Source organism: Odocoileus virginianus, chromosome 13 (assembly GCF_023699985.2).
Source record: "Odocoileus virginianus isolate 20LAN1187 ecotype Illinois chromosome 13, Ovbor_1.2, whole genome shotgun sequence".
Lineage (NCBI taxonomy): Eukaryota > Metazoa > Chordata > Mammalia > Artiodactyla > Cervidae > Odocoileus > Odocoileus virginianus.
In genome coordinates this window covers 306,905-451,083 of record NC_069686.1, presented here as the reverse complement: position 1 = coordinate 451,083, position 144,179 = coordinate 306,905, and the positions used below count along the sequence as shown (strand labels likewise).

At 49.8% G+C, this 144,179-nt stretch overlaps 1 protein-coding gene and 1 long non-coding RNA gene across 16 annotated transcripts; both read right to left on the bottom strand.

Annotated features, from left to right (window-relative positions):
• Positions 1-46,693: 46,693 nt before the first annotated feature.
• Positions 46,694-47,736, bottom strand: LOC110137691 (uncharacterized). The gene is made up of 2 exons (XR_002313991.2): positions 47,232-47,736; positions 46,694-46,879 (listed from the first exon to the last, which is right to left on the bottom strand). It is a non-coding gene; the product is annotated as an uncharacterized lncRNA (long non-coding RNA).
• A 35,108-nt stretch (positions 47,737-82,844) lies between these two features.
• On the bottom strand, positions 82,845-139,354 carry BIN1 (bridging integrator 1). 15 transcript variants are annotated; one of them, XM_070475844.1, is made up of 20 exons: positions 139,058-139,354; positions 109,408-109,488; positions 103,723-103,777; positions 103,439-103,533; positions 102,655-102,750; positions 101,667-101,774; positions 100,807-100,899; positions 97,203-97,288; positions 96,940-97,015; positions 95,471-95,553; positions 94,194-94,238; positions 92,362-92,509; positions 91,077-91,205; positions 88,070-88,177; positions 87,553-87,576; positions 86,663-86,770; positions 85,813-85,881; positions 85,476-85,586; positions 85,160-85,261; positions 82,845-83,499 (listed from the first exon to the last, which is right to left on the bottom strand). In XM_070475844.1, exons 1-20 carry the CDS (start codon positions 139,139-139,141, stop codon positions 83,392-83,394), a joined length of 1,809 nt encoding a protein of 602 aa, XP_070331945.1. In that variant the 5' UTR covers positions 139,142-139,354; the 3' UTR covers positions 82,845-83,391. The 15 variants fall into 15 exon arrangements, with proteins under 15 accessions (XP_070331945.1, XP_070331946.1, XP_070331947.1 ...); XM_070475845.1 differs by lacking the exon at positions 94,194-94,238; XM_070475846.1 differs by lacking the exons at positions 94,194-94,238; positions 100,807-100,899.
• Positions 139,355-144,179: the final 4,825 nt, after the last annotated feature.

Genomic DNA, 144,179 nt, shown 5'->3' with positions numbered 1-144,179 from the left:
TGTCGAGTCCAACTCTTTGTGACCCCTGCAGTGTAGCCCATCAGGTTCCTCTGTCCATGGAATTCTCCAGGCGAGAATGCTGGAGTGGATTGCCAATTCCCCTCCAAGGGATCTTCCCAACCCAGGGACTGAACCCAGATTTCCTGCACTGCAGGCAGATTCTTTACCATCTGAGCCACCAGGAAAGCCCTTAAGTTTAAAATACCTGTTTATAAATCTCTATGTTTAGAATATTCTCACTTTTATTTTTGGCTTCCCTGGTGGCTCAGTGGTAAAGAACCTTCCTGCCAATACAGAAGATGCAGGTTCAATCCCTGGGTCAGGAAGATACCCGGAGAAGGAAATGGCAACCCACTACAGTATTCTTACCTGGGAAATCCCAGGGACAGAGGAGTCTGATGGGCTAGAGTTCATGGGGTTGAAAAGAGTTGGACACAACTTAGTGACTTAAAACAACAGCAACAACAAATATATATATATATATACACACACACACACACACACACACTATATATATATATCAAATAAAATGGGAATATTCTAGACATAGAAGGTTTTATATATATAATTTTTCCTTAGATAAAGTGATATTTTTATTAAAAAAAGAAATTTATTTTTTATTTTAAAGCAAAAAAAAGAAAACCCCTGATGTTTAAAACAAAAACTCAAGAGTTTTAATCCACAGACATCTCAAAGAAAAAACAAAACACCACCCGGTTATCCATACTGGCTCTGTCTTCCAGACAGCCCCTCTGCCTGAGCACCTTGATGAAGCCCCAGCCATCGTGGTGGGGATGGGTGGGTGGGGTGGCGTGGGGGAGCCCAGTTCTTGGTAGGCCCTTGTCTCAGTGCCCGGCTTGAGCTAACTGTGGAGTCCATGCATAGCTGCTGCTCTTCATTCCTTACCTCCCTCACTCTGACAATGGTCTGCTTTCTTTCGTCTGAGTAGGAAACCTGCAGAGGCAGCTGGCTTGGGATATTTTGTGTAGGCATGTGAGTTATATGTAAATCACATGCACAGATACTAAGAATCATTTCTCAGATGGCACAAGTCAAGAGTATTTGCCTCAAGTTTGTGTTACACCTAAAAGAGAGCACATACTTCTGATATTTCTCTTAATTTCTTCCAGAATAAATCAATCCACTGTCAGGAGAGGTTTGGCTTTTCAAGTTCACTATTCATTCTGAAATTATCCATGCATGCATGCTTATAAACATTAAATCATTTTCAAAGAAATTCTACCACAGTTGAATTCAAAGTGAAGAGCCAGAATGTAACAGTTTTATCCAAGAATCAACATCTTTTACAGTTCAAATAATGCAATATGGATTTATAACAGCCCAAAGAGGAAAACATTTTTAACTACTTTCAGTATTGAGAATAGTGATTTTATGAAATTCACTCAGCAAAATCATACATCTCTACCACTGATTTGTACATATAAACACACAATTCAAATTTTATTACTATCTGTTAAAATTGTAGCAGCTATATTCATTTCAAAATTCAAAGAGGTGTGCTTTTTAAAAAGATAACATCTACACTTAAAAGTCAAAGCAATCTTGCTTTTCTATTAAAGACTAACTTTTATTCAATCAGTATACTCTCTTCTTAAAATTATGAAACTGTGAAAAAAAAAAAAGAAAACACCAAACACTTTGTTTGTTGATTTATAATTAGCTTATATTAGCCTAGGCCATTATTTTGGTATTTGGAAGCAGGTTGAAAAAGAAGAACTACTGATAATCATATGTAATTCATTCTGATTTTCTTGATTCAGTCCAGTTCAGTTGCTCAGTCGTGTCCAAATCTTTTTGACCCCATGGACTGCAGCACGCCAGGCTTTCCTGTCCATCATCAATTCCTGGAGCTTGCTCAAACTCATGTCCATCGAGTCAGTGATGCCATCCAACCATCTCACCCTCTGTCATCCCCTTCTCCTCATTCCTTCAATCTTTCCCAGCATCAGGGTCTTTTCCATTGAGTCAGCTCTTTGCATCAGGTGGCCAAAATGTTGGAGTTTCAGCTTCAGCATCAGTCCTTCCAATGAATATTCAGGGATAATTTCCTTTAGGATTGACTGGTTAAATCTCCTTGCACTCCAAGGGACTCTCAAGAATATTCTCCAACACTACAATTCAAAAGCATCAATTCTTCGGCACTCAGATTTCTTTATAGTCCACCTCTCACATTCATACATTTCTACCGGAAAAAACCATAGCCTTGACTAGATGGACCTTTGTTGGCAAAGAAATGTCTTTGCTTTTCAGCATGCTGTCCAGGTTGGTCATAGTTTTTCTTCCAAGAAGCAAGCATCGTTTAATTTCATGGCTGTAGTCACCATCTGCAGTGAGTTTGGAGCCCCCAAAAATAAAGTCTCTCACTGTTTCCATTGTTTCCCCACTTATTTGCCATGAAGTGATGGGCCTGCATGCCATGATCTTAGTTTTCTGAATGTTGAGTTTTAAATCAGCTTTTTCACTCTCCTCTTTCACTTTCATCAAGAGGTTCTTAAGTTCTTCACTTTCTGCCATAAGGGTGGTGTTATCTGCATATCTGAGGTTATTGATATTTCTCCCAGCAATCTTGATTCTGGCGTGTGCTTCATCCAGCCTGGCATTTTGCATGATGTACTCTGCATATAAGTTAAATAAGCAGGGTGATAATATACAGACTTCACATACTCCTTTCCTGACTTGGAACCAGTCTGTTGTTCCATGTCCAGTTCTGTTGCTTCCTGACCTGTATACAGATTTCTCAGGAGGCAGGTAAGGTGGTCTGGTATTTCCATCTTTTAAAGAATTTTCCACAGTTTGTTGTGATTCACACAGTCAATGACTTTGGTGTAATCAATAAAGCAGAAATAGATGTTTTTCTGGAACTCTCTTGCTTTCTCAATGATCCAACAGATGTTGGCAATTTGTTCCCTGGTTCCTCTGCCTTTTGTAAATCCAGCTTGAACATCTGGAAGTTCTCAGTTTACATGCTACCGAAGCCTGGCTTGGAGAATTTTAAGCATTACTTTACTAGCGTGTGAGATGAGTGCAATTGTGTGGTAGTTTGAACATTCTTTGGGATTGCCTTTCTTAGGGACTGGAATGAAAACTGACCTTTTCCAGTCCTGTGGCCACTGCAGAGTTTTCCAAATTTGCTGGCATATTGAGTGCAGCACTTTCACAGCATCATCTTTCAGGATTTGAAACAACTCAACTGGAATTCCATCACTAGCTTTGTTGGTAGTGATGCTTCCTAAGGGCCACTTGACTTTGCCTTCCAGGATGTCTGGCTCTAGGTGAGTGATCACACCATTGTGGTTATCTGGGTCATGAATATCTTTTTTGTACAGTTCTTCTGCGTATTCTTTCCACCTCTTCTTAATATCTTTTGTTTCAGTTAGGTCCATACCATTTCTGTCCTTTATTGATTAGCAGTAAATTAAGAATTCTCTTTCCTAACAGAGAAGGATAAGATGCTAATTTTCATAATCATTCAGGATTTTAAGAGGCTGGAGAAGACTTTTGAGAGTCCCTTGAACAGCAAGGAGATCAAACCAGTCAATCCTAAAAAAAAAAAATCAGCCGTGAATAGTCATTGGAAGACTGAGCCTGAAGCTGAAACTCCAATACTTTGGCCACCTGATGCGAAGAGCCGACTCATTAGAAAAGACCTTGATGCTGGGAAAGATTGAGGGCAGGAGGAGAAGGGGATGACAGAGGATGAGAAGGTTGGATGGCATCATTGCCTCAATGGACATGAGTTTGAGCAAATTCCGGGAGATAATGGAGGACAGAGGAAACTGGCTTGCTACAGTCTCTGAGGTCACAAAAGTTGAACACGCCTTAGCAACTGAACAATAGTAAGAAGGGAATTAGCCCTAGAGGGGTAAGGAAATAAAGTGCCAGTGCTGAGGTGAAAAGGCAAGGGAAACAGACTTTGGCAGAACCCTTTGCCCCTTTCATGATTTCCTGAAAGGATCCAGCTAAGAATTGCCGTGAATAACTCTCTTGCTAAGGTACAGCTTTTGCTACCACAAAGGGCATGAACCAGCATAAAAGGTGTGTTCTGGAAGGAGGACTTACCCTCATACCTCAGTGCTACTCTGGAGACCTTGTCCGTCTTGCCTCATCGGCTACTCCCATCGAGCACCAGCTCTAAATGCCGACCATTTGCCCCTGACACACCGTTCCCTCCTGGAGGAGGAGATGGCAACCCACTGCAGTACCCTTGCGGGAGAAATCCCACGTACAGAGGAGCCTGGCGGGCCACAGTCCGTGGGGTCGCAAAGAGTCAGTCATGACTGAGAGACTGAGAACACTGCTCCCAGCCTCTGGCCTCCCCAGCCGGAGCCCCGTTCAAAAGACCTCAGTCAGGCCGGGTCATCCCTCCTCGGTCTCCAAGTGGTCATGGCGCTTTTCCGCTGCTGAACTCAGACAATGAGTGGGGAGGGTTCACTGCACTGGGCAGGAAGAATATAAAGCAGCTCACTTACTTCACCTGAGAACTATCCTGAAATACTGTTGGGACCCGTGGAAGTGACTCATGCAATTATAAAGCTAACTAAGTGTATGGCCTGTTCTCTGCTACCCAGGCATCAGATAGTAAGAAATAAGAAGTAAAGTTGGGCTACTCAAGCATACTATGTTAAATCTCTTTAACAAAGAAGCTGTGTGATGTTTTCCTAATTCCCACTCACACATACCAGCCATCCTGCCTTCTGTGTAACACTTAGCCTCCGACACTTGACTACCCTGCTTCTCCCCCCTACCAAGCAGTGAACCCATTTACATGCCCTTGAACCCTCTCACTGTCACACATGCACCAGGGAACTCTGGAATGTCTTTCTGTGTGTGTCGGCTTTTGCTCCCTTTCACCTCTAGAATGTGACTTTCTTTAGCTGAACAGGTTCTCTGTTCACGTGTGTGACTGTACTGTCACATAACATAATGCACAGGTGTCATCTCAGCCATCAGCAGATGCTTAAATCCTGATGGTGGTTTCAACCAACCATCAGTGTATACAGAGCGCAAGCTGTGTGTCTGTAGATTCATACGTGCCAAGGGGTACAAACTCCTGTGCTTCTCTGGGTATTTGTGCTCAGGTGCCTGTGTTGCGTTTATGTGTGTGTAAGTCCACATCTGTATACAGCTGTTTGTGAGTCTTAAGGCCCAGTCAGCAGCTTCCTGTAAAGTATGATCATTTGCTTCCACATTTCTGTATCTAGCAGTGCTATCCTCTTGGATTTCTTCAACTTTATTTTTACTGTGGTAAAATATATGTAACAAAAAATTCACCATTTTAACCAATTTTAAGTACATGATTTGGTGGCATTAACTACATTCACAATGTTGGGCACACAGTCACCACGGTCTAGTCCCCAGATTTTTCATCACTCAAAAGGGAAATGTAACCAGTAACTCCCGGTTCCCCTTCTCTCAACCCCTGGGACCTTCTAATCTACTTTCTATCTCTATGATTTTGCCTAATGTTTTCAAGGCTCATCCTTGTTGGAGCATGTATCAGAACTTCTGTTACATGGATATACCACATTTTATTTCTGTTTATTCATTGTGGACACTGGGATTGTTTCTACCTTTTAATTATTGTGAATAATGCTGAAATTAGCATATGCATACGAGTACCTGTTCAAGTTCCTATTTTTACTCCTTTTGAGTATATACCTACAAGATGAATTGCTGAGTCATATGGTGATTTTACGTCTAGCTTTTTGAGGAACCTCCAGATTGTTTCCACAGTGGCTTCACAGTACCATCAGCAGTGGATGAGGGTTCCAATTTCTCTACATCCTTGCCAACATTTGTTGTTTTCTTCTTTTTAAAAAAATAATAACCATGCTAATAGGCTTGAAGTGGTAACTAACTGTAATTTTGACTTGCATTTCTCTAATGATTAGTGATGCTAAGCATCTTTTAATATGCCTGTTGCTTCTACTGCTAAGTCGCTTCAGTCATGTCCAACTCTTTGGGACCTTATGGACCATAGTCTACCAGGCTCCTCTGTCCATGGGATTCTCCAGGCAAGAATACTGGAGTGGGTCCCCATGCCCTCCTCCAGGGGATCTTCCCGACCCCAGGGATCGAACCCGCGTCTCATGTTTCCTGCATTGGCAGGCGGGTTCTTTACCACCAGCACCACCTATCTTTAGAGAAATGTCTGTTCAAGTCCTTGCCCTGTTTTTAAGTGGGTTGTTTGTTCGTTGTTGTTGCGTTGGAGGAATTCTTTACATACTCTGGACATCAATTCTTTATCAGATCTGTGATTTGCAAATACATTCTCCCAGTCTGTAGTTTGACTTCTCACTTTCCTGATGATATCCTTTGAGGCACAAAAGCTTCTCAAAAGTTTTGATGAAATCCAATTTATCTATTTTTTCTTTTGTTGTTCATGCTTTTGGTGTTTTATCTAAGAATTTATTGCCAAATCCAAGGCCATGAAGATTTTCTACTATGTTTTCTCCCAAGATATTTATCATTTCAGCTCTTATATTTAGGTCAGTGACTCATTTTGAGTTAATTGTTATATATTGTGTGAGGTAGTGGCCCACCTCTACTAGAACGATTTGTAGAAGAGACTGCTCTTTTCCCGTTAAATGGACTTGGTTCTCTTGTCAAATGTTTCCCGGGTGGTGTTAGTGGTAAAGAACCCACCTGCCAATGCTGGAGACAAAAGAGACGCAGGTTCAGTTCCTAGGTTGGGAAGATCCCCTGGAGGAGGCAAACCACTCCAATATTCTTGCTTGGAGAATCCCGTGGACAGAGAAGCCTGGTGGGCTACAGTCCACAGGGTCTCAAAGAGTCAGACACGACTGAGCGACAAAGCACAGCATAACACCCTTGTCAAATACTGATCATAGAGTTTATGTTTATTTGTGAACTATCAATCTTATTTTGTTGATTTGCATGAACCACACTGTTTTGATTACTATGGGCTTGTAGTAATTTGAAATCAGGAAATGTGGGCTCTCTGTTTTTCTTTTTAAGATTACTTTGTCTATTCAGGGCCTCTTGCAATTCTATATGAAATTTAAGATTGGCTTTTCCAGTTCTGCAAAAAGGGATGTTAGAGTTTTGCTAGAGATTGTGTTGAATCTGCAGATAGGTTTGGGGATGATTACCATCCTCACAATAGTAAGTGTTACTCCCCACGAACGTGGGATGCCTTTTCACTTATTTAGGTCTTTAAGTTCTTTCAACAATGTCTTGTAGGTTTCAGCGTACAAGTCTTTCATCTTTTTGGTTAAATTTATTCCTAGGTATTTTTTTTTACCCTCTCCTTTTAATTGACTTGAAATCCTCCACTGTAATTACTAGACTATAATGTGTCCATAGTGCATAGAATAGTGCTTAGCACATAGCAGACACTGAACAAATGCTAATTGAATAAAAGAATTTCTAAAATCTTAGGATCTTAGAACTTTGAGGAAACACTCCTACCAATTCTTTTCTTCTAAGGATGAAGTAAGTATGCTCAGGGGCTTCCCTAGTGGTTCAGCGGTAAGGAATCCACTTGCCAATACAGGAGATGTGGGTTTGATCCCTGGGTCAGGAAGATCCCCTGGAGAAGGAAATGGCAGCCAGTATTCTTGCCTGGGGAATTCCATGGACGGATAGGTGTAGCAAGCTATAGTCCATGGTGTAGCAAGAGAGTCAACTTAGTGACCAAACAACAACAAAAACGATGCTCAGACTGGGTAAGTGAATTGTTCCCCACAGCACTTAGCCAGTAGTAGAACCAGCAGTTCACATCACCTAAGAGTTTTCTGTGGATCAAAATGTAGTCATTATATGCCAAGATTCTGTCTGCTGGAATAAGTGAATGTCTATAAACCTGGATGCTTTTTATGTGGGTATGGGAATTTTTTCAGAATCTGATATCTTATACTTTTAAATGAATCTTAGGGTTCATTTAGGATTCAAATGAATCATAGGATTATACAAAGGTTTTGTATACTTACAAAAGTATCCAATATGAACACAAAAGTGTATATACTTCAGCAAATAAGGTTATTAAAATGGGTTATCTGGAGATATGTATCTATGAGGGCATCATAAATGGAAGTTTCTAGGAGTGTGTGTGTGTCTGTGTTAGATGAGATGGCTGAGTGTCATTTTGGAAATAAATTTAGCCCATCAGATCTTTCCTCACTCACAGCAGATGACCCTTCGCTAGACTTTACTGCCTAAAGAACTTGTTTCATTATAGAATTACTTCCATTAAGAGAATGAGTGGAGAAAAAAAGAATCGTATCCTTGCTTACAAACTGAGACATTCCTTAATGTGCTTAAAAAAAAATCACTCACTGTTTTTTTTGGCTCTCTCCTGAAGTAGGGGTCAGTCAGCCCGGGACAGAGGTTCAGTGCTGCCTTATTCGGGCTCTTTTCTACAGCTGGTCAGTCCCTGGATCATTCTCTCCTTTCTCCTGATCTAGGCTTCTCCCCGGGCCTCCCAAAGGTGGTCAGTAACCATCATCCTAGGAATCATCTCTGAGTCAATGGTAAGAGATCAGCAACTCTCTGACTCTGGAATTTGGCGGGCTGAATAAGAGGATTGCTACCTGCCTACTCAGTATCCCCTCACTCTCCTAACTCCTCCAATTTTGTTGTGGGCATGAATGTACTTGGGAAAAACAAAACAAAAAATAGGAAAAAAAAAAAAAAACCAAAAGCCACCACCCTGCATTTCTCACTCTCCTTTGCAGCTAGAGGTTGTCATTAGCCCAGCTCTGGACAATCAGGCATAAGCAAATGGTTTTGCATGGGGCTTTCAGGAAAGATCTTTAAAATAGAATTGATAGCCGACAAATGCCTTTTGCCCTTCTCATTCTGCCTTTTCCCAACTGGATTCTAGATGTAATGATGAAGGTGTAGCAGCCCTCATAACTATGGCAACCATGAGGGAAAGGTTAAGATGTCAGAGATATCAACACTGACATCGCCGTGCTGCCCAGCCACAGCCCACTGCCACCTACCTCTTGTTTCACAAGAAAAACCCCTGATCAGACTAAACCACTGTTTTCTCGGTCTCTTCACTAGCAGCCCAATTCAATTCTTAACTCATATAGGAGCTTAAAAAGCCGAATGAGATCATTTGAGTCAGTGGACTTCTACGTATCTCGTTGCCAGATTAGAGAGACTTAGAGTAAACATTACAGAGGAATTCTAGGTAGTCAAGATAATGGTGGTGGCATAAATCTAAATCTCCCAACATACTGCCCTCCCCTGTAAAACACACACCCAGAGCAAGAAATTAAGTAAAACTACATAAAACCCATGTCTTCACCAGAACTAGAAAACAGAAATCCAAATTTCAAATTAACTGTAAATAGAAAAATAAATATTAAATCCCAGAAAACTGCCTACCACATTGTTCATGAAGCTATTCAGGTAAACAACGTTTGGGGAAAACCATGATGGTGAACTTAGGGTTGATTTAAAACTACCAGAAAGAGAAAGTCTGCATCTAAGTGGAGCACTTACTACATGGAAGGCACTTAACTGTGTGTGCAGGGTGTGAGGAGGCAGTCTTGGAAATATAAAGCTTCTGAGTGAAAAATGTCCAAAGGAAAGGGGTTCAGAGGGTTCTTCTGAAAATCAGGTGTGGGAGGGGGGACTGGGGTTGGGGGGAACTTAGGGGGAACTTTGAAATCCACCAGACCTTCTCTTCCTCCAAAGCCATACTTGGCTACACTGACAGAAGGGGGCGCTCTTGATCTAGGAATCCTGCAACCCCTACCCCTCCAGCCCTGTCTCCATCTAAGCAAAATTACTAAAACAGGAAAAGAATCCAGAACCATTCAACTGATAAAATTTCCCCCCAATAATGGCAAAGTAGAAGAAAATTCTCTAACACCACTAAGTAACACTACTGTCTAAACTGAGTTATATATCTTCAACACTTTGAATAACAAATTTAAAAGCTAAGTAGAGAAATGGACCAGGAGAAAAAAAAATAAACCTAGGAAGAAATAAAATGAGAGTCGATTGAATCCAGAAAAGAAATAGAAAAAACAATAGAATAAACATTGTACTGCATTGCCTGTAACACTTTAGGTGATACACACTACTATATTTTAAATACATGTATACATATGCATGTCATCCTCCAAGTTACAAATGATTTCTTCACCACGTAGCTGTTCAGAATTTATTCTAGTTGGGTCTGATCTTTGAGGCATGCAATAAATAGTGTCTGGCTGTGATTGCTGTCATCACTGTTATTGGCAATTGACTGGTTGAGGGCAGTGAGGGAGGGGAGAGAATCTCAAATAAAGCATCTGGAGCAAAAAATGAAGGTATTTGTCATACTGTGTGTCCACATAGGTCAAAGACTTGGCTTCACAGATGAGGAGACTGAGATTCAGGGAGGTAACACAGTGGCCAATAGAGAAAGCCTTCTTTCCCTCTCTCAGCTCTTTTGTTATTGCTTCAAAAGACAACAAATGCCTCCTCTCTGAATCAGCCTGCAACACCCTCCAGATGCTATGACTCCCCTCTTAGCAGGACCTCTTTATATTCACCCTCCCCTTTCCTTCTGACAAATTCCCCCAGACAGAAGCTCTGTCTAAATCACTCTCATTCTAAAATGCTAAAATGCAAATAAACCAAACCACCTTCCCTTGACTCTTACAGTCAGATGATTTCCTTGCCATGTAGCTTTTCAGAATTTATCCTAGTTGGATCTGATCTTTGAGGCATGCAATAAATAGTGTTTAAATCTCCGATTTTCCTCTTATCAAACTTAAAAGTGTGTTATATGAGCTGTCCTCTTTTCCTTCCTACTCATTCCTAAAGCTCTTGATGTTTCTCCCTTCATCCTCTCTGAAAACATCTTTTTCAGAAACCGTTGGTTCCCATCTATAAAAATCCGTACCCTTCGTCTTCTTGGAGCCACAGTCTTTTTCCTCCGGTCAGTCCCATGGCTATTCATTCTCTTGTTCTGGCTTGTTCTCTCCCCTCTTCAATGGAGGCATTCCACCAAAGGCCTCCACCACCTTCTGCACACAGACCTGCAAACTACAAATACACACATCCAGGCACATCTGCTTCTTGGGTGCCTCCGTAAACGTCACCCCTGGGTTTCAGGAGGCGCCTGGAGCTCAACATGTTTAAAACTCAATTCCACAACCTCTTTTCAAGTCTGCATCTCCTCCCAATCTCCAAACCAAGGTCAAATGATCCTTGATACCATCCTTTCCTTTGTCTTCTCTCCCAAATCATTCATAAATTCAACTGGAAGCACTGAGTGCCTAGTATGTGTGGGCACCGGGCATTGACAAGACCCACTTTCTGCACTGAACTCACAGACTCAGTGAGAAGTGCTGCCTAATCACTGTACACAAGATTCCTTCCATCCCGCTTTTCATTCACATTATCACCCTCCAGGTCCAAGCCAGCATTATGTCTTTCCTAGACTAATAAGTCAGCCTCCATGAGATCTCTCTGAAGCCAGCCTGTTCAAACGGAGTTGAAATCTTTTCTCCTTGCACATTTTATAACTGTTGTTGTTGTTTAGTTGCTCAGTCACGTCTGACTCTTTTGTGACCCCATGGACTGTATCCCACCAGGCTCCTCTGTCCATGGGATTTCCCAGGCAAGGATACTGGAGTGGGTTGCCATTTACTTTTCCAGAGGATGTTCTTGACCCAGGGATCAAACTCCCATCTCCTGCATTGCATGTGGATTCTCTACCACTGAGTCCCCAGGGAAGCTCTCCTTGCACATTTTGTAGCTTAACACACTTGTTGCTGTCTCTGTGCTTCCCTCCTCCTGGAATTCCCTCCTCCTATCTCCTCACACTATACCGTATCTGTCTTTTAAGGCCCATCTCAAATGCCAGTCCTCTTTGATGTTTTTCCTGACTTGCCGGGCCATGAGTGTGGCTTCTTTCTCTGAATTTATCAGATTTGCCACCTTCACCCCTGCTTTATCAGCCATCCCTCCTGCCCAAGCTAGTTGCTCCACAAATCATGATTAGAATGATGGTGGAAAACCAGTTTTATGTGATGGGAAAGTGGCTCCGTGATCAACTTCAAGAGAGATTACTCTATCATCAGCTAATTTGTGTACCTTTTCCCCCTGGAGATTTGATAAACTAAATTCCTGAAGAAGCTGAATATGCTAGGGTTACTAAATTCTGTTTGGGGCTTCAAAGGAAATAATGCATAACTTCAAGAAAGTCATATGAGTCCTGGGGACCTCAGCTTCTATCTAGAAAACAGAAAGTTGTACTGAATGATCTTAAGCTTCTGAAGATTCTAGTTCTCTAGATGTAACAGTCTATAACTAAGTTCTCTAGGGGATTTGACGGGGTGGTTTCATCTACTGATAGACTGATTCTACCCGTTCCCATCCTTTTTCCTTTCCCTGCCTTCTCTATAGAAGTTGGAAGAGCTAGACATCCTCTTGGCAGCCTTTCTTACAGCTAGAAGTGGCCGTATGATGTAGTTTTAACCAACAAGATGGAAGCAGAACTCTACTAAAGGGAATTCTGGGAAGCTGTTGCTTTCCAGATGGAAGAGAAAGGCACAGCTGACGTGACTCCTGGGGCAGGTAGACTTCTCAAATGGCCCCCTGATATATGATATATGGCCCTGTATAATTTCCTGCACTGGGATATGGGCAGAATCATGAGCTATCACCCCCATGATTAGGTTACTAATCAGTTGACTTGGAGTCAATCAAAGGGATTATTCTGTGTGGGCCTGACATAATCAGATGAGCCTTTCAAAAGAGACACAACTTCCTGTTAGCCTCATAGAGGAAAACAAACAGTTGCGAACTGCCTTGGGGCGGCCTCCAGAAGCCGCTAAGAGCTCAGCCCTAACAACTGCGTTCTACCAACTGGTGAGCTTGAAAGGGACCCTAGGGTTCAGACGATGCGCAGTCCCCGCTGACACCTTGACAGCAGGCTGACTTCTCAAGCAGAGAATTCAATGAACCGTGACCAGACTCCTGACACGTAGGAGCTGCAGGATCAACTTGTGTTAACTTGCAATGTTTGCAGCTAGTTGTTATAAAGCAATAGAAAACTAATACAACCCTTTTCCACTTAATCTCAAAAGCTGGGCACTTACGAAAACCATCTTGTGATCATAAAGGAAAAACTGAGTGAATCACAGAGCCCTGACCTCTTGCATCTCTAAGCCACAATCAGCAGCTGCTTTTCTCCAAGAAAATTTCTTTACCAGAAATAGAAATGTCTATTTATATGAGCCAATACGAGTTAGAAAGCTTTTCTTTTACTTGTAGTTGAAATCATTTCCAACTGATAAAGCAGACTTCCAAAACCAGCATGAGTATATTATTTATTCACTGGCAAACTTTTACAAGGAATCTATAATGTTACAGATAGTAAAAAAAAAAAAAAAAAAGCACCAGAAATTTTAAAAATCTTTGCCTTCTATAGGCTTGTAGCCTAGTATAGGGGGAGAGGTGGTGGGGAACAAGGTGGGGGAAAGGTAGTCAGGATACAATTAAAATACAGAATGATTAGGCTATGATAAGTATAAGCAAAAGGTCTTGCATGCTAAGACCTTCACTTAGTGAAGTTAAGTCACTTCAGTCATATCCAACTCTTAGTGGACCCTGTGGACTGTAGACCACCAGGCTCCTCTGTCCATGGGATTCTCCAGGCAAGAATACTGGAGTGGGTTGTCATACTCTCTTCCAGGGGATCTTCCCGACCCAGGAATCAAACCTGCATCTCCTGCTGCTCCTGCATTGCAGGCGGATTCTTTACCGCTGAGCCTTGGGGTAAGCCCAAACAACAGATCTTAGGGAAGCTCAAAGAAGAGACACCCAGTGTAGTCTTTAGGGTTGGTCAGGAGGGAGGAGCTGGATCCAAGGCTTTAGGATGAGGAGCAGAATCATGAAGGACGAGCACGCCATGCAGAACAGCAGAGGACGGGGGAGTCCTGGCACAGAGTGGAGGTCAGTCAGTCAAATCATTGACAACCACCAAAATGGCTGACACGAGGCCGAGGAATGTGCGAGCAACCTAGAGCACCTGGTACCCACCCCAGGCTCTGATAGCCGTCCTGCTTCACCCCGCTCCCTTCCACAGAAGGACCAGTGCTGTCCCTCGCCGCTGAGGGAGATGCAAGCAGCTCTGGCCGCTGCTCCAGGTGTAAACACATCCAGAGAGTGGCTTTCCCAAGGAAGACTCTCGGTCAAAGTCCTTCTGGAATGTGCTGCGCATAGGGAATCCAAGAAGAGAGAAAGGGATTTGACAGAGGAGACAACCCCTTCCGTTTTTTGAAGGAGACTCTTGGGGCCTTCAGGCTAACTCTCCTCGTGATTTAGGGTTCTCACAGCCTAGGATTTCACTTGGAAATTAGAAAGCTTCTGTAAATCTCCTTTAAATAAGTCAAGGAACAAATACATCACAATGATAAAATGGGAAATACTGAAATAGGGCCTAGAGAAAAACCCTGGAAATGAAAAAGCCTAAAGTCACTTCATGGGAAATAGATGGGGAAACAGTGGAAACTGGCTGACTTTATTTTTGGGGGGCTCCAAAATCACTGCAGATGGTGACTGCAGCCATGAAATTAAAAGACGCTTACTCCTTGGAAGGAAAGTTATGACCAACCTAGACAGCATATTAAAAGGCAGAGACATTACTTTGACAACAAAGGTCCATCTAGTCAAGGCTATGGTTTTTCCAGTGGTCATGTATGGATGTGAGAGTTGGACTGTGAAGAAAGCTGAGCACCGAAAAATGAATGCTTTTGAACTATGGTGTTGGAGAAGACTCTTGAGAGTCCCTTGGACTGCAAGGAGATCCAACCAGTCCATCCTAAAGGCGATCAGTTCTGGGTGTTCATTGGAAGGACTGATGTTGAAGCTGAAACTCCAATACTTTGGCACCTCATGTGAAGAGTTGACTCATTGGAAAAGACCCTGATGCTGGGAGGGATTGAGGGCAGGAGGAGAAGGGGATGACAGAGGATGAGATGGCTGGATGGCATCACTGACTCGATGGGCATGAGTGTGAGTAAACTTCGGGAGTTTGTGATGGACAGGGAGGCGTGGCATGCTGCGATTCATGGGGTCGCAAAGAGTCAGACACGACTGAGAGGCTGAACTGAACTGAACTGAACTGAAGGCAGAGACAGTCAAAGGAAGTTGAAGGCAACAATGAAACCAATCTCATTTTATCCACTGACCTGTTTTTTCCTATTTGAGGAGCAAAGGGGTTTCAAATGCTAGAGAAGAAGAGACTACATGTCCTTCTTACTTCAGAGGACATCCTACCCAGCCTCCCCTGGTCTCCCCAGGAAGCTAGGGAAGCTTCCCTTGTAGCATCAGGTAGGGAGCTTACCTGAGGCATAGGAAGTTTTTTTCCCAATCTTTTCAAATGTGAGATACAGTAAAATTCACCCTTTTTTGGTGTGCAATTTGATGATGAGATTTGACAAATGTGTATAGTGTGGTGACTCAAGACCGAAAGAGCAGATAAAACCCAGGAGGGTCTTGGAATGCAGGAATGGAAAAACCAGACCCTTATCGTCCTTCCCTCCCCCATGTTGTAAACATTAATGGATTTCAGGTCCTCCTGAGCAGTGTAACCTGTCTCCCCTCCTACCCCAGAGAGGATATTTGCCTTGTTCTCCCCAGCTACCCACCCAGTATACGTGCCTCATCCAATCAGCAAATGACTCGAAAAATCCCATCTCACTCCTTGTACCCTGGGTATAAAAGTGGACTAAGGACCCCTGTTCAGCATCGGATCTCCCTCGAGCTGGCCTGCTCTTCTAACTGCATCTCCCACTCTAATAAACTTTATTTCCCTCTCATTCTGTCTCATGTCTGGAAATTCTTTTCCAACCCACGCCCAGACTATGACATATAGTGAGTGAAGTCACTCAGTTGTGTCCGACTCTTTGTGACCCCATGGACTGTAGCCCTCCATCCATGGAGTTTTCTAGGCAAGAGTACTGGAGTGGGTTGCCATTTCCTTCTCCAGGGCATCTTACCAACCCGGGGATCGAACCCAGGTCTCCCGCATTGCGGGCAGACGCTTTACCGTCTGAACCACCAGGGAGCCCATGACATATAGTAGTACTAACTAAACCACGAGAAAGAAAAGGACCCTTCTGTCACCCCCACAAAGGAGCCCCCTGCCCCTGTGTGTCAACACCCCCACCCCTGGGAAGCTACTGACAATTTCTATCCCTATATTTTTGCCTTTTCCAGAATGCGTGTAAATGGACTCCTACAGTATATATAGTCTTGTGTGTCAGGCTTCTTGCACTTAACATAACACAAGGCCAATTTTTAAAAACTGTTGTCTGCCAAGGTCATCTTTCCCAAGGCTAAGTGGGTGAGGATCAGTGTTCATGCCTGTCTTAACAAATTCACCGGAGTATAACTGTAGACCCTAAATCAAACCTGCTGAGTCAAAAGCAGCTTCTCTTTGTAATCTATTCTGATGTGACGGCTCAAGTTACATTTCTATTGTGCAAACACTAATAGTGGTATAGTGAATTTATACATGAATATCTCTGTTTATTAGCATTTAGAAATGCATAATTGCATTTTACTCATCAAGAGCATTTATAGGCCTATGCTACTGCCCTTGAGGACCTTGCAAAATAATTTAAAAGATAGCATATACTTAAATCGGGCTTCCCAGGTGGTGCTAGTGGTAAAGAACCTGCCCATCAATGCAGGAGACATAAGAGACACAAGTTCGTTCCCTGGGTTGGGAAGATCCCCTGGAGGAGGGCCTAGAAACCCACCCTCGCATTCTTGCCTGGAGAATCCCATGGACAGGGGAGCCCAACAGGCTATACAGTCCATGGGGCTGCAAAGAGTCTGACACGACGGAAGCGACTTAGCACATACACATATACGTTCATTGCTGAAAAAGCATCCTAGATTTTCACATTTGGCAATGACTTTCAAGATTATCCACACCTGCCTATCATTTTAATTTTGAATTTCCTCCAGGGGTGGCAAACCCCAAGAGCCGATGAATGATGTAAATGTGTGAAACTAGCCACGGGACACTGACAACTTGCCTGAGGCAAATCGAAGAGAGTTTGGTAGTACCCATGGTCGTTCACAGTCAATTTGAAAAACCAACAGTGAAAAAGCTTTAAGTGTATATATTTTGGCTTGCTTTAGTCCTTGGGTGGTCACATTGTGATCTCTTCTACAATAGCCTTCCCAAGTTTTTGCCTAGTATGCTAGATACTCCTGAGTCCCTGACCTACACCCTTTCACTCTTACCAGCTCCGTAGGTGCCAGTCTGGCTTTCACTTGCCAGCATGGCATTTAATTGCTATAGGATTCCTTGAAGCCCGAGCACTGGCTTTGCCCTCCTCCCACCAGGCAGGCAGGAAGTGGCAAGAGACTGATGCCTTTTCAACAACCACTGATGGGAATTTGTGTGGAAGTATTCCAGCTACCGCAGCTTGCTGGGGGATTAACTAAAGTTAGTACTTTACATGGGCCACCGGAATTTCCAAGTGAGATTAGAGTTCCCTTTACGACAGTGGACTCTTGTGTGATAGTCTATCTTTTATTTCCAACATCCTTTCCTGTTCTACTTCCCCATCTCCTACAGTCTTTCCTGACATCACCTGCCAGATAAGCTACTTTATTTGGATCTTCATCTCAGGATCTGCTTCTGAGAGTTGACCTCAAGTTGATGTAGCTAGTGAAAACTTGAATAACTCCAGAGACGCAAGACTTACTGCATTCCTAATCCCTAGAGAATAGCTTGAGCCATCTTTGTCCCATAGATATATCTTCCCCTTACAGAGATGAAAGCATCTTCCTGTGACTGGCATCTAAACGTTCACTCTATGGGACCATCTACTGTTGTGTGAACCCGTCTAGAAATCTCCCTCTTTAGAGAGAAATCGTTCAACCCAATTCCTAAATTGTCCTTGAATATATCCTACAGTTCACTCACTTTATCTATGAAAATTGTCAATCGGTACACAAAGCCAGTAATGAGAATCTGGAATGAAAAATGCCCAAGAGGAGAATCCCCAGAAATCTGGGGGTTTTAGGATAGTGGACTTTCCCTTTGATGGGATATGGAAACAAGAGCCATTTTTAGCTAAATGTTAAAAGAAGGATCAGTCCAAAGGACATGGGATCATTTTGTTTACATATATAGTTATTATGTGTAACATTTACAGTCCTAGTTTTTCATTTGGGAAAGGATCATGAAAAATGTGCTATGTCTTCATTTTCAGCCTGACAGTCTTCTACATTTCTCAGTAAAGTGTTTAATGTTTGCTGTTGTATGTACTACTTAACAGGAAAGTCACACAGTTTGTATTAAATTCACAGCTTCCTTCCAAGAGGCAAATTCTGGACATTTTTAAAAGGCAAAAGAGGTTCTAAAATGTCTGAGCAGTGTCCTCAGAGTGTCTCGTATCCATCCCTTCCCATTTTAAGAGAAAAGGGAGTTTCAGGAGAGCTGAGAGCTGGGCAAAATGGAGCACAAAACAGGGTGACAAGTAGATGCCAGAGCCCTTATGAATGTCCCTTCTGACATTAGATTTGAAATAGAGTGCTTGTTGGGGAGTTAAATGTACTAGTTTCTAAATTTTGAAAGTGCTTTGAGGATATCCGTGGCCGTGTTTTTGCAGCCTATTTCTGGGATACACTGAAAGGACTGATTACTTGCTAATGTGTCTTTTCTTTTACAAAACGCTTTGTGAGTATGCATTCTGAGTATTTATGAACAGTTCTTCTTTTAAATGTTTTTTTTTTTTGAAAGAGAGATAAATAAGTGATGATTGAATTCAAGGCTATAACCTATTCCTCCCACTCCTTCTCCATCTGATATAATTACAGTAAGTCTGGGTTGTGCATATCTGAACATCTTCTGGTTTTGATTGTCAAGCAATCAAATAGCATCTCTCACCCCCACTCAGACCCATAATTTAGACGCTTCTCTGAAGTGACACTTGTTGCAGTTTAATTATAATGCTCTTCAATCCAGAAAGCTATTTAAAGAACAATGGAAGCTGTGCCTTTGCAGTCCTTTCTTTCGAAAAAGATGCAGAAATACATATGTGTATCTGATCCCTAACTGAAACTTGATAACTTGTGTGATGAATGGCTTGTTTCCTTTGAAAAAAATGACTGATATTTTAACATACATGTTTATTTCCGAGCGTGTCCAGCAGTTATGCCATTTTAAAACTTAGGAGCAAGCATGCATAATTTCACAATCTGCATTCTGTTTACAGGAAATATTTTTCTCATTTCAAAATGAAATTCTCAAGGCTCAAACGGGTAGGTGTTTTAATTCAGCAAAGAATTAAAGAGCTGCTTTTTCCAGACATATTCTCTTTCCTTCCCTGGCAGTTACTGGTACCAACTTGCTCTTAATTATCTTCCATTCAATGCTAGTCATAGCCGCCTGCCTACTTCACACCTCGGCAGGCCAGCCCACAGTACTCACCCAGCCCCCTCTGGCTGAATCATCTTCCACCCCCATCCTTTCCCACTGCTGTTTCCTTTTCACTTCAGTGCTCTTTTTAGAGGGGCATTCTTGCTTTTCCAAAGCTTTTTTCTTCATTCTATATTATGTTCCCTTTATATGCTAGAAAACAACAATTCTTAAGGAATTTTCTTCCTGTCACTGAAGACAACTTGTGCTTAACATATCATGGAATTAGCTATCCATTAATTCTTGCCTACTTTAGGTGAAAGTAGAATTTGAGAAACTGGACATTTATCACCCTCACTCCAACATATGAAAGAGAAAATGAGTCATTTTTTTGTGAGTTTCTGCCTTGGCAGAGACACAGGAAATCCTAGACTTGGGCAATTTAAACCGTCACCTACAGCTTTGACATCCCTGCTTTCAACATTCTGCTTTCATTGATTTTTTTTAAATGTTGCAGTTAAGTCCTTTCAAATTGACTCTCAAATCTCCATTTTTCTTAGGCAGAAATGCTGACCCAATGGCTCCAAAAAAGTGTCAGAAGTTGGAGGTTTTAGGATTGGATACTTGAAGGCACCTGAGCTCTGACCAACGAACAGAAATGTGCTCATACCTGTTGTGTGAAGACACAAACAAACCTTTCATCTTTGTGTGTTATTGACTTAAAACGAGCTCAATATTTTATGGAGGTATCCACGCAAGTATATAAATTTCTCTATATCTACAGACGGTCATTTGTCATCAGCTGACAATGATTCCTAATGCAGATCTTACAGCGACTCCAACAAGCAACGGGAGAAAAGAGGAAGCCCAGTTCAAATAATCAACCAATGACCCCACTGAGGGGGTTTCCTTTTGGTAAGAAGTTCAGGGCTTCCCAGGTGGCACTAGCGGTAAAGAACCCGCCTGCCAATGCTAGGCGACACTAGAGATGCAGGTTCAATCCCTGGGTCAGGAAGATGCCCCAGAGGAGGACATGGCCACCCACTCCAGTATTCTTGCCTAGAGAATCCCATGAATGGAGGAGCCTGGCAGGCTACATTCCATTAGGGCACAGATTTGGACACGACTGATGCAACTTAGCACGCATGTTTCAGTTAAAATATTTGGTCCAACTCCCCATTTTAAGTTAAAAAAATGAGCTCCAAAGGACCGATATGTCTTGTTCAAAGTCATTAGAGGATTAATTTTTTTAAAAGTTAAGAGTAGAACTCGTTTATCCACTAGACAAAAGGAAACATACCTTTGTGAAGTGCCTGCCACTGTGCCCTTTTCATCATTTCACCAAATCTTCACAACCAGCCCACAAAAAGGCATCATCTGCCCCAGTTAACAGAGAACAAAACTGAGGGTCATAAAGGTAAGTAATTGTCTCAAGTCCACACCTGGGGAGTGATGCTGACATGTGGAACTTTTGCCAGTGTTTGCAGAGAACATTTTACAGTTTTGTGAGCACTCAGGAAGTATCAGGAATTGAACTAAGCTTGTTAATGTATCATCCGACTGAACTCTCACGACAGCCCCTTGTGATGTTTATGTATTAAAAATATAATTTTCTCCATAGTGAAAACATGGAATTTTATACTTTTGTGTCTTTTCTTTGTTTTGTTTATCTCTTTAGAAACAAAGACCATTCAAAAAACAGAGGGCAAATGCATTTTTTTCACATATTATTTTTGTGTGTCTAAATTGTCGATGTGTTTTAGGAGACAAATGAGTAATCACATTCTCATAACTGTTAGCATTTTCCCTCTATGGATTTCTGAGAGAGGATGAATGAGGGACCAAAGACCCCTCACCTATCATTGGAATTTTGTCAGGAAAAATCAACTGATGCCTAATATCTTTGCTCTAACTCAAGGTTTGATTGGGGGGACTACTGAGATAAGAAAGGAATGTGCTGTTATTATTTTAACTTATCTGAATTTACCAGGATATACATGCAGCACAATTTCTCAATGCTTTACTCAGAATTATAGGAATTTATGTTTAAATAAATGTATAGCTTGGGTCTCTAGAAATCTATTCTTCAAAAACTAGGCAGGAAAAATTTGGAGATAAAAATAAGAAGAATAATAAAATTTAATGTATAGGTTTGTTTTGAAGATTGGTGAACAGAGCTTTCAAGTCACAGTAATGTATTTTTAATATGCATGCATTGGCTCGGGCATCCACCTGTCTCCAAATCCTCCTGGATGCCCCCACCTGATGTCTGGAACATACTCCCGTTCTCAGCTCTATGAGCTCATGCCTTTTCATTGTTCAGTCATCCCATCAAATTATTACCTTTCAGGATTCCTTTTTTGCATTAACTTGAAGCGTGATGGTAATTTCCTTTAGAATATCTGTCTGAAACAACCTTTTCAGACTGCAGTTTCTTCACTTGTGAAATGTGAATCTGATTAGATCAACAGTAAGGTGTCATCCTGGTCTAAATTTTATGGGTTTCTAGTTGTTGTTCAGTTGCCCAGTCATGTCTGAGACTCTTTTGCGACCCCATGGACTGCAGCACGCCAGGCCTCCCTGTCCCTCACCATCTCCTGAAGTTTGCCCCAAGATCATGTCCATTGCATTGATGAATGCCATCCAGCCATGTCATCTTCTGGCACCCTCTTCTCATTCCAGTATAATGTATAATGTTTCTAGTACAATGTATTAAATCAGCAAACATATATTGAGCACCTACTAATGTCAGGCTCTATATCAGAAACTGGGGGAACCAGAATGCAGTCCTTCCCTGCAAACATCTTATTCTGTAGCAAAGGGGAGAGGCTCAGAGATGGCTAATTATTACTCAATATTGAAAATGACAAAATCAAAGTATGTGCACAGAGATGGCGTGATTATGGTTAAGTGAAACACAAAGAACATGGCATCTAAGCTGAGCCTTGAAAGATGAATTAATAGGCCCAAAGATGAAAGAACTTTCTAGATAGAAGGAGCAGCACAAGCAATGGCACAGGAACGTGTTAATACGTGGGAAGAACCGAAAGAGCCCAGACGACAGGAACAGAGGCACAGCAGCCTGAGGACCATACCCTCTGAGAGGTTAAAATCATCCACTGCTAGTCACCTAGAGCTGCCACATAAAAGCACTATGACTGGGTGGCTTAAACAACAAAAGCTTATTTCCTCACTGCTCTGGTGGCTGGAAGTCCAAGACCAAGTAGTTGGCCAGTTTGGATTCTCCTGAGGCCTCTGTCCTTGACTGGCAGATGGCCATCTCGCTGTGTCCTCTCATGGTGCCCCCTGCTGTCGCTTCTTTGGACTAGAACCCGCTCTTATTACTTCATTTAACCTTCACTACCTTCTTAAAGGCCTTATCTCCCAATAGAGTCAGGTGGCGCAGTAGTAAAGAATCTGCCTACCAATGCAGAAGACACAGGGACATGGGTTTGGACGCTGGGTTGGGAAGACCCCCTGGAAAAGGAAATGGTAACCCACTCCAATGCCTGAAAAATCCCACGGACAGAGGAGCCTGGCGGGCTATAATCCACGGGGCGCAAAGAGTCGGACACAACTGAGCATGCACACATGCCCAATACCGTCACATATGAATGGGGGGAGGTAATGCTGCTGCTGCTAAGTCCCTTCAGTTGTGTTCGACTCTGTGCGACCCCATAGACGGCAGCCCACCAGGCTCCTCTGTCCCCGGGAATCTCCAGGCAAGAATTTTGGAGTGGGTTATCATTTCCTTCTCCAATGCATGTATGCATGCATGCTAAATCGCTTCAGTTGTGTCTGACTCTGTGCGACCCTATGGACAGCAGCCCACCAGGCTCCTCTGTCCACGGGATTCTCTCGACAAGAATACTGGAGTGGGTTGCTGTTTTCTTCTCCCAGGGGGAGCTACAATTCAGTCCATAACACACAGCTGGCTGCGTGATTTGGAAAAGAGCAAGGAAGAGCTCCAGGGCAGTCAGAGTGGCTGCCACCAGGTACATCAGTCACCTCAGTCATAAGAGAACCCTCATGACTGCCTCACCCAGATGACTACATATACAATTTTCCATCCAATTTTGGTTTGTTTTGCTACTTTAGAACTTTAGAATTGAAACTTAGTGTGTGGGAAGCCTCTGGGGGAGACATCAATAAGAAGAAGAAATGGTTACTGACAGATAATATTTTTCAAAGATGGTCCCAACAATCTTTTCCACCCCTCGCCCTCCTACAGAGTAACCTTGTCCCTTTCCCCCTCAATAAAGAGACTCTATCTTGTTTCCTTGAATTTGGGTCTGACCTCATGGCTCACTGTTGCTAACAGAATGGTGTTTTATGATTTCTGAGGCCATGAGAAATGCCATGAAATTTCCACCTGTTTCTTATCCATTTTGGGGCTTTCTCTCTCAGATTCTAGTCCCCATGCTGTAAAAATCCCAAATCATGTTAAAAGGCCATGTGTAGGTGTTCTGGACGATAGTCATAGCTGAGTCCACCCATCAGTTGTCCCAGCCCAGGTGCCAGACAGGTGAGTGAGTGATCACAGAGAGAGCTCCTCCAGCCCCAGCTGTTTTAGATTCCAGCTACCGAAGTCCCTTCTCATCACCGAAGTCTTCCTAGCTGAGAGGCCAGCCACTGTAGTGCAGAGAATGCCCTTTTGTATTTAGAATGTCCCTCACGCCCTTTCCAAATTCCTGATTCACAGAACCTGAGAGTGTAATAAAGTAATTTTTTAAGTCACTAAACTCTGGGGGCAAAGTGGAGTCTGGTGGCTAGTGCCTAGGAAGACACAGGGCACCAACATGCTAACATCCGGAGTTTCAGCTCCTCCCCTCCTCCTGGAGACCCCTTGGTCCTCCTCCCACCCCTCGAAGGTTCTCACCCTGTAGCCCTTGCAGCTCCATAAAGGACCCCTGTTAGCATTCATCCTCGGGGGCTGAACCCCCAACTTCAGACAGGTCAGGTAAACGGTCCCTCCCAGTTATTCCATTGTACAGCTCAAGACTGAAGGGGTGGACTGTTGAATGAAACTGTATCTTTGCCGATCATATAACTATATGCAGGCAGTGTAATCACAGCTGGGGATGTGGTTAAGATTCAGTTCAGGACTTTCCAGTTGTCCAGTGATTTGGACTCAAGAGTTTCCACTGTAGGGGCACAAGCTCGATTCCTGATTGGGGAACTAAGATCCCACATGCTGCACGGCACCGCCAAAATAAATAAATGAATAAAAATAAAATTCAATTCAAAATATATGATCCCTACCCTCCAGAATTTATAATCTAGTATCTAGCAGGAAAGACACAGACTCAAGCATTTCTAGCTAGCCATAGTCATCTCTGACTATAGACATCAGACGTTAGTCTTTCGTGGGGCATCTGTGGAGGGAGGCCATTGCCTTTGATACTGTGGAGGAAGACAGATCTTACCTGACTCTCAATTTTGATAAATGGTTCTGATTAGAACAGCTAGTGCTATGAACTGTAAAATGCTTTTAATATAATAATTCTAATAGTATTTATGTTATTGGATATATACAATCCAATGTCCTAAAATTCTAGTATTATGCTATGCAGTTGACTGTTTCTTATTTTGCCCTTAGAAAGAGCCCTAGAAGTAGATACTATTAGTAGGTACTCTGTTTTACAGAGAGAGAAACAGGTTTAGTGAAGTGACTTACCAAGGTCACATAAGCAGAAAATGGCAGAGTTGGGATATCCAAAGAGTTCAGGATATTTCAAACTAAATTTTGCACTGTACAATGTTAGGAAAGTGTCTGGATTCTTTGCCTCCACAATATAATGATTTGGATATTTAAATATACTTTTGTGGTCTAGTTTCCCCTTACCCTCAAGAAAGAAAAGAAATTTAACACAAGGCTTAATTTATAACTCAAGATCTATCCAATAGAGTATTATCTATATCTTTAGATATACAACAGAGTATTAGTTGTCTAACAGCTTTTCTAGTTAATTGCTAATTAATTATATATTTCAAATTGCTTGTAATGTTTCCTTTAGAACTAGAGAGCTTTATTGGTAGGTTACAATTATGAGATTATACAGTTCCCACCACTGATTTAAAAATAATTAATGAAGGCTTGTATGGCTGCTAGTATAACTGACACAACCTTGAGTCTTTACAGTTTCTCCTGTCCTTCCTACCCAGGACTGTATTGTGTGGGAAATCACTCCTCTGTAGGCAAGGGCTTGGCAGTAAACAGATATTGTTTAACAATCATTAGGACCAGGTGGCCTCTATGATCTATTAGTTCCAAAACAATGATGAAAACCTTTGTTAACGTATTCCTGGTACCCATGAGACTAGTAGCCCATTCATAAACCGTGACTTAGGAATGCATGTCCAGCCTCCAAGCACCTACTTCTACACCCTAGGTTAACTATAAAATTATCCAACTGGCCCTCAGGGGTGAGGAGTGCAGCTGCAAATGCTTCCAGATCATTGTCCACCCGATCCAAATCCCACCTTGTAAGTTATTGTTTTTTTAGTTACCAAGTCCTAGCTAACTATTTTGCAACCCCATAGACTGTAGACTGCCAGACTCCTCTGTCCATGGGATTTTCCAGGCAAGAATACTGGAGTCAGTAGCCATTTCCTTCTCCAGGGATTGAACCCGTGTCTCCTGCATTGGCAGATGGATTCTTTACTGTTGAACCAGGGAAGCCTTTGTGAGTAAGTTACCCTATAACAAACTTGATCCATTGATTATATGGAGCTGTCTGCCTCATTTTTTTGGTCTTTCAATGCCTTCTCAGTTTGGTGGATACTTTTGTTCCTTTCATCTTCCAAAGAGGCTCAGGTTTCAAAATAGCAAGGACATTATTTTAAAAATGTTAATTTCTAGTTCACTGGGGCAGCAAGAACCTTTTCAGATATTTTATCTTCAAAAATGTCAAAATTTCCTATACCAAAATACACAGGCCATAATTTTTGAGCAAGACTTCTATGGTACACTAGTGGCTCAGTGAGTTATATATCATAACACATCAACCATTTCACTGACCTGGAGCAGGAACAAGGAAGCTTCTGTTGCTTCTATCAATATTACTCTCTTTGAAGCCTAGGAGATCATAATTTCCTCTCCATTTGAGAATAGAATTATAGCCTTTATCCAGTAGATTAGCTTATCAACTGATCCCTGGTTTCCAAATTAATCAACAAGTATAAAGTAGGGCTTCCCTGTGGACTCAGTGGTAAAGAACCCGCCTGCCAATGCAGGAGACATGGTTCGATCCCTGGGTTGGGAAGATCTCTTGGAGAAGGAGATGGCAACCTGCTCCAGTATTCTTGCCTGGAGAATCTCATGGACAGAGGAGCCTGGCAGTCTATAGTCCATGGGGTCAAAAAAGAATCAGACATGACTTAGTGACTAAACAACAACAATACAAGTAGGGCATAATGCCTGAAAAAAAAAAGTACAAATGCATCTGGTATCCCAGACTGGATTAAGCAAATTTAGGTATGTGCTTAGGGTACCACAAAAAGTTAAAACAGCAGATAAGCAATCATTAGGAGAGAGAAGTAGATTTAATGAACTATATTACACCGAATTTATAAATCAGACTTAGAAGTTTTTTGAAACAGATATGAGAGGTTGAGGGGAGGCGGAGGCATCATAACCTTTTCAGAGGTTGAGGTCACAAGGCAATCAATCTTTCTTTATATCTCAGAGTAGAGCAGTTTGGCATAGAATACAGTTGCTCATCCAGAATCCCTCCAAACTCTTCATTTGTAACAGATATTGGGAACTTTTCATGTAGTTCACAAAATCATTCTAGTCAACAATAACATCTATTTCTAAGTACTTGTCCTTCTGTGGTCTTAGTGTTTCAACAGTGGATTGTTTTGATTGAGGTTTCAACAGAAAAAAATTGTAGATATACTTCAGTGGATGGTAATTGAGTGAATGAACTAGAACAAATAGAGCTGGATTCAAAACACACTTTTTAAAAAATTTCTAATCTGTGACCTTGGATCACTTACTCAGGTTTCTGCATCTATAAAATGAAAATTGCTACATACTTCAAGCAGTCTTTATGATGCTAAAATGAGACATTGTGAGATTATCTAGTTAAGGTAGTTGAATCTCTAATTTGGGGATGGAAGGATTAGAAATGAGACAGTTATTTAAGGAATTGTATTAAAATCCATCATAACTTCCCCATAATGATGCATTCATTCATTCCTTCAAAGCATATAGAATACCTACATGTCCAGTATTAGGTACAAAGAAGCTTCTATGATAAAACCTCAAGGAATAAGATTTTTTTTATATCCATTTGGACATAGTTTACAAACTACATAGTCTTTGATAGAATCTGCAACAGTTGATTGTAGTTTCAATCTAACCATCTCTCACTGGTGCCTCCTCCCCTCTTTGAGAATAAGAGAGGGAGTGAGGGGCTCCCCTGGTGACTCACTGGTGAAGAATCCTCCTGTCAATGCAGGAGACACAGGTTCAACCCCTGATCCATGCTCCACATGCTGTGGAGCAACCAAGCCCATGTGACACAACTCCTAGACTATGCTCCAGAGCCCGGGATCTACAACCACTGATCTCTCGAGCTGCGACTGCCGAAGCCTGTGCTCTCTAGAGCCCGCGCTCTGCCCTAAGAGAAGCTGCTGCAATGAAAAGCTTGCACCACACCTAGAGAATAGCCCTTACAACCAGAGAAAGGTCCTCGCAGCAACAAAGGCCCAGCACAGCCAGAAATAAAATAAATAAATAAAATTATTTTTTAAAAAAAGAGAGGAAGTGAGAGTGTCTGTTTTACAAATTACCTAAGTATTTTCAGAAATCAAAGTTTAATGACTTGGTACTTTGACAGTCACAATATAGGTGCAAATGCCCACCCAAAATGTCATCCCCTCCATGACCTCCCACCCAAAATGTCATACCCTCTTGAAGGCACCCTCCTCTCTGGTCTCTAAGATTTCACAAATGCTGCTCCTTGTGTCCGAATCACGCTCTCCTGACATCCCTGCCTCAGCTCACTGGCTCCTACCCAAACTTCAGCACACTCTTCAGTCATTCCCTGCCCTGGGTGGTTCCTCTGTCCTTATTCCCACTGTCTCCAGTCTAAACAGAGGTCTTTCTTACCCTTTTAATAGTGTATTAAATGGAATCAAGTTTGGTTTTTTCTAAACTGGAAAGATCATTTAAAATATATCAGTAGTGGAAACATTCTTTCACCGTTGAAGTCAACTCTTCTGCTTCAGGAAAATCACTAGAATGGTTTCATAAACAGAATAACCACCTATTGTTCTTGGAGAAAAAATGTTAAGTCATCTTTAATCTGAAAGCTAGTACTTCAGACAGAGATGTGAAATGAGCCATGGATGGCTGTACATTTTGTTGTCTTTAGCATAAACATGTCCTTGAAGAGACAGATAATAATTTTTTTTTCTAACTATGTATTCAATCTTGACCCTGAAACCCAACCCACCCCTGACCCAGGAGATATGTATATGTTTTATACAAGAACTTTTTCATGGATTGATTTAGAACAGTCCATATCAGGCCTTCACTCAATATCACGTTGGAGTAAAGATCTGAAATGGCCTTATGGCTGAAACCATGGGTTTTTTTTAAATTGAATAACCCAGACTTTGAAGTATGTCTTTTAAACCATTGCATTGTCTTGTCTGTTGCCCTAAGGCTAAAGAGAACTTGTTCGGTGAGGGTGAAGGAACTGGGTGTTTCCACTGTCAATCATCCCGGGGTAAGTGATGAGGCAGGCTTGGGCATGGACTGGCAGATCTCTTCCCAGTTGTAGACAAAGGAGAGGGAAGTGTACAAACTGCACTGTGCAGAGATGCCTGGGGTGAGCTGCCACATGAAACACTCTGACATACAATATCAATTTTATATATTTTATATGCAATATTTAATATCGATGGAAGATGCTAAGAGCAGAGAGTCACTTTTAGTGGCAGCTGAATTATAAGGCACTTTCTGTGTTGTGCTTGAATTATCCCTAACCTGTCAGTGAAGGGTTGAGTATTTCAGTAGACTTGGCTGTGCTCTAGGGAATTAAGGAAGAACTGGGTGCATGTATCTAGTGTGAGCAGCGAAGAACAGCAGCCCTGAAAGGCATTTATAGGTCATCAAAAATAAACTGTGGAGTATGGAGCTGTAGCGTGTAGATCAGGATGTCTAATCAATTGGTCAGAGATCATCTAGATAGACTAGGGAACATGAAAGTGCTCTTTGGAGAGTCACAGAACTTATTAGGGAAGGAAATCTGGGAAAAGAACAGATTTCCCACAGTTCCCTCTGAGGGCTATTGCTATTGTTTGGGGGAAATATTGATAGAAAAGCATGTGCTTTTTAAAGGTTAAAAAGTTTGAATTGCACTCTTCAAATTCACTTTGCCTTTTCTACAAAACCATCGACTTACTGATAATAAGGACTGTGGGTTTTTCCCCTTAAATCTTTACATCATCACAATTTCTAGAATAGTGTTTGGAACATAGTAGGTGTTCAAAGATATCTGCTGAGTTACACATGCATAAAGTCTGTCACAATATTTTCTTCAGCTTGATGAGATGACTTATGTCAATGGTCATTTAAAACTGGTTTTGAAACCAGAAACTGAAAAACTCATAGAAGAAAACACAGGCAGAACACTCTTTGACATAAATCATAGCAATATTTTCTAGATCTGTTTCCTGAGGCAAAGTAAACAAAGCAAAATAAACAAGTGGGACCTAATTAAACGTAAAAGCTTTTGCACAGCAAAGGAAACCACTGACAAAATGAAATGACAACCTACTGAATGGGAGAAAATGTTTGCAAATGATGACCAATAAGAGGTTAATATCCAAAATATACAACAGCTCGTACAACTCAATATCAAAAACCCCAAACAATCCTACATAGATGGGCATTATATCTAAAGGAACAGTTTTCCAGAGAATACATACAGATGACCAATACACATGTGAAAAGATGCTCAACAATGCTAATCACTAGAGAAATGCAAATCAAAATCACAATGATATATCACCTCACACTTATCAGAATATCTAAAAGACCACAAATAACAAGTGTTGGTGAGGATGTGGAGAAAAGCAAGCCCTTGTACCCTGTTAGTAGGAATCCAAATTGGTGCAGTTAATATGGAAAACAGTACCAAAAAGTTCCTTAAAAGACTAAAAATAGAATTACCATATGATCCAGCAATTCCATTCCTGAGTATATATCCAAAGAAAACAAAAACAATTTAAAAGATACATGTACCCCTGTGTTCATAACAGCATTATTTACAATAACCAAGATATGAAAGCAACCTAAGTATCCATCAACAGATGACTGAATGAAGAAGATGTAATACACGAACACACACACACAAAACGGAATGAAATACTACTTAGCCATAAAAAGAATGAAATTTTGCCACTTGCAACAACATGAATGGACCTGGAGGGTATTATGTCTGGTGAAATAAATTAGACAGAGAGGGACAAATACCACCACTTGTATGTCACCTGTATGTCACCACTTGCATGTGGAATCTAAAAAATAAAACAAATGAATGAATATAACAAAACAGAAACAGACTCACAGATATAGAGAACCAACTAGTGCTTACCAGCGGTGAGAAAGAAGTGGCAAGACAAGTGTAGGGGAAAGAGGTACAAACTACAATATATAAAATCAGTAAGAACAAGGATTCACTGTACTGCACAGAGAACATAGCTAATATTTTATAATAACTTTAAATGGAGCATAATCTATAAAAATTTTGAACTACTCTGTTGTACACCTGAAACTAAAATAATATTGAGGTCAACCATGCCTCAATTTAAAAAGTTGGTTATTAGAAATATACTGAAATAGAATTAGTAAGATAACTCTTTATTATAAGGCTGTCACTGTAACTTTCAAATGGAAAATATGTCTTAAGCACAGATTCCTACAAAAAGCTGCCCAATCATCACGTATTGTTGGAGAATCAGGAAACCAGAAGAGATCTGAAGGCCATGTAGTTCCCTTAGTTTACGAAGGAAGCAGTTAAAGTCCCGAGGGAAAAAAGTTACTTGCCCAGCGTCACACACTTCACCAACAGGAGCCAGGGCCAGGCTGTACCTGTTCTGATCCATTGCTCTTCTTACTACCACATCATAAGCCTCTATTAAATCATACCACTCATGGATCCATGGCTAGGAAGGCAGTAGAGAGTACTTATTTGTATTTTATGTTTAACAAATACGCCGAAACAATATTTGATGTAGAGATTTTTTTTTTTTTTACCATAGTTTGCTTAATTTTATGAGCTTCAAATATCCTTAAAAGTCCTAATGTGAGAGCTGGATCCATAAAGAAGGCTGAGCACTGAAGAATTGATGCTTTCAAACTGTGGTGTTGGAGAAGACTCTTGAGAGTCCCTTGGACTGCAAGGAGATCAAACTAGTCAATTCTAAAGGAATCAACTCCATGGAGTCACAAAGAGTTGGACACAACTGAGCAACTGAACAACAATAACAACAAAAATTCCTAAATGGTTGTTCTCACACGTGGCTGCAAAAAAACCTAGGCCAGGGTCCTACCCCAAGCCAGCAGGACTCAGTCATCGGTATTTTTTTTTAATCTTCTCCAAATGTTTGTAATTGCAGCCAATATTGAAAATCATTGCCCTAAAATAGTTTTATTTAATGTCCTTATCTATTCTCCAATCCTTTTGCTAACATTTCCCAACTTCTCTCTGATGCCCTCCTCTACGATTAACTAGGAGACATGAGAATGCACAGTCCTTACCTGGACTTCGCTAATGACCAGTGAGAACTTCCTAAATTAGTGACGTTCAATGCCAGAAACATTTAATTTACACTCAACACAAAGACATTTCCACCTGCCTAGGACACTGTTCTCTTGGTAAAACTGTTAACCTTTGACCTGCTTCATTTTGTACTCCAAGGCCAAATGTGCCCATTACTCCAGGTATCTCTTGACTTCCTGCTTTTGCATTCCAGTCCCCTATAATGAAAAGGACAACATTCTTGGGTGTTAGTCCCAGAAGGTCTTGTAGGTCTTCACTGAACCATTCAACTTTAGCTTCTTCAGCATTACTCGTTGGGGCATAGATTTGGATTACTGTGATATTGAATGGTTTGCCTTGGAAACGAACAGAGATCATTCTGTTATTTTTGAGATTGCATCCAAGTACTGCATTTCAGACTCTGGTTGACTATGATGGCTACTCCATTTCCTCTAAGGGAATCTTGCCCACAGAAGTAGATACATTGGTCATCTGAGTTAAATTCACCCATTCCACTCCATTTTAGTTCACTGATTCCTAAAATGTCAATGTTCGCTCTTGCCATCTCCTGTTTGACCGCTTCCAGGTTGCTTTGATTCATGGACCTAACATTCCAGGTTCCTTTACAGCATCAATCTTTACTTCCATCACCACTCACATCCATAACTGGGTGTTGTTTTTGCTTTGACTCCATCACTTCATTCTTTCTGGAGTTATTTCTCCACCGATATCCAATAGCATATTGGGCACCTACTGACCTGGGGAGTTCATCTTTCAGTGTCCTATCTTTTTGCCTTTTCATACTGCAAGGAGATTAAACCAGTCCATCCTTAAGGAAATCAGTCCTGAATATTCATTGGTAGGACTGATGCTGAAGCTGAAACTCCAATACTTTGGCCACCCAATGTGATGAACTGACGCATTGGAAAAGACCCTAATGCTGGGGAAGATTGAAGGCAGGAGAAGAAGGGGATGACAGAGGATGAGATGGTTGGATGGCATCACTGACTCGATGGACATGAGTTTGAGCAAGCTCCAGGAGTTGGTAATGGACAGGGAAGCCCGGCATGCTGCAATCCATGGGGTCGCAAAGAATCAGACATGACTGAGCGAGTGAACTGAACCGAAGACAACACGTTGTGTTAGAGAATAGATTTCCATAGAACTGTATGATCAGCAAGAAATATGATCATTCAACCTCAGCCACCAGGGAAATTTTTACCTATGGTGCATGGCCTCTTTGTTCAAAGTCACCGAAGAGAAGTATTTGTTATATTTTCTTTCATTATGGGTGGCTGGTGGCTCAGTTGGTAAAGAATCCACCTGCAGTGTGGGAGACCTAGGCTTGATCCCTGGGTTGAGAAGATCCCCCCTGGAGGAGGGAAAGGCTACTACTCCAGTTTTCTTGCCTGAAGAATTCCATGGACATAGGAGCATGGAAGGCTGCTGTCCAAGGGGTCTCAAAGAGTTGGACACAACTGAGCGACTTTCACTCTCATTTTTAGTCACACTGCTGAGAACATTACCTAACTAATTTAATGTTTAACTGCTGTCTTCCATGGAAATGAAGAACAATGAAGAGATTAGATTGCCTGTTTACATATCTTTTCTTTAGTTGTGGACTCACAAATTCAAAACCTAACCTTCTTTCCTTTAGTCTAATAAAAATTTAACCTGTCACAATGGCCCACATTTTATAACCATTTATAGTTTTTATTTCTCCTCTCTGAATATAATCAGAGCACAGTGTAATAAAACAATTTACCTTTGCTTTAACATCATGTAAAAGTGAAAAAATGCAATGAAGTCATCATTTTTAAGTGTCATTACCTTCATTCTCAAGTACTTTCCATTTTTTACCTTATTTTTCAAGTTTAAGACATGAAATACAGTTACTGGGTCACAAATTATAATTATCTTGCCTTGTATCTGAAAGCAATGTGCAAACATAAAGGTTTCTTGCTTTGGTAATTTAGGTAATTTATACATAGCATTGATGAGGCCCTAGGTATAATTCAAATGTACAGACAGCACCCACAACACCTTAAACATAAGCTTTTCTCAGAGCAAGTCGTTACTGAAGCACAAACTAGGATAAAAGACTGAATCATTAACTCTCCAGGCAGCCTTTGCATATTCTTTATGTAGTGTTTTCTATACTCACCTGTACTCGTCGTAATATTGTGCCATTTTTACCAACTAGTTAAGATTTCATTGTATAAACAGTAGCTGAATATATTCATGTCAAAGATAATCATGCCTTTAAAAGGTTTCTTTGTCAGGTATTCATTAAAGCGGGTTTCACATCAAAATGATAGTCACTAATATAGGGCAAACATCTTACCCATTTGGCAGGTTTTTAAATTTTTTTAATTTTATTAGCACTGTATCAAATCCTCAGCCTATATTTTGTCTCCTTAACAGCGCAGAAATCTGTTTTATGAATGCACACGATTGGTGGGCATCCAAAGTGGAATAATCAGTGTATCATTTACAAATATGTATCGGAGACCATAATAGAAATGATGCTACTTATGAATGCATCAGAAATTCATTATTAGAAATATCTACTTGCACCAGTGGTACATCTTATAAACAGTGCTTCCATTTTCTTAATAATTGGTCTTCAGAAATTCATTCTGTGATAAATTCTCTAAACAAAGACTTCTTCCCAGCTGATGTGTATCACTCCGGATTGCCTGAAGCAATGGCATTTTGCTTCAAGACAGAGGGTAGCAGGAATAAACACAGCACCAGCTACATTTCCTCCAGATCAGATATGTGACTGCTGGGAACATTTAATGGGTAGTGTGGGTGACACAGAACTTCACAGGAGCGCCCACACGGAGAGCAGCCCGTCTTCAGAAAACACGGTAGACACCGTTTCGTCTCATTCTAAAGCCAGTCACAACCTTCTCCAGTTTTCCAGTGGAAGCTTTCAGACACAAAGCTTTTAATCTACACCTGATGGGATATGATGAATTTTCAGGAGGTGATTTGATTTCTAGACAGCAGGAAGGAGAATAGAGAAGGGCAACAATTGAGGTCACAGCTGTAACTATCTCTGAGTTCTCTGAAGGAGTAAAGTGAGACTACCTTGATTTTATCAGTCATGTAGACACTGATAGGGGCTTTCCTTGTGGCTCAGCTGGCAAAGAATCTGCCTGCAATGCGGGAGACCTGACTTCCATCCCTGGGTTGGGAAGATCCCCTGGAGAAGGGATAGGCTCCCCACTCCAGTATTCTGGTCTGGAGAATTCCATGGTCCATGGGGTCACAAAGAGTCGGACATGACTGAGCGACTTTCACCTCACTTCCCTTCAGAGACTGATAGGCACTAAATTAATGACAATGTAAGATTTCATTCTTACGTTTCCTCTTAGGAGGGACCCATATTTGCCCTGGGGGCTTGGCGGCAGGGGGTCAGGGTAGGGGTGAGTCATGAATCCCACCCCAGGCCTTTCTGTGGAGATACATGCAAAAACGGTTGTAGACTGCTGCCCAGGAAGCCCTGTGCGCTGAAAAGTCCTCTTGGGACTCTGATCCACCTGACTATGAATGTGTCAATCACGATTGTACATGCAGTGCTTTAGCTGTTTGTGGGAAGACTTGCAGTGATTTTAGCTTTGTTTGCTTTTGCTTTAGTTTTTCTCAAGCCAGAGGATATATCTAAGTGAGAGCTGGCTTTCAACATTGCAACTTGACATTTTCCCAAATATTTACTGTGACTGCCTAAAACATTTTTGGGTTTATCTTTTAGAATTCCCCTCAAATCCAATGGCACATTTTATTTGATACAGTGAGTACTATCAATCTTCATCCTTTGAGGGAAGATTTTATTCTATTTTATTTGTATGTATTTGTTTCTTATTGTGGAAAACATATATAATGTAAAATTTTTAAAATGCACAACCTAATGGCATTTAGTGCGATCACAATGTTTAGTGGAGTTATCACTACCAGTCTTCCCAGAGGCTGGCAAGTCAGTCTTTGCCCAACATCTGCCCTCCCTCCTGGTGGCCAGCATCCAAAATAAAGCAAGCTTTCCTTTCCAGCAACCTCTCCTCTTCAGGGGCTTTGGAGTGGTGAGCGGTCAGACAACACTTTCAGTAATAAGCTGAGCTTCTTTTGCTTTCCAGCATGTTTCCACTGGCTATCTACTTTACACATGGTAGTATATGTATGTCAACCCTAATCTCCCATTCATCACACTTAATGATACTTTTATGCAGCTTTTGTGAAGGAGGCAACATTTCCTTCTCACTTTGTTGAGATTTTTTTTTTTTTTTTGCCAATATTTCATAAGATCCTGTCATTCTATAGCTCAGATGGTCAAGGATCTGTCTGCAATGCAAGAGGCACGGGTTCGATCCCTCGGTCAGAAAGATCCCCTGGAGAAGGGAATGGCTACCCTCTCCAGTATTCTTGCCTGGAGTATACCACGGACAGAGGAGCATGGCAGGCTACAGCCCATGCAGCCGTGTCAGACATGGCTGAGCGACTATCACTTTCACTTTCACTAGGACTTCTTTAGTTAGCAGGAGAAGGAGGGAAAGAAAAGCAGGCCAGGAGCCCGTAACTTGCAAGATGGAAAAGAAATGGGTAGAGCTGAACAATTAAATAAATGGCATAGCATTTTGAGTCTACAATTATTTAGGATTTTAGCTGAGCTACAATGATTGATGGGCTTCCCTGGTGGCTCAGATGGTAAAGAATCTGCCTGCAATGCGGGAGACTTGGGTTTGATTCCTGCATCTGTAAGACCCCCTGGAGAAGAAAAACGGCAACCCATTCCAGTATTCTTGCCTGGAAAAACCCATGGACAAAGGAGCCTGGCGGGCTACAGTCCATGTGGTTGCAAAAGAGTCAGACATGACAGTGACTAAACAACAACAATGGTGACAGATGTCAGCTAGACTCATTATGGAAATCATTGTGCAATATATACAAATATCGAATCATTGTATCATACACCTAAAACTAATATAATATTTCCCTGGTAGCTCAGCTGGTAAAGAATCCACCTGCAATGCAGGAGACCCTGGTTCGATTCCTGGGTCAGGAAGATTGGCTGGAGAAGAGATAGGTTACCCACTCCAGTATTCCTGGGCTTCTAGTGGCTCAGCTGGTAAAGAATCTGCCTGCAATGCAGGAGACCTGGGTTCGATCCCTGGGTTGGGAAGATTCCCTGGAGAAGGGAACAGCTACCCACTCCAGTATTCTGGCCTGGAGAATTTCATGGACAGTAGAGTCCATGGGGTTGCAAAGAGTTGGATACGACTAAGCAGCTTTCACTTTCACTTTATGTCAATGATACTGAAAAAAAAAAAAAAAACAACAACAAATGAATAAATGTAAAAGTGAAACCAATAGAAACAGAAAGCAAACAACAGAGAAAATAAATAAAACTAAAAGTTTATTCCTTTAAAAGATTTTGAAAGTCAATAAGCCCCTAGCTAGATTAACCAAAACAAAAAGAGGAAAGAAGATAAAACATCAAGGAGATACAACTATAGGTGCTACAGACACAGAAAGATAATAAAGTTATGAAAAACTCCATGGCAATAAATTCAACAACTTAGATTAAATAGCAAATTCCTCAGAAGATTCAAATCATAACTAACTGAGAAGAAATAGAAAACTTGAATATACTTATGTCCTTTTTTTTTTTTTCATTTTTATAATTTAAAACCTTCCTAAAAAGAAAGCTCCAGGACTAGATGGCTTCCCTGGTAGATTCTATCAAATCTTTACACAAACGATTTCAGAAAATAGAGGAGATGAATGTATTTTTCAGCTCATTTATAAAGCTAGCTGAACCCACCAACATATTTTAAGGATGATGAACAAGTGGAGTTTTTCCTAGGAATATTAAGAAAACAAATCACTGCATTCACACAAGAAAAGAGGAGGGTAATCATATAATCATATCAATCAATGGAGAAAAAAAATTTGACAAAATGCAATAACTACTTGTGCATTTTTTTAAAAAAAAATCAGGAAAAGCAGCCTCATAGAGGGAATCGACAGAAAATCTACAGTTAACATCATATTTTAAGGTATAAGACTGAATACTTTCCCCTAAGATCAAGAGCAAGGCAAGAATTCTCACTTACCACTTCACTTCAGCATAATAATGGAAATTCTATCTAGGGCAAGGGGCAGGAAAAATAAATGAATAAAGCCATAAAGATTAGAACGATATTACACTGTCTTTTTTCACAGGAGACATAATTGTGTATATATGAAGTCTTAGAGAGTTTACAAAAACTATTAAATAGCTGAATTTAACAAAACTGTAGAATACAAGCTCAGTAAAGCTCCCTGGTGGTCCAGAGGTTAAGTCCCCATGCTCCTAATGCGGGGGAGCCAGGTTCGGTCCCTAGTAAGAGCACTAGATCCCACATGCCACAACTGAAAATTCCACATGCTGCAACTAGACCACGTACAGCCAAATTAATAAATAAATACCTCTCTGGATTCAACAGACAAACAGATTCAAGGGGTTAGATCTGATAGACAGAGTGCCTGAAGAACTATGGATGGAGCTTTCTGACATTGTAGAGGAAGCAGTGATCAAGACCATCCCCAAGAAAAAGAAATGCAAAAAGGCAAAATGGTTGTCTGAGGAGGCCTTACAAATAGCTGAGAAAAGAAGAGAAGTGAAAGGCAAAGGAGAAAAGGGAAGATATACCCATTTGAATGCAGAGTTCCAAAGAATAGCAAGGAGAGATAAGAAAGCCTTCCTCAGCGATCAATGCAAAGAAATAGAGGAAAACAACAGAATGGGAAAGACTAGAGATCTCTTCAAGAAAATTAGAGATGCCAAGGGAACATTTCATGCAAAGATGGGCTCAATAAAGGACAGAAATTGTATGGACCTAACAGAAGCACAAGATACTAAGAAGAGGTGGCAAGAATACACAGAAAAACTATACAAAAAAGATCTTCATGACCCAGATAACCACAATGGTGTGATCACTGACCTAGAGTCAAACATCCTAGAATACAAAGTCAAGTGGCCCTTAGGAAGTATCACTACCAACAAAGCTAGTGGGGGTGATGGAATTCCAGTTGAGCTGTTTCAAATCCTAAAAGATGATACTGTAAAAGTGTTACATTTAATATACCAGCAAATTTGGAAAGCTCAGCAGTGGCCACAGGACTGGAAAAGGTCAGTTTTCATTCCAATCCCAAAGAAAGGCAATGCCAAAGAATGTTCAAACTACTGCACAATGGCACTCATCTCACACGCTAGTAAAGTAATGCTTAAAATTCTCCAAGCCAGGCTTCAACAGTATGTGAACCATGAACTTCCAAGTGTTCAAGGTGGATTTACAAAAGGCAGAGGAACCAGAGATCAAACTGCCAACATCCACTGGATCATAGAAAAAGCAAGAGAGTTCCAGGAAAACATCTACTTCTGCTTTATTGACTACACCAAAGCCTTTGACTGTGTGGATCACACCAAACTGTGGAAAATTCTTAAAGAGGTGGGAATACCAAACCACCTTACCTTCCTCCTGAGAAATCTGTATACAGCTCAAGAAGTAGCAGTAAGAACTGGACATGGAACAACAGACTGGTTCCAAATTGGGAAAGGAGTATGTCAAGTCTGTATATTGTCACCCTGCTTATTTAACTTATATGCAGAATGCATCATGAGAAATGCTGGGCTGGATGAAGCACAAGCTGGAATCATGATTTCCAGGAGAAATATCAATAACCCCAGATATGCAGATGACACCACCCTTATGGCAGAAAGTGAAGAGGAACTAAAGAGCCTCTTGATGAAAGTGAAAGAGGAGAGTGAAAAAGCTGGCTTGAAACTCAAGATCATGTCATCTGGTCCCATCACTTCATGGCAAATAAATGGGGAAACAATGAAAACAGTGACAGACTTTATTTTCTTGGGTTCCAAAATCACTACAGGTGGTAACTGCAGCCATGAAATTAAAAAACGCTTGCTTCTTGGGAGAAAAACTATGACCAACCTACACAGCATATTAAAAACCCTTGCCAACAAGGGTTCATCTAGTCAAACATATGGTTTTTCCAGTAGTCATGTATGGCTGTGAGAGTTGGACTATAAAGAAAGCTGAGCACCAAAGAATTGATGCTTTTGAACTGTGGCGTTGAAGAAGACTCTTGAGAGTCCCTTGGAGTGCAAGGAGATCAAACCAGTCAATCCTAAAGGAAATCAGTCCTGAATATTCATTAGAAGGATGATGCTGAAGCTGAAACTCTAATAATTTGGCCACCCAATGTGACGAACTTACGCATTGGAAAAGACCCTAATGCTGGGAAAGATTGAAGGCAGGAGGAGAAGGGGATGACAGAGGATGAGATGGTTGGATGGCATCACTGACTCGATGGACATGAGTCTGAGCAAGCTCCAGGAATTGATGATGAACAGGGAAGCCTGGTGTGCTGCAGTCGAAGGGGTCACAAAGAGTCAGACACGACTGAGTGACTGAACTGAACTGAACTGAACCTCTCTAGGGAGGAAAAAAAAAAAACTGTTTTTTTTTTTTCTTTTATCCCACAGGAGTCATTTTCTTTTAAAATTTTTATTAAAGCTTCCTCAAAGTATAATTGACATATAATAAACTGCACATATTTAAATTTTTTGAGTTAGTAAGTTTTGACATAGCCTGGTTGGCTTGGGTGGTAAAGAATCTGCCTGCAATGCAGGAGACCTGGGTTTGATCCTGGGTTGGGGAGATCCCCTGAGGAGGGCATGGCAATCCACTCCAGTATTCTTGCCTAGAGAATCCCCATGGACAGAGGAGCCTGGAGGGCTATGGTCCATGGGGTTGCAAAGAGTCAGACATGACTGAGCAACTAAGCACATAGCACATACACCTGTGAAACCAAAATCAGGATAATGAATATACCCATCACTCCTAAAACCTTCAATGTGCCCCTTTGTAATCGCTCTCTTCTTTCCATACTCCTCCATTTTCAGGAAGCCATTGGGCTGCATTGTGTCAGTACAGATGTTTGCATCTCTTAAAAGCTTACATAAATGGACTGACATATGTATTATATACTTTTTTCTCTGATTTCTTTCACATAGCATAATTATGTTGAGATACATAATTATGTTGTAACCATTTGCCTATCTACCTTGGGAAAACCTCTGTTGAAGCTCTTTGTCCATTTTGTACTCGGATCATTTGTCTTGTATGTTGTTGAGTTGTTTTAATAGACCTTCTCTATATATTCTATATATTAACCCCTTCTTAGATATATGATTAGAAGCATTTCTGCCATTCTGCAGGCTGCCTTTCTACTCTGTTCAGTGTCCTCTGATGCACAGAAGTTTCTAATTTTGAATAGATTCATTGTCTTTCTTTTGCTGCCTTTGGTGTCGCACTGCCAAATTCAATGACATTTCTGTCCTGCCTTCTCAGAGTTTTATAGTTTCAACCCTTACCTTCCTATCTGTGCTTTCTAAGTTAATTCTTGTTTATGTTGTTAGGTGAGGGTCTGTCAACTACAAATTGTCACTTGCGATGGGCACTTACCTTCTACCTCTACAAGGTTTCAATTATGTACGGCTGCAGCTGCTGATCCTCATCTCCCCCTGAAGGGAGTTCAGGGTGGAGACCATGAATGAGGTGCTCTGGGAACAGGTCTTCAGATAGGTATTTTCAGGTAAAGATTTTTATGAACCTAGTCCTTATATCGGGGCTCCCCAGGAGGCTCTAGTGGTAAAGAACCTGACTGCCAATGCAGGAGAACTAAGAGATGTGGATTCGGTCCCTGGGTTGGGAAGGCTCCCCCGGAGGAGGAAATGGCAACTCACTCCAGTATTTTTACCTGGAAAATCCCATGGACAGAGGAGCCTGGCGGGCTACAATCCATGGGGCCACAAAGAAACTGAAGTGACTTAGCCCAATCCTTATATGTCCTTGTATCTAGAAAATTGCTTAATCCCTTCATGGTGACAGCAGCTCCTTGGGACTAGCAGAAAATTTTGGCAAAGATAAGTACTTCTCCTTCACCAAAATCACATGTATATTGACCATCCCCCTGTGCAATGGAGCATTTCCTGCCACATCAGGAAACAAGGATGTCACAGTCATCATGGACTTCAGCCTTCCGGGTGTGAGCCAGTAAGCTCTAAGGGAATTCAGAAAGAAGCATACCTGCTATCTAACAGCCATCAGCCTGCAGCCATTCCCTATAGAGGGAGGAAGTGAAAACTGCTGGGTGTTGGCCCCAGATAGCTGAGATGAATGTAAAAATGATTTCAGTGAACCCAGCTGGCTTGCATCTTCCTATACAGAGAAGAGAGCTAAATAACTTGAGAAACCTGGCTTTTCTTAATTAACAATAATCTTTTGATGTTCAGGCTACCTGCCTCTTTGTTGCAAACTTCTGTATAACCTGACTTCCTCTGCCTCCATGGAGCAGCTTCTCAGGGCTACATGAGATGCTCTCTCCCAGGTTTGAAGTCCTAAGAACTTCCCACTGAATAAAAACAACTCTCTACTTTCAGGTTGTGACTGTTTTTTAGGTCAATACCCTCTACCTCTTTGGAGCAGTTTTCCCAGAGCTATCTGAAGTGCTTTCTCCTGGGCTGCAGTGCTTATTTTCCCCTAAATAAAATTTAAATCGCCATTCTCACATTGAGCATTTTTCTCATTCAACAGGCCCAACTTCATTCTTTTGCATCTGAACATCCAGTTTTCTCTACATCATTGGTTGAAATGTTGTAGCCACATGTTCCGGGAAACAAACTCACTCAGAAGGACAATGAAGATAGTGGAGTGCAGTTTATTACACCGGCAGGCCCAAGGCAGAGTCTCCTCTTAGCCAAGGACCCCGATCAACTTTTGTGAAAACCTTATATACCTTAAGTGTTCTGCTCAAGCCCACCTCCCCAAATTCCTTAAACCTAGCCTGGAAAGTGTTAAAGGGAGATACAATCAGGTTACAGCCATGATTCATAATCAGAAGAGTCAGCTGGTTATACACTGGAGCCCACACCAATGGGTGCCATAAAGATTACAAAGGTGACTGACCTCATAGGGGATTATTACATTCTTCTTGGTGATGCGAAATCTTGGTATGGAATCTGGTGTTTATCAGTCCAGGAGGCCATTTCGGCCGTGGGTATGTTATCCCCTTTGCTACCAGGCACATGGTCCAAAGCTCACTGAAAGTGCAAGATGGAGTTTCCTTCTTTTTCAAGATGGAGTCAGTTCGGCCAGCTCTTTCCTCCCTCAGAAAAAGACTGTCCTTTCCCCACTGAATGGTCTTCGCAGCTTGTCAGCAACAGAGGTGCTGTCTCCTGGGTTGAGTCCTCATTTTGAGACTTAAACCACAGGCTTTTTTTTTAAATGATCAAATGGAATCTTTCTGAATGCTGGTGAATGCATGGAACATAATACAAACAGGTATGGTCCTAGAGTTTATCTTTCAAATCCCAAATTGAAAAAAAAAATGCCAATTGAAAAGTAGAAATATTTAATTACTAAAAAAATTTTTTCTCTGTCATAATTCTTCTGCTCCCTGGACTATGAAGCCGGGAAGTGGGCCTCATCCATGCCACTCCCTGGATGTCAAGGTCAGGCCTCGGATATAACTGCTGGATGGGTGGTTGAGAACTCAACTTGAACTCCTGATGCTGGGAGCCATATTGAACCTGATTCAGTTTTCTAACAGAAAACGGCTGTTCACAAGCATAAACCACGATCTTTTAGCTGAGATCACGCTGGTCTCAGGACTTAATGAAGCTCAGGTTCTTGATGTCTCGTCACAGAAAGAATTCAGTGAGAGACAGAGTGATAGGTAAGGAGTGAAGTTATTCAGAGAGGAGCATCCTCTGCAGATAGAGTGTAGGTCACTTCGGAAAGTGGCAGTGGCACCAGGGTATGGGGCGGTCAGTTTTTTGTTGCTGCTGTTGTTGTTGTTCAGTTGCTAAGATGTATCTGACTCTTTGCAACCCCACTGACCACAGCAAGCCAGGCTCCTGTGTCCTCCGCTATCGCCTGGAATTCACTCAGATTCATGTCCCTTGAGTCAGTGATGCCACCAACATTTGTGTCTCTCTTGAGTGTGATATTTTGAGCAGTGAGCAGCCAGACCTTAGTTCAGTAACACGTCTACAGTACATCCCCCATTTCTTTGTTCCCTTTGCAGCAAAACTCAGTCACCCACACCCTGTCCCCAGGGGCTCTCCTCGCATCCTGCTGTAACCCACTCACTGGGGTTTCTGTCCCAGCCACTCTGCTCTTGCTGCCCTGTCAAGATCACAATAACTGATGTGGCTAAATCTGATCTCAGCTCTCCTCCTCCCCCTCCACTAGGCAATGCTGGACACAGCAGGGAATCCCCCTCCTGCTTGCCCTCTCTTCATTGGCTTCTAAAACATCTGAGACTCTAGCACCAATTCCAATGTGCAGGGGTTTTCTTCCCCCCACACCAACAAGCAATTCTCAGACACCAGTTCAGTGTGCTACCATTTAAGTCAGTTCCGACACCGTCTACCTGGAGACAGCATCTGATCTCCCAGATGAGGCTCAGTCCTACAAGACTGCCCTCCTCCCCCAGTTTAGATGCCAATCACAAGTCCATGTTGTTACCTGCGCTTCTGACCCACCGGCTAGAAGATTGGCGGTTCCCATGGCCCCCTTCTTGGATTTGATTAATTTGTAGAGTGGCTCACAGAACACAGAGAAACATTTTACTCTCTAGGTCATTGGTTCATTACAAAGGCTATAACTCAGGAGCAGCCAGAGGGAAGAGATGCATAGGGCAAAGCATTTCGGGAGGAGGTCGAGCTTCCACATTGTCTCTGAGCACACCACTCTCCCTGGATCTCCCTGGGTTTATCCACGTGGATGTTCTCTGAACTCTTTGGATTTTTACTGGAAGTTTCATTACATAGGCATGGGTATTTATTGGCCATGGTGACTGATTCAAACTCTAGCCTTACCCCTCCTCCCTAGACGTCAGGGGACTTGACACTTAAAGTTCCAGTTCTCTCATCACCTGGCCACCAGCATCCTTAGGTGCTTTCCAAAATCCACTTCATTAACATAACAAAGACAGGTTCCAAGGGTTTTAGGAGCTCTATGCCAGAAAAGGGGACAAAGACTAAATGTTTATTTCCTTTTGTAAATCACAGTATCACAGCCTCCAGCTCTGGGCTGTCCATCTCTGTCTCCATCTCCTCTGCTGAGTCTCCCTCTCCCTGTTTCTGGTGAAAGCAAAGGATACCGCACCACAGCCCTTCTCTTTCCACACCCACCCGTCTGTTGTCATTCAGGCCATAGCGCCAAAGACCTCCCGTTTGCCCATAGCTCTTGAATTTAGCTGTCTGCGCCCTAGACATCTTCCCAGCACTCCAGGCCACCTGGACCCCTGCCTCTTCCACATCTCCACCAGATGCCTCGTGGGTAAATCCTCCCTCACAGGTCCAGCAGCAATCTCCTCCAGAGATCAGACCAAAACCCAGAGTCAGCTTCCCCTGCTCGCCTCCTCCTACACCCCCACATCTGAGTTTCCGGGAAATTCTCTTGGCTTTGACTTCAGAACGTGTCTGGAATCTGACCATGCCCACCACCTCCACTGCTGCCACCCTGGTCCAAGCCTAGGTGAGCCGCAGAGCGTTTTAATTGGGCCCCTGCTGCTGTGACAGCAAAGGAGAGCCTTTCAAAACTCCAGTTCTGTTGCGTCGCTCCTCTGCTCAGACCCTGCCATAACCCCGTTTCACTCAGAGTCCTTACAAACGGCCACCGCTTGGCCCCACCAGCAGCTCTTACTGTCCGCCCCTCACCCTCCACTGCAGCCACCTGGCTGCCTCACTGCTCCTGGGACACCCAGGAACACGCCCCCCCTCCATGTCTCTGCACCAGCTGCTCTCCATCTGGAGCATTCTTCCTCCAGAAAACTCCTCAATGAGGCCTGCCCCAATTGCCAAGTTGGATCGTGCACCCTGTCATCTCCTTGCTGTGCCAGGATCTTCCCTTGCATGGGAGATCTTTAGTTTTGACACGCAGGATCTAGCTCCCCAGGGATGGAACGCGGGTCCCCCGCACTGGGAGTGCGGCATCCTAGCCACCGCGAAGTCCCTCGCTCTTCTTATTCCTATCACTTTTAACACTTTTGAAAGAAGCGGCTTACGGTGACTGTCTACCGCCCCCTGCTGGAACCTGGGCGCCTGGACAAGGCCTCCACCTGATTTTTGTTCCTAACTCCAGCCCCGAGAACAGTAAAATGCATGCAGTAGGCACCCAGTAAATATTTGTTGGATGCATGAATGAATGAGATAATATCTCTTACTCTGTTCACTGTGAGGTGTAGACACGAAGGCTGAAATGTGCTTCCAGCCTGAAGGGAGCTCCTAGGCTTGCCAGAAGGCAAGCCAAGACAACGGTGAAGACAAGCTGAGCCAGACGCTGGACAAGTCACCCCATTGCGCTGGGGAAACTGCTGGAGATGGGAGTTTTGCTACTAGCAACTACAACCCTTCTGTGACAGGAGGGGAAAGCAGTTGTCTATGAAGACTGCAAGAAATCGCTCCAGAGGCATATGGAATTATTATTAAAGTTGCAATTGACAGCTGGTGGGTGGGTGTCAGGATGGGTGGGGATCAGAGTTGCCCACAACACCCGCCTGTGAGGCCTCCAAAGGTTTGCCTTCTCCTGCTGACTTCTCCCATCCTCCACACTGCGGGCTCCCACGCAGGATTCGTTCTGATAACATCCTGTGTAAACAACAGCCCTCCTCAGCCTCCATCCCAATTAACAGGCAGGCAGCTGAAAGCAACCCCCCACACCTGCCGTTCAGGAAGAACAGCCCAGAGGACAGGTGTCCCCAGTGGACGAGGACACAGGCAGGCAGTTCCTGGAGGGCGCTTCACGCATGGGGGCCACGGGTTCTTCGTGAAAGCCCTCCACATGGCTTCTCTCCTCATCCCCCGGGCCAAGCTGGTGACCCTTCCCCACGTCCTCAAGCCTCTCAGCTTGCACACCGCCCCCACTGCCCCCCGGCAGAGGCCTCCTGTGACGGGATCACCAGCCCCCAGTCACGGGGTAGGTTGTCCGGATCTCACACACCCCTCGCCCCACAGCTCGGCGCTCAGAGAGCCTGGTCCACAGTTGTGGCTCCTTCCTGTCCTCCTGGGTGATCTGGGGTAAGCCCCAGCCCTTCTGAGAACCTCCATTTCTGTCCTGTGATGTGAGCAAGGACTGAGATCACCTCTGCCATCTACTAGTGCCTGCTCTCAGCACGGCAAACCTAGCACTGACTGGGGCAATTTTATCATTCTGCTCTGTCAGCTGTGCTTCCAGTCTAAGCTCCTCCGCCACATTTTGAGCCACCCCTGACCTGGCCCTCCCTGCCATCCAAGATGGTCACATACACGCATCCTTCCCACACTCACTCCAGGTCCCACCACTGCCTGCAAGCTATCTGTCTCCCTTCGACCAGGCCTGGCCCCTCCCAGAATACTCATCCCCTTCTATCTTCCTCCCTGAACACCAGCCATCTTTCTCCTTTCAGGGTTCCCCTCATGCCCTGCTTCCTCTAGGAGGGCCTCTGCTCTGGGCTCAGCCTGAGCTCTCCTTTCTCTCTATTAAGCTCAGAACCACCCCCCCCTCCAATATCTAAATCACTATGGATGACAGCATAAACCCTCCACTTACGTCAACTAGTGATGTGCCTGCAGCTTACAGAAGTTTGCCAGTAAGGCAGATCAGTGATGTGACCAGAACAGAGGCTGTGAGATCTTGAGTCAATCAGTCAGCATCTCTGAGTCTCAGTTTAGTTGTCAAGAAAAACAAGAATAATTACATGGGCTTTGGGGGACATTATGAGAATTAGATGAGACTATATATGAAGTACCCAGTACAGTTTCTGGAACCCAATAGGCCCTTAATAAATGGAAATTAATGTTATAGCCACCATTGAAAGGGGCTTCTTAGCTGTGTCACAAAAAGCTATATTCCAAGTGTTTTTGCTGGGCTGTGCTAACAGATTCTTTGGATAAAAAAATATTCCAGCATCTACAAAACTACCTCTTTTTATGATAATTCCAACTATACAAGGATGTCATAGAGCACGGCCACCACCTCTGCTCATTGTAACACTCTACTGAGCCTGAACCTAGCCTTGGAAACTTTCTTGACACAGTTGTGGAAGCAGCCGCTAACACATCAGAATGGACACGCATTGTATAATAAAGAAGTTGGCTGGTCATTGTCTTAGGTGTCTGGAAGTAACATCCTTGGAATTTTCTGAGCTGTAAGAGCATTTTGGTTATTCATGCTGAGTCCAATAGTTTACACTAAGAGGTTAGTCACGTGGGCCCTGAGATATCTCAAGTTGAGGGAAAGACCAACCGTGTGGTTAGAGAGGTGGGCTTTGAGCCTTGTGTGATTAAGGGGCCGTGTGCAGCAAGCAGCCTTGACTCAGGTTTGGCCGTGACTCAGTCAGCTGTGCCTACGTAATGAAATCTCAGTAAAAACTTACTGCGTGGTGAACACACTGATGTGCCAGGGGGTCTCAGCCCAGGGTTGCAGAGGCTTCACATGTGAGGCCCTCCCAGACCTGACCCCACACGTGTCTTCATTTGGCTGAATTGTACCATTTAAAACAAAACTCTACTGATAAATCTAGTACTTTCTTGACTTCTGTGGGCCATTCTAGTGAGCTATTGACCCTGAGGGGGTCATGAGAACTCCTGAATTTGCAGCTGCTTGGTCAGAAGCACAAGTGGCCTGGGAGCCCTAAGCCCACGGTTGGTGTCTAAAGAAGGGGGAGTCTCATGGAAGAGGGTGCCCTCAGCCTGTGAGGCCTGTGCTAAGTCCAAGTGGTTAGTGTCAGGACTGCATCACACTTCAGTCAATCAAAAGCAGGTCCTGTGGGCCTGGTGTGGGCCAAGCTACAAGCCAGACCATGGACCTACAGTGGAGCCAGACAAAGACGAGAGGGAGCCCTGTTGTGCTGCCCCTAGGTGCTCAGGTACAAAGTCCATCCTCAGTCAGGATGCTCTAAGTGCAGAGTGGTACCAGGCCTGAGCCTACAGGAGAGGCCTGTGTGTCTGACTCTCTTTGCCCAGGTCCTCCAGGGTCCCAAGGACCACCCCAGCCCGTGGGGGATGAGAGTAGTAAATATTTCAGCTCCTGACCTCCCAATGGACCATCCTTGGTAGTGAACCCATTGCTCACAAAATCCTACCTGATATGGGCTTTGTATGCTTCCCAATCTTGGTTTGCCTCATCCCTCTCTCCTGCTCCCCTTTGGGGTTACCTCCCAATAAAATCCCTGCAGAGTCTATTTCCAGGACCACAAACATCACAGCTGTGGGCACCTCTGCAGCGCCGTTCTTGGGAATGAACAGTCAGGGCAGCCCGAAGCCTGGCCCCACCTCCATGCCATGAGAGTCTGGATGGACAGAGAATGTCAGTGCGGCCTTTCTGGGGGACAAGACAGTCCTGGGCAGAGGGAGGGGGGCTCTCAGAGCCAACAGGGGAGTTCTGGAGCCCTGCGGAGCAGCTTTAGAGAGAGCCACAAACACAGTGGGAGCGGTCTCAGACCCTTCTGGTGGACATCCAGGGCTGGACAATCGATCCCTGTGGGGTGGCTGGGGGAAGGACACAGGGACAGGCAGGCCCTACATTCTGACTCCCAGCCCCGGCAGGCTGCTCTGTCCAGGGGCCCATTTGGTTTGGCGCCACTCCAGGCTTGAGTTTTGACCTGCTGACCTAATGTCCTGGCACCCTTGCCTGACCATCTGCAGGACACTGTCCAGCTCAGGTCAGTACAGACCACGCTCTGCCCGAAGGTGCTATTACCTGAAAACTGGGCTGGCCTCTTGATGGGTGTCAAACCAATAGGTACAACCAAGCCAAAGATGAGAAGGAAGGATGGAAGGATTTTTTTTTTTACCTGCAGCAAATTAGGAGAACACTGGGGATCTTTTCCAAAGCAGTGTCTTCCTAACAGCAAAACTGAGGAAGTTTTAAGCTAAGGGGCTTTGTATATTCACCCGGGGTGGGGGGGGGGGGGGGTGAGCAGGGGGAGGGGGCGGCTTGAGCAGAGAAGAATTCAGCATGGAATTGGGGCAAAGGTCAAAAGGGTCCAAGCTTTAGTTGATTTAAGTCAGGAGGGTCAACACCATCATTCTATCCTCCAGCTGCGTGGGGGCTTTGATTCCCCCACAAAAATTTATCATTATGTATAGTCAATCCTAAAGGAAATCAACCCTGAATATCCACTGGAAGGACTGATGCTGAAGCTGAAGCTCCAATACTTTGGCCACCTGATGCAAAGAGCTGACTCATTGGAAAAGAATCTGATTCTGGAAAAGATTGAGTGGAGGAGGACAAGAAGGATAAGATAGTTGGATGGCATCATCAACTCGATGGATATGAATTTGAGCAAACTCCAGGAGATAGTGAAGGACAAGGAAGCCTAAAGTGCTGCAGTCCATGGGGTCGCAAATAGCCGGACATGACTTAGCGACTAAACAACAAAATTAGTCCTTAAAGAGGAACTAGGACGCTGCTCTATAATTGCGTTATTGTTTGACTACCTTTTCTCTGTTCCTGCATTCCTTTGTTCCCTTAAGATGGTTGATTACTAGGATCTGTTCAAGGTCAAGCATTGTGGCCAGGCTTGGATTCTGAAATGGCTTCTCTTATGTCAGGAAAGCCGTGCCTTGTTCTTTCTCTAGGGCCCCCCTAACTCACCTGCTCACAGTGCTTTCCGAGCGGTGGGGGCCAGCACCGCCTCGTTCACATCCGTCAGCGCGCAGGCTGCTGTCCCGTCAGCCTGCGCTTCAGGGTACCCCATTCTAACTCACAGAACAAGCGAGCCGGCAGAGCTTCTGACTCTCCGCACCCCAGAGGGAGAGGCGGCCAGGTGAAGAGGCCCTGCGAAGTGAGGCCTGGGACGGGGCCTGTCCGGAATCCGCGGCAGACTCAGGCCTGGGAAAAGTTCCGGGCTTTAGTGCTTGAGAGAGTGTGAGAGGACAGCCCTGGAGGCCCACAGGGGGCTGTGCAGTGGGCGTCTCCCCAGACCCTGCCTCCCCAGCTAGGCTGGGGGCTCTTGCTCTCTGAGTGTGGGCACTCCCAGGGAGGGTGGGCAACCCAACACACACCTCGAGGCCTCAGTCTCCACTCTCACTGTGAGAAAGCCAAGTTTCTTCACAGACGACCTTTCTTCACAGACGACCTGCAGTCTTTCTTCTTACACAGCCCAGAGGCGCTCTGGGCTCCCCTCTGCCCACATCTGCCCTGTCTCCTGTCTCCAGGTTCAATGTCCAGCCTGTCCCCTGTGCACCGTCCCAGCGGTAACTGCCTTGGCCTTGCCTTCCTTCTGTACTTCGTGGCATGAAATGAGCCCAGCCTTCCACTGAGACACTTCCAATAGTAAGGGGAGGGGGGAGGGGCTCTAAAGAGCCCCCTCCTCCTGTGACAGAGTTAATGCAAAACAATAACAAACAAACAAAAAAATCCATGATACACAAAATATAAAAGTTTCCATTAAAGACAGGATCAATATTACTGATTTTTCTTTTCGCCTCAGCTCCATTATGATTTGACACCAATCGTCTTTGTTTAAAATGTCAACATTTTTTTAGTTCATCTTGGAAATTTGACGTTAATTTTTTATTATTTTTAACATTGCATTAAAATAATACGTATCTTGATTCCTGAGTTTTGGGGTGCCATTTTAAATTTTGCACCCAAGGCAACTCCCCATTCCCTCACTCTAGTGCCAGCCCTGACCCCAAACTAACTTGGACCCTCCAATGAAGGGGGCTCTAGACCAGGCCATTCCTTGCCATGTTTTGTGTAAGAATGATAACAAATCAACCTGAACCATGAACAATTAAGACAGTTTTGGGAGAGGAGATCAGAGAGAGACAAAGACACAGAGAAAGAGAAGTGGAGAAGATGCAAAGATTAAAGAGAAGAGAAAGGACTGGGGCCAAGCCTATGACTTCAGAAGCTCATACAAAGGACTCCTTGCCCACGGTACAGCCTTGCCCTAATCAGAAGGCTTTCCCTTCAAACTGGTAATACTTGTAATCAGCCAGACACAGTAACAGGAGCATTTGTTGTTGTTGTTTAGTCACTAAGTCATGTCCGACTCCTTACCACACCATGGCCTGTAGCCCACCAGGCTCTTGTGTCTGTGGGATTTTCCAGGCAGGAATACTGGAGTGGCTTGCCATTTCCTACACCAGGGGATCTTTCCAACCCAGGGATTGCACCCTCATCTCCTGCAATGGCAGACATAGTGAGTAATTTAATAGCTTCCAAAAACAAACCCACTGTTTATCTTGGATGCCATAAGGAGTAGAAATGATCTCCATGGGGGCCAAAAGCACATAGAAAACTTTTAAATTCAAACTCATTCTGAGCATGGCGGCCTTGCTCACTTCTCCACTGTCATCAGCTGGGAGAACAAAAGCCATAGTGTACAGAAAGGTCGCCTTCTGTGCTCAGGGTCACCAAGTGTCTCAGTTTTCACAGCATTGTTCCATTTGGACTTACTGTCCCTCCGTAATTATAAATATCATACCCTGTCACTCTTAAATCTGGCCCAGCTTGGACCAATGACCTATGTGAGTCACCTTATCCATACACAATGGCTGCATGAGTTCTGTGAGCCTCAAGCAACCCTTCGAGGCAAACAGAACAAGTAGAATCATCTCTGTTTTATAGAGGAAGAGACAGGGTCAGAGAGGTTATGATCCTACTCATAGGACTATTAAGCAGAGGAGCCACACTGGTCCACTGTACCAGGCAAGTACTATTCAGGTTCAAGGAACAACTTAAAGCTAAGAAACTTCAAAACCAGATCAGAACTGTCACAAATGTCAATCCAGAAATACACCCTAAGGTACCAATGATGGGTATGGCTCCTGAGCTTTGCAAATCAGAAAAAGGAGGCGATGGTAGCTCGGTGAGTCAATTTAGTTTGTCAGAATCCCATGTTCCCACAAACAGCAGCCATCCTGTTTTCCAAGTGTTAGTTTTGTGATAATCAACCAGACACGCTCTCTTTCTCCTAAAGTTTGTATTCTACAAGGCTGGTACTAACTAACTCCTGTCTTGGCCAAGCCTTTTTCCCTCAGCGGAACTAGAGCCAGTGCAGAGAATAGGACAAGATAAGGCAGGAGCCGTGGGCAAGTGTCAGACCACAACAGACCTTGAAGGACTTGATAGAAGCTTATGGTTCCTAAAGGCGAGAGCAACGGACAGCTACTGAGGAACTGTTCACAGAGGGATGTGTAAGGAAATCCATGGCTTTGGAAGTCTGTAGGGGACAGAAATGCAACAAAAGGGCTGGCAATAGAGCAGAAACTGATCAGACCTGGTTATGATTGGCTCTGGGAGGGAGGAGCAGGAAGAAGAAGGAGGTAAAGATATTTTTAGACTCCCACTTCTGGATGAGAGGATGTCCCTCGCTGAAGGAGGAGCAGGTTCAGGGGGCCTCAAGCTCTGCGTTTTGTCGTGTGTTCTGGGCCCCATTTGAGGGGCCTTTGAGAAATCCGTAATAGCAGATCAGGTAGGCACATTTATGTTTAAAGCTCAGAAGAGAAGTCTGGGCTGGAGGTGAAAAGAAATGGCTACTCATCTGCACACACATAGTCACTGCACCTGTAGCAGCTCCCAGGATGCAAGTTCACTCAAGGCCATGGCCTCCAGTGGGGCTGGAGGGAGACTAGAGTCATGCTGATTCCTTTGCCCAAAGAATTGTGTAATATTGCTTGAAATTTAAAGAAGCAATTACCCACCAAAATGTAAATTGGTGCAGCCACTATGGAAAACAGTATGGCGGTTCCTCAAGAAACTAAAAATAGAGTTGCTGTATGATCTAGCAACCCCACTCCTGGGCCTATATCTGGGGAAAATTACAGTTCAAAGATACATGCACCCTAATTGTTCATAGCAGCATTATTTACAATTGTCAAGACACGAAAGTGAAAGTCACTCAATTGTTTCTGACTCTTGTGACCCCATGGACTAATTCCCCAAGCCAGAGTACTAGCGTGGCTAGCCATTTCCTTCTTCAAGGGTCTTCCTGACCCAGGCATTGAACGCAGATCTCCTGCATTGCAGGCGGATTCTTTACCAGCTGAGCTACCAGGGAGGCCCAGATAAGACAAGGAAGCAACCTAAATATCCATTAACAGATGATGGATAAAGAAGAGGTGGTACATACACAATGGAATACTATTCAGTCATTATAAAGAATGAAATAATGCCATTTGCAGCTATGTGGGCAGTCCTAGAAATGATAATAGTAAGTGAGGGGAGAAAGACAAATACCATATGATATCACTTATATATGGAATCTAAAACCTGACACAAATGAATTTACAGACAGACTCACAGACATAGAGAATAGACTGCTGGCAGTAGGGGAAGAGGGTGAACGAGGGATGAATTGGGATTTCGGGGTTAGCAGGTGCAAACTATTACATACAGAATGGATCAACAACAATGGCCTCCTGTGTGGCACAAGGAACTATATTCAGCATCCTGTGATAAACCATAATGGAAAAGAATATGGAAAAGAATGTATCTATGTCTAACTGAGTCACTTTGCTGTACAACAGAAATGAACACATTGTAAATCAACTATATTCAATAAAATTAATTTAAAAAAATTTACCCACCAAAGCAAGCACTTCAGATACCCTGTTTGCTCAAACTGTTTAGTCTTTCTGGACCATAGTAACTATTTCCACAGCCCCTCTCAGAGCTGTGCAGACCCCTACTTTATCTCCTTTTGAAATTCCTTCAGTAGAGTTTGTTTGATAAGTACTTCCAATAAAACTGGGAGCTTGAGGAAGTTCTGGAAGCAGGGTACACACCCAGCATGTCTCCTTCAGGGTACAGCCTTCACCCAGAGCCTCTCGGGGCCAGCCTACAACTGCTTTGGGTTTACAGCATCAGTTCATTTACTCCTTGCCATCTCCTGGGGGACCACTAACACCCCCATTTGACAGCAGGAAGTCAAGGCACTGCCCTGGGACACAGCCGGCAAAGAAAGAGCTCACACAGGGACCCAGCACCTGGGACAGGAGATGAGTAATTCTTGGAGAAACGGCCCTTTGTAGTCACTTGGCAGTGGCCAGGAAGCAAAAATGTAGGACTTTGGCTCTGTTTTCAAAAGGAATTTTTCCACTTTCATTTTCAAAGGGGAATTTTTAGAATTCTTACTTGTAAAGTCATGAGCACTCAAGCTGTTACTCAAAAATACTGACACCAAAAGGAAAAAATTCTCCTAAAAGTGAACTTGCTTCAAACAGAAACTAAAATTTAGAGGAAATATTAGGAAGAAAATCTTCTAGTTAAATTTAATTTGAAAAATAAAGCTAAAAATTATAAAAATAAAATTATTTCACTTTATCTCAAATAAAACCTGGTTTACAATTCTAATGATCCCTTCTGAGGATTTTTTAAAATTTTTATTATGAAAAATTTCAAACGGAACAGTAAACAGAATGGTGTAACAAAACTCCATGTATCCATTACCTAGACTGAATCATGGTTGACATTTTTTTAAAGTTTACTTTTTTTAGCAAAGGCATTTTGAGGTCAATTACAGGTATTGTAACATTTTGATGTGAATCTTTTTTAAAAATGACATCTACCTGGCTAACAAACACATGAAAAGATGCTCAACATCACTCATTATCAGAGAAATGAAAATCAAAACCACAACGAGGTACCATTACACGCCAGTCAGGATGGCTGCTATCCAAAAGTCTACAAGCAATAAATGCTGGAGAGGGTGTGGAAAAAAGGGAACCCTTTTACACTGTTGGTGGGAATGCAAACTAGTACAGCCACTATGGAGAACAGTGTGGAAATTCCTTAAAAAACTGGAAATAGGACTGCCATATGACCCAGCAATCCCACTTCTGGGCATACACACTGAGGAAATTAGATCTGAAAGAGACACGTGCACCCCAATGTTCATCGCAGCACTGTTTATAATAGCTAGGACATGGGAGCAACCTAGATGCCCATCAGCAGATGAATGAATAAGGAAGCTATGGTACATATACATCATGGAATATTACTCAGCCATTAAAAAGAATTCATTTGAATCAGTTCTAATGAGATGGATGAAACTGGAGCCCATTATACAGAGTGAAGTAAGCCAGAGAGATAAAGACCAATGCAGTATACTAACGCATATATATGGAATTTAAAAAGATGGTAATGATACCCCAATATGCAAAACAGAAAAAGAGACACAGATGTACAGAACAGACTTTGGGACTCTGTGGGAGAAGGCGAGGGTGGGATGTTCAGAGAGAATAGCATTGAAACAAGTATACTATCAAGGGTGAAACAGATCACCAGCCCAGGTTGGATGCATGAGACAAGGGCTCAGGGCTGGTGCACTGGGAAGACCCACAGGGATGGGATGGGGAGGGAGGCGGGAGGGGGGATCGGGATGGGGAACACATGTAAATCCTTGACTGATTCATGTCAATGTATGGCAAAAACCACTACAATATTGTTAAGTAATTAGCCTCCAACTAATAAAAATAAATGAAAAAAAAATGACATCTACCTACATAGACACAAAGCCATTGTCACACCTAAGAAAATCAACAAAAATTTCCTAATATCATCTTATAACCACAACACATTTAAATTCCTCCCTTTTATCCTCCCCAAAATGTCTTGCAGTTGGTTTGTTGAAATAAAGATCCAATCAAGAACCACTTGTAGACAGGAGAACAAGATGGCGGAGGAGTAGGTGGACATGGAATACATCTCTCTCCATGTACACATCAGGAATACAGCTTCAGACACAGAAGTGCATGCAGAACATCATCTGAGAGCAGACAGGAGTACCTGAACAGTGGAAAAGAACATACGGAACCACACAAAACTCAGTAGGATGAAAGAACTAGGGGGAAAACCAGCACTGTTAGTAGGACTGGACCTGCCCTTGGCGGGTGGGGGAACTGAAGCTGGCATCAGATCCCCACAACTGGGCAATTGCCTGAGTCAGAGGAGAAACATTTAAGGCTGAGAGTGAAACAGCTAATCTGTGGCAGCCTAAAGGGAGGGAAAATCAGACACTCTTTGCCACAGCCATACATACTGGGAACAGGGATGCAGTTCCCCTAGAAGGTGCAGCAGCTAGGAACTGGAATTTATATTTATATTAAAAAGCAGAGACATTACTTTGCTAACAAAGGTCCATCTAGTCAAAGCTATGGTTTTTCCAATTGTCATCTATGGATGTGAGAATTGGACTATAAAGAAAGCTAAGCACTGAAGAATTGATGTTTTTGAACTGTGGTGTTGGAGAAGACTCTTGAGAGTCCCTTGGACTGCAAGGAGAACAAACCAGTCCATCCTAAAGGAAATCAGTCCTGAATGTTCATTGGAAGGACTGATGTTGAAGCTGAAACTCCAATGATTTGGCCACCTGATGTGAAGAACCGACTCACTGAAAAAGACCCTGATGCTGGGAAAGGTTGAAGGCAGGAGAAGAAGGGGACGACAGAGGATGAGATGGTTGGATGGCATCACCGACTCAATGGACATGAGTTTGAGTAAGCTCTGGGAGTTGGTGTTGGACAGGGGAGCCTGGCGTGCTGCAGTCCATGGGGTCATAAAGAGTCGGACATGACTAAGCAACTGAACTGAACTGACCCGGGAACATAGACGATCTCTCCATCTGTTTATGTCATCTTTGATTTCTTTCATTAGTGTCTTATAATTTTCTGTGTACAGTTCTTTTGTCTCCTTAGGTAAGTTTATTCCTAGATATTTAATTATTTTTGTTGCATATGATGAATGGGATTGATTCCTTAATTTCTCTGTCTGATTTTTCATTGTTAGTATATAGAAATGCAAGTGATTTCTGTGTATTGATTTCATATCCTGCAACTTTGCTAAATTCACTGATTAGCTCTAGCAATTTTCTGATACTATCTTTAGGGTTTTCCACATACAGTATCATGTCATCTGCAAACAGTGAGAGCTTTACTTCTTCTTTTCCGATCTGGATTCCTTCATTTCTTTTTCTTCTCAGATTGCTATAGCTAGGACTTCCAGAACTATGTTGAATAATAATGGTGAAAGTGGACACCTTTGTCTTGTTCCTGATCTTAGGGGGAATGCTTTCATATTTTCAGCATTGAGAATAATGTTTTCTGTAGGCTTAACATATCTGGCCTTTACTATGTTGACATAGGTTCCTTCTATGCCCATTTTTTAAAGAGTTTTAATCATAAATAGGAGCTGAATTTTGTCAAAGGCTTTTTCTGCGTCTATTGAGATTATCATATGGTTTTTATCTTTAAATTTGTTAATATCATATATCACATTAATTCAGTTCAGTTCAGTCATTCAGTCGTGTCCAACTCTTTGCAACCCCATGAACTGCAGCACGCCAGGCTCCCCTGTTTGTCACCAACTCCCGGAGCTTACTCAAACTCATGTCCCTTGAGTGGGTGATGCCATACAACCATCTCATCCTGTCATCCCTTTCTCCTCCCATCTTCAATCTTTTCCAGCATTAAGGTCTTTTCAAATGAGTCAGTTCTTCCCATTTGGTGGCCAAATTATTGGAGTTTCAGCTTCAACATCAGTCCTTCCAATGAATATTCAGGGATTGATTCAATTCAGTGTGAATCAATCACATTGACTGACTTGTGTATTTTGAAGAATCCTTGCATCCCTGGATTATACCAAACTTGATCATGGTGTATGAGCTTTATGACATATTGCTGAATTCTCTTTGCTAAAATTTTGTTGAGGATTTTTGCATCTATGTTCATCAGTGATATTGGCTTGTAGTCTTCTTGTTTTGTGTTGTCTTTCTCTGTTTTTGTTTCAGGGTGATGGTGACCTCATAGAATGAGTTTGGAAGTGTTCCTTCCTCTGAAATTTTTTGAAAGAGTTTTAGAAGGATAAGCATTAGCTCTTCTCTAACTGTTTGATAGAATTCTCCAGTGACGCCATCTGGTCCTGGGTTTTTGTTTTTGTTTTTTTTTTTTGGCGAGATTTTTGATCACAGCTTCAATTTCTGTGCTTGTAACTGGGTTGTTCGTAATTTCTTTTTTTTTTTTTTTAAATTTTTATTAGTTGGAGGCTAATTACTTTACATTATTACAGTAGTTTTTGTTATACATTGATATGAATTAGCCCTGGATTTACATGTATTCCCCATCCCAGTCCCCCCTCCCACCTCCCTCTCCACCCGATCCCTCTGGGTCTTCCCAGTGCACCAGGCCCGAGCACTTGTCTCATGTACCCAACCTGAGCTGGTTGGGTAATTTCTATTTCTTCCTGGTTTAGTCTTGGAAGATTGAACTACTCTAAGAACCTGTCCATTTCTTCCAGGTTATAAATTTTATTGCCATATAGTTGTTCATAACAGTCTCTTATGATCCTTTGTATTTCTGCATTGTTGGCTGTAAGCTCTCCTTTATCATTTCTAATTTTGTTGATTTGATTCTTGTCTCTTTTTTCTCTTGATGAGTCAGGCTAAAGACTTGTCAATTTTGTTTATCTTCTCAAAGAAACAGCTTTCAGTTTTATTAATCTTTACTATTGTTTCTTTTACTTCTTTTTCACATTTCTATGCTGATCTTTATGATTTATTTCCTTCTACTAATTCTTTTTCCAGTTGTTTTAGGTGTAAAATTAGGTTGCCTATTCGATGTTTTTCTTGTTTCTTGAGGTAGGAATGCAGTGCTTTGCTTTCCTCTTAGAACTGCTTTTGCTGCATCCCATGGGTTTTGAGTTGTGTTTTCATTGTCATTTGTTTCTAGAAATTTTTTTATTTCCCTTTTGAGTTCTTCAGTAACCTGTTGGTTATTTAGAAATGTATCATTTAATCTCCATGTGTTTATGTTTTTTTACAGTTTTTTTCTTGTAATTGGTATCTACTCTCAGCATTGTGGTCAGAGAAGATGCTCGATACAATTTCAATTTTCTCAAATTCATTGAGGTTTGATTTGTGACCCAAGATGTGGTCTATCCTGGAAAATATTCCATGTGCATTTGAGAAGAAGGTGTATTCTCCTGCATTTGGATGGAAAGTCCTGAAGATATCAATGAGATCCATCTCATGTAATGTATCATTTAAGACTTGTGCTTCCTTACTAACTTTCTATTTTGATGATCTGTCCATTGGTGTGAGTGGGGTGTTAAAGTCTCCTACTGTTATTGTGTTACTGTCAGTTTCTCCTTTTATGTCTGTTAGTGTTTGTCTTATGTATTGAGGTGCTCCTATGTTGGGTGCATATATATTTACAATTGTTATGTCTTCCTCTTGGATTGATCCCTTGATCATTATGTAGTATCCTTTCTTATCTCTTGCAAAATTCTTTACTTTAAGGTCTATTTTGCCCGATATGAGGATTGCTACTCCAGCTTTCTTTTGTTTCCCGTTTGCATGGAATATATTTTTCCATCCTCTCACTTTCAGTCTATATGTGTCTTTAGGTCTGAAGTGGGTTTCTTGTAGATAAGAATACATATGGGTATACATATGGGTCTTATTTTTGTATCCATTCAGCCACTCTGTGTCTTTTGGTTGGAGCATTTAATCCACTTATATTTAAAGTAATTATTGATATATATGTTCCTATTGCCATTTTCTTAATTGTTTGGGGTTGATTTTGTAGATCTTTTTCTTCTCTTGTATTTCTTGACATAAGTCCCTTTAACATTTGTTATAAAGCTGGTTTGATGGTACTAAATTCTCTTAACTTTCGCTTGTCTGAAAAGCTTCTTATTTCTCCATCAATTTTGAACGACATCCTCACCAGGTACAGTAATCTTTCCCTTTCAGTACTTTAAATATATCCTGCCATTCCTTCTGGCCTGCAGAGTTCCTGCTGAAAGATCAGCTGTTAAGTGTATGGAGTTTTCCCTGGATGTTACTTGTTGCTTTTCCATTGCTGCTTTTAATATTCTTTTGTGTGTGTGCATTTGGTCTTTGTTAGTTTGATTAGTATGTGTCTTGGTGTGTTTCTCCTTGGGTTTATCCTGAATGGGACTTTTTGTGCCTCTTGAACTTGACTATTTCCTTTTCCATGTTGGGGAAATTTTTAACTATAATCTCTTCAAAAATTTTCTCATACCTTTTCATTTTCTCTTCTTCTGGGACCCCTATAATTCGAATGTTGGTGCATTTGATATTGTCCCAGAGGTCTCTGAGACTATCCTTAGTTCTTTTTGTTCTTTTTAGTTCATTCTGCTCTTCAGAAGTTATTTCAACCATTTTATCTTCCAGCTTACTGATTCATTCTTCTGCTTCAGATTTTCTGCTATTGATTCCTTATAGAGTATTTTTAATTTCAGTAATTGTATTGTTTGTCTCTGTATGTTTATTTTTTATTTCTTCTAAGTTTTTGTTAAGTGATTCTTGCATTTTCTCCATTCTGTTTTCAGGGTTTTGATAATCTTTATTATCATTATTCTGAATTCTTTTTTAGTTAGTTTGCCTATTTCCTCTTCATTAATTTGAACTTTTGTGTTTCTAGTTTGTTCTTTTATTTGTGCAGCATTTCTCTGCTACTTTTCATTATTTTTAGCTTATTGTGTTTGAGGTCTCCTTTTCCCAGCCTTCAGGGCTGAATTCTTTCTTCCTTTTAGTTTCTGCCCTCCTAAGGTTGGTCCAGTGGTTTGTGTAAGCTTTGTATAGAGTGAGGCTTGTGCTGAGTTTTTTTGTTTTGCTTTGTTTTTCCTCTGATGGTCAAGGCTGAGTGAGGTGGTAATCGTGTCTGCTGATGATTGGGTTTGTATTTTTTGTCTTGTGTGTTGTTTGAATGAGGCGTCCTGCAGAGGGTGCTACTGGTGGTTGGGTGATGTTGGGTCTTGTATACAAGTGGTTTCCTTTGTGTGAGTTTCACTATTTGATACTCCCTGGGGTTAGTTCTCTGGTTAGTCTAGGGTCTTGGAGCCAGTGCTTCCTCTCCAAAGGCTCAGGGTTTGATCTCTGGTCAGGAATGAAGATTCCACAAGTGGTTTGTTATGGTATTGCTGCTGCTGCTGCTAAGTCGCTTCAGTCGTGTCCAACTCTGTGCGACCCCATAGACGGCAGCCCACCAGGCTCCACTGTCCCTGGGATTCTTGAGGCAAGAACACTGGAGTGGGTTGCCATTTAGGTAAGATTAAAATAAATACCCAAAAGTGGGAAACCAAAGATGAACCCCAGACGAATGGCAGTTACAAAATCAGGCAAATAATAATTAAAATAATGGAATATACACATATACATTACACCCATAAGCAAAATCAAAACAAGCCAACAAAAATAGAGTAGATTGACCCAGCAAACAAAGGAAATAAAAAAATTATATCTACCAGTTAAGAACAAAACTAACTAAAGCATAAACTGGAAAACAAAACTAAAGCAAGGTGCCAAGTGGGAAATAAAGCAATGAACACAAAACTAACAAATATGTTGAGAGGAAAGGAAAGAAAGAAAAAAAGAAAAAATAAATATGCAAAGTTAAATAGAGGTAGATAAAGAAGATTTATATACATCAAAGATTAACTGCAAGGGGAAAAAACAGTAGGAAAAGCAAACAAAAGGATAAATGTAGAAAAAAATATAGGCTTTAAAAAATTAAAAGTTAAAAGAAGAGGGAAAAAAGGAAGAAGAAATTTAAAAAAAAAAAAAGAAAGAAAAAGGAAAACCCCACAGAACTGCAAAAGCCCAACACAGAGGCAGAGGTTTATAAGAACAATAAAAAATTGACTGAGAATAGAAAAAGCTCAGAAGTAGATTTCATAGTGCCAATAAAATCGACAACTGCAACGGGGCGGTGGCGGGGTGGGGGGAGAAAAGAAAAAAAATCCAAATGAATCTACAGAGCAAGTCAAAACATGAGAATAATACATGTTTTTCTTGAGTCACTGCTAACAGAGTCCTTTCCCTCGCTGGAAGTCACAGTCCACCTCACCTCCCTAGGATGCCGTCCCACCCTGTGCTGATCTCTGGACCTGCTGTGGGGGCAGCTCAGATTCTAATCTGGTCCTACTCCTGTGTGTTCTTGCCTCCAATGTCACAGCTATCAGAACTACTGCATTTTCTTCTGTGGGAGCTCTCAGTGACCTTTTATATAGTCCACAGACACAGAGTCTGCCTAGTTGATTGTATGGATTTAACCTGCAGCTTGTACAGCTGGTGAGGTTTTGGGTCTTCTTCCTTAGCCACGCTGCCCCTGGATTTCAATTGTGGTTTTATTACCTCCTCTGCATGTGGGTCGTCCCCTGGGATTTGCTTCTGAGGCTGCCCTGGAGGCCTTGGGTTTGCCCCTGTGAGGGCCAGGTGTGGAGGTGGTGCAGCAGCTTGGGTGGCAGGGATTTTGGTAGCACTCAGGGGAGTTGGCGGCTAGGGCAGCAGGAAATACAGTGATCTAGAAGGGAATGGCAACCAGTATTGGCTAATACACTCCAGTATTCTTGCCTGGAGAAGCCCCCTGATGGAGAAGCCTGGCAGGCCACAGTTCACGGGGTTGGACACGACCGAAGTGACACTGTGTGCATAGATGCAAGACTTTTTTTTTGCCTGTGGCCGCTCTGCCCCAGTGAGAGTTGAGTGTGAAGGTGGCTCAGCTGCTTGGCTTGTGGGGACCCTGGTGGCACCAAGTGTGCAGGGACATGGGCTGCCTCCACTGCAGGACTTATGGCCTTATCAGAGTCTTTTCTTTGAGCCTCTTGTAGCTGGTGATCAGGCCTCTTTGGCCAGCCTTTCTCTGTAGCTATGCCCATTCAGGCCCTTATAGGGCTCCCTTGCCTGGGGTCCTTCTTTGTTGTTCCATGTGCATCAGGCACATAGAGGGGCACCCCCTGGCTGGGGTCCTCTCTGTAGATTGGCAGGTCAGGCACTTAAAGGAGCACCCTGGGTGGAGTCCTACTCTGTAGTTCAGTGCATCAGGCATTTGATGGGCCAGCCTCTCTATTGTTCAGCAGCCCATGCTGCCTGTGGGGAGAGAGAGACTATGGTGATGGCTCCAAGCCCTCTGCATTGTAGCTTTTCTTCCAAGGAGCAAGTGTCTATTAATTTCATGGCTGTAGTCACCATGTGCAGTGATTTTGGAGCCTCCAAAAATAAAGTCTCTCACTGTTTCCATTGTTTCTCCATTTACTTGCCATGAAGTGATGAGACTAGATGCCATGATCTTAGTTAATCAAGCTGATCACATGGACCACAGCCTTGTCTAACTCAATGAAACTATGAACCATGCCATGTAGGACCACCCAAGATGGGCGGGTCATGGTGGAGAGTTCTGACAAAACGTGGTCCACTGGAGAAGGGAATGGCAAACCACTTCAGTATTCTTGCCTTGAGAACCCCACGAACAGTATGAAAAGGCAAAGAGATAGGACACTGAAAGATGAACTCCCCAGGTCAGTAGATGCCCACTATGCTACTGGAGATCAGTGGAGAAATAACTCCAGAAAGGATGAAGAGATGGAGCCAAAGCAAAAACAACACCCAGTTTCGGATGTGACTGATGATGTAAAGTCTGATGCTGTAAAGAACAATATTGCATAGGAACCTAGAATGTTGGATCCACGAATCAAGGCAAATTGAAAGTGGTCAAAGAGGAGATGGCAAGAGTGAACATCGACATTTTAGGAATCAGTGAACTGAAATGGAGTGGAATGGGTGAATTTAACTCAGATGACCATATGTCTAACTAGTGTGGGCAAGAATCCCTTAGAAGAAATGGAGTAGCCATCATGGTCAACAAAAGAGTCCAAAATGCAGTACTTGGATGCAGTCTCAAAAACAACAGAATGACCTCTGTTCATTTCCAAGGCAAACCATTCAATATCACAGCAATCCAAGTCTATGCCCAGATCAGTAATGCTGAAGAAGCTGAAGTGGAATGGTTCTATGAAGAGCTAAAAGACCTTCTAGAACTAATACCCAAAAAAAGATGTCCTTTTCATCATAAGGGACTGGAATGCAAAAACAGGAAGTCAAGAGACACTTGGAGTAATGGACAAATTTGGCCTTGGAGTACGAAATGAAGTAGGGCAAAGGCCAACAGAGTTTTGCCAAGGGAACACACTGGTCATAGCAAACACCCTCTTCCAACAACATAGGAGAAGACTCTACACATGGACATCACCAGATGGTCAATACTGAAATCAGATTGTTCCTAGGTAGGAAGAATCAATATTGTGAAAATGACTATACTACCAAATGCAATCTACAGATTCAATGTGATCCCTATCAAAATTACCAATGGCATTTTTCACAGGACTAGAACAAAAAATTTCACAATTCATGTGGAAACACAAAAGACCCCGAAGAGCCAAAGCAGCCTTAAGAAAGAGAATGGAGCTGGAGGAATCAACCTTCTTGACTTTAGATTATACTACAAAGCTATAGTCATCAAGACAGTGTGGTATTGGCACAAAAACAGAAATATAGACCCACTGTTCCATTGAACAAGATGGAAAGCCCAGAAATAAACCTATGCACCTATGGGTACCTTATTTTTTACAAAGAAGGCAGGAATACACAATGGGACAAAGTCAGCCTCTTCAATAAGTGGTGCTGGGAAAACTGGAAAGCTACATATAAAAGAATGAAATTAGAACACTTCCTAACACCACACACAAAGATAAACTCAAAATGGATTAAAGACCTAAATGTAAGACCAGAAACTATAAAACTCTTAGAGGAAAACATAGGCAGAATGCTCAATGACATCAATCAAAGCAAGATCCTCTATGACCCACCTCTTAGAGTAATGGAAATAAAAACAAAAGTAAACAAGTGGGACCTGATTAAACTTAAAAGCTTTAGCACAGCAGAGGAAACTATAAGCAAGGTGAAAAGACAACACTCAGAATGGGAGAAAATAATAGCAAATGAAACAACTGACAAAGGATTAATTTCCAAAATAAACAAGCAGCTCATACAACTCAATACCAGAAAAAAAAAAAAAAAAGATCAAAAAGTGGGAAAAAGACCTAAACAGACTTTTCTCCAAAGAAGACATACAGATGGCTAACAAATGCATGAAAAGATGATCAACGTCGCTCATTATTAGAAAAATGCAAATCAAAACTACAATGAGTTATCACCTCACACCAGTCAGAATGGCCATCATCAAAAAGTCTACAAACAATAAATGCTGGAGAAGGTGTGGAGAAAAGGGAACACTCTTGCACTGTTGGTGGGAATGTAAACTGATACAGCCACTATGGAAGATGGTATGGAGATTCCTTAACAAACTAGGAATAAAACCACCATATGACCCAGCAATCCCACTCCTAGGCATATACCCTGAGGGAACCAAAATTGAAAAAGACACAGGTATCCCATTGTTCATTGCAGCACTATTTACAATAGTTAGAACATGGAAGCAACTTAGATGTCCATTGACAGATGATGGATAAAGAAGTTGTGGTACATATACACAGTGGAATATTATTCAGCCATAAAAGGAACACATTTGAGTCAGTTCTAATGAGGTGGATGAACCTAGAGCCTATTATACAGAGGGAAGTAAGTCAGAAAGAGAAAGAAAAATATCGTATTCTAACACATATATATGGAATCTAGAAAAATGGTACTGAAGAATTTATTTACAGGGCAGCAATGCAGAAACAGACATAGAGAATAGACTTATGGACGTGGGGAGAGGGGAGGAGAGGGTGAGATGTATGGAGAGAGTAACATGGAAACTTACATTACCATTTGTAAAATGGATAGCCAACGGGAATTTGCTCAGGAAACTCAAACAGGGGCCCTGTATCAACCTAGAGGGGTGGGATGGGGCAGGAGATGGGAGGGAGGTTCAGAAGAGGGGATATATGTACACCTACGGCTGATTCCTGTTGAGGATTGACAGAAAACAATAAAATTCTGTAAAGCAATTATCCTTCCATTAAAAAAAAAAAGAAAAAGAACCACTCATCACACGCAGCTGCAATGATTTCTAGGTATTTGTAATCTAGATGTTGCCCTGTGCAAAATGGTAAATACTGGCTGCATGTGGCTCTCTGAATTAATTGAAAATTAATTATTAAAGAATTTATTATTAAAAAAATTCATTATTTTGAATTAAATGAATTAAATAACGATAATGATTTAAAGAAGAATAATGAATCAAAGAATTCATTATTAAAGAATGATAATGAAATAATATTAAAAATGCAGCTCCTCAGCTCCTCCGTCCAGTCACATCTATATGACAGAACATTCCCATCATCACAGGAAGTTCTACTGGGCACTGCTGGTCTAGAACATTCCCCTTGCTCACTCTGTTATCTTTTTATGTGTTATATTGACCTATATTGGGACATAGATGACTCATCTTTCAGAGTTGTCTGATTGTTGCTTTTGGTGTCATTTAATTTGTTCCTCTACCCCCCCGTTTTGCCTATAAACTACAAGTTAGAGCTAAGAGCTCAATTAAATTTAATTCTTAGAATCAGCAGGGTGGAGAAGGGAGTGATTTACCTACAAAGTGTGTGCTGACAGTATTGTCATGTGACTAGGCCCACTTACCTTGATACTGAACTTGTCCAGTACAATCATACACTATCCTAGAGTCATGGTTTTGATATTCAAATTGTTGTACTTACTGTACATAGGAACTTTTCAAAGTCACATCTATAAAGTTTTCCAGAGTCACATCTATAAAATTTTGTATCTTCTGCATGTGTACATGCTCAGCCGCTTCAGCTGCATCCAGCTCTTTGGGACCCCATGGACTGTAGCCCGCCAGGCTCATCTGTCCAGGGGATTCTCCAAGCAAAATTATTGGAGTGGGTTGCCATTTCCTCCTCCAGGGTATCTTCCTGACCCAGGGATTGAACTGCGTCTCCTGCATTGGCAGGTGAATTCTCCACTACTGCACCACCTGGGAAGCCTAAAAAGCAGCGGGGGGAAGCAAAATTTTTCTTATGGTTTTAGAAGCCTCACTCAGTGTCTTTTTTGTGTGTTTTTCTGTCTGTGTGCTCTTCAGGGAAGACTTCCTATCCTAGAGAAAGTGAACCTCAAGAAGGATGGTCAAGACCAAGACTGCCTCCATAACTCCACCTGGAAGCAATGAACTCCACTCCCCCAAAATCAGTCACCTCCACTTTTTTTAATCGCCTCCATTTGTATTACATATGGTATAATGGTACTGATGAGGTCATGGTATCATATATGGGATTTTTTTTTTCTGTGTAAATCATCAAGTATAAGAAGAAACTATGGGACTCTAAACTTTGCTTTAGAGAATTTACAGTGGACTAATAATTATTATCAAACCAGTTTTTAATCATTTTGACTCAAGTGAAAATGCTCAGAATTTCACACTGAATCCACATTTACAACTCTTATAGGCACTATTTGCTTGCTCTATTTACACAGCTGAAATACCTATCCTATTTTTTTTTTAATGGTTATCTATTTGGGAAAAAAAAAAAACAGAGTAAAGGGAAAGTAAATATATTATTTGCTTGGGCTCCAAAACCCCTGCAGACAGTGACTTCAGCCACAAAATTAAAAGATGCTTAGTCCTTGGAAAAAAAAGTATGACAAACATAGACAACCTATTAAAAAGCAGAGATAACACATTGCTGGAAAAAATCCATATAGTGAAAGCTATGCTTTTTCCAGTAGTCATGTACAGATGTGAGAACTGGACCATAAAGAAGGCTGAGCACTGAAGAATTGATGCTTTCAAACTGTGGAGCTGGAAAAGAGTCTTGAGAGTCCCTTGAACTGCAAGGAGATCAAACAAGTCAATCCTAAAGGAAATCAACACTGAATATTCATTGGGAAGACTGGTGCTTTGGCCACCTGATGAAAAGAGCCAGCTCATTGGAAAAGACCCTGATGGTGGAAAAGATTGAGGATAGGAGGAGGAGGAGATGACAGAGAATGAGATGGTTGGATGGTATCACCAACTCAATGGACATGAGTTTGAGCAAGCTCCAGGAGATGGTGAAGGACAGGAAAGCCTGACGTGCTCGGGGTGGAAAAGAATCAGAAACAACTTAGTGACTGAACAAAAACACTGGAAGCAAGAATTCTGTGAGTGCAGCCTGTTAAATAGTTTCTTCTTTGAACTTTAAATATTGTATGTAATTTTTAAAATTGTAGTCACAAGGGAAAATTTCTCTTAAAATTTGAAGTAAACCAAAATGAATTAGATTGACTGCATATGAAGTGTGGCTTAACCACATAAAGAAAACAGTTACTTGAAGTGGCTTTAAAACACAGCATTTTTGCTATACATCCCAAGAAGGAAATATTCTATGTATAATAAAAAGGGAAATTATAGGCTGCATTCAGTAGTATTAATGTTTTTATTAAGTGATTATGTTGTCATCATCAGGAACCATAATTTTCACTGTAAAAATGATACAGTATAAAATCAAGGAAGTTAGGCAAAAGTCCCAGGCACCCAAAGCAAGTGTTCTGGGACAACCCAGAGGGATAGGGTGGGGAGAGAGGTGGGAGGGGCTTCAGGATGGGGGGGACACTTGTATACCTGTGGTCCATTCATGATGGTGTATGGCAAAAACCATCACAATATTGTAAAGCCTTTATTCTACAATTAAAATAAATTAATTAAAAAATAAACCAGAAATAGCAGTATGAAATCATAGAGTATTTTTCTCTTAAAAAGTGTCTGTTTCCTAGCTCCATCCACTAAAAAGGCCTAGAGGAAATGCCCGTACACTATTAGTGAGTACACTTATGGGACTTCCCTGGTAGCTCAGCTGGTAAAGAATCTGCCTGCAATGTAGGAGACCCTGATTCAATTCCTGGGTCAGGAAGAGCCCCTGGAGAAGGGATAGGCCACCCACTCCAGTATTCTTGGGTTTCTCTGGTGGCTCAGTCAGTAAAGAGTCTGCCTGCAGTGCGGGAGACCTGGGTTCCATCTCTGGGTTGGGAAGATCCCCTGGAGGAGGGCACTGCACAGAACACACTTATACCTCGGTCATGCTCTCCAGACAGCGTTTACTGGGGGTACTGACCAATTACAGGTCTAGGACTCAACATGTAAAAAGTGAGACTGAGTCATCTTTGTAACAGAAAACAAGGAAAAAACTAAAAAATAGAACTACCATATGATCCAGCAATCCCACTCCTGGGCACATACCTGGAGAAAACTCTAATCTGAGTAGACGCATACACCCTAGTATTCATAGCAGCACTATTCACAATAGCCAAGACACAGGAGCAACTTAACTGACCATCAATAGATGAATGGATAAAGAGATGCGGTACATATATATAATGGAATATTATCAGCCATAAAATGGAATGAAAAATGCCATTTGCAGCAATATGGATGGGACTAGAGATGATCACACTAAGTAAAATAAATCAGAAAGACAAAGACAAATATCATATGCTATCACTTACATGTGGAATCTTATAAATGATACAAATGAACTTATTAAGAAAACACAAATAGACTCACAGACATAGAAAAGAAACATGGTTACCAAAGGGGACAGGGGTTGGGGGGGATAAATTAGGCATTTGGGATTAGCAGATGCCCGCTACTATATATAAAATAAACAACAAGATCCTACTGTATGCCACAGGAAACCATACTTAATATCTTTGCAATAAACTATTGTGCTGTTTAGTCATTCAGTCATGTCCGACTCTTTGCGATCTCATGGACTGCAGCACGCCAGGCTTCACTGTCCTTCACCATCTCCTGGAGCTTGCTCAAACTCATGCCCATTGAGTTGGTGATGCCATCCAATCATCTCATCCTCGTCATCCCCTTCTCTGTCTGCCTTCAATCTTTCCCAGCATTAGGGTCTTTTCCAATGAATTGGCTCTTCGCATCAGGTGGCCAAAGTATTGGAGCTTCAGCTTCAGCATCAGTCCTTCCAATGAATATTCAGCATTGATTTCTTAAGATTGATTGGTTTAATCTCCTTGCAGTCCAAGGGACTCTCAAGAGTCTTCTCCAACACCACAGTTCAAGAGCATCAGTTCTTCGGTGCTCAGCTTTTTTTAAGGTCCAACTCTCACATCCATATATGACTACTAGAAAAAACATAGCTTGGACTATACCAATCTTTGTTGGCAGACTAACATCTCGGCTTTTTAATATGCTGTCTAAGTTAGTCATAGCTTTTCTTCCAAGGAGCAAGAGTCTTTTAATTTTATGGTTGTAGTCACCATCTGCAGTGATTTTGGAGCCCAAGATAATAAATTCTGTAACTGTTTCCATTGTTTCTCCATCTATTTGCCATGAAGTGATGGGACCAGATGCCATGATCTTAGTTTTTTGAATGTTGAGTTTTAAGTCAGCTTTTTCACTCTCCTCTTTCACCTTCATCAAGAGGCTTTTTAGTTCCTCTTTGCTTTCTGCCATAAGGGTGGTGTCATCTGTATATCTGAGGTTATTGATATTTCTCCTGGCAATCTTGATTTCAGCTAGTGCTTCATCCAGCCCAGCATTTTGCGATGTACTCTGCATATAAGTTAAACAGACACGGTAACAACATACAGCCTGATGTACTCCTTTCCCAATTTGGAACCAATTCCTTGTTCCATGTCCAGTTCTAACTGTTGCTTCTTGACCTGCATACAGGTTTCACAGGAGGCAGGTAAGATAGTCTGGTATTCCCAACTCTTTTAAGAATTTTCCACAGTTTGTTGTGATCCACATAGATAAAATTTTTAGCATAGGCAATGAGGCAGAAGTAGATGTTTTTCTGGAATTCTCTTGCTTTTTCTATGATCCAGTGTATACTGGCAATTTGATCTCTGGTTCCTCTACCTTTTCTAAATCCAGCTTGAACATCTGGAAGTTCATGGTTCATACACTGTTGAAGCCTAGTTTAGAGAATTTTGGGCACTAATTTGCTAGTGTGTGAAATGAGTACAATTGTATGGTAGTTTGAACATTCTTTGGCATTGCCTTTCTTTGGGATTTGGAATGAAAACTGACCTTTTCCAGTCCTGTGGCCATTGCTGAGTTTTCCAAATTTGCTGGCATATTGAGTGCAGCACTTTCACAGCATCATCTTTTAGGATTTGAAATAGCTCAGCTGGAATTCCACCACCTCCACTAGCTTTGTTTGTAGTGATGTTTCCTAAGGCTCACTGGACTTTGCACTCCAGGACATTTGGCTCTAAGTGAGTGATCACACCATTGTAGTTATCTGGGTCATGAAGATCTTCTGTGTATTCTTGCCACCTCTTCTTAATATTTTCTGCTTCTGTTAGGCCCATACCACTTCTGTCCTTTATTGTGCCCATCTTTGCATGAACTGTTCCCTTGGCATCTCTAATTTTCTTAAAGAGATCTCTGGATTTCCCATTCTATTGTTTTCCTCTATTTCTTTGCATTGATCGCTGAGGAAGGCTTTCTTATCTTTCCTTGCTATTCTTTGGAACTCTGCTTTCAAATGGGAATATCTTTCCTTTTCTCCTTTGCCTTTTGCTTCTCTTTTCTCAGCTATTTGTAAGACCTCCTCAGACAGTCATTCTGCCTTTTTGCACTTTTTTCCTTGGGGATGGTTTTGATCACCACCTCCTGTACAATGTAACAAACCTCTGTCCACAGTTCTTCAAGGACTCTGTTTATCAGATCCAATCCCTTGAATCTATTTGGCACTTTCATTGTATAAGTGTAAGGGATTTGATTTAGGTCATACCTGAATGGTCTAGTGGATTTCCCTACTTTCTTCAATTTAAGTCTGAATTTTGCAATAAGGAGTTCATGATCTGAGCCACAGTCAGCTCCCAGTCTTGTTTTTGCTGACTGTATTCTCCATCTTCGGCTGCAAAGAACATAATCAATCTGATTTCGGTGTTGACCATCTGCTGATTTCCACGTCTAGAATTGTCTCTAGTGTTGTTGGAAGAGGGTGTTTGCTATGACCAGTGTGTTCTCTTGACAAAACTCTTTAGCCTTTGCCCTTCTTCATTTTGTACTCCAAGGCCAAATTTGCCCGTTACTCCAGGTATCTCTTGACTTCCTATTTTCACATTCCAGTCCCCTGTGATGAAAAGGACATCTGTTTTGGGTGTTAGTTCTAGAAGATCTTATAGGTCATCACAGAATCATTCAGCTTCAGCTTCTTCAGCATTCTGGTTGGGGCATAGAATTGGATTTCTGTGATATTGAATGGCTTTCCTTGGAAACAAATCGAGATCACTCTGTCATTTTTGAGATTGCACCCAAGAACTTCATTTTGGACTCTTTTGTTGACTATGAAGGCTACTCCATTTCCTCTAAGGGATTCTTGCCCATAGTAGTAGATATAATGGTCATCTGAATTAAATTTGCCCAATCTAGTCCATCTTAGTTCACTGATTCCTAAAATGTCGATGTTCACTTTTGCCATCTTCTGTTCAACCACTTTCAATTTGCCTTGATTCATGGACCCAAATTCAAGGTTCCTATGCAATACTGCTCTTTACCGCACTGGACTTTACCTTCACCACCAGACACGTCAACAACTGGATGTTGTTTTTGCTTTGGCTCAGCGCCTTCATTCTTTCTGGAGCCACGCTCTTCTCCAGTAGCATATTGGGAACCTACTGACCTGGTGGGTTCATCTTTCATTGTCGTATCATTTTGCCTTTTCATACTGTTCATGGGGTTCTCAAGGCAAGAATACTGAAGTGGTTTGCCATTCCATTCTCCAGTGGGCCGTGTTTTGTCAGAACTCTCTACCATGACCTGTCCGACTTGGGTGGCCCTACATAACATGGCTCATAGTTTCATTGAGTTAGACAAGGCTGTGATCCATGTGATCAGTTTGGTTAGTTTCCTGTGGTTTTAGAATACTGCTCAGTCATAGAAAAGAATGAAATAATGCAACTTGTAGCAACAAGGATGGAGCTAGAGATTTGTGTACCAAGTGAAGCAAGTCAGAAGGAGAAAGACAAATATGATACCACTTACACGTGGAATATAAAGTATGATGCAGTAAACTTATCTATGAAACAGAAACAGACCCACAGACACAGAGAACAGCCTGGTGGTTGCCAAGGGGGAGAGGTACGGGGAGGGGTGAATTAGAAGCTTAGGATCAGCAGATGCAGACGATTGTATACAGAATGAACAAACAACAAGGTCCTACTGTAGAGCACACGGAGCTATACTCAATATCCTGTGATAAACCACAATGGCAGAATAATACAAAAAAGCATGCAGTAACGTATACCTGAGTCACTTTGCTGTACAACCACAACTAGCACAACATTATAAATCAACTATGCTTCAATGAAAAAAAACATCCAGGCTGAGACTCATTGTGAAAACGTCCTGCAGAAGCTAATTCAAGGGCCTTGGCGATGGCACAGGACAAAGTTAAGGGGGCCTGTAAATTAACAAACTTTCTTACTGCACCTACAAAAAATGATCAGGTCAAACTGAACGAGGTCACAGTTTTGTGATCAAGGGGAGTTGGGGGTGATGATTATGGTCCTGGAGGAGAAGATAAGACCATTTAAAAAATTTCCAGAAACTGTATTGCACAAAGAAATAATTACTGATGGAATTGTGAGTGTCACCCAGGGGGTTGTCTGATTGTAAGGGGTGCATGCCTGTGACTAATTGTGGCTGCTGGGGAGATTGAGTTAGCTTGTACAGGACAAACAGAGATACATGTGATTCCTGGTCTCAGGGCACGAGAATTTTGTCCAGGAGGGACTGAATCTCTGTGAATCTAGTGCCCATTGAAGCTACCTGATAGCATCTCACTGGTTACATGAACTGATTACATGAAATGTGTTGCTTTTTATTTGTTTGATATGCAAATATATATATGTATATATGATTTTACCTCTTTAAAAATATTCTGTAATACTTCTTATTTCATGCAACAACCCTGCCAATTAAGTATTGTCATCGATATTTCACAGGAAAAAATCTGAGGCCCAAGGCAATGTCCTTCCACCAAGGCCACAGGCTTGGAGCCCAGAGCCAGGCTGGGAACAGCCTGGCACCAGCTTGTGGGGGCCTGAATGCAACACAAACATCTGCCCTGTCAATGCCCTGGGCCCCTGCCCCTTCTGGAACCACCCTTTCCTTTGTTCCCAAGTGGAATGGCCCTCTCTTCCTTCCTACATATTTTGAACATTTCAGACCCTGCCTCACCTTCACAGGGCTGAGGACTTGAGGGGAGATGGCCCTTTCCTCCGAGCTCTGTTCTCAGGACCTCCTGCATTTCCTCAAAGCAGACTTGATACACAAAAGGTTCAGAATGAAAGGCAGGATTTTCAGCCCAGCACAGAGAATTAGAAGGGCTTCCCAGGTGGCTCAGTGGTAAAGAACCCACCTGCCAATGCAGGAGACAAAGGAGATGTGGGTTTGATCCCTGGATCAGGAAGATCCCCTAGAAGAGGAACTGTCAACCCATTCCAGTATTCTTGCCTGGAAAATTCCATGGACCGAGGAGCCTGGCATGCTGCAGTCCATTGGGGTGGCAGAGTCAGACACGACTGAGCACGCACACACAGAATTAGAAACAAATTGAATGCTAGTTCTCAGAGTCTCACAGATGCAGGATTCGCTGCCAAGAATGTTCTTGCCACTGGTTCTTGGGCCTGACTTCCTTCCATCCTCAGGCCTCTCCCCCTCCAGACTCCCCGCCTCCTCTCTCGCCACCATCCCCGCCAGAGGGCCCCACCTCCCCCGTCCCCCTCCCCCACAAGCAGAGGCAAAGTACTTCCTTGTGCAGAACAATTCACCTCTTTGTCTCTTTCCTTTCAGCCTGTGAGTGAGGGGAGAAACCATGGTTAGACCCAAGCAAACCAAACATGATCTAAGGATGCTTTTTCCAACAAAGGACCTTTTTCCTCACTCAGAGGAATTTTTTGTTTTCTCTTAGTTTAATCCATTCCAACTGCTAACTGTAGGCAAATTTTCTGATGGAAATTGTTTTCTTCCTATCACACAAAACCTGAAATTCCCCAACAGAAGAGGATAATCTTCCAACACAGAAAGCTTCCACTCTCTTTTCTGTGGTCTGAACATGTTCCCTGAGAGGAAATCCCAGAACATGCTGAACAAGTGTAGTCTTTTGTTGGAATAAGGACACATACACCAAATACACTATTTTTTTTTCGTTGCAGTATGGTTGATCCACAATGTGTGTTAGTTTCTGCTATATAGCAGTGGTTCATTATACATATACACATTCTTTTTTATATTATTTTCCTTCATGTTTTATCACAGAAATTTTGAATTCTGAAATTTTATTCAGAATACTGAATATAGCTCCCTGTGCTCTGCAGTAGGACCTCGTTGTTGATCTTTTCTATATATTATAGCTTGCATCTACTAATCCCAAACTCCCAATCCATCCTCCCCCCTCCCCTTCCCCCTCCCCCCCTTGGCAAAACCACAAGTCTTTTCTCTGCATCCGTGAGTCTGATTCTGCAAAACACACTATTTTCAAAGATAAATGTCCACTTGGATGAAAAAATTATGGCCACACATCTTAAAATCCAATCTTTGCCTTAAGATCTCATGAGCTCTCAGGAAGTCCTTGTGAACAACATAGAGAAAGATTAGCAGATGAAGGGGGTGTCAAAGAAGGGAAGCCAGCCTTTCAGAGGAGACCATCTGAGGAGAGTGGGGCTCTGCAGGTGGCTGACTTTGTTTTTGTTGTTGGTCATTTGCTAAGTTGGTCTGACTTTCTGTGACCTCAAGGACTGCAGCAGGGCAGGCTTCCCTGTCCTTCACCAACTCCTGGAGCTTACTCAAACTCCTGTCCATTGAGTGGATGATGCCATCCAACCATCTCATCCTCTGTTATCCCCTTTTTTTGCCTTCAACCTTTCCCAGCATCAGGGTCTTTTCCAGTGAGTCAGTTCTTTCTACCAGGTGGCTAAATTATTGGAGCTTCAGTTTCAGCATCAGTCCTTCCAATGAATATTCAGGGTTGATTTCCTTTAGGATTGACTGGTGGGGTTCAGAAATTTTAGCACAACCTCCTGACTTAAATATGAAGGAGCTGGCTTCAAAGTCTCTAAGCAGACTCGGGGAGGTCCCCTGAGGGTTCTGAGCAGATCGGGACTTGCTTCCATTGCTCTGGGTGCCAGGCATCACTCACGTTAGGACACCAGCTGGCATGGACAGAAGTCAGCCGTGGCAGGGGCAGAGCCCGTCGAGAGCTGGGACATCTCAGTCGTGGTGACCAAGGCCACAACGGAAGTGTGGCCGAGAGAATCACCAGTGTGCTCTGGAGTTTTAAAGACCACAGATCAAAGCAGGCAAAAGGGAAACAGGTGACCAGGCTAGGGGGATGAGAGCATGACTCATTTATTCCAGGTTTACTGAACAGTGACCTGTAGCTTCTGCAATAAACAGATGCGGTAGTTGCTTGGCAGGCACTGAGCAGAGAGTGGGGAAGCCCAGCACTCTGAACGCCCCAGCCTAGACCTCGAGGCGAAGCTTCGGGCAGAGGAGCGGATAGTTCCACCCCCTACACATGGTGCATGTGCCAAGGGCCCTGACAGACAGACGGACAGATGGGCAGGGGGTGAAGCTCAGAGGAGGCAGCCAACACCTGGGACGAGACACGCAGATGCTACAGGCTCAGGGTCAGTGGTGGGGGAGAGCACATCTCTGCAGGCCACGAGGGCCTAGCAGAGCAGAGCAGAGCAGAGTTAACAGCCGGGGAGGCCAGGCAGTTTGCCTGTGTTCCAGGGACAGCAAATTCAAAGCAGGGAGCTGAAGAAGATGGGGTGGAGAGATAGTCAGAAACCAGACCCTAAGGGCCTGGGTGAGTGGTTGGGGGTGTGGGGAAAATGGAGACTACCAGGGACTTTAAACAGGACAGCGATTTGATCAGAAATGAGTTACTGCAAAATCGCACTGGCAGCCCTGGTCTGCTTCAGGCATCAGCTAGAGGCAGCAAGGTGGGCCAGGACACTACCTGTCACCTTCCTGCAGGAGGAGGCAACAGGCCTGAACTGGGGGCAGGGGGGCAGGGTAGGGAGGACAGGGATTAGAGCTCTTTAAGAAGCCTGCAGGGGAGTTGGTGACAGCCACAGGAGCACCAAGCCACCAGAACTGTCCTGGTAACAGAAACCCCACCAATGTGATGGGCTTGCTTCATTCCAAGCAAGGACAGAGGCAAGGGCCCTTCTCTAATTTTTTTTTTTTCCTGCTGTGCCTGTGGCTTGCAGGACCCTAGTTCCCTGACAAGGGATTGAGCCCAGAAAGATTGCCAAGTTCTAACCACTGGCCCACCAGGGAATTCCCAAGGGCCCTTCTCTTGAGAAGGCTTTGACTTTGGGGAGAAAAGATGCACTCCCTCATCTCGTTGGCCAAAACTATGCTGAAAGGCCACCCATAGCTGTGAGGAAGGCTAAGTGGCTTCAGGGGCGTTGACTGGTACCCTGAAGAAAATCAGAGTTCGGCTGGGGAGGAAGAGCATGCGTATCGGGTAAGGTCCCTGCAGCGTCTGGTGTTTGACCAGCCTGCCCCGGGTTGGACCAGCCTGCCCCGGGTTGGACCAGCCCAGTTTAGAGATGCCATGGCCGTTGGGAAGTTGGGCAGTTAGATATCTGTACCTGAAGCTTGGGTAAGGACACTGGCCTGAAGCCACAGAGTTGGGTTTGCCAGCTCACAGTGAAGGATGACCTACAAGTTTCCCAGCCCATTCTGCCCTATAGACCCACCAGAGTAAGAATGGGGCATCCTATCAGGCTTCCAAAAGAGGAATTCCACTGCCGTGGCTCTAGGATGGTCTCTGTGTGTGAACCTTGACCCACCACAGGCTTATCGCCTCCCTGTGGGAAGAGCTGGGCCTCCTTCCTGATCGCACAAGGCAAGACAAAGGGATGTGAGTTGACAGAGCCTCTGCTCACCTTGAGATTCCAAGACCTGGCATCCATATCTGCCCAGTGTGAGCTGACCTTGGCTGGCTGGGTATCAGGGAGGTCTCATCCCCACTTCTCCCTGCCAGCAGTAAGGATGCTCATCTGTAATCAGGGGTGTCCAGGAAGGTGGCTTCCGGGCTCACTGTTAGTCATCCTTGTCAGTTATACTGCGAAGGGCCTTCCTCAGTGATTTGTCCATCCGCACAGCCAGAGCCGGGCCTGGAGAGTCAGCAGTGGCCCGCCCGTGTTCTCAGGCAGGCCCACAGGGGTCGCTATCCAGACCCCCAGGGATCCAAGGGCAGGCCAGGCCAGGCTCTCTTGCCTGTTCTTTCCATCCTCTCTGGCCTCACTGGCCACAAGCGTTTTGTTTTTTTTTTTAAACTGGAGTAAAATTTCTTTACAATGTTGCATTAGTTTCTGCTGTATAAGGAAGTGAATCAGCCGTATGTATACACATACCCCCTCCCTCAAGCACCTGCCTTGCCCCTGCATCCCACTCATCTAGGTCATCACAGAGCACAAACTGGGTTATACGGAAGCTTCCCACTCTGTTTTACAGATAGTAGTGTATATATGTCAATCCTAATCTCTCAGTTCACCTTACCCTCTCTTCCCCCACCCCAAGTCCACAGGCCCACTCTCTACATCTGTGTCTCTATTTCTGCCCTGCTAATAGGGACCTAATTAAATTTAAGAGCTTCTGCACAGCAGAGGAAACCATAAACAAAACAAAAAGGCAACCCTCAGAATGGGGGAAAATGTTTGCAAATGAAGCAACTGACAAAGGATTAATTTCTAAAATATACAAACAGCTCATGCAGCTCAATATCAAAACAACAAATAGCCCCGTCAAAAAAAAAATGGGCATAAGACCTAAACAGACATTTCTCCAAAGAAGACAGACAGATGGCCAAGAGGTCCATGAAAAGACACTCAACGTCACTAATTACTAGGGGACTCTTCTTAAAGGAGGGCATTTCCCAGCTCCTCAGCATCCCATCCCCACAACACTTTCTCATCCCCCATCCACTGGATGCTATGGTTGGACCGCCTAGGGCTCTCCCCTCTCTCACGTGCCCTTTTCTCTTCCCTGGCCCATCTCCGCCCCCCTGCCCCTCAGTCTGGCCTCTCTCCTGAGCTACAGGCCCCTCCAATCCCACTGTTCTGACCCCCAGACTCACCTACACTTCCGCCTGCTTCTGTCAGAAGTGTGCCTCAGGTGCCTCAGCTCCCAGGGACCTCCAGCAAAGATGCCCCCTCCCATGTGAAGCCAGGTGGTACAGACCCCCAGCCTCAAGCCTCCAAATGGCTGGCGAAGGTCATAGTATGCACTGTCTCCAGTGGGGGGACAGGTCCTATCTCTGGGGGTGCAGGGGAGGGTCAGGTGAACATTACTCCTTGAATACGAAGAACAGCCTTTCATGGGTTGTGTTTGCCAGTCACATGCTGACCTCATTGAGATCAGCCCAAGATAGATTGGATGTGGTGAATAAAAGCCAGGATCTCCCAAGTGTCAAATACTATCTCTCTCTCTCTCTCACACACACACACACACACACTCACACACACACACACGCCCCCCTGCAGCCTCCATCTAGGCACGTTGCCTGGGTCTCATGGGAAGCCATCACAGAGTGCACAGTCAGTGGTTTGAGCTCCTAAAATCCATCCCTCCTCTTGGAAGCTATATCCAGATTTTTATTCGCGCGTCCTGTCTCCCCTAGCCCAGCCCCACTCCCATGTCCAGGCCAAGTAAGTGGTCCACCCCAGAGGTCCCACCCCTGGTTCAGCATTGGGGACCTGACCCAGTTCAGGCCAATGAGACAAAGGAGATTTGCTGGGGGCTTCAGGGAAGGAAGTTCCCCCAAGAGCATCTCAGAGGGCCTGAGCTGCAGCCCGAGTGCCCACCTACCTCAGACCCTGAAGACACCCAGTCGAGGCTTGCTGAGCCAAGGAACCCGAAGTTCGGTCACAACATCCCTGCATAGTTAGAGCCTGGTGTTTGTGGTGGGGAAGGTTAGAGGTGTGAATACTTAAAAGTTCCAGAGGCAGGCCCAAGGCTCCGCATGCCAGTGGAACCAAGGGGAGTAAGGCCAGTGTGGTTACCAAATGCAGCCAAGAATGAAGAGAATGGGGCCAGCAGGCTGGACAGTGTCCAAGTCACTGTGGAAGGCCTGGGGAGCTGGCTGGAGGGAAGCGCAGCAAGGGGAGGCCCTGAGATGGGCCAGGGGCATCTGTGGCCTTGGGAATGGGGAGAGAAAGCCAACAAGTGTGGCCTGCCCGCCTCTTAGCTCTCTTGGGCTGACACACACCAGGAGGTGTACCAGCTCCCAGACCCTCGGTGCAGCTCAGACCTCTAACCTGCTGCTTACTCATTCAGGGCGGGATCACCACACCAGGTCCCAAGCCTGGAGCTCTCTCTGCAGAGCCGGCTCCCACCCGCCTCCTGCAAGATGCTTCCTGCAGGCCCCACCTGTGACAGAGCAGGGCTCTTCCGGGCACAGTACCCCACCAGCTGGCACATCTTTGAATCTCATCTTGTGAGAAACCTAATGTGAATATTTCCTACTCAATAAAATTTCTCATCATGACATAAAAGTGAAGACTCTCATGTTGGCACCTTGGATGCAGATCCCCCACATACCCCAGGGCACGGAGCCCCAGGTTTGGAAGCTCAGTGGAGATTGCTAGGTCTGGGCTTCAAGCTTGGTTCCACCACCAATGAGCTGTGTGGCCTTGGGTGAGAAAGTTAACCTGTCAACATGGAAAGAAGGAAGGAAAGAAGGGAGGGAGGGAGGAAAGGAGGAGGCAGGAAGGAAGGGAAAAGCTAAGTTTTCTAACAGGGACACCTAGAAATGAGCTCCCCACGCCCCCTTTCATAACTGCTTTGCTCACAGGAGTCCTGGCTGACAGAGCCAACACTGTCAGCCACAGGACAAGGGAGAGCTTAGCTTGACCATGCTGCCTCCTGAAACAAAGCTCATGAGTTTTATCCCAAAACAAAACTAAGATTCCGACAGTCGTCCCCTTCACCTGCAGAACAGATTTATGCAGACATAAATCCCTGCCACTGGAAGCCCAGCCTGGCCCCCGGGCCCAAGAGCACAGCTCCATGATCCCCAGAAAGGACCCAGGCTGCTGCTGTGTGTGCAGCCCATGTACCCCGATGGCCCTGGAGACCCGAGCTGCATGCAGCGCAGGCCCTGATGCTGGAAAGGGAGGCAGGTGGGGAGAGAGGGACGCTTGCCCATCATGCCCAGGTCTTCTTGTGCCTGGGCGCCAACAGTCCAGGTTTAGCCCCGCCCCTCCTTGGGCCTGATACCACATCTGTGAAATGCAGTCCTGGGACTGCCTCCTGAGTTCTCCCTGTTAAATATCATTACTGAGAACAGCACCCAACAGCCTCCTTGGCACCCTTATCTGCCCTTCCTGTCACCTGGTCCCCATGCCCCGCACCCCAGCCAGCCACCAGTGAAAACATCAGTGAATGGGGCTGAAGCCCAGGGGAACTCAAAAGGAAGTGGAGGTCACACGCTGGCGGGGGGCTCTCCAAGACACAGGGCCTGCAAGGCAGGCCGTCCCAGGACAAGAGCACAGATAATCACAGCTCCACTGCAGGGCAGATGAAAGTGAAAGTCGCTCAGGTATGTCCAACTCTTTGCGACCCTATGGACTATACAGTCCACGGAATTCTCTAGGCCAGAATGCTTGAGTGGGTAGCCTTTCCCTTCTCCAGAGGATCTTCCCAACCCAGCGATCAAACCCAGGTCTCCTGCACTGCAGGAGATTCATTACCAGCTGAGCCACAAAGGAAGGCCACATGGCAGACGGAAATGGAGGGGAAGAAAAAAAAACACGTGCTTTCTGAGTGCTTCTGTCAGTTTTTGTTTGTTTCATTTTGTTTTGAACACTAAGATTTATTTTCAAACAGCACACAGACATCTGCGGGGCTGGGCCAGGCCAGGCTGGTGACTGGGCCCGAAGTCTCTGGAGACACTGGACCCCACCCACGGCAGCTGCCAGGAAAGGAGACCCTGGCCCAGGTGGCACGGCCCAAGCTTCAGGCAAGCGTGGTGGCTCGGTGGCCCCCAGGCCCCGCCCTGTGGCCGGGTACTCAAGCTGCGGCAGCGGTGACACCCAGTGGGCGAGGGCGGGGGAGGCGGCCAGGAACTCAGCTAGGGAACACAGCAGCTTCAGGAACACTGGTGACTCTGCCGGACTCGCCGAAACCAGGCTCTTTGGAAAACAACCTCAGCTTTGGGAGAACACCTCCTGGCTTAGGTCTCTCCTCTCAATTTCCCTTTTACTTCTCAAAAGTTTAAAAACAAAAAAAAAAAAAAAAAGAAGAAAGAAAGAAACACACATTTTTCGGGAGAAGGTGCTGTTCTTCACGTGCCCAGAGCTCCGCCAGCCGCACCCTCACTGCACTCGCTCGGTGAAGTTCTCGGGGAAGACGCCCCGGCATTTCTCCAGCTCCTTGTGCTGGTTCCAGTCAGTCTCCTTCACGCCCATGAGCCAGCCTTCATCCTAAGGGGGAGCGAGCGAGGGTTGCATTGGGAGGAAGGCAGTCACACCTGCAGGGTGGGCCCTCCTTCTGCCTGCTCATTTCTCCTAGGCTGTCAGACCCGCCTTAGGACATCTCTGCCGAGCAGCACTTCCTGCTTTTCTCTCAAGACCCAAACTGCCACCCCCTACCCCCAGGACCCTTCAGGAGGCAGATTTAACTCCTTGTTGTTTGGTGAGTCCTCCTCACTGCAGAAAGACAGCTTGACGGCTGCACTGGTCCAAACGCCTCTAAACAGCTCCCTCAGTCCCCTCCACTGGCTGGTGCATCACCAAGGAGGATATCAGCTGTCCTTCTGGCCTTCTACAAACGGTAACAGAAAGCTCTACAGAGCACTGACCACTTAAAAGCTTCTAGAGTGACGTGAGGTGTTCCACCAAGCCCTCCAAGTTGAATCTGACCTTTGCTTTAATACCGACCCCTCGCAGGGATCATCTATTCAAGCCCTGACAAGCCCTGACCCCTGGGCCTGTGGTGACTACACACCCTGTCTGAAGCCAAGGCCACTGCTGCCCCTGCAGCTGGGCCATCCCTGGGATCTACGCACAAGGTTACCTGCCTTGTCCTATAACCCACGTGTGTCCTACATGAGCCACGTCTACCCATCACAGATGGCTCACGCTCTGTGCTGGGGGACCAGGATTCTGCTCCTGAGAACCCCACCCAGCCCAGGGCTGGCCCACCAGGGAGATCAGCGGACACCTGGGGCTTTAGGAGAATTAACTGATTCAGCACCAGGCCCAGGAAAGCCTTGTTATTCAAACCTCTCAGCCCATGGGGGGCTCAAAAAGTACCTAGTAGCCTCAAGTTCCAGCCCAGGACGCCCCAGCCAGGTTGGCCTCACTCCACACCCGGCCCTCCTCCCGCACTTCGGCACTCTGATAATTAAATCACACAGACGTGTTGATGACTAAAAGCCTAGGAGTCCCGCCAGCTCTGCTCTGCGCCATAGCTGCCACCTGGATACCCACATGGGCACCCCCACGGCACCATCAGTGCCCCACGTCAAGGCCTCCTTCTGAGGGGCCGCTGCAATCTGAACTAAACAGCTGGGCCGGAACCTAGCGGGGGCAGTTCTGTCCCGCACTGAGCCTCCCAGGATCAGTGGGACCCGCTCTGAGGACGTTCACTAACAAAGCAAGGCCGCAGCAGGAGAAGGGGCTGTCTGGGATGCTTCGGGGTGAGGACCAGGTGCGGACAGGGCTGGAGACTCAGGGGTCTCTCCCTGTGGGCAGGGAAGTGTGCGGTCCTTGTGGACGGGGCAGGGCCAGCCTCGGGGTGGCAGCCAGGGCCGACGGGAGGCTGGGGGGTGGGGGAGGTCCATGGAAGGGCAGCCAGGGATCCCGTCCTGGAGGAGGGTGACCACGGAGGGGCAGGGAAGGGAGAAGATGACGAAGGAACTGAGATGCAGAGAGCCCGGAGGAAGGCAGACAGAGCCTGGGGAGAGGAGGAAGCAGGAAGCGAGAGACTGAGCTGGGAAGGAGAGACTGAAGAGCCGAGGGGAGCCCTGCCGCCGCAGGGACGGAGGGAAGGAACCCTTGGGGGCGGGGAGCGGCCGCAGGCTGACTGGCGGGGCTCTGCTGCCCCCTGCTGGCCGCCGTGCCTCCAGCAGAGCCGGCTCACCTGCTCCTCCGGGTTCTGGAAGGGGATCACCAGGACCACGTCCCCAGCCTTGAGCTGCAGCTCGTCGGTGTCGGTGGCCGTGTAGTCGTGCTGGGCCTGCACCTGCAGAGGGCGGGGGAGCGCTGACACCCCTCCCCTCGGCGACCTTTGTCCCCCCTGCCATCCCCTGGGCGCCCGGAGCAAGTGAAAGCAGCAGGAACAGGGCTGGGACCCCACCTCACAAGTGGGGAGCAGCGTGGGAGAGGCGTGGGGTGGGTGTGGGCCACCCCCACAGCCTAGGGCCCCAGGAGATCGCAGGTCAGCAGGCCAGACTCGCCTTGAACATAAACCCCGGGGGCAGGTCCAGACGGCCCGCCCCGCTGCCGCTCTCCACCGTGCCGTTCACAGTTGCCGAGAAGGTCTCCACAACCACCGCCGGGAGAGAGCTCTGGCGGGGGAGGAGAGCAGGTCAGTGACGCGGGGAGGGGCTCCCGGAGGGCGGAGGGCGGGCCGCGCCGGCAGAGGAGGGGGGTGTCTGCGCCTGCTGCCGGACCAGCGGGCCTCCAGGTTCCTCGACAGGAACTGTGACCTGGACCAGCACAGAGCAAGACACGGGGACAGGGAGCCGCGGGCGGCGGGGAGGAATCTCAGGGCCTGGGTCCCTGGCATCTTACGGAGGCTGCTTCACTTGCGGTCGTCTCCCCGGGCTCCTGGGCTCCAGCCGCCTCCGAGGCCTCTGCTGGCTGCAACATAAACGCCACGCGGGGTCAGACACAAGACAGGGCGTGCCGGCCAGAACGAGGAGAGGGTGCAGAGGGCCAGTGCCTCCGTCCAGTACACGGAGCCCCGAAGGAAAGGCCCTGGGCATGGGAAGCAGCTGGAGAAGGCGCTGGCAGGCACACAGACCCTGGACCCCAAGTGACGAACTGCTAAGAAGCCCAGCACAGGCCCCCGGGCTCCCGCACAGGATCTGCCTTCTAATCCCAAACCCTGGTGGAGCCTCGGCTTCCTTCTTTCCAGCTGCTCAGCCCCACCGGCCCCTCACAGGTGGCTCCCATGGTGAGGGCCCAGGCAGGGCACCGCAGAGGCTGCCTGGCTGCAGTCAGGCTGACCTGGGTCTGCCTTAAGACTCAGCCACGTCTGAGTTCTGGGAGCAATCACTGAACCCTCCTGGCCCCACCTCCTCATCGGTAGAAGGAGGAAATGTCTAGGGTAGGCTGAGATTAAAGGAGAATTCTGGAAAGTGCCCACTGTAAACCAGGAGGCCATCTCAACACACCTCCTTCCCACCGTGGGAGGCCTGAGCGAGGAGGCTGGTGTTGGCCAGCAGATGAGGGGCTGACCTGATCTGTGCCACTCCAGCACGAGTGACAGGCAAGCCCTGTCCAGGGGCCTCCTGGCTAAAGGCTCCAGCCTCACCCTCAGTCCCACCGTGATCCCTCCTGTGCCCCTGCCTCTGGGCTCTTCCTCCATGCCACACCCCCAAGAGGCAGGGGAGGGCGTGGGCGCTGACAGGGCACTTACTTGGGCAGGCCCCGGCTCGGCCGTCTGGCTGGGCCAGGCCACAGCAAAGGTGCCCTCGGCAGCGCTGGGCTCCCTAGAAGGCAGGCTGCCAGCTGGACTCTCTGTGGGCTAGTGACGGGCAGCAGGGGGGATGGGGTGGGAGGGGCGGGGCCGGTGGGGGAGGTGTCAGGCGGGGCGGGAGACAAGAGAAGAAGGTGGTGAGCAGCCTGCTGAGCTGAGTGCCCCAGGGCAGGGAGGTGTGGGTGGGCCACAGCAGCGATGCGCTGCCCGCTGGCGCCAGACTTCCTCCGGCCTCCTCCAGCGGAGCTTCGCAAGCCCCCAGGCCTGGGCTGCCGGCACCTTCACGCCAGCCCCTCCTGCTCTTGCAGGAGCTCCGTCACCAGCTGTGGGGTGTCCCCTTGCCCCCCTCCCCCGAGTCTCTGTGTCTGAGCTGCCAGGTGATGACGGCACCCGTCTGGCCTCACGCCACCTGTCCTGCTCCTCTCTCCTGGGTCCCACCAGCTCGCTAGTCCAACTGCCCTGTGGGGCCTCTGCGGACAGAAAACCCCTAGGGGGCGAGGACTCTCCACCCCGAGGTCCCCCTGCCCCCCAGACCTGGGCCCAGTTCAGGGACACCCCATCCACCGTGGGGACCAGCTGGTCACTATCTAGGGCCATTTACAGTCCCTGAAAACTGGGCTGCACCCTGGGGAACTCTGCAGAGGCTGAACTGAGGGGCCCCTTCCCAAAGGGCCTGGCTGAAGGCACAGGGTCCCTACCCGGCAGAAAGAGCGGGAGGCGCGGCTGTGCGTGCGCCCACACCTGTGAACAGGTGCAGCAGGAGGTGGGGCGGGTTCCGCACACAGCACAGTGCGCCCCTGAGGGGCGGGCACAGAGCAAGCACAGCTTACCTCCCAGAGGTCCCAGGGAATCGACTGAGCGCAGCGGAGGGGAGAAGGACAGTTAGCACGGAGGTTAGAGACAGAGGCAGGCTCGCAGTCCCCAGGGACCCCACCCCATGCCCACCCCAGGGCCCTCGAGCCCAGGAGGCGTGGGGCAGAGCAGAGTTGGCTCTGAGCCCTCCAGAGGACTGAGTCCTGGACACCTTCAGGGAGCCCGAGACCACAGGCCAGGGGGCAGCCACATCCAGGGCTGCCGCCAGGAGAGGGGCGGGGTACTCAGATGCTGGACTGTGTGAGTTGCCAGGTGAGTACACAGCTGACCTCCTGAGGGGTCTCTCATTGACCTGTGATCAGGACCAAGGGAGGTGACAAGAGCTGGGACCAGGGCTCCAGGGGAAGGGTGGTGAGTGGGAGGAGAGCCCAGGGACCCCAAAACCCCCAAAGGAGGCTGGTGGGCAGACATGAACCCAGGCCCCAGGTGCCCAGAGGCCAGTGGGCCCGTGGGCGGTGGTGGGCTCACACCAACCTGACCAGAGGGTGTGGGCGCCTTCACAGGGCTTGCCACAGGCGGGAGGGGGTCAAAGTCCAGGTCCAGCAGACTGGCCTGCTCCGAGAAAGGCCCCGGGGCCTCAAACTTGGCAGCAGCGGCAAAGAGGAAGGCGGTTAGTGAGGGGCAGCAAGCACTCAGCCGGGGTGCAGACGGCAGGCTCCTCTCCCAGACACACCCGCCGACACAAGGGGCCAGGCCCATCCCACACGCCTGGCACCGGCCTCACCCACACAAAGGCACACCTGGGGCCAGCTCCACCCTCAGCCTGGCAGCCACCCCCCAGACCAATGCCAAGCCTCCAACGCTCTCCATCCCACAGGCTGAGGAGCTGTCCCAGTGCCCAGGCCCAAGAACTCCCCTGATCTCGTGTTCCTTCCAGCAGTGGCCCAGGCCATGGTCGGGCCTAGACAAGACCACTCAGCGCCTCTGGCTCAGAGGAGCCCTACGCAGGCATGGGCTGACCCAGATGGACAGCTGGTCCCTCACTGACACCCACCCCCAGCCAGTTCAGGGCCGCCCGAGCCAGCACACAGTGCCCAGGAGCCCCGTCGTAAACACAGGGGTCCCCGACACAGGAGCACCTGGGTTCACAGTGTGGGGCTGAGTGCACGGAGCCAGCACGGCCCGCAAGAGACGGCAGCGTGCTGGCCCTGTCCACCCTGTGAGGACAGCTGCTTAGTGAGCTGGGCCAGACAACCATGGAAGAAGTCTTCCCAGAGCCACCCTGGAGGACAGACTGCCGGCCCCAGTCCAGTGGACACACTGCCTTCCTACGAGGGTGGCTTGCTCCGCTGCATCTCCATCTCATACAAGAGGCGTCCCCAGGGACAGGGAGGACTCTGCCTGCCCTGCCTTGGCCCAGGGCGCTCCCCCTAAAGCAGCGCTGAAAGGGCCACAGCCCCACAAGCCCAGGCCAGCCAGCTCCCCCCCAGCCCCTTGATGGTGTCCAGAACTGATGGGACTCGCCCTCCAGCCCAAGGCACCCGAGATCCTCCATTTAGAAGGGTCCAAGACCTGGGCGGGCACTCCTGGAGGGCCTTCCCAGCTGAGCTGTGGCCTGTCCAGGGAGGCCGAAGACCAGGGTCCTGAGGGCTGGAGTTGCCAACCCGCAGCTCAGGGCACAAGGGGCTGAGCTCAGAGACCCCAGACCAAACGAACTCACTCCTGCTCCACGGTCATCCCCAGCCACAGACTCTCCTTTAGGTCAAGCCCTGTCCAGTGAGCCCGGGAGGAAGGTCACCACTGTCTCCACGACACTGTGGAGGCTTGAGTTCTGGGTGCCCTCCGGCCAGGGACAGGTAGCATTTCTCTCCCCAAGGGCGCCCTACCGCCCACCCCCTCTCAGCAGTCAGCCAAGCCCAGAGGCCCCCTCAGATTCCAAGTGGACAGGATCAGCAGGCCGAGAGCAGGCTGCGTCCTCTCTGCCCCACCTCCCAGCACTTCAGCCTCCCCCCACGCAGGCCGGGAGCCGCCCCCTGAGTGTGGGGACACAGGCTACTCACCCCGGCCAGCAGAGCAGCCCGGTCAGCACAGCGTCATGGACGGGCCAGTCCACCCCCGCCCCGGGCCACAGAACCCATGGGGGTCACTGCCCACCCCACCAGGCAGGGCCCCAGCTCCCAGGAGTGGGCAGAGAGGCAGCAGGAGAGGCACACAGGGAGCAGGGCAGGGCAGCCCGCCTGGCTGGGGCCGAGGCCCGCAGCTCCTCACCGGTTCAGCGGGAACAGCCCCTCCCGGAGAGGACGGAACCCTGAGTCAGGCCAGTGGGTCAGCGGCTGGCTGCATTCCCTGCACAGCGTCTACCAGCCCTTATGTGCCCCTGCGGTGGAGGCGGGCTCCAGGCAGCAAGCACCCCAGCTGCAATCTGCCCAGAGGTCATGGTTTCCCCAAGACCCCAGGAGCACCTTGAGCCAGCCTCAGCTGCACTCTGCAGGGGAGCTCCCTCCCTGGCCCCCAAGCCAGGGCATCACTTGCCTGTCCCCAGCCGTCTATATTGAAAGTTCCAAGCTCAATCCGAAGTCCTGCTGTGGGGCATGAAGCCCACTCTGCCACGGCCCCTCGTAGCTGGAAACACTGTCCCGTGCTCCCAATTCCTCTTCCGCCACATGCACACCTCCAGTCCTGCCCCTCCCCTCCAGGCCTCTGAGCTGGTGCAGAGGCAGACCCCTGGCAGAGCAAGCCCATGGGGGCGCCGCAACACAGGGCCCAGCACAGCTCGGGACTGGCTGGCCTACACAAAAGGTGAGCCCAGCATGGACAGGCAGGCCTGGAAGCCAGGCTTGGAGAGGTCGGCGCGCTGCGGCCTCTGTGCGCCGATCCGACCACGGGCAGCCCGCCTCCTCTGCCACCACAGTGACCTTCCCTTCTCCACCCTCCCTTCGTCCATCTGGGAACGGGTGCTGCACGCCTCCGAGGGCGGGTACAGCAGCCTCCCTGCTCTGTGACCCAGCCACCGGCCCACCTCCATGTGGTGACAGCAGTTCTGGAAGCTGGGTGCCTTGGAGGCTCCCGAACTGTGCCCTGGCCCGGTCTCCTCCTCGCCTGACGCACTGAGCCCCTGCCCGTCCTGAGCCCGCCTCCCACCCCTCCCAGCCTTCACACAAGCCACCGCCTCTGGCTACACACTGCGCCTGCTCATAGCCACTTGGCGAACTTCTCCTGCTCCAGGAAGGCTTCCCTGATTGGCCCAGGTCCTCTGAGCCACCCACCCCTTTGGGCCACAGGAGGCCACTGTTGAGCCAGCCATCTCCATGAGGACCATTTGCCCGTGTCCCTCCGTTAGGCCACAAGCTCAGAGAGAAATGCAGAATGATGGGCGGGGGAGTGGATGGATGTGCAAGAAGGAGGCTCAGAACCAATCCCTGCAGTCGGCCTCTGCCTTCTGAGGCAGAGGCATGGGGCATGGGATGGAGGGGAAGGCCATGCACGCCCCAGAAGGGCAAGAGAAGGGGCAGAGTGCTGGGCCGCGGCGGCCGCGGCTGACCTGGGAAGGGGTGGTCACGCTGATCTCGGGGACAAACGTGTCGTCAAACAAGCTGAGGATCTGCTCCTGCTTGACCTCCTTGGACGGGGTGTGTTTGGGAGGCGGAGGCACTGGTGGGCCTTTCCGAAGCTGTGGGTCGGCAGCAGGTGAGGGGGCCGCGTGGAAAGGCACAGCGGAGCGTGGGGGTTGGGGGAGACAGACAGAGACAAAGCCAAGGTTAGTCACCTCCCAGCCACGGCCCCACCAGCAACCGCGGAACACAGACGAGGAAAGTCACTGTCCCGTAAGACACCAACACACAGACCACACGGGCCCCTGGGAGTGGCCGAGGCCTGGCGGTCAGGAGCCCTGCACAGACAGAGGTGGGTCGGAGGGCAAGGGAGTAAGAGAAGGAGACGAGGAGAGAGCAGGACCGAGAGGAAGGAAAGACGGGCCTGCCAGGCTGTCAGGGGCCACGTCGGAGGGTCCGGCTCTCATGGCCCTTGGTGGGGAAGCTGAGGAGAGAAACAGCACCCAGGCCCCCGGCCCCCGCCCCCAGAGGAGCTGCAGGCCAGACTCTGGAGGTCACTGTGGAGGCAGCACACCTGCCCGCCAAGCCTGGGTTTCCTCACTCGTCAAGTTGAGATGATAAGAGTGTCCGCCTCACAGACCGGTGTGAGGACAATGAATGAAAACACAGAAAGGCTGGCGCGGGTGCGGCCCAGAGGAAGTGTCTGAGTGTGGGCTCTCATCACCCTCTTAGCATCGCTCTCCTAATCAGCTGAGCAGTGGGCCTGCAACCAGGAGAGCGGCGGCCGGGCGCCCATCAGGGCTCAGATGGGGCTGCACAGTGGACCCCACTCCTTCTTTCTCCCTTTCCAGCTCCTGGGGATGCTGCAGAAACCTGGGAGAAACTGGGTTGGGGGTCGGACCCGGACGTCCCCCTCCCCTCACCGAGCCTCTCCTCTCACCGGCCTTTTCAGGGTCCTGGGTGCCCCCCACCCCCGCAAGAAAGAAGGTGAGACAGAGGGAGAGGCAGCCACCTCGGCAGACCTGGATGCTCTGGGGGCTGAGGGCCCAGGAGCCTGTGTCTCCGCAGGAAAGAAAGATGGAGAGAGTTCAGCAGCCCAGAGGCCGGGGAGAGGGAAGAAGGGATGCGGCAGCAGGGTTGGGGCGCCAGACTGTCACAGTTGCCCCTGGAAGGGGCCAGGACCACAGAGAGGAGCCAGGGGACCGGAAGGAGCCGGGACGCCGGCAAAGCAGGAAGAAGCAAGGGAGGGGACAGGCCGCCAAGACAGGCACCTACCTGAGACGGGGACTTGGGGAGGGTGGCCCCGGGGGTGGCTGCGCCAGCCGGCTCAGGCTCATGGTTGACTCTGATCTCGGGGGTGGCAGCAGGAGAGCCATCAGGCGGCGGGGAGGGACTCTTGTTCCCTTTTGCGGGTGCGTTGTCACTGCAGAGAGAGATGAGGGAGAGAGAGCCGGATGGAGGGAGGCTGAGGTGTCTGAGAGGGAGAGAGGAAACGTGTGTGTGTGACAGGCTGTGTGCACGCACATGTGTGTGTCCATGTAGATCCTGGGAAACTGACGGTGCTCGTGTGTCCACAGACTCACTGAGAAAATATGACACCCATGTGTGCATGAGTGCATGTCCCCACGCATCCATGTGTGAATGTGCGTGAGAACAGGTGGAAATGAGGCAACACAGGCATGAGCACTGGGAACACGAAGATGTCTGCAGCAGGGCCCGCCCTGGACACAGTGATAACCCCACCCCAGCGGGAGGAGCAGGGCGGGTCCCTGGGAGGCATCACCAGGCGGCATCCCCAGCCTCGTGCAGGGGTGCTAAGCCCACCGCAAGAGAAGGCCAAACATCCTAGAAGCAAAGAGAGTGTCATCCGACACGGCACGCAGCAGCCCCCGTGCTCAGGGCGAGCCTGCTCCTCGGCCTGACCCCGGGGCCTCCGGGCCGGCCTGCCATCCGCCCCACCAGCAGGGCCCAGCTCCCCACCACACCGGAGCGGCTGGCTCCAAGCTCTTGCTCCTGCAGGTCCTCCCTGGAACCTGGGTGACCAGCAGAGGCCACAGGCAGAGAGGAAAAGTAAAGGGGTGTCTCATAGCCAGGGTGAGGAGGGAGAAGCCACGTCAAGTCTCAGCACCGACAAGGACAAACGGCATGCACAGCCCACCACTTGGGCACAAAGGGGCAGAAATAAAAATCTGTGTTGTACTTGCCTGGAGAGACTCTAGAACAGTGCTGACCAAGATCAGCCCCGCCTGCGGGGGCTGCTTACATTTACGTTTGAAAAGTGAGAGTCGCTCAGCCGTGCCCGACTCTGTGACCCCATGGACTATACAGTCCGCGGAATTCTCTAGGCCAGAATACAGGAGTGGGTAGCCTTTCTCTTCTCTAGAGGATCTCCACAACCCAGGGATTGAATCCAGATCTTCTGCATTGTAGGCAGATTCTTTACCAGCTGAGCCACAAGGGAAGCCCATGAATACTGGAGTGGGTAGCCTATCCCTTCTCCAGGGGATCTTCCCTATCCAGGAGTCGAACCGGGCTCTCCTGCATTGCAGGAGGATTCTTTACCAACTGAGCTATCGGGGAAGCCTATATTTTGTGTTTATATTAAAAATGCAGCTCCTTGGTCACACGGCTACACTTTAAGTGCGCCCCGGGCACATGGGCTGGGCAGACACCGTGGTGGACAGGGCAAGTCCAGAAGGACAAACAGAAACTAGGAACCCTGTCACCTGCCCGGGCTGTCTTTACCTCCTTTAAGACTACAAATACATCTAGTGTAAGAACAGGCACACACGCACACAGCACACAGTTCCTACAATCTGGCAGCTGCAGCAACTCTCTCCCCGAGCCTCCCAGGCCTCCCTTCTGGCTGATCCCCCACTCCTGTTCGGGCTGCAGCCCGAGAGGAACATGCTGAGGCGGTCTGCCCACCCTCCCCACCCTCTCTGATTCCCACCGACGCCTCTCTGCCCTCTGCCCACCCCAGCACACACACCACACACAGGAAGGCGGGTTAGGGGTTAGTGGCGCCCTCGGCTGGGCCAGACACATGCATGGGGTCCGGGGGCTGTCCTCGGAGGCCCCCGCAGCACAGCACTCCCTACTGGTACCTGTTCTTCTTTCTGCGCAGCCGGGAGAACAGTTTAGCTTTCTTTCTGTGGGGACGGATGGGACGTGGAGGCCTTCATTTGGGGGAAATGAGGATGTGGGACTGGCCTGATCCCTTCCCTCACCGGCAGGCCCTCCGTGCCTGGAGGAAGACTAAGGGCCAAAGCACCCCCGACTCCCTGGGTGTGCGGAGGCCCCAGGCCTGCACCCGACTCCTGCTGTCCGAGCCACGGCCTTGGCATCCAGCCCTGAGGCGGTGCTGACAGAACAAGCAGCAGAAGATGCTCCTTCAAACAGAGCCTAGTGAGTGGCTCTTGGGCAGGACAGCACCAGCCGCCCTCCCAGCCCAGGTCCGGCCACAGGAGCTCAGGACCCAGGAAGGAGCCGGGTCCGCGGACCAGCACGGGGCCCCGGAGAAGGCCACTGGGCTGCCCTGGGGGCCACTCCGGAGTAAAGGAGGCTCACAAGCCTCCTCCACCGCCCATCCTCTCCCCGCAGACCAGCCGTTTCCCAAGGGCGGCCTGGCCCCCACTGCCTGCCCGGCCACCCTCCTCAACTATCCCTGCATGTGCCGCCTTGACCTCAGGCAGGAAGGTGACCTGTGAAACAAACGCCCCGGGGCCTTCCCTTCCTGCAGGGCAGCCTGTGGGCCACTCCCACACTGCATTTTCAGGGGGAAGTGGGGCAGTGACAGTCACTGAACACTGACTGCCTTCCTCCTCCCCAGTTATCCCGAGAACCCGACGCAACCATCCTGTGTGGTCGGTAAGGAGAGCGAGGTGCACCGCAGCGCTCCACGTCATGCTGCAACACATGGCACCTCAAGGACAGAGACGAAGGGAAGTCCCAGGCTCGCTGTGGTTCTCCCGGGGGCCACGGGCCAGGTGCATCCCCTCCCTCCCTCGAGGCTCCCCCTCAGGGAGCAGGGCTCTCCTCCAGGCAGGAACAAGGACCTCCATGCAGTGAGTGGCGGAAGGAGGCTCCCCGCTATGAGGATCCCCTGAATCCTTCAGTCCCAGCCTGCCTGCAAAGCAGTGGAGGCACCGCTTCTGCTGCTCCCCAGCGGAAGAAGCCAGGCCTGCACTGGGGGAGCCACAGACTGCCCGGATCGCGCCTTCTCAGATGGGACGCAGCCAAGGAGAAGGGGCGTCTTCGCCTGCTCCCCTGAGCACAGGGAGGCTAAGCCAGAAAGGCCAAGCCCACAGGGGACCGCAGGAAGACGCCTTGTCCCAGAAGACACGTCCCTCCGCCCCCCACCGCCCTCAGGGGAGGCACACACCTAGGCTGGGCCTTGACTGTGAACGTGTTACTCCCATGCTGCTTCTCCAGGCTGATGAGCACATCATTGAGGTTCTGGTTGAGCTGCAGGAGACACAGCAAGCAGGTTGGGTGGGGCCACCAACCAGCCCCAGCTCCCAGTGACATCCCTGCTTCTCTTCCACCCTAGCCCTGCCCTGTGCCTCTGCCTGGGCCAGGAACGAGCTCTTCTCTTGCCATCAGTGGGAGCTGGGAGCCGGCACACCAACCCCAGACAGAAAACAGAAGAGGAGGAGGAAGTGGGCTGCACTGCCTAGCAGTCACGGTTTCTGGGGACCATCTCTTTCTTCTTTCTACTTATAGGCACTTCCTAAAATGCCACATAAAGCTTGTACTGCTTTGTTTTGCATGGTTTTTTTTTTTTTTCAATTTTGCAAATTAACTATTGATCCTAATTGCTGAAGTCATTTGCCAAGATGCTTTCAGGCCCCGTTACAACTGACAGAGATTTCACCAAAAGCACCAGCAGGATGAGGGACTGACCCCATGCATCTTGTGGTTCTGCTTACTGAAAATATTTCCCTCTCCTTCAGCCACTAGGAAGCCCAGAGCTGAATTTTCCTCCTGACTTTACAAATATTTTCTTCCCCAAACACATCTCTGTTTTTTTCTTTTAATTTTTCACAAGTTGTCTCATACTGAAGGGAAGAAGGAAAAGTAGGAAGGAAAAGGAAAAAAAGGAAAACTCAGGCAGGAAGCAATACTCAGGGTGGTCCCTCAGGACAGGCCCCAAGGTGGCCAAAGCCCTTTTCCTGTCCTGGGCCTGGAATCCCCCATGATCTATAGCTTCATTCTTCTGGGCCCTGGAGACAGTCAAGCCCACCCATGGCACAGGGAATAAGGAAGTTGCCAACATGAGGTTATTACAACTTAGCTTTGCAGTTTAACTGCCATATTCATCAAAATGAAAATAATACAACATAGGAATTTAAGCTAATCAGAGCCCATCTTACATCAGATTCTAGTAGATAAGGCAAATCTGCTTTAATGTCTTAAGGAATATTTAAAAAAAATTATAATTGGAAAAATTTTAGTAATTTATTTATCATCAGCCTACAAATTGGGAAACCACCACCATTTTCTAACACTGAGTGAGCTTGCTGGGCCAAGGCTGCCTGAGAGCATGTCTCCAGTTTGAGGGCCACTGGCCCTGCCCGGGGAAAGAGAATAGACCTGGGAGCAGGACAGGGTCTAGGGCTAGACCCGTGGGGCTGGCTTGCAGCCTCCCAGTGCACCCAGCAGCTCCTACTGGGCCCTGACCCTGTTCCTCAAGGGCAGGGGCTCAGAGGGGGCGCTGCAGTGATCTGTGTCTCTAACCCCAGCAGGGAAGAGGAAGCCGGGCCCCCCAGTGCCTCCGACCCTGACCCTTGCAGGTGGAGCATGGCCCTGGGTGGGTGGCTGGCATGCAGGGGAGGAAAGGGACCTACCTACCTTACTCATTTCCTTGTGGAAGTTTTCCTCCAGGCCCGCAATGCTCTGAAATGTGTTGACATAGAAACCCACACGGCTGCAGGACAGAGGGAAGAAGGGCCAGGTGGACTGCAGGTCAGGGTGGGCAGCCCAGGAGAGCCATGCGGGCGGCCGGACCTCCGCCCTCACCAGCCCCGGCCCAGGGACGGCATGGAGCAGAGCAGCATAGCCCTGCAGCCTCCGGAGAGTGGCCGAGGCTCTGCCTGCCCCCTCCTGCCCCTCACCTGTTCCAGAGGGATGGCAGCTCCTCCTGCAGGTCCACATTCATCTCCTCAAACACCTTCTGGGCTTTGATGAGCTCCTCCTCGGCCTGGGGGGTGGGATGGGTCATTTCCCTCTGCAGGGCCTGCATCCCGGCCAGCCCAGGCCAGGCCCCCACCGAGACCTACTCTCCCCAGTGCACTGGAACCAGGGCTCTGGCCGTGGACGCCAGGGCAGACCTCCCCGAGTCCCTCCCCCGCGCCCCGGGGGTGCTCCGGGCAGGGGCTGGGAGAGCAGCCAGGGCCAAGGAGAGAGCCCCAATGTGGTCCAGCGCCCCAAGGGGACCCGAGGAAGGAGGGGAGCAGAACGCGCCGGCGCCAGCCAAGGGGAAAACGGGGCAGAGGCCCAGGAAGGCCACGAGGCCCCAGACCAGCCAGGTGGGGTCCTGTCCACTCACGCTGGAGCCCCTCTTGGGCTAAGTGTCTGCCGGCTGCCCAGCTCCCTCGCCCCGGCCGTGCCGGCCCCTCTGACTCTTCCTTCCCCTTTCCCAGGGCCAGCCCCTACTCAGTCTCCACCACCAGGCTGACTTCACCTCCATGGGAGCTTTCCTACCTTCTCCTCTGACCCTTCCCCAATAGAGGCAGGAGCTCGGGGACATGCAGAAAGGCAGGGGAGAGGGCAGGCCAGGAGGGGGCTGGGCTGCCGGGCAGGCTGCCTGTGCCCACTCCCAGGGCCAGCCTGCACACACACACACCAGTTGGTGGCACTCAGGCCCCATGGCAGAATCCTAGAAAGGCGGGAGCTGGGCGGAGGGTGGAGGTGAGTCACAGACCCCGGCCCCAGAAAGCGCTCTGCTGGCTCATTCTGGAGAGCGCTGCAGGAAATAGTGACTCAGGGGGGTGACTTGGATTCGGGGTCTGAGTCACAGCCCAGGAACGTGGTGGCCTCGCCCAGGAGAAAACTTCCCTCCAGCAGCCTCATGTTCTCAGGCCAGCTGGCCTGAATACCAAACTGCTGCAGAACACACCAGAGCTGCCCGTCCAGCTGAAGCCCACCCGGCTGTCCACACAGCTTCAGGCCCCAGGGTCAGCCCACGTCTCGTCCTAGTCCTTCTGTGTCTGGCCCAGCCAGGATGACTAGGGAACCGGAAGAGAGAGGGGCCACCACGCTCCTGACTCCATCACCTTCAGGTTGTTGGAACTTGCTATGCTGAGCATGAGCATCTCATCTAACTTTTTAAAATCTCATTTAAAAATTAAAGGGAGCATAAGAAATCAAAGAAAGGTCTCTAAATATGCATGCCTCTGGCCACGCCTAGAATGGATCAGACCTGGGGTGCCCTCCAGGCCAGAAGCCAGATCATCCCTGCCTTAATTCTCTGAGAACCCCAGTGCCTGATGGGGGCTAACACCCCCAAAACAGTGACTCCCATACTTTCAGATGCCAGGGCCCCACATTGTCATGTGCACTTCCCATTCAAGTTCCCACTGGACAGTTCAAGTCCCACATCCTCCAGGACACTGACCTCCCTGGCTTCCATACCCACGGAGACCAACCCTCCTGGTCCTCACGATGCAGGTCCTAACTCCCCGAGTGGACAAGCATGGCCAAGACGGTGAGGATGGCACAGCGGTTCATAGCTGGATACCAACCCCTGTCCACGGAGCTCAGCAATGCTGCCAAGGACAGGGTGGCTTTGTTTTAGAGTTCCTAGAAGTCAGGGCCTGTCCTATATTTCCTTTGAGTCACATTCTTCATATTCTGGCTCTTTCAGAAATACCAGGGGTGGCAGGAGGTGGGGGGATAGCTGTCCCTTGCTGGGGAGACCATGACACGTGTGGAGAGCAGCTTGGAACCAGATCAGGGAACACCCGGAGCTGGCCAGCTCAGGAGAACACAGGCTCGGGAGCTGGTGCTGTCCCTCCAAAGTCAAGTCAGCCAGCAAAGGCAGCCCAGGGCCCCAAGTACTCCAGCTCACTGCCAGCCAGTGGCTGAAGGCTCCCCAGCCCCCAGCCAAGGGTGAGGCAGGGTGAGGAAGAAAGACAAGAGGCTCAGATGAAAACTGGATCCAAATGGGAATGTCAATTTGTCCAAAAGGCAAAACATCTGCCGTCCAACATCCAGAGATGAGATCCCGTGCCCTGGCCTCTCCTGCCAATCCCCCAGGGTGGGGGGTGAAGGTGGGAGATGGGACCCTCCCAGCTGGATCCCCATCCACACCCATCCCAGGAGCCCCAAATCAGCCATGGCCACCACCCCTGGCCCCACAGTCTCCCAGGAGCTTATCCCACTGGACTAAAATGTTCACCTGGCATCCTCCCAAACTCATTTCAGGGAAAATTGTACAGAAATCCCAGCCCTGGCTCAGTGGCTCCATTAATATTCCCCCTACAGCCCGAAGTCCTGAACTCTACAGGCGGGACAGGCCATTCCAGTCACTCAGCCCTCCTGCAGGCTAACCTAACCCAGGCCATCTCCCCAAGACCCTAAAGAGGTGGGGCTGTTACTCAGTGCCTCAAAAGTCAGCCCACAGCTCTGGCCTAAAAGAAATCAGGCAGCAGGATGAATAAGAAATTGGGTCGCGAGCCCATGCTAAACCCAGCGCTCTCCACATCACAGGTATTCAATACACGTGAGTTGAAGATGATGAAATCAGAAGTGACCCAGAAAACATGGGGCAGCTGTCCAGATAGAAACCCAGCCTCCTCAGGGGGGCCTGTCTCCTGCCCCCTCCCAGGACCATGAAGTGCTGCTGCAGTCAGAACCACGAGGCTCCCTCTCCCAGGGCACTGCATCACGGTCCTGACCAGGGCCCAGCCCACTCCAAAGTGTTGCCAGGATAGTAATACACTTTCGCACAGAGAGCCTCCTCCAGGAAGCCCTCTGGGATCACTGTGATACAGAATGCTTGCCCTCCATGGAACTCCCAAAGAGCCAGTCCTTTCAGCCCCAGGTCTCAATATCCCAGCCAGATGGAAGAGCCTTCTCAGTGTCCCCCAGGGGCACCCCGGGGCCTGTAGGTCCAAGGGACACCATGACTCTGGCCAATTGGTGGTCCCTGGACCACCCACAGGGACCCCCAGTCCAGGGAGCTAGGCTAATGACCCAGGGCTTGAGGTGGGTGAGCCCCGACTCAGTCACTGAATGGCTCTGGGAGCTGGGCAGGAGATTCTGCCTCTCTGGACGGGTTTGTCTCCTCAGTAAATCCAGGTTAACCTCACAGTTCTCATGAGGTTCGAAGGAATACACATTAAAGACACCACATCTGTCCCTGCAAGAGCCCTCACAGAGGACAGAGTCTGAGGCTTTCCTGGGCTCCTGGAGGCTAGGATTTCACAGTCGGAGCCAGGATGACCAGAGGTCCAGGCACTAGGACAGAGACGGGCCCATTCCAGGTTAACCAGCCCCGGCCCCCATCCGCACCCTCCTTTGACCTCAGCTCTCCGAGGCAGGAGGTCTCCGGCAGAGACATTTGAAAACATCCCTGCCTCCCAACCGGGGAAAGAATCGCGCCCTCCCCCACCCCCGGTGGGGCTGGGCAGACGGGCACCCAGCACCACCCAGCGCCAAGGACAGGATGACAGACCAGAAGGCGCCAGCGCGTGCAAGGTTAGAAGCCGGTGTCACCTGATTTCGGAGCAGGTTAGTTTGGGCTACGAGATGAGCCTGCAGTTTGCCTTGGCACCACTGGGGGGCGGCTTTCTCAAGCAGCGAGACAGGCTAGGGGTGGGGAGGGGAGGTCAAGGCCAAGGAGAGGAGAGAGAGGAGGGAGACCGGGAGAGAGAAACAGACAGACGTTAAACACCACATCCCAACGTCTCCAGGGCAGTGACGGAGCCCTGCCTCCCTCCAGAGGGCCAGCCCCCACAGCAGGCAAAGGCCCCTGAGGCTGAGAGAATTAAGGGGAGCCCCGGGGAAGGCGGAGAAGTGGGTGAAGTCCAGCTGCAAAGCAGAATACGAGAATCGTTAGCAAGGGCAGAGGGACTCAGCAAGCAGGTCCTGCCCTGGGGGCGCTCACGGGGTGGGGGGGGCGGAATGTGGGTGCAACACCCCCCACCTCCACCCCGACCCGGCTTGTTCCAGCTGAGACAGGTTCACATCGGATCCCGTGACGGAATTCCATTCGGAGCACACCAGGCCAGGAGGGGCTGGGCCAGTGAAACCCAAGCCAGGCCTGCTCTCATCCTGGAAAGCGGCCTCCGGACAGGCGGAGGGGCCGGGGGACGGGCCAGGAGGGGGCCCCACCCATCAGGCCCACGAGGCCTCCCACTCACTCGCCCTGTGACCCGTGACTCGGGACTAGTCAGCGGCTGTGAATCCCTCTGCAAAGGGGGCAGAGGATCCCTGCCCGCCAGGGCGCAGGGACAAGCCTGCAGAGGGTGTGGACAAGGACAAGCCTTGCACAGGAGCAAGGCTCCCTGGGGGCTTGGGCCCCCTGCGGAGACTCCCAAGGCCTCTCCCCCAGCCACCACCACCGCCAGCCTTACCTTAGCAATTTTGGCTTCATCCTTCTTTTTGGCGGTTTGAAGGGACTCGTAATGGTGCCGGGCACTGTCGTAGTCCACCAGCTTCCGCCCGCGCTTGGCGATGCGTGACTGGGGTACGGAAGGAGGGAGCGGCTGAACGCTTCAGCACAACGCCCGTGCTGAGACGCTGGCCCGGGCAAGGGGGCCTGGATGAACCCAGAGGGCTCATGGCCGCCGACCCCAGGCTCAGCAAATCTGTCTCACAGATGCCTGAGACACTCGCGTTAACATTTCTGGCGGCAAAGAGCTCACCCCTCAAGGCTTCTCTCCTCCTGAGCCACCCCATCAGCCTCGCTTCCACACTCCCTGTAAAACTTCAGGAGCCTTTGCACTGTGTGGCCGGGAGCCAGCATGGAGTGTGAGCCCTCCAGAGGAGCGGCCTGGCACCGCGGTCACTACCTGAGCTCTAGACAACTCTGCCTGTGTGTTGGGGGCACCTGGGGTCCCAGCTGCCTCCTTGGAGATCCTAACACACTGACAAGTTCTAACTCACCTGCGCCCGGCAAAGGCAGCTGGCGTTTTGAACACGCGCAGTCACACAGATACATCCAGATAAGAGGCAATGCACACAATGACACACAGCTTCCCTTCCAAGCACACAGAGTCCAATACAGGGCATACAACGCCCAGGCCTTCCAGCCCCATCATACACTTCGTCAGCCCTAGAGTCACTCCACAGTTACACGGCCACACACGTACATACTCCACAAGGTCTCTTTCCATAGCCTGGAGACCCAGAAGTACAGGGTTTCCAGCTCAGAAAGGCCCAGGCCTGGGGACTGGAAGGCTAGCCTCAGAGGGAGCAACCCCGGAGGGTGAACTGGGAGGCGAAGGGGAGGCCTGCCTTCAGCCCTGGGCTGCCCGCACGCCCCCACACCCCTCTCCCACTCCTGCTCCCCGACACAGGCTGCCAGGCCGCAGCAGGGTGGAGGGCCAGAGCACCGCTCACCTTGATGTCAGGGAACTGGCCCAGGTATGTGTCCATGGTCAGCAGCGCCTGGTCCACCAGCTTCTGGTGGTAATCCATCCAGAGCAGGTCATTGTTCTGCAGAAGGCGAGAGCGCAGGAGTGGACACCAGGGGGGCTGGGCTGCAGCAGGGCCAGCTCGCCCCTCCCAGGGACCCAGGGGCCAGCCCCGTCGCTTCACAGCTGGGCGGCGCCTCAGAACCTCAGACTGGTGGTGGTGGTTTAGTTGCTAAGTCATGTGCGACTCTTGCAACCCCATGGACTATAGCCTGCTGGGCTCCTCTGTCCATGTGATCCTCCAGGCAAAAATACTGGAGTGGGTAGGCATTCCCTTCTCCAGGGGGTCTTCCCGACCCAGGAATTGAACCTGGGTCTCCTGCATCGCAGGCAGATTCTTTACCAACTGAGCAATGAGGGAAGCCCAACCTCATCTATAAAACGGGGTCACAACTCCTGCCTTTTCACAAGGTGACCTTGAGGATGAGATATACCCAGGGCTGGTGGGGCCAGGGAGGGAGGCTTCCTGGGCCAGGCAATATAACTCAGAGAGGAGAGATGCCTCCAGACATCACAGGAAATGCATCTCAGCGTGAGGGTGTGTCAGAAGAGCAAAATGACCCCCAGAGAGGGGAGGGGACTTGCCCAAGAGCATGCAGCATGTAAGAACTGGAAGGGCTGTTCCCAGAGGGTGCAGGGTACGATGGGCAGCCAGCTGAGGTCAGAAGGCTCCCCAGGGGAAGGACCAAGGTCACTGGGCCCACACTCACCTCAGCGATTTTGCTTGCTTCATCCCTGCCAGGCCAGTCGGGCTCGTACACCTCCTGCAGACACTCGTTCAGCTTCTTGGAAGCCTCATGCATGGCTGGTGGGCAGACAGGCCACACTGCAGGCAGGGGGTACCCTTGCCCCCACCCCTGAAGGCCCAGGAGGTATGTGGCCATACCGGACAGCCCTGCTCCCCTTCCCAGCTCTGCGTCCGTCAGCTCCACGTGGGGAAGGCCCCTCTCTGTGTCCCAGGAAGCCCACCAGCCCAGCCGGGTCTGCCCCTTACCTTTGACCGAGGCCAGGTAGGTCCGGAGGTCCTTCTGCAGGCGGGTGCCCTCGGTCTACAAAGAGAAAGATGAGGAGAAGGGGGGGGCCTGGAGCACAGCCCACACCTGCCCCCTGCCTCCTGCATCCTGTGGACGCCTGCCACGGATGGGCTGTCCACTGCAGAGCATCACGGGCCTACGGAGACCAGATGAACCCAGGAAAACACCCTGGTTTTGGGGTACGGCGGTTACTGCCTCTCTGGCCACAGACACACACTGAGCTTCCACCTTGGGAGCCCTGTTCCTGAAGGGACATTCAGCTTCTCTCCTAGGCACTATCCTCAGCCCTGGAAGGAAGGCAGCAAGACAGGGACCCTCCACCCTGAACGACACACTGGAGCAGAGCCCGTGTGTATGACGGGACCGGTGGCTGGCAAGCCTGCCCTCGGGCAGCCGTGAGCCAGGGGACCGACAAGCACAGGAAGATCATGGGGGTACAGGGACCACCCAGCCCTGGTCCTGAAAGCCTGGGTTCTGCCTGAGGCCAGCTGGCTCCCAGCGCATCCCACCGGAGATGAGGGGCCTGGGGCAGGCCTTTACAGGGTCAGGAGGTTTCTGATGGACAGGGGACGACCTGGTGGGGAGAGGAGAGATCCAGAAGGGGAGGCCTTTGACAGGAGTGCAGAGAAGGGTGGGGTCATGTCCAGTCCTCTCAGGACACTGGCCCTGTTGAGAGGGAAGATGCAGGGGAAAGGGAAGAGGGGGGAGTGGCCCAGGGAGTGAAGCCCTCAGAGCTAGGAGGGCAGCCCCAGGGGCTCCCTGGAGCAGGAGGGCCAGTAGAGAGGTGAAACTGCAGACGCAACCTCAACTCCCTCTGGCAACAGCAGGAGGCAGAAGCGGGAAAGCTGAGCTCCAGGTATGAGGACGGGTGAGCTGGTTGAGGCCAGCAAGCAAAGTGAGACTCCTGCGAGGGAGATGCTGAAGTTTCCAGAAGCCGTGTGGAATGCAGGAGAAAGCACACACAGGCTGTGGGGCTGTGGAGACCCAGATCTGTCCCTTACTAGACACATGCGTGTTCAGTCACTTCAGTCGTGTCCAACTCTGGGCGACCCCATGGACTGTAGCCCTCCAGGCTCCTCTGTCAGTGGAATTCCCCAGGCAAGAACAGTGGAATGGGCTGCCATTTCCTTCTACACACTAGACATGGAATCCTAAGAAAGTTACTGAACCCCTCAGAGCCTCGTCTCCTCATCTGTCAGCCGGGTCAAATGACCGTGGCCTGGGAGACCACAAGCAATGTGCATGGAGCGCCTGCAGGGCACCTGGCCCATCGCAGGTGCTCGGGGACGTGGCTGCAGGGAGCCGGAAATGGCTTCACGGCGGCCATGAAGAGCAGCCTCGGGAGGTGGGCTCTACCCTGGGCAGCACAATGGGTGGGGACGGGGACACAAGGGAGCCGGCCTCTGGAGTGCCGTGAATGGCTGAACCTGGGGCTGACCTCCTGGAGTCCCTGCCAGCACACACCTCAGTGACATCTTGTGTGGAAGTCCTGCTCTCTGAGGGAGGCTTAAACAGACCATGGCAGCAAGCCGTAGTCCCAGGAGATCTGCGCCCCTACAGAGCTCCACCTGCCAGCCTGGAGCTCCTGCCTGAGACAAAAGTGGTCTCCACCCTTGCTGGTCAAACAATGCCCCTGCTGAGAGCAGGCCAGGACGTGGGCCTCAGGCATGGGCCCACCCCAGCACCCTCAAATCTCTGCTGTCCCCCTGCAAACAGGGCCCCTCCTGGCCAGAGTCCTCTCATCATGCCCCGAAGTCCTCAGAGCTGGGGCAATAGTTCCTCAGTGGGGCCAGAACGTCCCACACACAGCCTCTCAACGCCACTGTCACCACCTGAGGAAGAGGAAGCTGAGAGGTTCTGAGACTTGCCAGGATCACACTGGCACAGGGAGAGCTGGTGAGAACCCCCATGGCCTGACGTGGGCCCCAGTTTGCTGAATCAGTCATGACAGGGCCAGGAACACAGGCAGCTGCCTGTTCCTTACGAAGAACACAGCCGTGGGACCGCAGACACCACAGAGAGAGGGCTGCAGGGCGTCACACTAAACACGGAAACCCTCTCCACAACTCCTTCGGTCCCCACGGAGTGTAACACCCTGGCCATGGAGGAATCTTCTGAACATCCGAGTTCAAGGTGTGCTGATTAGAGTAGGAAACCAAAGGCCAACCCACAAGCACTCAAACCTCTCTGGAAGCCCATCAGGGATCACGTGTGGACCCAAGACTGGGGCAAGAGGAAGGGTCTACCCCACTCCCGATGTAGCCTCCGCAGTCTGAACAATTAAGTGCTGTGGTGGTAGAGATGAGGATTTAAGTGTACCTATGATGCGATGCTCTTGTATTCATCCAAGGTCAGAATCTTCCAGACCCAGCTTCTCTTCCCACCAAGCCTCACCAGCTTGCTCCCCTCCCCATTGTCCCCCAGCATCTGTCTGCAAGGCACCCAGAGGAAGGGGTCACCCACAAGGCGGGTTGCTGGGCTTGCCCAGGCTTCAGGCTGTACCAGGGCCCCTTGTGCTTCCCAAACAAGGCCACGCTGTGAGCAGGCACACTGGGCACAGATGTGCAAGGGCCGCCCGGAGCCCTGCCTCCCCTGTGCCAACTGCAGCTGGTCCCCAATGTCGACGTCCCCCCCGGGGGCCCCCAGCCAGCTGCTTCCTCAGGCGGCCCTGGCGGCAGGCTACCCTCCACCCCGGCTCTGAGAAACATCTCTCTGGAGGTCCCTGGGCTCTAACATATGCCTTGCAGAGCAGCTGGGGGAAGGAGAAAGTTCTGGAGTCACTGCTCTCAGCCTGCTTTTCTGGCAGCCCAAGACTAACACCAGGTGTGGCTCCACAAGCTGGCCAGCAGGCACCCCACATCCCCCCATACCTCCCTCTAAAGGCTAGCTCCCAACTCCCTGACATCAGCCCCCATCTTCCCAGGGAAGCCAGGAGGCAGGGAAATGCTCCCTGCACGGACCCCTCTGGCTCCAGCTGGATTCCTGAGCCTCTGTGGTCAGTGCCAGAGGATTGCCACATGATAGCCGGGGATGCCCACTTGGAGGAGAGCCCTGGGTGGGCCCTGGAGAATGAGAAGCAACCAGACCTGCCCCATCTCACTGACATAGCAACTCTGAGCCCTGGGGAGCCAGGTCCAGGCAGTCCTCTAAGACGAAGAAGCTGGGCCATCTGGAGGACCCAGAATGGCTCCCAAGGATCTGAGCTGGATTTAAAGCACTTGGGTGGGTGAGAGTGAGTGAGCCCTCCAGGGCTTCACAGAAAGGACAGGGCCAGGGAGGCCAGACCTAAAGTTGAGTAGGCCCAGAGGGGCTATGCAAACTGGGTTCCTGTGAAAGCAGACAACGGCAAGGCAACTCACCCCCTCTCGTAGGGCCCACCCCCAGTGGAAGGGGTGGGAGACTCATGTCCTTGAAGCCCAAACTCCCTGCCATCCCTGGCCCCGACTAGCGCTGGCCCACTAGGCTGGACGATCCCAGATGAGGAACAGGGCTCCCCATGCTCAAGCTTCACTTCGCCTTTCCCAGGGCTCCCCAAGCCCTGCAGCTTTCTGAATTCACTTTCCTGAGAAGAGTGATACTCACTTAGTAACCCTTTCTAAATCCTGAACCCCAACCCCAACCCCAGGCCCCAGTCACCCTCACACACCAATCAAATCCAGAACTGTCCAGTTGCCCTAACTCCTACGGGAGGGTTACCCTGAACCTCAAACGAGACCTCATATTTGCCCACTCCTGCTTCTACCCTCAGCCCCTGAGAAGCTGACCACACCACCCAATCTGCAGGCAGACAGAGCACCAGCTCAAATGACCACCCATATCCACAGCCAGGGAGCCAAAAGCACTGGCTATCTTTAGCCCTAACCTCACTCCCCAGCCGCTCTGGGCAAGGATCAGTGACTGCTTGCCAAAAGCCAGGGACCCAGAGGGGACTTCAGTGTTCTTCTTCAAGCCTCCACTTTGAAGGTGAGCAAACTGAGGCCCAAGGGGCAAGCGGTCACCCAGAGCCAAACAAGCAGTCTCTGCTACTGGCTTTGAAACACCTCCCATTACTGGCCTCAGGGGACAAGCAGCCATGGGGGCGCCCAACCCTGCTCTGAGGAGCCCCTCAGCGGAGCTTCTCTGGCAGGTGAGGGTGACCTGGCCCTGGGCCCTCTCCCAGCATGCTCCCCTACGCTCTCCCAGAACACACACTTGCCCTATCCCAGCATGCCCTCTGATCCTCTCCCAGCATGCTCCCTAGTCTTCCTACCATCATGCTCCCCAGCCTTCTACCAGCATGCTCCCCAGTCTTGTACCACCATGTCCCCCGGCCCTCTCCCAGCATGCTCCCCGGCCTTCTCCCAGCATGCTCCCTGGCCTTCTCCCAGCATGCTCCCTGGCCCTCTCCCAGCATGCTCCCCGGCCTTCTCCCAGCATGCTCCCCAGTCTTATAACACCATGTTCCCTGCCCTCTCCCACCATGTTCCCCGGCCTTCTCCCAGCATGCTCCCCGGCCCTCTCCCAGCATGCTTCCTAGCCTTCTCCCAGCATGCTCACTGGCCCTCTTCCAACTGCTCCCAGCCACGGGCCAGTGGGTTGTCAGAGTGTTTCAAAGGAGGCCCCTTTTCCCGGGGGTTCCCTTCTAGTCACAGAAGCATTGGTGGGTATCTTCTGTGCTTTCTGAGGCCTCAAATGTGGACCAGAAGTAGGAAGAGGCCTGGTCCCTCCCAGCCCCCAGTCTAGGCCCACCAGCCCCTTTCCTAGCAAAGCTTAGATTCTGACCTCACTGCCAACACCCATGCCCATTCCTGTGGCCTTTTTTGGCCTCCATTCCTGTCTGTCACTCACTGGGACTGGTGTGCAGAAGCCACAGAGCCACGGCCCAGCTCTCTGTCCCTGCTTCCTTGGCCTTTCCCAGGGAGGAGAGAATCACCAGAGTCATTTCACTCCCAACTTCTACTGTCTTCAGATACAGTCACCAAAGTGGCTTATTCTAGACTTAGCAGATCTGAGAGGGGAATGTCTCAGGTACAACTCAGTTAAGGTATTTAGAGCCCTTTGGGGTCAGGATGTCCTCCCTTGGATATAACCACTGCCCCCAGACTGTCCACATAATTAAGGCCCTTCTGTCACCAGCCCTTGGTCTATAAAAAGAAATGCTAAGGATGCCTTTTAACTCACTTGCAGTTTTTAGAACCAGAGAAGTATGGGTCTGTCCACTCCCAAAGCTGGATGGCCTTGGGCAGATTACCCAATTTTTCTAAGCCTCAACTGCTTCTTTCATCTACGAAAGGGGAACAGCGATACCAGTTGCCTTACAGGGGTGTCGGAGGGATCCACAAGCCATCTACAAATGGCCCGGCCTGGAGCCCACCACTGTGCCAGGCACAGTCAGAATCTGGCCATGATCTAATGCTAGCTCCCACTCCCACCCCACCCCAACCTTACATCTTACCTAAAGCAAACCCCCACAGTGCTCCCCTTCCTCTAGTCCATACCCAGCGCCAGTGCCCCCTCCTCCAAGAAGTCTTCCATGACTCACCAGCCCACATTGATCCCCTTCTCAAGCTCCTCTACTCCACAAATTCAGCTCTTGACATTTTCCACCTGGCAGCCACAGTTCCATTTTCACAAGCTCTCCAAGGCCAAGGGCCATCCATACTCACCAGCTGCTTGTTGAAATTCTGGACACACTGTTCAAACTGCTCATCCTTCGTCTCATCCGCCTTCCCCAGTTTCTGGAGGACCTTCCAAGCAGAGGGAGAAGGGAAGAATGTTACACTGAGAAGGAAAGTGGCCAAACCAAGAGCACCAGGTCACCAACACCACAGAGCCCTCTCCACCCCAGCGGGGTTCTGGGAGGCCCATGGCCAGGATCACCGAGCCCAGGCCACTGGGACCACCAGAGGGCCTGTGGTTGCTGTGACCCCCAAGGGCAGGACTGAGATCTCTCCCTGCTTTTCTCAGGGCTCACCCATCTGTCAAGAGGAGGAGCTCAGGACAGGCTTGCTGTAGGGGCGGGAACCAGGAGTAAGAGGGGCTGGTGCCCCTCCCAGCTGACATCACTCTGCAGCCCTACACCCTAACCTGGCAACTGAAAAGTGAGCCAAACACCAGGGGGCCGGCAGGGGTGGCCCCACCTCCCCATACGACTCTGTTTCCTGGGCCCGCGGCTCACGAATCCCAGAGGGAGGGGCAGCGAGGTAATCAGTCCAGGACCAGGAGGGGAGGGAGGGCTGGCGGAGGGTCAGGCTCTTGCTGTCATTAGGAGTCAGCTTCCGATCTGCCTAGATTTCCAGTTGAGACTCCTTCTAGCCCGTATCTAGACGCCCTCCCACCCCTGGCACTCATACTGGCACACACATATCCATGCACACAGAGGCACCCAAGAACATGTACACACGGGCTCACGGACACACACCCTATTCCTGACATCTCAGAGGCTGACACTCCCCTCGGTGAGTCACAGCTGTCCCTTCTTGGCGGTGTCAAAGAGAGGACGTGGCAGGCACAGGTGGGGAGATGGGTGGGTGAAGGCAGAGAGAGTGACCCAAAGTCTGGAGAGGGAGAAAGCTCTAGAAAAAGAAGAAACTGGACCAGGAATCTGAAAGCCCTAAGCAGAAGGGCTGGCCCACCAGGTACTCCCAGACTCCCAGCTCCCAGTTCCTCCTGCCTCCAACTCCAGAGTTCTCTATGGTCAGAGAGAGAGAATTCAAGAAGCAAGGATGGGTGAGGGCAATAGGGGAAGAGCAGAGGAAAATAAGAGATGGGGTACAGATTAGGTAGAGAGAGGGTGGGGTGTGGAGGGAGAGAGGGAGGCAGGGACTCCCCTCCACTGGCCTGGGCAGGCACCTCCATGGGAAGCAGAAGGAACAACATGGAGATGAAGGCCCGCAGAGAGTGACCAAAACCCAACAAGAATAAGAAGGAAGCAGGTGGCTCTGGGTAGGGGTGGCAGGTGGAGGAGAAAAGCAGGTGAGCCCCCAGCAGGGATGAGCTCAGATGGGGTTGGAACACCAGGTCAGGGTCCTGGACCAAGGGATGCCCAGTCTCAGAACAGAGCCTGGACCCTCCAGAACCCCGACTGACGCTAGGACAGCCTGCACGGCCCTGCTCCCCCTCCCCCACCTGCCCAGGAGCCAAGTGGGGCCAGTCAGCCCTCTGACCCTCTCTCTCATCATGTAATGAATTCGGCCATCTCTTGCCAGGCACTTGGTCTGTGCCCTAGGCATCTCTGCTGGGGCAGCAGATCAATCAGACATGGGTCCAGTCCCAAGACAGAGGGAAGTACATGAGACTGTGGGAGACCAGGATGGAGATCCTATCCAGCCTGTGTAATCAAGGAAAACTTCCTGGGACAAGTGGCAGCTCAGACTGAGAAGAGCTGGCAGCAGGAGGACCAAAAAGATGAGGTCCATTACTAGGGAATTCCAAGACGCTCCAGGTGACTAGAGGTCACAGAGGATGGAGAGGAAAGGCAGCGGGGAGTGGTGCACGCTGGGGAGCAGCCCCCGGTAACTCTGTCAGGACACTGTCCAGCAGGCAAGGGCAACTGGATGCCAAACTGACACTGAACTGAGGAGAAGGTAAAACCAAACCACTGTGAGCAAGAAAACAGGCACTTCCCTCAATCCAGGCTCCCCCTCCCCTTGGCAGCCACATCCGGCTGGCCCCATGGGAACAGGGTGGAGCTCCGGGGGTACCTGGCCCACTTGACACTGGGCGCGGGCAGGTGGCTCACCCCCATCTATGCCAAGGAGAGAAATGGACTACCAGGTGGGAAAGAAAGAACATCCAAAAGTCAGCACGGTCCACCAGAGCAAACCAGAGGCTCCTAGGAAGAAGGACCAGAGCCTGGCCGGCGCTCAGGCAGGATGACCGGAGGTGACGCTATCTACCCACTGCCTCTCCTTATCCCTGTGGAGATGCACTTGATCAGTGGAGCTGCCAGTCCCTCCCCGCCATCAGGGATCCCGAGCAGGCCAAGGCCCCAGGTGTCCACACCTGGCTCCAGGCATCAAACACAGCTGCGTGGTTCACCAGTGAGACCTTCAGGCCTCGAGAAAGGCCAGCCATGGTGACATGCCAGGCAGTGAGAAGACCCTGAGAAAAGGGACTCTTACTGTCTCTCTGAATCTTAAGCACCTTGTCAATAAATAAGGAGAACATTAGCACCCTCCTTAAGGCTCATATGAAACATGTCTCCATATCTAGCCCCTAACAGGTACACACGTATAGGGCTTTCAGAGCTGTCTTTACACAGCTGAGGGCTGGGCCTGACATGAACCCACCCTCCTAGTCCAGACGGATGGCATCCCAAGATGCCAGACAGAAGGCAAGTATGCACACTCTATACTCAAATACACAGGCAGGCATGTGCACACAGCCAACTCCTATTCGTCCTTCAAAACCCTGCTCAGGCGACACCTCCTCTGTGAAGCTGTCCTCTCCTCCTTCCCCGCCTCCACCACCTCCCCTCCTCCTCCTCCTCTGCGAAACTGTGCTCTCCCTCCTCCCCCGCCTCCACCACTTAGGGCCTGGGACCAGCTCTCCTCATTGCCTGGGGGTCTGCCTCTGGCCCCAACCATGCCTGCACAGCCTGAGGTCGAGGGCAGTGTCCAGCCTTCCTGTGTCCCCAGCTCACTAACAGGGCGAGCACAGGGTCGACACACAACACGTTCTCATCTGAGCTGTGAACTTTGAGGTCAGAGTCACGACCTCGAACAAAGCAGCCCATCGCTCAGTTTCCTGTTACGTAAAATGAGAGGGTCTGTACAGAGAATACTCGGCCTGACACGCAGAGAGCTCACCATGAAGGTAGCCGTTAGGATCAGGGGTTAGAACTGGCATTCACCCGAATCTGAGGTCTGGTCCAGTGGGTCCCACTGGACTCTGCAGGGTGCCGCAGAGGGGCATGACCAGCATGGCTCTGCGTGACCTCCAGACAGCTGCTCACCTCGCCTCTGACACCTCAGCGCCCGCCTGTGACGTGGGAGTGACAAGGGTGCCCTGGCGTGTGGAGGCGCGGGCTCACCCAGTGCGCGTGTGTGGGCCTCGGCCTTGTCTCCCCTCACTGTACCTGCCTCGCTTTACAGAAGAAGAGGCGCACACACTCTGGGGCCCTGTCCTCGGGGGCAGCTCCCAGCATGGCTACAGGGGAGAAGCAAGCTGGGCACCGCCGCCCCCAGGACAGGAACCGGGACAAAACTTGGTGCAGTGAGACCCCACAACACCGATGGCTGCGTGCTTCCCATCCTCCAGAGCCAGGCTCCTGCTGCAGCCCGGATGCTGGGGAAGAGGCCTTTCCCACCGGCCCCCGGGGCACCCAGACCACACCCTATCCTGCCCTGCCGCTGAACAGCTGCTGAGCCCTGCCCGACCAGTCCCCACGCTCAGAGACCCCAGGGCAGCTCTGTCCAGCCGCCACCAGTGCCCTCACCAGGAGACACACACACGCTCAGAGGCCTCTCCACGCCAAGAGGGGAGCCCTGGACGCGGGCCTGGGGGACACAGATGCAACACTCAGTTCGTGGGGCCACCCTGCGTGGAGTTCAGCCAGCTACTGTGAGCAGCAGGTGGGCTCTGGGTGTCAGGAGGGGCGGGCTGCCTGGGCTCACGGGATGCATGACGACTGAGCCAGGGTTTGGAGAACGAGCTGGAGTTAGGTGAGGAGGGGGCCTGGAGGCAGTCCGGCTTCCCGATCCCTGAATGAAGCTAAAGAGATCCGTGGGGGGGGTGGTGGCCCAGACACCCCTATGTCACACTAATCTCATGTGTCTCCCTTGTAATCAACAAAAGGGAACCTTTCTGACTGTGACAGAGGACAGGTCACAGCCCCCCACAGCAAGGTGGGAGCTGCTCAGCCCAAGCCCAGTGCAGTCCAGGAAGCCTTATCGGTGGCCCTGCTCCTCTCACCACATCCTCAGTGCAGCCAAGGATGAGAGGGGCTAAAAACCTCGGTATGACCGATCCCCAGCAGGGCCGAGTGAGGCGAGCTGGTGGCAGAATGAACCTACTCCTCACGACATCTGCGGGTCAGCCTGTCAGAGCCTGGGCTGTGACTCAGGGCTGGGGACCCTCCCCTCCTCCTCCGGGCCCTCCCCGGGGCGGGAGGCCCGCAGGACACGGCTGAGCACCTCTGAGTGCCAGGGCCCAAGGACAGCTTCCTGCGTGCCCCTCCCCAGCCTCTCTCACAGTCCAGAGGCCTCGGTTGCGGGGTCTTCCCAGGCCCGCTCCTCTGCTCCTGGCCAGCCAGTGAGCCGGGGGGACAGGCCACCCATGGTGACAGCCTCCACACAGCTGTGCCACGCACTCGGCCACCAAACCCAGAAAGGGCACCCGGGCCAGTGTCACTGGAAACAGGAGAAGTTATCACTCACTGCTCCCCCAGCACAGCACCTTACAGACCCCACGCAGCCTCTACCTTCGTGCAACAGATGGCAGGCAAATCAGGACTCCTAGGGCCTCACACTCAGGAACAGGCAAAGGGCTTTTCCCAAGCTCCAGACTGGAAGAAGGGCACCAAACTGGAGGCGGGGGCACCCAGCAGACCTCGTCCTCTCCACGCTGCCCCAGCGGGGCCAGCAAGGGCAGGGAGCGTGTGCACAGGCCCTCACCCCCAGGCTGGCCCCAGGAGCCCTCTTGGACCCCTCCTTCCCCCAGAGCGTGGCCAGCCCCTACCTGTGGGAGAACACATGCCCACATCTGAGCATGTGGCACAAGGCAAGAATAAGCACTTTCTAGAAGCCAAGGTTGGGGAGAAGAGCTGAGCCCGGGGGCCCAGGCTCTGGGCCAGAAAGGAATGGCTCTTCTAGCGACCAGTAGAGATGAAGGACCACCCCCCACCCAGGGCATCCCCAGCACCCCCGTCCACACTCTCTCTCACACACACAGACAGCTCCCCTGGCACCCACCACCCAGTGGCCGAGACCCCAGCGGGCCTTCACCTTCCTCATCATCTCCCGGCACTCCAAGGCCACGGCCTCAGTCGAGGTTGGTCACAGAGTGAGCTGCGCCTGGGCGGCTGGGCGTCACTATCGTACTTCCTCCTTCCCCGCTGACAGCACAGCCTGCGGTCAGGGGACCACAGCAACAGGATGCACACCCTCACAGGCTCCCAGAGGCTCCCAGGTGGGCAGGGGCACACAGACAGACAGACAGACTGGGGGGCAGGCGGAAGGCTGGCCTTCCCCACGGGTCACACAGCTGGGAATCCACGTGGAGGGAGACACCTCCAGAGGCAAGAAGGGGCCATCGAATTGGACCAAAGGCCTCCTGGCGACGGGAGCTGTCCCCTCCCCTGGTAGACGTGCCAGGGTAGGGTACTCCGCCCTGACTGCCCAGGCCTCAGGGTCTCTGGTTCACCCCCTGACATCTGAGGGGTGAGCCAGGAGAGAGAGGGGAGAGGTGAGCCCCAGCCCACCAGGCCCTGCCACATTGCTTAGGCCATCTCCCCAACTTCTAGTCTGAAATATAAACCCTGTAAACCACAGAAGAAGTTGAAAGAATAGTAAGATAGACTGCCATCTGTCCTTCCCTCAGCTCACCAATTGTCACCATGAGGCCACCTTTACTTTCTCTCTTTCTCTCTATTTGAATAGTTTGGTTCGTTTGTTTATGTTAGCCCAACCCCTGGAAAGGAGTTGCAGACATCATGACCCTTTAACCCAGTCCTTCACCCCTAACTACTTTGGCACATTTCCAAAGAATAAGAATATTCTCCTAAACCCCCGTAATACCAGAGAACACCCAGTGTTTACTCTTAACTTATTACTATTATCCAGCACATGTCCATATGCAAACATGCCTCGGTGTCCCCCACATCTCCCTTATGTTTGGGTCATTTGTTTTTTGATCTGGGATCCAAATGTGGTTCACACACTGCTTTTTTAATTGAAACATAGTTGATTCAATCCTAAAGGAAATCAATCTTGAAAATTCATTTGAAAGACTGATGCTGAAGCTGTAGCCCCAATACTTTGGCCATCTGTTTCGAAGAGCTGACTCATTACAAAAGACTCTGATGATGGGAGAGATTGAAAGCAGGAGGAGAAGGAAGCGACAGAGGACGAGATGGTTGGATGGCATCACCGATTCAATGCACAGAAGTTTGAGCAAGCTCTAGGACATGGTGAAGGACAGGGAGCCTGGCGTGCTGCAGTCCATGGGGTTGCAAAGAGTCGGACACGACGGAGCGACTGAACAACAAGAATAGGTGATTTACAAAGTTGTGTTCGTTTCTGCTCTACAGTAAAGTGATTCAATTATATTTATATATATATATGATTCAGTACACACACACACACACACACACACACACACACACATTCCTTTTCATATTCTTTTCCATTATGGTTTATCACAACATATTGTGTAGAGTTCCTTGTGCTATACATGCATGCATGCTTAGCCTCTTCAGTCATGTCTGACTCTGTGAGACCCCATCCACAGGATTGTCTAGACAAGAATACTGAAGTGAGTTGCCATGTCCTTCTCCAGGCAATCTTCCCAACCCAGGGATAAATGTGCATCTTTTGTGGCTCCTGATTTACAGGCAGACTCTTTACCCACTGAGCCACCACCCACTGAGGGATGGCCCTCCGCTATACAGTAGGATCTTATTACTTACTTATTCTATATATAGCAGTTGGTCTGCTAATCCCGAACTCCTGGTGGATCCCTCTCTCACGCCCCTCACCCTTGGAAGCCACAAGTTTGTTCTCTGAGTCTGTGTCTGTTTCATAGATGGGTTCATTTGTGGGATATTTCAAATCCCATATAAGCAATGTCACATGGTATTTATCTCTCTTTCTGACCTACTTCACTTAGTATACACATTGCATTGGGTTGTCGTGTCTCCTGTCTCCTTTAATCCCGAATATTTCCCCACACCTATTCACGGTACATATTTGTTTCTCTTTCATTGTATTGACATTTTTTATTGGACCATAGTTGATTTGCAATGTTGTGTTAGTTTTGGGTGTACGAAGTGATTCAGTTGTAAGATATATATATATATATATATATATATATATATATATTCTTCCTCAGATTCTTTTCCCTTAGAGTTTATTACAAAATATTGAGTATCGTTCCCTGTGCCAGACATTTTTCAAAGCATGCAAACCAGTCCCATGGGGCATGACCTACACTCTAGGTTCATCTGCTCACTTCCTTGTGACTAAGTCCAGGTTAAACATTGTTTTGGCAAGCATACCACAGAGGCAACATGTCCGCCAACAGCATCACCTCGGGGCGTCTCCTGCTTCTGACGCTGAGCTTGACCACATGCACAGGTTGGGCAGTGTTTGCCAGACCTCTACTAAGGTGACTTTTCTCTAGGTAATTAGTCATCTGAGGATCGATACATCATCCCTGCATAAATGTTTACAGTCAATAACTTTTTACCTGATGCCTTTATGTGCATTTAATACTCTACTACTCAAAGTGGGGTCCATGAACCAACAGCATCACAGCCCTTTGGTAATCTGGTAGAAATGCAGAATTTCAGGCTCCGCCCTGGAAATGCTGCATTTGACAATGCATTTTAACAAGACCCCTTATGCCCTGTGTGCAAATGAAAGCCTGAGAAGCTCTGCATCTCTCATCTTTGCTGGAACTAACTGCTATTGAGGGCTTCTACCCTCCTCCATATTACCTGGTGCTCTATACAGATCATGTCCTTATAGGGACATCATTACGGACTCTTGCCTCCATTTTGCATTCAATGTTTTATAGTCTATTACTATCATTATTCTTTTTGATGTTCAAACTGTCCTAAACTTGCCAGTGGGAGCCTGAGGACGTGTCTCCACTAGTCTTTGAGCACGTCCTTGTTTCCTGACACTGCGAGATGCTCCAGGCTCAGGGGGTTGTGTCCCTGCCCTGGTCCTGGAATCAGCCATTTCTCAAAGAAGCTCAGGTTCCCTCTAAGGAGAGATGTGTTCACTGCTTCTGGGCATCCTACTCCTAGTCCTTTCTTGCCATTTTAATGCCTGGCCTCCTCTAAGTTCTCACCCCTATTTTAGAGATGAGAAAAGGAAGGAATTTGGTCACAGCTCGACCCCAGGAGAGTCTGGTAGCTCTGTGGTCGCCGAGCAAGTGTGGCTCAGATCTCGTCCGCTGTGGCGAGTGGGCTGGACTCAGGGCCCTAGCAGCTGCCTGCCGGGTCCTTCACTGTGTCATGGTTGAGGCCACACCACCCACTGACTGGCTCTTGGGGATGCAGAGGCGCCTCTGGCCCAGCGACTGGCCTGGCTGACCCTGTCTGGGCACTGAGGTGCAGTCTGGGCCCCGAGCTGCAGTCTGGGCCCCGAGCTGCAGTCTGGGCCCCTGGGCCTCTTCCTCCAGCAGGCCTTGGCACCCCTATTTTGAGTGAAGAGACTGTGGACAGGCCAGGACTGGACCCAGGGCTCCTGACTCCGGGGTCCTTTTCACTGAATGCCACTCTTGGGGTATGCCTCTTGCCAGCAGCCTGGCTAGTGACTGCACCAGGGGGCAGCTTCATCTTGTCATCCAGCAAGGAAAACTCTGCCTCTCCCTCTGAGGGCCCATGAGTTCACTCACACAGACATTTTGGACATCTCTGCCACCAGCGCCACAGTATTTATGCCCGAGACTGGTGATCTGCTGGCCAGGGTAACACAGTTCACAGCCTGGGAGCTGTTGCTGTGCCCTGGTGTTGAGAGGGGACTGGGCAGAAAGGGGCTAGATTGAGGGGCCTGGCCTCCCTGGCCCAGTTGTGAATGACAGTGGGGGGAAGCAGCTCAGGCTTCTTCTGCCTGCGAGCAGAGCCCAGAACACACGACTTCCAGAAGACACAGCAAGAGACCTGGCTGATAAGTCTCCTCAGCCCTCCTGTGGTGCCAGACTCAGCCTGTCGACTTCCCAAAGGGGCAATGACTTTTTAAGAAAGATAAATGTTAAAATGCTGGCCTTGGGCAAAAGCCAGGAACAGCATTCCATCCCCAGGAGGCAAGAATGTCCCCCTATGTGGGCCCATCTGCACCCACACGTGTCCACACGCTGGTGCTCACCAGCTTGTCTGCACAGACACACACGCTCCCTGACACGGCTCCTGCCCACGACCCTTCGGTCGACTCCAGGCACAGTGGGAAGGTGGCAGGAACCATCCAGAAGCCACAGAGCCAGGCGAGAAGCTGAGTGGAAGAATCCAGAATGCAGAAGGGAGTTGGGGAGAGAACAAGAGAGCCACAGGCTCCCAGGGGACCCGCCGGGCTCCGGGCCCGGGAAGGGCCAGCTCGGCAAGAGCATCTCAGAGGAGACGGGGACCTTCTGACTCAGATCCCTCTCCCTAATCCAGTGCACACAAGGCTGTCCCAAAGAGAGAGACCCCTCCCCAATTCCTCCGCACCCCTGTCCCTGGATCTCCAGCTTCCCAGGCTGGTGGCTAGAAGGCGGTGACCATCATCCCGCCTTCCTCTTAGGGAAGTGCTCTGAGCCCAGCTCACACTCTTGAGGGGACCCCGCACCATGGGATGTCACCTCTCAGCCACCCACCTGCCAGGGAAAGCTCCCCTTGGACTGCAGTTACCCCTCCTTCAAAGCTCCACAAAAAAATCACACCGCAAGGCACAACCCCAGGGAGCTTGCACCAAGGATTCACCTTGAGGGGGCTCAGCACCCATGACACTCCCTTACAAGTGGGCTCATATCACCAGGACATCCAAAGGTGTGACTTTGGGTCCTATTTCATAGATGAAAAAACAGGTTCAGAGAGATCACTCAGCTAAAGAGCGGCAGAACAAGGACCCCAAGCTGACTGGATTTCAAAGCCCAGACCCAACTGATGATTCTTTTTTTTTGCCAGGGGTGCACCTCACAGTTTGTGGTGTCTTAGTTCCCTAATCAGGGATCGAACCCAGGCCCTCAGAGCGGTGACTGTGCTAACCACGGGAGTGCCAGGGAATTCCCTCAACTTTTGATTCTTAAATGGGGATACAGAGCCAGCTGGGGATGACAGGCAGCGTGTCTGCCCACTCCAAAAATTCCTGCCCCACCTGCGTTCCAAAGATTTAACTGGTGAAGAAACCACTTTTGTGCCATAAGCAACAAAGACTGTGTATTAGAATGCAAAGTTTGCAAGGATTTTTGCAATGAAATATAAAACCCCAAAAAAATGTTTCCAAGTCCCACCCACCCTGAATCTCCAAGGCCTCACCCCACAGTAGCCTATTTTGTTTTTTTCTCACAAGTCCTCGGGTTCTGGAAGTCACTGTCCCCTGACACCAGTCCACAGAGATTCATCATCCTTTCCCGTGGGCCCCTGGTTAAGAACGGCTGACCTACTGAGGAAGCCAAAGGGCCTTTCTTGGGAGCCTGTCACTCTAAAATTATCTCCTTCCTCTTTTAGTGATTTTCCCTTTCCTTTTGAAATACTGGTGAGAGTAAAAAGTGATGTTTGGTTTTCTTTTTTAACGTCCTTAACTGGTACATAAACACTTGGCTGCCATCTATGTCCGTCCCACAACAATGCCTTGCAATACAACTGTCTGGTCAAAATCAGCCTCTCCCAGCCTCCCAGCCAGGCCCCTGGGAAAGGTAGGGACTGGGGGCAGGGTGGGGAGTCTCCTTGTGCATACCCACTGCCAGTGGAAGGGAAGGGCTCTGACCCCAGGTAGGAAGATTCCAGATGATTCCAGCTGAGAAACCCTGCCCTTCTCTCCTTTCTCCCAACTCCCCCCTCCCAGGAAGCCTGAAATTCCAACCTGTTCAGCAGATAAGCCAGCGGCCAGCAGCCAGAGCAGGGCCACCCAGACCCCAGCGGAAGCTAGGGTGGGCTGCAGTGGGTGGGGGAGGCTGGAATGGCCTAAAACAGAGGCGGGGGAGCAGAGGTGGCAGGGGCCACAGTAGGGGTGCGGAAGGGTTGGGAGTTCTGGGAGGGGGCTGGGCCGGGCCAGTGGGGTGAGGTGGCACCCACAAAGCAGAAGTAGTCGCTAATCCACAGGCATTCCAAGAGGCTGCCAAGCATTCTCTAAGAGAGGGAAGTGTTCAGATGAGGAAACTTGAGGCCTAACATCCCTGGTCCCGGGGTAAGTAAACAGGATCTAGAATCTGAACAGGGCCATCGGTTCCCAAACCCAGTGGTGCAAAGGAGCCCCCTTCCATGCATGGGAGCCTGGGGAGGGGGGATCAGGCCACAAGGGGTGCCCTAGAGCCCCAAGGGGGTGCAGGAGGGGGCCCAGGCTTGGTCCTGACTGGCTTCCTCCTCTCAGGGACCACCCATCAGGCTGAGTTCATTCCTGGATGTCAACAGACCCAGAACCTCCAGGAGAGGCCTCTATGAGGATAGGCGGGCTTCTGGAAGGGCCAGGGCCACCCAGAGGGGAAAGCCACCTCCTTCAGCACTCAGGCACCACCCAGCCGTCCAGACCCCACCCTTCCAGCCTTCACCCCACCAGACCCACACTCCAGGGGAACAAAGGAACTTTGCACCAACTTCTCAGGCTGGGCCCAAGCTGCCCCCTCCTCACTGACCCCTCGCCCCCCACCATCCCCCATGGTTTTGACCCTCACAGCTGGGCGAGGGGGACAGGGAAGTGGAGTCCCCGCCCCTGGGCTCTGGGACTTGGCCCTTAGGCCCCGAGGGCTGGGACTGGAGCTGAGGCTGGTGGTCTGCGACACCCTCCCCCAGCTGCCCAGCTGTGTTCTACAGCGAGCAGAGCAAGGTCTCTGCCCTGGAGGGTTCGGTGCTTCAAGGGACACATGTCCAGTGGCATTCGAACAAAAACACCGCAGGGCGCAGAAAGGGTGAGGCTCAGGAAAGTGACCTCTGTGACCTGATGACGGAGAGAGAGCACGCCAGGCGGGGGCACAGCACGTGCAAAGGCCCTGGGGTGGGAAGAGCGAGGCTAAAGTGTGAAAGAGGACAGGAGGGTGGGCGGAGGAGGAAGATGCCCTGCAACACAGGAGTTGAGGCCTTTGCATGAGTCCTCAAGCAATCCCCTCTATAACCTCACAAAGGAAGCACTACTATTACCCCACTTTGCAGATGTGGAAACTGAGGCACTGCCTTAAAAACTCCACAGGGTCACACAGCCAGTGAGCCTGGCTCCAGAAGCTGTAACCACTGTATGAACTGCCCTGGCAGCCACGGCAGGGCCATGGGGCTTTGAGACTCCAGCAGGGAGGAGGAAGTCTGGAGAGCTGTGATCTGACTCGCAGTTTTAAAGTCCCAGGCTGCTATGTGCAGACAGACTACAGAGCAGGTTGGAGCAAGGAGCCCACTTAGGTGACTGTGACGACCCAGGTGAGGCAATAGTGGTTTATGGCCAGGACAGGAAATGGTGAGGAGGGGTCAAGGATAGGGTGACGGGGAGAAGAGTGAGGGCGACCCCAGGTGTGAGCAACAAGAGGAAAGGCACCTGAATCACCCGAGTTGGGAACGCCCGGGGGTCACTGTGAGCTTGATGTCCAGAGATGCTGGGGAGGGAGGTGGGGTCAGCCAGGACGTGGGGACAGGCAGCCCGCAGGCCCACCACTGGGCTCCTGAGGCTCCCCTCTTCACCCACCGCCCTCAGTGGCTCCCATCCCGGCAACCAGCTCAGGGTGGTGATCTGCTCCATGTCTGGTCCGGATGGTGACTAAGAGAAGGGAGGAAAGGAGGGCCCTCTGGACCCGTTCTGATGGGGAGAGTCGAAGGGGGAGCGGGAGACATAAGGAGCAGGCCCAGGCTGTGTACCCCTGGGCAAGCAATTTCATCTTTCGGAGCCCTGAGTCCCATCGGGAAAACTGAGCCAAGACCTCTCCCTCAAGGAAGTGTGAGGATGAGCTCGGGGTGTGTAGGTTAGCGGGTCTAACACAGAGCAGGGGCTGGCCTCCCCCGCACCCGCCGTCCCTTGACCCCTGTTGACCTAGGATTCTGCCCACTCAAGCCAGTACGCTCTCCCTAGCCCCCGTCCCACCACAGCCCAGCCCACACACGCCTTTCCAGGCTGGTGCCTGGTGCCTCAAGCGCCTGCTCTCCATGACTCACCCAGGCTTACTTAGGAGACAGCCTGCCCCACCGTGCCCCACCTCCCTCAGCAGACTCCCCCGGCCAGCTCTGCAGAGACCCTGCCAGCAGCCCCACCACCATTACCCTGCTCCTGAGCCCAAACAGCAGCTGGAAGTTCTGGCCTCTGATGCCCTGCAGCAGCCGCCATGCGTGGCCCTGGGGCGCCTTGATCCCTAACCTCCCAGCACTGAGGCCGGGACACAGCCCACTCTACAGAGGGGCCGGGAGGGCTCCCAGACAGGGCGCCCCGGATGGGAGCACCACAAGCCCACCCGCTGGCCCCTTGAGGAGGGGCTGGCTGCGGCTGGCTGAGGACACCGCAGCCCTGCCCTCGGCCCAGCCCTCCAGGCCACCTGTTCAGAGATGTCAGTACCATGCCCCCCCACCCCCCGCCAGAGCCACCGCCCGCCCACCTGTCCCCTCCATGCAAGTGTGGGTGCTATTCTCAGCCCCAGGCAGGCGCCGGGACGCCGGCCATCAGCAGAGGGGTGGAATCCGCCCCTCTTGCCCGGCCACCTCCCACCAGCCCCTCATCAGCGGCTTCCTGGGCTGGGTGAGGGGACAGCCTTTGTGAAGCAGCAGCCCTGTGTGGGCAGGAGCCCACCCCCCGCTCAACAGAGCACGGGCCAGAGCCCGGGTAGGAGGTGGAGGGCCTGCCTCCACGCACCAGCCTGGGGCTGAGTCTGACCCAGCAGGGACCACGGGCATTGCCACCATATTCATTAAGAACTTTCTTCCCTACTGATGCCAGGCCAAGTCACCTCCCTCATGTCACCTCCTCCAGGCAGCCTTTCCTGATCTCACCTCAGGTACATGAACTCACTCAGTCCTCTAAATGCCCTCAGCCCTTTGCCTATGTATGTTTGACCTAATGTGCAACCAGGCTGTTCCTTCATTTTGTCACTTGGAATTGCCCATGGCCACATCTGTGAACCTGGAATGATTAACAAGTATCTAAAGGACATAACCATGGTATTTTTTCCCCCAACATATTATTGCTATTATTTTGGTTTTTGTTGTTATTTGTGTCATTCACAGGAGCTGATGCCCAGAGTCAGCTTTAAATAGTTCCACCCAGTCCTGCCAAGCGAGAGTGCAGTCACACACCCCACCCACACCTCCCCACCCTCGGTCCTGTGGTCACTCCCAGGCCCTTGGCTGCCCAGGGGGCGGCCCCAGGGGCTCCCCTACCTCTGCCCCTGGGCTGATTCCAAGTTCCCGGCACCAGTGAGGATGCTCCGCTTTGCAGATTTGGTGGATCAAAGGGTGGGGACGCACTGGTTCTCACCGGTTCCGAACAGGGTGGTCCTCTCCCAGCCCAAGGCCAGTCCCACTGCTTTCCCCTGGTTGGGGGCAGGGGAGTTGGAGGAAGGCTGGGAGGGGGCTGGGAGGGAGCGTAGACCAAGCGAGGGTGAAGACGAGCACGGGGAACAAGCGAGGCCAAGAAGGGATGAGAAGTTGGGCGGCGCCCTCGCCCCTGGCAGATGCAGTGACTGTTCAGGGGACCAGGAGGGCTTTCCCGGGCTCTCTCCTGCTAAGTCTGCACCACTGTTCTTGGGCTGGGGTGGAGCAGAGAAACACGGTGGGCAAGGAGAGGCCTGAGGGGAAGGCCCTGGTCCTCCCAGCCCAGCAGACGCAGGAAATCAGCACACAGTGGACAGGAACATGATGAGGGGGCTGCCAGAAGCCTGGGCAGGTCACCACTCAGGGTCCCATCTCTACCCTCACAGTGGGGGGTGAGGATCAGGTGGACACAAAGGGCCCCTACATCTCTGACTTATCAGGACACAGGCCAAGCATCAGCCCTGCAGTCTATCTTGCAGTCTATAGAGGTCCTCGGGGTGAGACCACATCCCTCCCTGAGAAGAGCTGAGGCAGCATGAATGGGGAAGGGTAGCAGAGGCTACCCCCCACCCCCAACACACACACCTACCAGAGAGCACTGGCCCCCAAAATCACAGCAAACACCAGTTCACCCTCTGGGCCTACTGCCGAGGGGATCCTGCTTACCTGGTCCTTTCCTCCTCAGGGCCCTCTTTCCCAAAAGAAATGCAGTTCAACAGTAAGGGGAAGCTGGGCTGCCAGAGTTACCAATAAACATAAAAAAAAAAAAGACAAAATCACAGGAAAGTGCCAAAGAACAGAGCAGAGTGGAGCAGGGCGTGGCTTGGGGTGAGCTTCCAGGGCTGGGTCCCAGGAGGCAGTCCCCGGCCAGCCCAGGTGTGACTCTGGACACTGATGGAGCATCTGAAAGCTGGGAGGGATCCTGCTGCCTACGAGGAGGTCGGGCCAGGTGGGGCAGGCACCGAGTGTGATGGGAAGGGGTCCCCGGTGTCACCTGGCCCCTGCCAGGCCCTCTCAGGCCCTCCCGCGTTCCTCGTCCCCCATGGCCTCACCATCTGGATCCCAAGCTGAGCCAGCACACCTCCGCCACTGCCGGGCCAAGGCTGGTCCAGACTTGGGCAGGAAGGTCCAACAGGACCCGCAAGCAGAGCTCCCCATGCCCGCTAAGGCACCTTATACCTCCACCCCAAACTTCAGTGTCCTAAGGTGTGAAATGGAGGCACCTGGCCCGCCATTAAACCCTCACACACAAGAACACTGAGGCTCAGAGGGGATAGGTAACTTGCCCAAGGTCAAGGCCTTGGGAGGACAGAGCTGGGATCTGAACCGGGGCTTTCCACCTGCCACACTGTGGGAGATACTCTGCCAAGGCCTTCCCATCCCCAGGGCACAGAAGCCCCACACCCCAACCGACGCTGCACTAGGGCCTACTGTGTGCACTTAGGTACAGGATCCACCATCCGAGACTTGGACCTAGCAGGGGGCACTCACCCCCGTTTTATGGAGGAGCAAATTGAAATGAGGAGGTCAAGTAAGTGACCCAAATCCCCAGGGGAGGGTATCAGAAGCGACAATCCTGGGTCTCCAGGGCGCTGAGAGCCGCCCCACACCCCCAGCCCCCCTCACCAACCACCTGGCTCAGAAGAGCCCTGAGCTGGCTGCAGGATGTGGGGAGGCCTCCCCTGGTCCCTCAGTGCACGCAGCAGGACAGGGTGACCCGATAGTGCAGTGACTCAAGTCAGGACGCAGGCACCGGCTTCTGTCCCGCTGCTGACCACGGGCTTCCCGCGGGGCTGACTCAGCTCTCCCACAGGCCAGGCAGCCCAGCACCCACACTTCGGGCCAGCGTCCCTGCTGTGGCACCAGGCCGGCCCCCACCTGGCCCACCAGATCCAGGGCAGCACCACCCCCGGCCCACAGGAAGGGCCCTGACCCCTCTCAGCAGTGGTCCACAGTCCACTCCACCAGGAGGCCTGGGCTGGTAAACTCGGGCAGATGGTGACGGTCCAGCTCAGCCAGGCCCACTTCCAGATCAGACTGCCCCACAGAGCCCACGAGGGACACACACACACACACACACACACACACATACACACACACCCTCCTGACGGTGGACACACACACACACACACACACACACACACACACACACACACACACCCTCCTGGCTGCCCATGGTGGACACACATAGACACACACACATACACACCCTCCTGACAGTGGACACACACAGACACACACAGACACACCCTCCTGGCTGCCCATGGTGGACACACATAGACACACACACATACACACCCTCCTGACAGTGGACACACACAGACACACACAGACACACCCTCCTGGCTGCCCATGGTGGACACACACACACACCCCCCCCCCACACACACACACCCTCCTGGCTGCCCATGGTGGACACACATACACACACACACACACACACACACACACACACCCTCCTGGCTGCCCATGGTGGACACACACACACACACAGACACACACAGACACACACACATACCCTCCTGGCTGCACGCACACACACCCTCCTGGCTGCCCATGGTGGACACACACAGACACACACACACACCCTCCTGGCTGCCCATGATGGACACACACACACACACACACACGTGGACACACACACACACACACACACACACACCCTCCTGGCTGCCCATGGTGGACACACACACACACACAGACACACACAGACACACACACATACCCTCCTGGCTGCACGCACACACACCCTCCTGGCTGCCCATGGTGGACACACACAGACACACACACACACCCTCCTGGCTGCCCATGGTGGACACACATAGACACACACACATACACACCCTCCTGACAGTGGACACACACAGACACACACAGACACACCCTCCTGGCTGCCCATGGTGGACACACACACACACCCCCCCCACACACACACACACCCTCCTGGCTGCCCATGGTGGACACACATACACACACACACACACACACACACACACACACCCTCCTGGCTGCCCATGGTGGACACACATAGACACACACACATACACACCCTCCTGACAGTGGACACACACAGACACACACAGACACACCCTCCTGGCTGCCCATGGTGGACACACACACACACCCCCCCCACACACACACACACCCTCCTGGCTGCCCATGGTGGACACACACACACACACAGACACACACACACACACACAATACCCTCCTGGCTGCACGCACACACACCCTCCTGGCTGCCCATGGTGGACACACACACACACACACACGTGGACACACACACACACACACACACCCTCCTGGCTGCCCATGGTGGACACACACACACACACACACACACACACCCCCTCCTGGCTGCCCATGGTGGACACACACAGACACACACACACACCCTCCTGGCTGCCCATGATGGACACACACACACACACACACACACACACACACACACACACACACACCCTCCTGGCTGCCCATGGTGGACACACACACACACACACGTGGACACACACACACACACACACAGACACACACCCTCCTGGACACACACAGACACACACAGACACACACCCTCCTGGACACACACAGACACACACACACACACACACACACCCTCCTGGCAGAAGCTATATTTCAGGAAAACATTGTCATCTCACCCCAGGTTCAGCAAATGCAGCCGATTAATTGCGGATTCTGTTTCTCAGTTCAGATCAAGATTCAACTTGTATTCCTGACCCTTAATTCCTCCTCAGGTGTCCGCTCCCTCCCCCCAGGCTGGGGCACCCACGCCCACTCCCACACCCTCCCCAAATGTGTGCCGGGTACAGCGCTGGCCTCTGTGCCTGGAACTCTTCCTACTGAGGCGCTGTGAGGAGTGCTGTGTCAGGCCAGCCCTGTCCACACCCGACGCTCACCTTCTGGGGTCCCCGTGACTGCTCTGTGAGGCCAGCTTCCCCCACCACCATGGTGGGGCCATGGGGAACCAGGGGCCCTGTGAAAAGCTCCAAGGTGGCTTTTCTCCAGGGTCACCTCTCCTCCAGTTTTCAGCCTCCTCCCCCCCACACACAGACACACCCCGTCCCCCAGGTGTTTGCCCCACAAAGGCAGCCCCCACACACGCTTTCATTTGAAAACACTTCTGCATTTATATTTGCACTACGATAGTCTATTTCCAGCATCCTCCAACCACCTTCTCCCCCATTCAGGGGTGTTAGCTCCCAGGAAAGGCCAGCCTGGGGCCCTCGGAGAACAGAAGGGGGAAAAAATCTCAGGGCTTCCTTGAGCTCCAGTGTTCTCACCTCCCAAGTGGGACCATAATCCAGTCATGCCGACCACACTGGTCACGGCGAAGAACAAACGAAAAATGGCAGGTGGGAGGGTTCTGAGTAAACTAATGAAAGGCCGCCGAGATGCTCACCTGTCCTCCCTTCCAGAATCACCCAGACCCAGCTGGACCCAGTAGAACTCTGTTCTGCCAGGGGAATCTCATGCTTCCCAGTTCCCAAATGAGCAACTGAGGCTCGGTGGCCAAGCCAGGCTTCAACCCAGGTCTCTTTTAGCTGCACATCTGGTTCCTCAAATGAATGAATGAATGAGGGATGGGAGACCCCTCAACCCAGCCCACCTGGAACTGCTGCCCTCCTCCTGCCCCAACCCATTCAATCAAGCTCTGGTTCAGGGGACACTTTGGCCTCCCTCCTGTGGGAGACAACACCAGCCCTCCCAATTTAGCTTTTTCAGACTCTACAGGGAAAAAGGGAACAAAAACCGCCCTGCAGTTCAATTTCGAGAATCTGGGCATCAGCAGAGAGACAGCTCAGAACACAAAAGCCAGAACAGTCCCTACCTGTGGGCTCCCAGGGGCTCCCCAAGAGGCTCCCTGGAACAGAACCTGTGTGTCCACCCCAGCAGGTCCTGATCATATCATCCTCCTGGACTCTCAGCACAAGGTTCCTGTCCAAGGGCAGGAACCCCCGTTCCCGTTTACAGAGGAGGAAAGGCGGGCTCAGAGAAGGCATGACTTGCCCAGGACCCCAGAGCAGGTGGGTAGTCACTGGGATCAACCTCCTTCTTCCCCTTCCCGTGTTCAATCTCTCTCCTCGACTCTTGCCCACCTCCCAGGGGCCCAACTCAGGTCAGAATCTTTGTCCACCTTATCACCCATGTCTTGTCCCAAGGTAGTTGTTGACAAGCTGGAGGGCATGTCTTGAGAGAGGTGACTCTGCCTCAGAGCATAAAAGTGGAGGGGGGGGTGGCCACATGGAGCCGGAGAGGGAGCAACAGGGGTCCCCTAGAGGGTCTCTCCCGGCCCCGCCCTCCCGGGGCCGGGTCTGTCCCCAGTGCCCACTGCAGAGCCCAGGCCCGGCCAGGGCTCCAGCACGTTGGCTGTGGTCCCGGGGAGAAGCTGAGCTGAGCGAGGGTCCAAAGAAAGCAGCAGCAGCTGTTGGAAAAAGGGCTGGCGAGGCTCTCTGCTCACTCCAGCCCCCTTCCGGCTCCACAGCCTCTGCATAGCTCCTCAGGCACAGGCCTGGGTGGAAACCCGGACCCCTCACCAGCCAGCCGCTCGTCCTGAGCCTCATCCACACAACGTGACATTACTGTCGGCCACTCCTCACCTGGCCATCTGCACTCAGAGCCAGGATCCCAACCAGCGGGCATGACCCCTCACCCCCTGAGGACCCACCCTGGCTCTGATCCAGGACCAAGGGGGCCTCCACTTGGCCACCTGGTCTGGTCTCGAAAGGCGAGCGCAGTGGGGTGCTTGGCACCGGGGGTGCGCTGACCCACTGGCCCCTTGCAGCTGTCGAGCTCTGCAAGCACCCTCCATGGTGCCACCTTGGGGCCCTGAAATACAGAAGGGCAGGTCTGCATGCCACGGGAGGGAACACAGGATGTAGAGCAGCCTTCTGGGAAGGCCACGACCCCAGCCCTGATATAGAGGACTCCAGGATGGCAGCCCTGCCCCGGAACCCCCATGCCTCCCCAGGCCCAGCTGGATTCTGGCTGCCTCAGGAGGGCAGGCCACTTCCTCCAAGCAGTCTTTCCTGACTGCCCAGGCCTTATGGGGGCTGTGGTGCCCTTCCCCCACCTCTCCCCAGGGCTGCGATGGGCACAGAGAGTGGGACTGAGCACTCCCTGAGGGCAGGGCCAGTTCTCCTCCTCTGAGTGCCCTCAGACCTCAGCATCCTGGCCCACAGCGGGCAGGCCATGAACCAGAGAATGACAAGGAAGAGAAGCGGCTTCCACACCAGGAGCTGAAGCCAGGAGCAGCATAAGTATCCCCAGGAAGGTGCCCTGGGGGCTCCAGGATGGGGCGGGCAGGCCTGGCAGGGGCCCTGAGAGCCCCAGCCCAGCCGGCAGTGACAACAGTGGCGAGTCCCGCCCCCAGCACTGCGGCGGCTGGTGGTTGCTGCCCGGCTGCCGCCCACTCACTCCTCAGCCGCTGGGGCTCAGCTCCCACCCTGCCGCAGCCTTCACACTGCACAGGCAGGGGTGTCTACAACTCGCCACCCACCCACCGAGCCCCCGCCCACTGAGCGGGCCCGGCAGCAGGGACCCAGCCCATCATGCAGGCTTGGGCACAGCATGTGGCAGTCACTCAGCCGTGTCCAACTCTTGGCAGCCCCATGGACTGTAGCCCACCGGGCTCCTCTGTCCAGAGGATTCTCCAGGCAGAAATACTTGAGTGAGTTGCCATGCCCTTCTCCAGGGGACTGTCCCAACTCAGGGATCGAACCTGGGTCTCCCGCATTGCAGGCAGATTCGTTGCTGTCTGCGCCCCTGGGCACAGCATAGGGGGACATGCATGCCCCTGCCCAAGGGCACCGTGGACAGCACCGAGGCCAAACCCCACCACCAGGCTCCAACCCCCACCTTCCATCCAAGCTGTGGGCTCGCTCCTACCCCGTCTGTGGTGGCCCTGGGACCTGGGTCACAGCCTGGGCCTGAAGGCGAGGTCCAAGAGGCCAAGGGGTCTGAGCATGGCCATGAGTCTTGGGGCCAGCAAATCACAGAGACCCTCAGGTCAGTGAGCCCTGGGACCCCGGTCACCTCAAAGCTTTTATATCGGAAGAGATGACCCAGGCCAACCTCTCTTTGGCAACTGGCCTAAAGTCAAGGAGGACTCCCCAGCAGGGCCCCAGCCCACTCCTGAGAAGGCCAGCATCTAGGCCCAAGCCCTGCAACCCGTGGCTCAGGTCAGCACCATCACAGCCCTGAGACTTTAATGCGGGAAAAAGTTCTGTGTTTGATGCCCAGGCCCCTGGGGATGGCCTGTGCCGGGACCATCATACGCCCTACCCCCCCACACCTGACCTTAAGACCTGGGCTCTGACACCCCTTGCGCTCACTGGAGGCGTGAAATCCTCCAGCCACATAGCCCCTACCCCTCCCACCCTACACCCTGAACCCACGGCCTCCAGGACCTCTGCCAGCCATCAGCCTGTCTCCATCCCCCGAAGAATCCAGGCATCCAGGCAACACAGGGACACGGGACACCTACTGTGTGCACAGCTGGGGGCATTGTAGTGACTGCAGCAGACAGCACCCAGCCACGTGGAGCAGATATTCCAGGGGCTTGCCCCAGGCCACCACTGCCGAGCTTCAAGCGTGGACTGGGAGAACAGCCCACCCACCCCTACTCCTGGCGGCAGGGGAGACAGCAAACTGCCCCAGGGCAGGGGGCCCCAGACATTTAGATTCCACACCAGGAAAATCTCAGCTGGGCAGGGGAGGGATCAACATGGAGACTATTTCCTCCCCAGGAACATAGGAAACAGTAGTACCATCATTTCATAAGAGAAACACTGTTGCAAAAATATAAACAAAAGTAGATACAATCTCAGGATAAAGTGTGTTCCTTTATGTTGAGTAGACACAGTCTTCATATCTGGGAAAACACACACACACCACCATTTGTCCTCAATTGCAGGAACTCCCATCCCTAGACTTGCCTCACCAAACCCCAGGCTGTCCCCTCACCTCGTCCATCTGTCCTAAGTCAATTTAGTCATGTCCGACTCTGTGACCCTAGGGACCATAGCCTGTCAGGCTCCTCTGTCCATGGGATTCTCCAGGCAAGAAAACAGGAGTGGGTTACCATTTCCTTCTCCAGGGGATCTACCTGAGTCAGGGATCGAACCTGTGTCTCTTATGTCTGGCAGGCAGACTCTCCACTGCTAGCACCCAAGTCCTACCAAATACGTCCAAACATAAAGACCACATTCTAAAGTATAAACTTTGATGCCAGGTGGGGACCCAGGGACAGACGAGCAGCCTCAGACCTCATTTTATGGGGGAGAAGGTCTTGGGACCCAAATCTATCAGCTGACACTCCTCACCCTGCCTCCTGGGTGGAGATCCACGTCTTATCTGCAGTGCATGTCCCCAGGCTTTCCCCCAGCCTGAGGGCCTAGTCACCAAGGGAGACGTAACTTCCTAGACAGTGGACAAGAGCAGCCCATGGGCAAGTGACACCACTGCTCTGAGCCTCAGCTTCTTCATCTGCCAAATGGGAATCATGATGACATCCCAGGCTGCAGTGGGGATGAGAATTCTCACCAAACATCTGGCACTCAGCAGGTCTGCAAGAAAATCAGGCTATTTTAAAGTCAATATTTGACAAAGGCTTCCCTCGGAGCAGGAAGAGCCTGTCTTTCTCTTCTCAATTCCCCAGCCCTGACCCCTGCCAGCCCTTGGCACTAAGCCAGCTTCGCTGCCCAGGCCAGAACCATGTGGCCTCTCTGTGAGCTGGCAACACCTTTGGGGAGGCCCCAGGAGCCCAGGGTGCCAGCCAGTTCCCGGCACAGGAACCACCAGCCCTGCCCTTTGCTTGGGTCTATTTAATCTCACAGTATCCTCTGTGGTTCACACCACTGACTTCAGGTGAAGAAAGTGAGGCTCAGAGAGGTCAGCGCAACCTGCCCAAGGGTAGTAGCTTGTGGGGAGGGATTCAAGCCCAGCTGTCTAGAAACTGAATAGTTGTTACTACCTTGAGTTGCTGCTTGTTGTGAAAATTTTCTAAGTGGTCCTCCACAGCCTGGGCCATCTTTGGGGCCTCCCCCTTCTCTTTTATTGTCCCCTCCTATCTCCCCTCTTACAACCACCAAGCTGCCCTGGCCTGTACTGTCAATGCCCTGCAGGGTGGTTTCAGCATGAGTGACCTTTTCTTTGCACTTTTAATCCCAAAGGGAGACTTGCCAAAAAAGGAGCTTATGTGTGGGTGACCTACCAGGGTGACATCCAACAGGAAGCCCTGGTCCCCGACGTGCTCTCTCACCTGGAGACCAGAAGCTTTGGCTCAGCCTCTCCCTGACCAGGGGCTTCACTGGTGGCTCAGCGGTAAAGAATCTGCCTGCAATGCAGAAGCTGCAGGAGCTGCAGGTTCAAATCCTGGGTCAGGAAGATTCCCTGGAGGAGGGCATCGCAACCCACTCCAGTATTCTTGCCTGGAGAAACCCATGAACAGAAAAGCCTAGTGCTACAGTCCATGGGGTCACACAGAGTCAGACACGAGTGAAGCAGCTTAGCGCACACCCACACACATGCACGCACACACACTCCCACCAACCCCTTGCACCGTGTGAGCACTGGCCCTGGGGTGCCCAGGAAAGACTGCTCTAAACCATCAAATTTCACTATGGAAAGGCTGCCCTGCCCTGTATCTACCTGCCACCACATGCTTCGTTTCTTGACTGCCTACCCCCTGGGAGGAGGGGAAAACACCAGCTCCAGGCGGCGAGGACTTGGCTTTGTTCAGCCCTGTCTCCCCCTCCTGCACAGTGCCCAGCGCATGGTGGGTGTTCAGTGTTTGTTTCCCAAATAAATGAAGAAGTAAATCCCGTGATCACTTTCCTGATGGTCAGAGGGAAGCCTGCGGGCAGAGGGGGGACACTTACCCAGAGCCATAGGATTTATATGTACATGAGTCCAGACCCCCACCCCCACCCCGACCCCGACCCCGACCCGGAAAACTGCGCGATTCCCTTCCCCATCACATGCTGCCCCTCTGCACACACACACACACAGACATGGGCACCCACACATGCACACACATCACCCTGGGCTGATCAATCCAGGGCCCAGCAGGGATTAGCTGTCTGCAGGGGCCTGTAATGGACACTGCAGGGAGAAGGGCCGGGAGGAGGGCCGGGGAAGGAGGCCTCTGGGCCATGCTGCGGCTCTACCCACTGAGACTTGGTCTGTGACTGCCTGTTGTCCAGGGCCCTCCTCTCCACAACAGGCGTGGTAAGGGGACCATTGTTATCCCCATCTCACACCAAAGAAACCACACTCAGGAGGGTCCTGAAACTTGCCCAAGGTCCTGGCTGCTCGGAGGAGCCAGGAGCCCTCCGCCACTGCCGCCTGCCTACCCGGCCCATGCCTGGGCTCTGTCCCTGACATACCTACCCCAAGAAGCAGCGGAGAAGGACACAGGGATTCTAGAGCCTCAGGGGAAAAGAACAGGCAAGGCCAGGCTAAGGCAGGCAGGGGGAACAGAAGCACAATTTGTGTGGGGCGAGCTGGGCGGAGGGGCAAGAGCCTGGGCGATGCCAGAGAGGGAAGGTGAGAAGGGGACCCAGAGGGGTCATCTGAGAAGAAGGAGGTGAAGAATTGAGGCCTCAGTCTCTCTGGGAAGCCATGGGATTCACAGATCCTGCCGGCGTTCAAGATTCAATCAAACCCAGCCCAAATCAACCCCCCAGCCACCTCCTGACACACCCCACACCTTCCGTCAGTGACCAGCAGCTCACTCTCCCAGTCCACACACACTCCCTGGCCCACAGCTGTCCCCCTCCACCCCCCAACACCCTCCCCCCAACACCCTCCTCCTCCCCGTGGTCCCCAGGCAGCCCCATCAGCCGACCTGGGCAAAACAGCCTCTGTCTCCTTTGGGCCCTGCATGAACCAACAGCCTTGACAGAGGAGAGCCTCAGCTCAGGCCTGGGCTCAGCCCAACCCGGGCTGTTGGGGCCCAGGAAGTCTGGAGGCCATGCCTGCAACTTCCCCACACCCACGGACCTCAGCCAAATGTCCACTGAGCCCCCAGAAACACCCCACCCAGAGATGACGCCTGGCTGGAGAGCCTTCCCTCCAGCACTGGCAAGATGAACCAACTACATAAATAACTCGGGTTCAGAGAGAAGCTGATCTGAGCCTGGAGAGGTGCAGAAAAGCGTACACAGGATCAGAGGAGAGAGACAAGAGCAGCAAGGCAGAGAGATGGAGGCAAAGCCGACGTGGGGGTAGACACGGGAGAGGACACTCAGGGCTGAAAGAGAGGCACCCCGACAGGGAGCGCAGGAGGGTCTGAGCGGAAGAGAGTCACTGACTGCAACCTGGGGTCTCAGACCTGGGCGGGCTTCCTGCCCCCCGCCCTTCGGGGTGGCCCGGCCCCTCTCAAGGCCACTCTGAGCATAAGAACTGGTTGCAAAGGCCTGGCTCCTACTAGGAGGTCCATGGCTACAGCGTGGGAGACCTTGACCATCCAGATGAGAATGGCACCATCATGGCCATGTGTGGGTTCCTATAAATAACTGCCACTGCACCTGCCCTCTAGGGAGCATCAGCTGTGATCCGCCAGTGCTGTCCGGTCCACAGACAGCCCTGGGCCCTGCGCCTCCAAGCCGGGCCTCCCCACTCCCAGCAGCTCGGGGCCTGCAATGAGGGGTGGTGGGGTGCGGAGCTTCCTTTCCTGCGCCCTTCATGGGTCCGGCTCCTCCAGCACAGGCTGGCCTCCCTCGCACACGCCCCATGAGGACTTCTGAGCAGTGGAACTCAGGGGCAAGCGGGCCAGATTCTACCCCCACCCCAGCTGTCCCTTCTCCCCAACTGTCCCATCCTCCCCCCCCCACCAAGGACCCAGCCCGCCAATCCCTAATCCTCTCTGTCATCCGACCCAGGCTCCACCCCAACTTGACTCTGCCCAGCCACCTACTGAGGCCCAAAAATGGAGAGAGTCATTTATAGAGGGTCCGACAAGCCAAATGCGCGATGGGAAGATGACCTCAGGGTACTGAGCACCCTGTGGGCGGCTGGGGGCTGGGAGGTCAGCTGTGACAGAGCCACGCTGGGCTGGCAGACCCCAGGGAGCCCTCCCGTGGGGTCTTGCACTCTCATCACACCAGGGCCAGAGGCCACAGGCCCTCACAGCAACAATTAGCTCCCTGCTGGCCAGAGCCACGTGCACCCTGCTCCCCTCAGCACCCCGGGCCCAGCCAGGCCCAGGTGCTCCACACAAGTCCTGGTGGGATTTGCTGAATGAGGGAAGGCTGAGGAGCACTCTGGTCAAATCACCCACCCAGAGCCTGCATCAGGACTCCCACACCAAGCCCCCAAACACCCCTGTTTGTTCCTAACCATCGCTCAGCACTGGCTGGGGCCAGGTGAACGTGGGGTGCATACACGGATCTGCCCAACCCCCAGGGAGCACCTGGACCAGTGGTGGAGGCTGGCAGGTGAAGGAGCAGGCCCCCTGAGGAACTCAATGAACGGGGGGATAGGATAGCTGGTTCCAAAGGCGCCAGCAAGCAAGCTTTCCTCTCCCACAAAGTCCCCCTCTGAATCCTGGCGGATTGGGCTGAGAGGAGATGGGGGAAATCGAGGGCAAGGAAGAGGAGAGATGGGGCCCTTCTTCCTACACGGATGTTGCCGAGGCCCTCCACCCAAGCTCCTGCTCGTCCCTGGTCAGGAAATACCCTGCCATGGCAACGGGACAACTGGAATTGCCCCATTACTCACAGATTTGACCAAGGCAAGGTGGGGGCGGGGTGCCCATGAGACCACTGACCATGCGAGTTAGATGTGGCCCTGAAGGCCACCAGAAGGCGCCGAGGAGGCAGCCAGGCCAGCAGCAGCCAGGCTTCCACACAGACAGCCTCTGAAGGGCAGAGGGGAGAGACTGGTGGGGGGTCGAGGCACCCGGCTTCCTGGACCAACAGGGGAGGCTACGTTTCCAGACTCAGCCAGGATGCCTCTGCTGCTGCTCTGGCTTCTGGAGAGGAGGGTGTCCCCAGCCGGAGCCCACGGGGCAGAGAACAGCCTTAGCACTAAGCAAGTCCAGTCCCACGAGGGCCCAGGCTCAGGCAGGGCCAGCCCTTGGCCAAGGCCAGTATCTACAGCTGAGCAGCTGTCAGCCAAGCGCCCAAGGCCACAGGACAGAGGCTAAAGAGGGAGGGGCGGCAGATCAGGGGGGTTAGTGGAAACACGTCGCCACATACCCAGAGGGAATACGGCCCAGGCCTGCCGCCCCTGAAATCACTGAAAGATGCTGCTGCAGAAACAAGGCAAGTGGGGCAAAGGGGACAGAGCAGAGCAAAGGGAAGGCCCGGACATCACTGGAATGGGGGCAAGGAAATTGTCTCAGCCTCCCTCAGCTTCCCGTCCATCCCCCTCAGCCCCTTAGGTGCAGGAAGCAGGCTTAGACCCAGGCACCTAAACGGATTAGCCAGTCCTGGGGGAAGGGGGGTGGGAAGGAGGGAGCAAGAGCAGCAGTATCTGTCCCCCACCCCCAATCTAGGCAACTGAAGCCGTCCCAGCCTCCAGCCAGCTATCAGTGGGGCTCTAATCCCTCCTCCCGCCCTGGGGAGGGGAGGAGGACAGCTGGGGCAGGCCAGATTTGGAGTCTGGTTGAGGGCCCTTCCCTCTACACGACCCACCACCCCCTTAGCCCGGGACCACGGGAATGAGCTGCAGACTCTGAGGGAAGCGCCGGGGAAGCTCCAGCGGCCGCCGCCGCCGCCCCCCACCCACGACGATCACGTGGCTGCATCCTTAGGGAGCCCGCAGGTCTCAGCTGCGAAAGTCACTGTTTATAAACAGCCACAGCCAGGCGGGGGAAGGCCGGCCGGTCTCCGGGTTCCCACCCGGCCGTGCGTCGGGCGGGAGAGGGGACAGACCCGGCCAGGGGGCGCTGAGGGGGGCCACCCTGGTAAGATCACAGATTCTGCGATCTCAGATTTCAGAGTCGGAGTCGGCAGGGGAAGTGGCGTCAGCAACTGGCGCGATCCAATTCAATAAACCAGAGGTGGCTGGGGATGGAAAGCCGGCGCGCGCGGACCCCCGCCCCCAAGCCCAGCATTTCCTGCACCGTCAGGTTGCCACGGGAAGCCCCGGCTCCATCCCCCAGCCTACGGCCAGGGGCTCTCCCGGCCAAGGGGTCGTGTTTCCTGCGGCGGCCTGCCGCGCCTTCTCCGCTCCGGCTGGCTCCCCACCCGGCCGCGGGCTCCCCAAGCCAGAGCCGCCACCCTCACCTCGGCCGCCGGAAATGCGAAGCCCCTTCTCGGGCGAGGGCACTTCCCAAGGGGCCCGCAGCCCTCCCCTCCCGCGGGAGCCGGACCGGAGCTTCCAGGCCGCGGGCACCCCTGGTGAAAGGAAACCTGACCGCTCCCTCAGCCCGCGGGGACAGAAGGTGGAGAGGCGGGTGGAGAGGAGGGCACGGCGGGCGCAGGAAACGCTCGGAGGCCTGGAGCCGACGCGCCGGCACTCGCGAGCAGAGGGACAGCCTCGGGAATCCCTGGGGACAAGGGGCAGACGCCCTCCCGGCTAGCGCCGGCCCCGCCCGCGGGGAGAGCTCGGAGCGCCACCTCGCCTCCGGGCCTCCCGGCCTCGGCCTCCAGGCCGGGTTAGCCGGGACCTCGCGCCCGGAAAGCCGGGGCCGCCTCTCCGCTGCAGAGAAGCAGCGACGATGCAAAGCGGCTGGAGCTACGGGGGAGGGGAAGGGGGAGGGGGTAGAGACAGCTGCGCCCTCTCCTGCCCCCGCCGGGGGGGAAGAGACGGAGGACGCGGGCGCGGGAGGACACCCAGAGCGCTGCGGTGCGCAGCCTGTGGACCCCCGAAGGTCCTCGGCAGCCCCCGTCTGGAGGTGACAGCGCCCGGCCGCGGACGAGGACCAGCCCCCGGCGCGGGGGTAGGGGACAGGTGTCCAGGCGGCGCGGGGGCAGGGGCTCGGGCTCGCTCACCTTCTCCTGCGCCCGAGTGAGCTTCTTCTGCACGTTGCTGGCGATCTTCCCCGCCGTCACCCCCTTGCTGCCCATCTCAGCCATTGCGGCTCAGGCTTGCCCGGCGGCGGGCACGGATCTCCCAGCCCCCAGCCCCGGCCCCGGGCTCCCGCTCCACGCCGCGCACCAGACCGCCGAGCCGACTGGCGGAGGCGGAGCGTGCGCCCGGCGAGCGAGCGAGCGACGCGGGGACCGAGGGAGGGACGGACGGGGGGAGGGAGGGGGAGGGAGAGAGGAGGGGCCGGGCCTCGGGTGGCGGTCAGCGCCCCCCGCCCGCCCCCTCCGGACAAGACACTGCCTTTTAAAGGGCCACCCCGGAGGCCAGAACCGGTCAGCCGGCGGGGAGGGAGCGGCGCCCACCGTCGCCGCGGCTACAGAGGCTGGCCGGACTCCCAGGACACTTCGCTGACACCGCCCCGGGGCGGGAACTACTACGACCGCCCCGGGTCCGACGCCGCCGCGAGCCCTTCTTTCAACCCAGTAGATACCTCCCGCCGCCCGGGAAAAGAGGCCAGATGGAGGAGAAGGGCCCTTTCACAAACCGAAGATAAAGTGGGTGGCGTTTGCTCAGCGCCCCGGGGATCCGGGAGCCTGCGCTGGAGCGCGCTCACCGAGGGTCCCCTTCTTGATGCCCGGCCTCTTCCTGGAATCTAGGTTCACCCTTCTCGACCGGGGTTCTCGGGAGCCACCTGGGAACTGTTCCTCCTGCCTCGTTCCTTGCTAACAAGACGCTGGGTCTTCTAATCTGCGGTTAATCATGATAACAACAGCCTAACGGTACTGAGCGCTGAGGAGTGCCTGGCATTCTATTAAGTGCCCCCTTGGCAACAGCCCTATGAAGTAGGTGCTATTATTTTTCACTTTTTACAAGTGAGACACAGAGGCCTGGAACCAGACCTCTGACTCCACACCCCAGGCTTTCCAAACACTCTGTCCTGGGTGCTCCGTCTCCTATTCCGTGCTAGAAGCAGAATGAATGGTCATTATTCAAAGGAAAGGTTAACCGACCAATGATAACTTTGCTAACAGACCAATGACACTTATTCGAAATTAATAAATATGCATTGGGCTTACTGATCCCACCCCTACAGCTCCCCAAAATCATGTCAGGGGCTTGGAAGGATGCCACAGTGTTTTGTTGCCCGGGAGGCCAGTACCTGTCCCAGGGATGTAGGCTGAACTCAGTAGAGAGAGGAGTCCTAGAAGCCCTGCTGAGGAGGCCCAGACGCATCCAGCACCCCCAGAGAAGCAGGGCAGCGGGCACTGGCAAGCTTCCAGGAAGAGGAGCAAAGGCTCTTGCAGACCACCCACCAAGCCCACCATACCCAGAGAAACATAAAATGTTCCTCCTGGGCTCCCTGGGAACATGTTCCCAGGAGAGCCTGGCTTCTCCTCCAGTTTTTCCTGCAAGGCTGCTCAGCACCTCAGTCCTCCCAGCCGATTCCTATTCCTATTTCTCAGGAAGACAGACTGAGGAACTGCAGCTGCTGAAGGTCAAAGAGATGAGCAGAGATTCAGACCTAGACCCTCCTGTGCTAAAGCCCTCAGCTAGTACATGGACGTGCTTTCGAGGAAAAGCAGCAAGCACACAGGAGCAGAAAGCATTTTGTCAAAATTATTATAAATTCATGCCTGATTCCCGAATTACAAAACCAAAACTGAAGCAGTGCAGTTTCTCAGGCAACTTTCTCCTAAATGCTCACCAGCGTTCACCTCAGAGTCGTTCTCCTCATAATTTTATGCATGGCACTTTTCTAACCATTCTCTAAAGAGCAATTTCTTCCCGCCCTCCTCTGACGAAAGGAGAGAATGTGCAAAAGTCAAATCAGATTACAGTCAGCCCCCAGGGAAAGTGGGAGATTCTGCTTCACTGAACTTGGGTCACTTGACAGAAAAATTGGAAGCAATTTGAATGGTTACCAACAGGATAGGGTCAGCTAGACAGGGCAGCAACCAGAGAAAGCATTAAGGGAATCATTTTAAACAATTACGGAGACTGTGTAGCAACATGAAATAATTCTTAGGTATAATTATGAGTGAAAAGGAGAGGATAGAAAATTGCACATGTACTGCCTTTGCAACCACATAAAAATAAATATAAATGCTCATGATCATAGACTGGAACAAACCATGGACAAGGAAATAGATGTTTTAAGGTCAAGGTATTACGGCTGATTTTTTCCCCTTGTGTGCTAAGTTGTTTCAGTCATGTCTGACTCTCTGCAACCCCATTGACTGTAGCCCACCAGGCTCCTTTGTCCATGGGGTTTTTCCAGGCAAAATTCCTGGAGCGGGTTGCCCTTCCCTTCTCCAGGGGATCTTCCCAACCCAGGAATCGAACCCCTGACTCTTTTGTATCCTACGTTGGCAGGCAGGTTCTTTACCACTAGCGCCACCTGGGAAGCCTTTTTCCCCTTCACTTCCTAAATATTCTATGATACGCTGTGTTGCCTTCATAACCCACATGTGATTTTTATCTTTAAAGAAGACAATTCTTTGATCTTATCTCTAGTTTGGAAAGACTTTTTAAAGCACAAAACCATTGGAGGGAGTTTTGAAATAAAAAATACTGGTTTGGGGGTATGTAAAAATTCAATTTTTTTAAACCTCAAAAAGTACTATCGACACAGGGCGAAATTTGGAAGGAAATGCTCTGAAGATGTTATTATAAGGCCAAAGGCTAGGAATGTAGGGGATTTTTACTTTCTTTATGGTTTTCTATAGTGTCTGATTTTTTTTTGGCAGGACAGTCCATTGTTTTTACTATCAGGAAAAAATATTATTTATATTTTGAAAAGAAAGTTGACATAAAAAATTAAAGTGTAAGTTAGGGGAATATTTTTGAAAATAAAACTCTCACAAGTCATAAGAAAAACACTAAGATTTTCACAAATAAATGGGCGAATGGTAAAAATGGACAGTTCATAAAACTGGAGATTCGAATGATCAATACATAGGTATTAAGAGTTCAGTCTTACCAGAAAAACAAAATTGCTTCCTAAATCAATGAGATACCATTCCTGCCCTCACTTTCATCAAATCAACAAGTCATTTTTTAAATTATATTATTTAAAATCAGACAGACACATACTGCCTCTGAGAATATAACAGATACAGGATTTCTGGAAAGCAATCTTGCAATATGTATTAAGAATTATCAAAATACTCTTAAATCCTAGAATCCCAAGTATCAGAAATATCTCGAAATTTTAGCAAAGTTTAATCACACAGATGTTCATCCCATTATAATAGTACAAAATTGACAGTACCTTGGCTATTACTATTGTTCTTGTTACTACTATACTAATATACATATTCCCCCACTCCGTCAGTCTCTTCACTTGCACGAGTGCTAAGTTGCTTCAGTCGTATCTGACTCTTTGTGACCCTATGAGCTATAAACCACCAGGTTTTTCTGTCCATGGGATTCTCCAGGCAAGAATACCTGAGCGGATTGCCATGCCGTCCTCCAGGGGATCTTCCCAACCCAGGGATCGAACCAGCATCTCTTACATATCCTGCATTGGCAGGCAGGTTCTTTACCAGTAATGCCACCTGGGAAGCCCCTACATACTGAGCACCAGTCCTGGGCTTAGCTCTGCCAGTGGTGCATGCAGTGAATCCTCTCCCTCAAGAATTCACTATGTGGGGGCCGGACGGGGTCTGGGAGGGCTGGGAGGCTCTTTGAGGGAGTGATGTTGACCACTGGAAGCACTGACAAGAGAACAGGGAGGGAAGCCTGCTGCCCAGCAAAGCCCTCAAATATGGAGGCAAGAATAAATGAACAGACAAGTGTCCGACGTGTTATTGGTCTACCTTTCCTTCTGTTCTTTCAGCATCCAGGTCTCCCAGTCCCTGCACCCCACCAGCTCTCCACAACCCAACCCCAGGCCTCTGCACAAAGTCCTTTAACCAGATGTGATTAAGCTATAGAATAGCCAAACATGAAATGTTTACCAAAACAATAACACTCTTACATTTTTGTGATGGGGAAATGCTATAGTGTGTTGTTAATTGAATAACGCAGGATATTAACTCATACAATGGTATAGTGCCAATGGATATTCAAATGTGGTTGGTATCTCTGGGTGGAGTGGTCAAAGGGTGGGTTTGGTCTTCTATTTTTTCTCTTCTTCCTTTTTTATTTTGCAAATTTTGTTCATGTACTATTTTTGTAATCATCAAAATCATCAGGGATAACTGATAACTCAGTTGGTAAAGAATCTGCCTGCAATGCAGGAGACCCTGGTTCGATTCCTGGGTCAGGAAAATCCACTGGAGAAGGGATAGGCTACCCACTCCAGTATTCCGGGGCTTCCCTTGTGGCTCAGACAGTGAAGAATCCACCTGCAATGTGGGAGACCTGGGTTCGATCCCTGGGTTGGGAAGATCCCCTGGAGAAGGGAAAGGATAGCCATTCCAGTATTCTGGCCTGGAGAATTCAAGGGTTGCAACAAGTTGGACATGACTGAACAACTTTTACAATCATAAAGAAATGCTATTAAAAACACAAATTGAAATGAGAAACGTGTTCCTTGGTTAGGAAACCACGATGTTGTGGAATGTGTTCCATCCCTGCTGGTCTGCATGTCTGAATGGTTATACCTGGGGAAACTATTTTGTGAACCTTGAAGGACTCAGACTGGGGCAAAGTTCAGTCCTCCTGTCCCTTGGAGAAAAAAAGCATCACGAGATATTTTCCTTCTATCCTTCAAAAATCGAGTAAGAGGCTCTGAGCTGGCACTGTGACTGTCGTCATCACCAGCACCGTTCTGTCTTACAAAGCAAGACTTGTTGTTTATACTCATTTGAGTGTCACAGGAATCCTGCGTTCAACAGCAGTAGGACTTTTTGCTGTTCTCTTTCAGGTGGAGACTTGGAGAAGACAGCTTTGCCTGAAGGCACATAGTTGCTAGGTCCTGTGCTGGGATCCTCTGGCACCTGGCCATCTTCAGAATTGGGAACAAAACATCTTCTTACTTCTTCCTGGAACAGCAAGCTGCATCTTTTAGAGAGACAGGGAGCATGCAGAAGAGTCTACAGGCAGAACCAGAAGGGATATGTATTTCCAGAAGCATTATTT

Excerpts from the sequence above, each read along its gene's own strand:
- BIN1 (XM_070475844.1), bottom strand. The coding sequence starts at position 139,141 with ATGGCTGAGATGGGCAGCAAGGGGGTGACGGCGGGGAAGATCGCCAGC. Across the intron at positions 102,751-103,438 it reads AAGCAAGCAAAATCGCTGAG|AACAATGACCTGCTCTGGAT; the intron begins GTGAGTGTGGGC and ends CGCCTTCTGCAG. Across the intron at positions 88,178-91,076 it reads GCGTGACCACCCCTTCCCAG|TTTGAGGCCCCGGGGCCTTT; the intron begins GTCAGCCGCGGC and ends GCTGCTGCCAAG.